The 144,179-nt window shown below is 38.5% G+C and overlaps 3 protein-coding genes and 1 non-coding gene across 8 annotated transcripts; 2 read left to right on the top strand and 2 right to left on the bottom strand.

Annotated features, from left to right (window-relative positions):
* Window positions 1-35,333: 35,333 nt before the first annotated feature.
* On the bottom strand, window positions 35,334-35,437 carry LOC126957797 (small nucleolar RNA U13). The gene has a single exon (XR_007726961.1). It is a non-coding gene; the product is annotated as a small nucleolar RNA U13 (small nucleolar RNA).
* Window positions 35,438-57,676: 22,239 nt separating this feature from the next.
* On the top strand, window positions 57,677-67,309 carry FAM170A (family with sequence similarity 170 member A). Of its 4 annotated transcripts, none has more exons than XM_050794423.1 (5): window positions 57,677-61,292; window positions 64,202-64,342; window positions 65,443-65,735; window positions 66,523-66,581; window positions 67,192-67,309. In XM_050794423.1, exons 1-5 carry the CDS (start codon window positions 61,223-61,225, stop codon window positions 67,214-67,216), a joined length of 588 nt encoding a protein of 195 aa, XP_050650380.1. In that variant the 5' UTR covers window positions 57,677-61,222; the 3' UTR covers window positions 67,217-67,309. The 4 variants fall into 4 exon arrangements, with proteins under 4 accessions (XP_050650380.1, XP_050650378.1, XP_050650377.1 ...); XM_050794421.1 differs by having other exon boundaries at window positions 57,680-61,292; window positions 65,443-66,232; window positions 66,526-66,581; XM_050794420.1 differs by having other exon boundaries at window positions 57,681-61,292; window positions 65,443-66,232.
* Window positions 67,310-67,380: 71 nt separating this feature from the next.
* Window positions 67,381-117,194, top strand: LOC126957049 (39S ribosomal protein L10, mitochondrial-like). 2 transcript variants are annotated; one of them, XM_050794419.1, is made up of 3 exons: window positions 67,381-67,544; window positions 71,044-71,048; window positions 114,955-117,194. In XM_050794419.1, the coding sequence occupies exons 1-3, from the start codon at window positions 67,463-67,465 to the stop codon at window positions 115,948-115,950; spliced, it is 1,083 nt and encodes a 360-aa protein (XP_050650376.1). In that variant the 5' UTR covers window positions 67,381-67,462; the 3' UTR covers window positions 115,951-117,194. The 2 variants fall into 2 exon arrangements, with proteins under 2 accessions (XP_050650376.1, XP_050650375.1); XM_050794418.1 differs by lacking the exons at window positions 67,381-67,544; window positions 71,044-71,048 and having other exon boundaries at window positions 114,898-117,194.
* LOC126957009 (tubulin alpha chain-like) lies at window positions 84,506-85,942 on the bottom strand. Its single transcript, XM_050794393.1, is given in 2 exon segments — window positions 84,506-84,999; window positions 85,897-85,942. Coding segments are annotated over 2 exon segments (540 nt in total).
* Window positions 117,195-144,179: the final 26,985 nt, after the last annotated feature.

The following is a 144,179-nucleotide window of genomic DNA, read 5'->3' as shown; positions in this document are numbered from 1 at the left end:
CCCTCCCCACATCCCCATGCTGAGTCCCCAAAGTCCATTATATTACTCTGTATGTCTTTGCTTCATCACAGCTTAGCTCCCACTTAGAAGTGAGAACATAAGGTATTTGATTTTCCATTCCTGAGTTACTTCACTTAGACTAATGGCCTCCAACTCCATCCAAGTTGCTGCAAAAGACATTAATTCATTCCTTTTCATGGCTGAATAGTATTCCATGGTGTTATATACCACATTTTCTTTATCCACACGTTGGCTGCTGGACACTTAAGTTGTTTTCATATCTTTGCAATTGCAAATTGTGCTGCTATAAACATGAGTGTGAATGTATCTTTTTATGTAATGACTTCTTTTCCTTTGGGTAGATACCCCCGGTAGTGGGATTGCTGGGTTGAATGGTAGATCTACTTTTAGTTCCAGAAAGGATTTTTTTTTTTTTTTTTTTTTTTTTTTTTTTTTTTTTTTTTTTTGAGACGGAGTCTCGCTTTGTCGCCCAGGCTGGAGTGCAGTGGCCGGATCTCAGCTCACTGCAAGCTCCGCCTCCCGGGTTTACGCCATTCTCCTGCCTCAGCCTCCCGAGTAGCTGGGACTACAGGCGCCTACCACCTCGCCCGGCTAGTTTTTTGTATTTTTAGTAGAGACGGGGTTTCACCATATTAGCCAGGATGGTCTCGATCTCCTGACCTCGTGATCCGCCCGTCTTGGCCTCCCAAAGTGCTGGGATTACAGGCTTGAGCCACCGCGCCCGGCGGATTTTTTTTTTTTTAATTAAGATTACCCATGACTACTAACTGAGTTATCTTACATACGGTATTAGACACAAGGTAATCAGCACATAATTTTCCTTCATGACCAAAATAATAGTGCCTTGCACAAAATATCCTTTGTGCCAAGGACTGTAACAGAGCCTAAGCTATATTTTAAGTGTACTTGTAAATGGCTTGAAATGAGAAGGGATAAATTAAGTTGGCTATAAAGGGGACATGAGTCTCAGCCACATTATGCTTACTCCTGTCCTTCTGCAGTCCCCATTTCAGACATGAATTCATTGAGGACATGTTGTACCCCTCTGAATTGTTCACAAGCTATTAAAGTATTTGCAGTGGTGAAAGGTAATATCAGACACTTCCCCTCCCTATGATTTTGGAGATGTTTTAAGATGTGCAGGGACTTACTGAATTGCTAATTAGTGTTGAACTCTTAAAAGGCTTGTGCTACAGAGGAATCATGACCCGGTGAGCAGTTTTATCTGCCTTTAGAAAGCATGATGATATTTTTCTTCACTAGGCTTTCATCTGAGTCAGAAATCATGCAACAATAATATTGTGATACTGAGACAAGGGCAGAAATAGTCCAGTAGGGAAGCAGGGGGAATCTGGAAAATTCTGCAAATCCAGGCAAGGGAGCGGGATCTGGAATCCAGAAGGCCAGGGAATCAGCAGCAGTGACTTTAACAAGTGATCATGAAATCTATGACCTCTAGATTTGGCACAGACTGCAAATGGGTTCTTGAAGGTTTTAGCTATTTAGAAGGACTTTGTGGACACAGAACCAGCAGCATCATTATCTAGGCACTAGTTATAAATGCAAGTTCCTTAGCCAAGATCAGAACTACTGAATTAGCAGTCTGTTTTATGTGTCCAGGTGATTCTGATGCTTGCCCACGTTTAGGAGATGCTAGTGTACATTCCTTCAGTGGATCCCAGCAAAAGGAATCTAGCCCTGGGATTTCCAGAACTCTTGGTGAGTGGTGAAGATTAGAGCTTGGTTTCTAAGCCCTAGGTAGTGAATGAGTGAATAGAAGGTTGAGTTTTGGTGGCTGAAGTTGGCCACAAATCCAACAACAAAATTTCTTTTTGTAAAAATCTGGGAGATATTTTTCCTCTTCAGTATGAAATATTCCTGAACCTAAGAAAGAAAGTACTGGCTTAAGAAGGAAAGGGGAAAGAGAGATTCTGGGAAACACCAAGACACAGACCTGACTAATGGTTATCAAGTTGACAATATGAAAAGGGAATTTATTCGATGAGAGTAAATACAATTTTGTATCAAAATGAAGCACATAAAATTAAATATGGATGGAAATTCAACAATCAAATTGTTGAATTTCAGTAGAGGTAGTTTCCATTAGTAGAAATCACATTTTTATCTCCATACCAGCTCATAGACAACATTAATGGTAGAAAAGAGTAATGGGATTTTTAGTCATTTACCCTTGAATCAGTTATATTACAGGTCCATGGCTGGGAATCTGATGGCACAAGGATTAAATATGAAACCCCTCTTGCATACCATTATACATGTAATGTTGTTCTTCACATTCAGGCTGATTCATTTGGTAATGTAAGGAATTCCAACTGGAGTATGGACTTTTACGAATGTTTTCCTTAATTGGTGAAACCAGCATTTATTAAGTGGCTGTGATGTGGGTAATGGGTAAGAATGTTCTCTCCCTTTCTCCAAGGAAAAATTCATGTGAACAATAGTAAGCTATTTGACTACAGGTTTATATAGGAATAAAAAGGATGCAAAAGTAAAGGCAAACAAACAAGAAAACCTGACCTCAAGACGAACTGTAAGCTTTTGAAAATGAGAGCTTTTTTTGTATGAAGGAGAAACCATATCTAAAACTAAAAATACCACTTTGTAGATGCTTTGCCTTTGGGATATGGGGCACTTAATTTTCTAAAATGACTTTTTTCCTTCTATGTATATTAAATGCTGGACTAATTATTCCTTCTGGAGCATCCTTTTAGGCTGAATTGATTCCCTATCATGACTGCTCTGAAATAGTGAACACACAAATTGCTTTTTAGAAGGCTGGATATAATATCAGACACGGACTAAGAAAGGATTCCTCAATTCTTCATATGTCCACTTTATGACTTATTCTTCTCATCATGTGCTTTAGAAATTAAACATAAATCAGATTTTCATGTCATTTTTATAAACAATAGTCTTTGAATCTTTTAAAATAAAATACATGCTTTCTGCTACTGGATGTCTAGAAAAAAAATGGAGTAATGTTTCTTCCTTGGAGCTCTAGTAAAGATTCTTTTATGTTAATGTTCTTTTTAACAAATGAAGCTTCAGGGTAAAAGTCCATTCAGCAACACCAATAGGAAATAAATGACAAGCAACAAACCGTAATTAGAAATGTAGTCAGAAAACAAGGCTAGATCTTAACTGAGATCTGCTTTTTAACCTTGTAGAACATAAACACACACATATATATTTACCATGTGTAGTTATATCTATATCTATCCATCCATATCCATATTCCTCTCTCTACATATATATATACACACACATACATATATAGTTATATATACATACACACACACACACGCATACATATATAGTTATCCAACTAGGTAAAGTTACCTTTACCTTTTCCCATAGCAGGCCAAAATATTTGCGCTTTACAGTATGGGATCAAAACCTTCATTATATTTAAGCAATGAGAATATAAAAGATTTAGACACTGGAAGGCAGGAAGTGGGATAAAAATTAAAATGAAGGGAAGAGGGTCTAATATTTCAACAATAAACCAAGTGTTTCTATATATTATATGATCCTCAAGGCAATGCTTTAGGGATAATATCTTCATTTTATAGATGAAGTATAGAGGGATCAAGAATATCCTCAAGATCATAGACTAAAAATGGGGATTTATTGAAGAAATCTGTAGCAAAGGCAAGTCTTTGGCATCGGGACAACAAAATCCAGGGAATGCCAGAGCACTAACGGGGTGAATAGTTGATAAAAATATTTCAGCGCTGACCTGTGCCTTTGGTCATGTATCGCTCTGATTTCTGACCCTCCAGACTCGCAGGGCTGATGAATACGATCTCAGGAGATTGCCTCCTCCTGATGTGCTGTGCTTCTCTAAGAGTTTTCACATAACAATCTTGTCTGGAGGAGTTGCTCAGCTGTGCTTCTATGGGGCCTGGGATTCTTCTCTGGACCTCATCAAATTCCCTCTATTTAAATTCATTGTTATCCAAATACAAAAGTGTGATAAAGGCATTTTCAGGCATACAAGTCCTCAGATGGTTTGCCATTGTGAACGTGTACATTGAAAACATTTGGGGAGGAAATATTCAAGTGAGAAGAAAAACACATTCAGCATATGGTGCAAGAGATCAAGAGGAAAGTAATAAAATAGCTTGGTGAAATGTATATGTCTTACAAAAGATATGGGAGGAAAAGAAAGAGAAAAAGTATATTTGTAACAATCCAGATTAAAATTCTAGGCAATAACAACATAATAAATGGTGGGCATTGGAAAACAAAAGGAGACGAGTACTTGTCTTGTGAAGGGAATGGTGTAGCTTTTGATAACTTTAATAAATTGGTAGGTTTAAATAATGTGTAAATGATGAATCTTAGGTTAAGTGCATTCACTATAAGAATAAAGGTAGGGCCAGGAGTGGTGGCTCATGCCTGTAATCCCAGCACTTTGGGAGGCCGAGGTGGGCGGATCGCCTGAGGTCAAGAGTTTGAGAACAGCCTGGCCAACGTGGCAAAACCCCATCTCTACTAAAAGTACAAAAATTAGCCGGCATGGTGGTGGGCACCTGTAATTCCAGCTACTCAGGAGGCTGAGGCCAGGAGAATTGCTTGAACCTGAGAGGCGGAGGTTGCAGTGAGCTGATATGGCACCACTGCACTCCAACCTGGGCAACAGTATGAGACTCCGGCTCAAAAAAAACAAAAAACTAAAGGTAGATGTTTAATTTTATGTCAGCAGAAAAAGCTTAATGCTTAAAAGACAGAAGGAAAAGAGAAATAAAGGAAGGTATGATAAAGAGTAACTGTTAGATTAGATGAAAGAAACATCATAATGTATAAATAATCAGAGTAAATGTAAATGGTTGAAGCCAACCATCTAAAAGACAATAGACTCAAATTTGATTAAAAAAACTCTGTCACTTAAAAAAATACAAAGTTTGAAAATAAAAGAATGGAAAAAGATGTACAATGAAAGAGAGTCACAATGTTCATATTTGACAAAACAAGAACTAAAGGCATAGGGGGTTGTTATATTCTGGCAAACCAACGATGAGAAAAGACGCTGTAATGACCACAAACATATACACTCAATAACATAGCTATAAAAGCAAAAATGGACAGAATTTCAGGCAGAAATAATGAATCAGGACTTGTAGCTGTAGATTTTAACACACCTCTCTGGCAACAGGTTCTTTGATTTCATTTCAGCTATTTGTGCTAATAAGGATACAAGATCAGTATACAGAAGTTAATTGTATCTATACAGTAGGAATGAGCAAACCAAAAATGAAATTAAGAAAACAATCATTACATATTATGTACGGATATCAAAATATATATGTCCTCAAAATACATCCCACTATTATATATCAGTTAAAAAATCAATAAAAATTCATTAAAAACCTGCCAACAAAAGAATAAAATACTTAGGAGTAAATTTAACCAAACAATTTCTAGCCTTGTACAGTGCAAACTAGTAAACATCATTCAAGTAAATTAAAGTGGACCTAAGTAAATGAAAAGACATTCTATGTTCATAGACTGAAAGATAATATTATTAAGACAGCAATATTTCTCAAACTGGTCTACAGATTCAATGCAACTCCTATCAAAATCTCAGCCACTGCTTTTGCAGAAATGGAGAACTGCTCCTTAAATTCATATGGAAATGCAAGAGAGCCAGAATAACCAAAACAAAAAAAGAATAAAGTTGTAGGACTCATGCTTCCTGATTTCACAATTTACTACAAAACTACAAAATTCAAAACTGTGTGGCACTAGCATAAGGATTATATATATAGATCAATGGAATAGAATTGAGAGTCTAGAAATAAACCCATACATCTATAACTGATTTTACATAAACAGTTTTTATTTTTAGGTTTTGTGGAAACCAGTTGATTTTTGGCAAGGGTACTAAGTACAATCAATGGGGAAAGAATATACTCTTTCACAGATGATGCTGGGACAACTGTTTATCCATGTGTGAAAGAATGAAGTTGCACCCCTACTTCACACCATACACAAAAATTAAAAACAAGATGGATTAAAGACCTAAATGTAAGAGCTGAAACTATAAATCACTTAAAAGAAAACATAGGTGCCGGGTGCGGTGGCTCACCCCTGTAATCCCAGCACTTCGGGAGGCCGAAGCAGGTGGATCATGAGGTCAGGAGATCGAGACCATCCTGGCTAACATGGTGAAACCCCGTCTCTACTAAAAATACAAAAAATTAGCCGGGCATGCTGGCACGTGTCTGTAGTCCAGCTACTTCGGAGGTGGAGAAGGAGAATCGCTTGAACCTGAGAGGCAGAGGTTGCAGTGAGCCGAGATCCCGGCACTGCACTCCAGATTTTGTCTCCAAAAAAAAAAAAGAAAAGAAAAAGAAAGAAAACATAGGCATAAATCATTATATCCTGGGATAAGGCAATGATTTTTTAGATATGATACCTAAAGCACAGGCAGCAAAATAAAAAAATAGATAAATTGAACTTCATAATATTTTTAAAATTTTAAAAATTGTGCTTCAAAAGAAACTATTAAAAAAATAAAAAAAACTGAGAAAATGGGAGAAAATATTTGCAAATCCCATATTTGATAGAAGTCTGGTGTTCAGAATATACGAATAACTCTTATAACTCAACAATAAAAACACAAATGGACACAAGTTGGAATAGACATTTCTCCAGAGAAGATATACAAATGCCAATAAGCATGTACAAAGCTGCTCAACATCCTTAGTTATTAGAGAAATGCAAATCAAAGTCATAATGAGATGCCACTTCATATCCACTAGAATGTGGAAAAATTGGAACCCTTATTCATTTTACTGGTGGAAATGTAAAATGATGCAGTCACTGTGGAAAAGATTGATAGTTAAAAAACATAGATTTACCATATGATTCAGCCATTTGACTCCTAGGTATATATTTAAGAGAATTAAGAACATATTTCCACGTAAAATCTTGAACATGCATGATCAAAGAATACTATTCATAATAGCCACAAAGGGGAAACAACCCAAATGTTCATTGACAATAAATAGGTAAACAAAATATGGTGTATCCATGCAATGAAATATTTCTTTCTTTCTTTTTTTTTTTTTTTTTGGCGTGTTGTTAATTATTTATTTAAAGGTGATCTTATATAATAGAAAAGGTATTATTTGTAGTCTCCTAGAGAATGTTACTATGCAAATGCTGGCCAAAAGGCAGACAAGTATGTCAACAATAATTACCAAATAAACAATATGTCTACAAATACTTTTTTTTTTTTTTTTTTTTTTTTGAGACGGAGTCTCGCTCTGTTGCCCAGGCTGGAGTTCAGTGGCCCGCTCTCAGCTCACTGCAAGCTCCGCCTCCCAGGTTCACGCCATTCTCCTGCCTCAGCCTCCCGAGTAGCTGGGACTACAGGCGCCCGCCACCTCGCCCGGCTAGTTTTTTGTATTTTTTAGTAGAGACAGGGTTTCACCGTGTTAGCCAGGATGGTCTCGATCTCCTGACCTCGTGATCTGCCCATCTCGGCCTCCCAAAGTGCTGGGATTACAGGCTTGAGCCATCGCGCCCGGCCTACAAACACTTTTAAACACTGACAATCAGCCAGATGATCTAGAACCTTAAGTAATTATGCAATTTGAAAGCTATGTTCAAAGAAAAATACAGAGTTTAAGAAAGTCTAGTTCATTATCAGAAATAACCTACTGAGGAGACAAGAGTAGTTTTAAACATTTCTGTTTCAGGTTTTGAGATAATCAATCATTAATATAGGGACTTCTCAGAGAGTTTTTGCTCCATGTGAGATTCCTATTTCTTTTTTCTTTTTTTTTCTTTTTTTAAAATTATACTTTAAGTTCTGGGGTACATGTGCACAACGTGCAGGTTTGTTACATATGTATACTTGTGCCATGTTGGTGTGCTGCACCCATCAACTCATCAGCACCCATCAACTCGTCATTTACATTAGGCATAACTCCCAATGCAATCCCTCCCCCCTCCCCCCTCCCCATAATAGGCCCCGGTGTGTGATATTCCCCTTCCCGAGTCCAAGTGATCTGCAATAAAAGATTTCATACCATAAAAAGGAAGAAGCACTGAAATAGCTACAATATGGATAAACCTTGAAAGCATTATGTGAGCAAAAGAAGCCAGACATAAAAGGCCACTTTTTGTATGACTCCATCTATGTGAACTATCCAGAAGAGGAAAATCCATAGAGCCAGAAAGTAGATTAGTGGTTGTCAGGGGCTGGTGGAAAGAAGGGAATGGGAATTGATGACCAATGCATATAGGATCTCTTTTTGGGGTGATGAAAATATTCTGGAATTGGACAGGGGTAATAGTTACACAATCTTGTGAATATACTAAAACCCACTGAATTGCACAGTTGAAATAGTGAGTTTTATGGTCTGTGAGGCTAGTTCTAAACATTTCACAATTACACGACTGATTTTCTAGAACAAATATAGAGAACTAATAAAACCGTAAATATTAATACATTAAAATGGTATTTCAATTTATTTAAACAAATTGAACCCCAGTGGGGTTCCCCTCCTTGTAACCCCAGCATCGGATTGTTCTACAGTAAGTTCTACCAAATATTCAAGGAACAGTTCATTTCTAACTCAGATATGCCAAAAAATGAAAGATAATAAAAACTACCTAGTTCATTTTAGGGATCTAGAGTAATAAATATGATTCTCAATGTGTGTGGGTGTGCCCCTCTGCCAAGATGTGTGGCTCCGTCAGCGCCAGCTGGACCTTGGAGCCTTCATGATGCTGATGCTCACTGTGCCCAGAGATGGGTCACAAGGTGCCAGGTCCTTTCCTTCTCCCCTGTCACTCGCCATTGCCCAGCAGATGAGAGCTCTATATGTTCAGAATTGGAGATTTAAGTTTCTGGGATAGCATCTATGTCATACATGTATCTGAGTGTGGTTGAGTGTGGTGGATGGGGACTGAATATCACACTGGAGCCTCCTGATTAGAAGAAACTGAGGCACATAGAAGAGGAGTGCACCTTTGCATGTGAGGCTGGGAGATGAAAAGAGACACATAGAGCCTGGTTATTTACCAAATGTCTGAGTTGGAAGTGACTGCAGAGATCACCATGTCGGTTTCTGGGCCACTGCAGGTGTCACTTCTCTCTGACCAGACTGAGTGAATGTCCTCTTCCCTGGGGTGAGGTCACAACTACTTGGGAGCTACTCCCTCCCAAGATAGCTGGGTCAGAAAGTCCTTCCTTGGACTGAGTAAATCTACTTCCCTGGGGGTGTTCCCTGAGAACATGAACAGATTGAGCTACTATGGGAAGGGGAACATCAACTGGTTGGGAAGAAATAAGGACTTCAGAATTTAAGGGCGTAGGTTACCCACCAAGTGCCAAGAAGGTGCTGGCTGCTACACAACAGGTACTTGAAACAGATGGAGGACAACCAAGACAGTAAGGGGTCTTGACTGGAGGGGTCAAAGGGCAGCTGGGCTAGCTTTTTTCAGATACAGCTGCTGTTGCTGGGTAGCACATGATATTAATGTGCTGGGGAAAAAATCCACACAAACCAGAGGCTTGTCTGTTATACTGATGTCATTTCTATATCAGCCCATGTATGGGAAGTCCTCCAAGACAGATTTAATCTAGGAATTAATTTATCCAAGAATATACATGCTCTCTGTGAAGAAAAGTTTAAAATATAAATAAAGGACATAGTAGATAATCTGAATAAATAGACATTTCATGCTCTTGGATAAGATGATTTATGCAATAAGGGTTATTCTTCTATAATCTTTAATTCAACCCCAATAAAAATTCCAGTTGGACTTTTTTTGATGATCTTGATGGCATTTATCATAAAAATTTTACAGAATAATGAAAGTAAAAAATTAGTAAACCAATCTTTTTTTCTATTGTGGTGAACACGAGATCTACCTTCTTATCAAAATTGTAAGTGTCCAGTAGAATATTGCTAGCCTAAGTACAATGTTGTACAGCAGATCTCTAGAGTTATTTCATAGTAAGCCAGTTTTGAAAAAAGAAGAGTAAATAGGGTAACTTTCCCTTGAACATATTAAGACAGACTACAAAGCAGCCATAGTACACAATAAAAAGTGTGACATTGGTGCAAGGACAGCCAAATAGATCACTGAAACTGAATAGAGAGCTCAACAATGAATTCATATGGATTGGAAATTTATATAATAGGAAGGTGGCACCAAAGTGAACAGGGAGAGGAAGGATTTTGTAGTAAATGTTAGTAGAAAAACGGGCCCATTAAATGGAGTAAAAAAGATTGATCTTATCGTAACACCACATTATAAAAGTAGATTCTAGACGAATTAAAGATCTAAATGTAAAACTTAAAACTGTACAGTTAATTAAAGAAAAATGTAGGATAATATCTTTGTGACTTTAAGATGGGGAAAGATTTAGTAAATAAAAATTCAAATGTAAAATCCGTAAGAAAGAAAAGTTGATTTTGATTATATCTGGGCAATGTTATTACAAAGATTAGAATGTCAATAGTCTGTAAGTAAAGTTTCTAATGCCAGCGAGGAACTAATACCTAGAACACACAGATAACTAAAATAACAAGAAAAAGGTACAAATCCTGGTGGAAAATGGCAAAGTATATGAAAAGAAAATTTACATATTGCATACAAAATTTCTACAAGAACATATGCAAATAAAAGAATGCTAGGGTTTGGTTTGTTTGACCCCTCTAAATCTCATGTTGAAATCTGTTATCCAGTGTTGGAAGTGGGGCCTAGTGGGAGGTGTCTGGGTTATGAGGGCAGATCCTTCATAAATAGATTAATGCCCTCCAGGGGGCAGGGTGAGTGAGTTCTTACTGTTCTCCTGAGAGCTGGTTGTTAAAAAGAGCATGGCATCTCTTCTTGTTTACCATGTGATTTCTGCATGCACCAGCTCTCCTTTTCCACCACTAGTGGGAGCAGCCTGAAGCCCTCACCAAAAGCAGAAGCTGGCACCATGCTTCGTGTGTAGCCTGCAGAACTGTGAGCCAAATAAACCTCTTTTTAAAAAATAAGTTATCCAGTCTCATGTATTCCTCTATAGCAACACAGACTAATACAAATAATATACATTGTTATCTTTAAAGAGGAAAGAATATGCTAGTGGGGCATAGATATTTAACAAATATGCATGTGAAAAAACAAAGGAAGTAATGAATAAATAAGAAAGGGGTTCTGTGTGAACCAAAGAACTGAGTCCTATTAACTGAGGAGTATAATTGCCTTACCCTTCTCCAATGGAGACACAAAAAGAAGAAAAGAGATGAAATTGTAGATGTCTCTTTTAAGCTTCAGGCCCACCCACCTCTTCCTAGTTTTATCTCTTTAGGCCATTTAAACATCTCCTTTTCGATAATTAGGTAACCCCAGAGGCTGTTCTTACGATTACCTAAATTAATGTATAAAAGACACCTGTCACTGAGTATATACTCAATACTGGCTTCCTCTTCCTCATTTTAATATTTTCTTTTTCATCTGCCTTTCATCTAATAGTTCTTTATTTGAAATCTTTCAAAACCCTTCACCACTGTGTTCATTCTCCTGTTTTTTATCCTTCTCTTTTGAAGTATGGTCACCTTAGTACCCTACTGAAGGTTTGTTTCTGGTGCATCCCTCTTCTGGAGATGGCACATCTGTGAATGCAGGCTGGGAAAACATGGGCAGTTTCAGCAGCCACATCACCACCCACCCAGCCTCCATCCCTACCCTTGAACTCTATCATGTAACTCATGCTGCTAAAGTCCTTTCTCTCCCATCCTCTCTTGGTGCGGTTGTTTCTTAGTCCTAAGTAAAAGATAGGATGTAGGTATCTGTTAGATTTTCATTAAATTTGACCTCAGATTTGCCCTCAGACTGTTCATTGTGTTATCAAAAAATTTCCTCCAGGTTTGTATCATTTCCAGATTTGATCAATATATCATGTAGATTTCTTGGGCAGAGCTAGGAAAAAATTGGCGAAAGTTACAGAAAAGCAGGTTTAGCCACAACATAAGGAAAGCCTTAATAATGAGAATGATTTTAGAATGGTCTTTAACAGGAACTAATTTTTACAAAGGTAGTCAATTCCTTGTCACCAGAAGTGCCCCTGATGTAGCTGCTGGATCAAGTCAGGCATTGGAGTCCAGTGGATCTTATCCCTCCCTCCCCTATATTGCTAGTTTTTAAAAAACTTCCCAGGACTTGCCCCTTAACCTCAGATATTTTTATTTCATTGATCTGGCATGGAACCAGACATCAGATTTCTTTTTTAAAGCTCCCAGGTGAATACAATATGGCTCCATAGATGAGAACATCTATTGTAAAAAAAACCATTGACGCCCAGGTTGGGAAAGTTGGGTCTGACAACCTGAAGTTTTTCCTTTTGCCTATGAGATTATGTATTTTAACTTCCTGTCTGGTACAAAGACAGGTGCTTAGTGCCTTTTTATGCTGAACTTTCCTCCCTGTATTTTCCCCTATGTCCACACCGGAGTTGTCTTTGTGAAAGGTGGTGTATGCTTTTACTTTGGGGTACTGAAATATTGTACTCCCTTTGAGATCAATGGCCTTAAAGTATTCTCTTACCCCCTCAAACTGGAAATCGCAGCACTTTCTTCAAAGGGACAATTTTCTGTAGAAGAAGCTATTTAAATTAGCAGCACAAGATTGAAGACAACACATTTAACTGTGAAAAGGCCATCCACAGTAGTCTTAAGTATAAGGTTTTATTTTATTTTATTTTATTTTATTTTTTGGTCCATATGTTGAACTGGTTTAGAAAACCCCAGATTCTTGTTAACTTTGACAATTGAAAAAGCCATTAAGGGATGATTACAAGAGCTTCTGTCTATAGGCGCTTGTTAATTATCTGCATCCTGCAGGGAAGAGAATGAGGTTGCGAGGAAAAGGGGAGCAAGAACAGAGAGAAATCAGCTGCAGAACTCCAGCCTGAAGTCCTCTCATCAGCGCTGGCTTCTTGTTTTTCTGAAGAGTGAACTTTTCATGAAATTTGAGTCCTCAGGTGCCTCTTTGTCCTTTCAGACTCACTATCTGCTCTTTCTGCCTTTTTAACTTCCCCGAGGGTAGATGGGCAGGCTGCTCTCCTGTGACACGGTGCCATTTTTTAGAGTTAATTCTTATGTCTTTTGCTTCCTTTCAGGAAAATGTTCAGTGCTTGACATTATAACAGGCTCCTTAAATACCTGTGAGAGGGTAAAGTTCACTAAAACAGAATCCGTTCCTTCTGGTTGAATAGCAATAATTCTTGATCCAGAATCTTAACCTTCCAACTATTAAAATGTTAAATGTAAACAGACTCTTATGTTGCCTTAAATAAATGCCTTCCTTAAAAAAACAAGAACAAAAACAACTCTTTCTCAAATTAATTTTCCCAGATAGTTTCATGGATTTCTCTCCTTAACCTGACAATTGGCCAAACAGTATTTACTCCTAAATACTGTTTCTAAATTCTTGTTTCAGCACAATGGGATGCATGAGGGTATATTTTTTAAGGCACAAAGAAAATTTATTTGCCTATGATCTCATTAATGGGTGTTTATTACCCCCCTGGAGCCACAGTTGCTGTGTCATCCCAAGGCTGGAATTCTGGATGAAGAGGAGGAGCCTTTTTGGGGTAGAACCTGAAGGATGGGGACAGGGCATTCATTTATTCATAAAATTATATGCTTTCCTTGGACACATAGAAAAAATCAAAAGTTCATGTTTATGCAGATAATTTTTAATTCATATGCTTTTTAGGGAACATAAAAAATGATGCGTATATAAAACAAAAGAAGTACCATGCCTCAACTGCATGCTTTCAGAATGTTGACTGATGTGTAGTGTCAAGCAGGCTTCTCGAGAAAAAAACCACAACGATGAACAGAATTGGTGAGGAATTTTAGTTTTGGCTTAGCTCTTCTTGACACCCAAAGATTTCACTTTAGAAGTCTGGCCCCCAAAAGGGCTAGGGCTAGGTAAGTGCTTACTGCTCTAGGAAGTTCTTCTAACTCTTCCGTGACCCTTTTGAGTCGTTTGCATGATTGTAGGAACCAGGCTTAAAGAATTTCCCAACCAAGAATCAGTGCTCTGTGGCCTGGTGGAGGTTGACAATGTTGACATGACCAGGTGTGACCACCTTCCTTGAATCTCCTGGAAGCCTTCCCTTAGTGTATGGTCCAGGCACCATTACTTAGCCTGGAGGAATGGAGACCATTGCAACTAGAAGGAATCTTGGTGTCTTGGCCAGTAAGAGGCTGTCACACCAGCACAGCCACCTGATTTTTGGGTCCTGGCACCTGAAAATTTTGGTTCAATTAAAAAATGACCAAACAAGAGCGTGCATCTAAACTAGCTCCTGTTGTATAGCTGGCTGCTGCCAGGATTCATGTTACAGATGGGATGGAAATGAGTTTTGTTAATTACATAATTTTGAACTATTTAATTCAGCTAAAATTATTCTAGACCCATTTGATGAATAGATTGTGAATATGAATAAGCTTTGGTATGCATTTGCCTTATATTTGAGTAAAATTCCATATTTATATGCCAATCATCGATCTTCTCTAATTATGATTATCATCAGTTCGAGCAGCCCTCCTACTTGTGTTTATATTTTCATATGACCTGCTACTTACAAAAATGTCAATGCCTCTGATCTAGACTGTGGTTGTCTAGGTCTTGCTTGTCCTCAGATACTTTTCTTGTTTTCTCCCTGCTGTGTTTTTTCACAAAGGGGCTGAGCCATGAAGGCTGTTGTTTATCAAATTCCTGTGTTAGCTGGCTTCTCACTTAGTGTAGCCAGAAGGAGGCACTGGTTAAAGATTGGAGGGAGGTTGGGATACAGCAGAGGGGAGAAGCCAGGGTATTTCTCTTTCTTCCTTTCTGCCTTGGGCTGATTCCCTGGCAGCAGGCATTAATCCCATGGCTCCAACTCCCATTGTACTGGCCCAGCATGAGTCAACCCTTCGTTGGATGATTGAATCTCCTGAACTCCAGCAATACCACCTTCCCTCTTTGTTCTCCAGCCTAGTGGTTGTATTGGCTTCCTTTTGTTGGTAATGTCTGAGTTACTGCATCATCCCATTTGGCTCTCAGCTTTTCTGTAACCTGTGTAACTCATTCAGTGCATTAAATTCCCTCTTATAAATACTTTTAGTGGTACATAATCCAACCTCCTCATTTTATAAAGAAAAAATATGAAGTCCAGAGTGATTAAAGTATGCCTCCTAAAACTATCTGGAAGTCAGATTTCCAGCATTTCAATCACTGGCAACACATTTAAACACCCAGGAGTAAGAAGACTGTCATGTCTTTAATGGGAGTAGCTATCAAAAATTCTTGCACTAATAATAATTCATCAACCTCTCTAAGCCGACCTTCATTCAGCCTGTTATTTCTGTTTTTGCAAGCAATTATTTAAGTTGCTGTCACAACTAAGTTCTCCTGGGAAACTGATGTTCATATTTGCCTTGTTGCAGCATTACTCCCATGCTATTACTCACTGAATAGAGCCTTCATAGCTTGGAATGATGGATGCATCTCCCCAGACACCTAATTTACCATTAACTAGAGACTCAGTGGAAAGAATCTGGGTCAATAATTTGTAGAAGCACAGAGAACTGAAACCCCAATACCTAGAACTAAACAAATTAGGGGTTTATTTTTTCTTGCACAACAGGAAGCCAGAGATGGGGGTTGCTGGCAGTAATTTCAGCTCAAGGATGGAAATCAGCTCTGGGCTGAGACCTTCATTGTGGTGGTAGCCTGGCCACGGAGGTGTGCTGCTTGGATCTTCCTTCGAGGAAGAATTTGTCATCTTGAGAGCCCCCAAATTCAGTGCCTTCAGAATCTGCCTCAGCTTTTGATCCAAGGTCACACTTTTTTTCAGGCAGTTCCCAAGCAATGACAGAGCATGCAGGGGACACTTGGGCATGGCCATGGCCATTTCTGCCCAATGCAGACCTCCTCTAATGGGCAGCCTTTGCTCTGGAGGTTCCTATTGGGCTTGCTGAAATTTTGTTAGATGTGCATCATAGTTCAAGTCTCCTCCTGCCTAATATTGCCTCCTTCCACTTTTCATAAATGTGTATGGCAGATGAACCAGACAGCAATAACTGAAGTGTATCCTGAGAATGACACTGTATGGCAGATGAACCTGGCAGCAATAACTTAAGCATACCCTGAGAATGACCATATGGTCTAAGAAGAATGCACGTTCAGAGTTGGGAGCTACAGAATCTGGGTGTGGCCAACCTAGAGATTCATTCCTTGTCTATGAGGGACATCTGAGCCTTCAGCCCATCCTGTGGAATGCAGGCCATAGAGGAGATCGAGGCCCATTGTTTTAGATTCAATGAAGATTTCCAAGCATGTATAAATTGCATGCTTTTAATAAGTGGTTGCAGTTCTCCTCTCCAGCCCATTGCCACTGGATCACCCTGTATATAAGTTCCCTCAACAAACCCTATGTTTTCTTCACTGGCTCTAGGTCTCTTCTTGGGCCTCTTAAACATGGTGCCATTTCTGCTGAATTCACAGGGGTCCAGCATGTCAAAGTGTCAAATCAGCATTGTAATCTAAAGACTTTTCTTGCCCAATCCTATTCCACATCCCTACTCCCACCTTGCTTTTTGCCTCTACCCTCACAATGAAGCTCTCCCAGTCTTACTTCTGACTTAGTGTTTGCTTCCTGGGGGTTCCCACTGGCAGTTCTTCTCTTGGCCCTTTCTTACTCATCTACTTGAGGTTGCAAATGGCTGTCCCACCTCTAGCATCTCAGCATTGTACCTATGTTTCCAGCAAAAAAAGTGGTACTATCAGCTAATTCTGCTCTTCTTGTAGGGATTCTTCCTGCTTTCATTTCTTAGGCCAGAGCTGTGTTGCCTAACTCCATCATCCACAAGTGGGACTGGAAAATATTTTTTGTTGGGTTGTTTTAGCTGAACATACTGTGGTCCCTATGACATGGAATTCTGTTACTAAGAGAGAAGAAAAGAATAAGTAGTCAGTGGGCAATTGACAGTCTCTGCCTGCTTTATTTTCATTTATGGAAAATCTTGAGTTTATGTGCTTGTTGATAATACAGACAGTAACCAGGTGTGAAGAGACAGCTGACTATCTGCCTTTTGTTATAATTTGGGGAGGGATTTCTGCCTCTGGAAAGGGGAAGAGAGAAAAAAAAAGATGAGGCATATCATTAAGCACATCCGTATGGTTGGAATCTCTAGTCTAAGTTAGTATTTGCATTTAACAGATAAGGAAACTATTATCAAATAACAGATAAGGGAGATTAAGCATTCTTTTACAAGTATACCTACAAAGTATACATTCTAAATGCTTGGGATTAATAGTAAACACAACAGTTAACAATTTCCAACCCAAGGGGCTTACGGCCTCACCCACAGAGGCAGGATTGAAATGAAACCAGGTGTCTTAAATGCCATTGCTATATTGTTGGGGTCAAAAGGACTGTAACTTTAAGGTTACTTGGAATTCAAATAAGGTAAACATTATGATTGAAAGACATTAATGTTTTGTCTGCTTTGGGAGGTATTGGGAGATTCTGAAACAATCTTTGTCTTAAGAATCTGGCCAACCTCTACATCAAATGACAGTTCAATAATACCTCCTGGTTACCTCCCTTTTCCCCAACCTTATCTTCTCTTCAACAATTCTTGGGTTTTTCTTTCTTTTTTTTTAAATTTTACTTTTAGTTCTGGGATACATGTTTAGAATGTGCAGGTTTGTTACATAGGTATACATGTGCCATGGTGGTTTGCTGCACCTATCAACCGTCATGTAGGTTTTAAGCCCTGCTTGCATTAGGTATTTGTCTTAATGCTCTCCCTCCCCTTCCCCGCCACCCCTCCGACAGGCCCTGGTGTGTGATGTTCCCCTCCCTGTGTCCATGTGTTCTCATTGTTCAACTCCCACTTATGAGTGAGAACATATGGTTTTTGGTTTTCTGTTCCTGTATTAGTTTTCAGCTAGAATGATGGCTTCTAGCTTCATCCATGTCCCTGCAAAGGACATGAACTCATTCTTTTTATGGCTGCATAATATTCCATGGTGTATAGGGTTTTTCTTTGCTGTGTGAATAGAAGAGAGTCAGAGAAGACAGAGTAAGTCCTCATCTCTCCTCCCAAATAATACTGGAATAGAAAATAATCCATTTGGATGAAAATAGGTAGGTAGCCAGTTGTTTAGAAGAATGCCTTAAATTGCCGTTGACAGGTTACTGGCATTGACAAGTTATTTTTGAACAAAATGCAAAAAAAAAAAAATAATAATAATGAGAACAGTTTTGAACAACCAGATTTAAATGTTCATAACAAAAAAGTTTTATCGTTCACATTCATTTTGGAAAAAGATGTATCTTTTCTTATGATGCTGCCATTAATTAAAACACTTTGGAATTCCTTCTGTCCTACTGATTTCAAAGTGGTTTATAAGACACATATGAAATTTGGTGCCTTTACTTTATAGGGAAACCACAGTTGATCAAAATACCATTTCTTGGAAAGATCGTTTACCTTATTTGCCAGATCTGGCTCTGAATGTCTTTGTCTATTTTCCAAATAAAATCAAACTATTAATGATGAAAATTTCTCACCACTTAGAAGATTGAAAAGTCTATGTCAGAAACTAAAGGTGATTTTTTTAAAAAGGTGTTCAAAATATTTTGAGTAATGTCAGGATTGTTAGAGTAAGGTCACAGATTGATCTTTTGGCATATATTGATCTGCTTATTCCATGAATAGTTGAAATACATATTCAGAAATCTTTCTTTATCCAAATCTAAGCAAATACTTTGGATATAAAATTTTTGAATAGTGGTAGCCTATATCTCATTATTTTAAATGGGGAAAATTATAAAGTATTTCTAGCTCACCCAAAACCACATAAACAGTGACTAAATCATTCTGTGTACATATAAAACACACCAACACTTTCTGGAACCAACCACAATTGCAAATATCTTTTAAAATGTTTCATACTTACAAAAAATCATAGATTTTGCAGATGAAAACAAATGTATGCCAAGCATATGTCTTTTACACTTTTATGTTCCATGTGCCTCATTATTCACCTCTTCTTATATATGGGTTTTTCCACATCTCTTAGACTTACCTGCTTTATTCAAAGACTTTTATACTTTTCTATTCTTTCAACAAACTTTTTCTTTTAGTGATGTAGGGGAGGTGACAGTGATAATGCACAAAACTTTTAATCAAAAAATGCGTAAGTCCCAAACCTGTCTGGAGAACAGTTGAGACTAAGGCTTTTCACTTTTCACTAAGGTTTTTTCGAGACACTAAAATGTTTTTTCTGGCATGCATATGCAGATTCATTGAAGTAATTTTTCACTTGGGTAGTAAATTTGGAGTGAACACTTTTTTAAGTTGTTACAGTAGATATTCCAATGGTAAGTGTTCAACAAATGAAGAAACCTGTATAAAGTGGCTGTCTTTCTTTGAAACTAATGAGTAAATATTCTTTTTTGGCATCTTGAAAGAATTACCTATAGTGATGTTTGCTACATGATCCATACAATCCTTTTTTTAAATTGCTATTTGTTTGTTTTTTGGCTAAGTATGCTCTTGTTGGATGAAGGAAAAATTTCCATGGAGCTCAGTTAAACTCCTAAAGCTGACTTGTGGAACTATCTTTAAGCTGGAGTAATTCATTAGCTAAGTGTTTCTCAGAATGGTATTTCCTGAAACAACATTCTGGGTATTAATAGGTGTAGCTAAGAAATGTTTCATTGTAAAATAAGTATGGAGACATATGTCCTTTCTCTGGAGAGTCACAACTTATGAGAACACATTAAAGAACATATAAACTTATGAGAAGTCTTGTAGATAAAATGAAAACTTGTTTATTAACTTTGGTCAATTTACATTTCCCATTTCTTAATGAAACACCTATTAATATCCTGCAAATGCCAGTTTGGGAGACATTCTATTAAACCAATTCTTTATTTCTGTCACAGATTGAAGAGATTGCTCTACAGTTTGAGGAAGTCAAGAAATATAATACAGTTAAACATTTTCATTTTCCAGCTCTTAAAAATATTCTGAGGAAGTTAATTCTAATGCTAGACATCAGAATTTGGCAAGGATGGAATAACAAAGAAGTTGGCAAAATGTAATGCTATAAATATTAAATGAGTTTTTTCAATATACAAGTGGAAAAAATAATTTTCCCTTCCATCCTTCTTAATTCTTGACTGGGACCCCTGTAACAAAAAGACAGATTAACCAGTGTTAAATCAAACTAAAATTTGGCCTTAGAAAGCCTCCATACTCTTATATGAGTTCTGCTGAAATTCTATCTTAGGAGAATGCTTCTGTAACAGCAGTTGAGTCTCAGCCAATCACAGCAGCCATACCTTAATTACTCAAAGGTGGCCAACTGTTCAAACTGTTTCAAATAAGGCAACCACCAAACTGTAACCAAAGCTGTTTTTGTACCTCACTCTTGTTTTAAGTATGTCACTTTTCTTTTTCTGTCCATAAATCTTATCACACCATGTTGCAGCCCGAGTCTCTTTGAATCTCTTCTGATTCTGAGGGCTACCCAATTTGCAAATCATTTTGTCTTTTTTCTTGCTCAATTAAACTCTGTTAAATTTAATTTGTTTAAAGCCCTTCTTTTAACGGATTTGATGTCAGAAGTGAGGATGTGAAGTAAAACACCAGTGACCCCTAGGAACACTAGGCAACCAGGCAAAATATCCATGAAGCCAGCTGTGTTCACTATTCTCTTGTTTGTAACTGGAGATCATGAGTGAATTTTCTTTTGAATTCTGAGCTCCACTAATTTGTGCTTTGAGCTCTCTGAATTTATTTGAACAATATTTAGCCTGGACCGGGTGCAGGATTGACTTAAATTAAATCTTTAACAAGATTGGATTCAGTGAGAAGCCTAAGAGTTTGGGTAGATACCTTTTGGATAATGAGTTTATCTCAATCCAAGGAGTGTAAGACTCTGCCTTCTGGGACCGCGGCTAATTTTTTCTATAAAACTTATGGGCCCAGAATGTGTGCATTTTCAGAAAAATGAGTTAATTTTACAAGAGACAACTTAGAATTATGATGACACCAGTAACATTTCAAGTTGGATAAAATCGTTTATTGTGAGGCATATTAGAAAGAAGATCAAAAACCCACAGAAAACAATGGGATGCAGAAGCATCTAAGAGGCTAAACAAATCAAAAATAGCTTCCTTCAAAGATTCTTTGCAAAAGCAAATGAAAAGCTTAAGCAACAGCCTAAGGACATGATAAAAGAGGACTGTTGTCTTACTGAACTAACTTTAACTGTTCCTTCCCATTTTCCATCTCTACCTCAATACTCTGAATCCGCTAACCTTTTTGCTACATTATCCTTTCATCCTGAAGGTGATGAAAAAAGAGGAGTTAGTAAAACCTTCTGATCAGCCAGATTTTCCTGCTGTAACCATTTTTACTTCATGGTCTAAAACTCATCTTAGAGACATTGTAAAGGACTTCCCTAACCCAAGGGAAAAATCTTCAATCATTTACTGAAGAATTTAGAATCCTCACAGGAGTCTATAATCCATGACTCCCTTACCTTTACTAATATATTCATGTAATATTGATGTTTGGTGAAGCTTAAAAATGAATGGCAGGAGTGGGATGAGACAAATCTGAGAAGTGTATTAGACTTCTCCAAAACTTCCTCACAAGAAAGGACAAAAGGAGCTAGAAACATTGTTGAAAACCATTTATATTTAATTCCTAAGATTTTCCCACCAAAGGTTGATTGGTTCATCATACAGTCTTGCAGACAAAAAAAGGATGAATCATTTTTTGATTACAGAACTTACTTAGAAATACTGTTTGTAAAATATTCTGGACTCAAAATACAGCAAGAAGTATTTCCTGCAGGGACTGAAATGATATTAACTCCTCTATTTATAAATGGACTTCATCCTGAATGTACCTGTTTAATTAAGAAACAAACCTGGATGGAGAGTTACAGATATGAACTGGTAGCTTCACCTGAACATTTTGAGAGGACTCTGGAGCAAAAAAAAAATATCCAAAATGCTAACAGTTATGACTCTTCAATTACAACAGTTACAGGGGCTGAGGCTAAAGGGACCTTCTCATTTTTATTTTAAATCACAACCAAGAGGTCCTAGAACAAGAAATTCTTTATCCTGAGATGTTTGCCTTCATTGCAAACAACAAGGACATGTGAAAAGAGATTTCTTCATTTTATATCAGTCTACAGTAAGCCTCCTTTCTTTAGTCTAGATCGTTTTACCCCTAGATGAGCCCAAGAGATTTTAACATTAATGATGATAATCAACATTTATTAGGCTCCAAGGATTCTCTGTTAAATTGCCCCTGACATAATACGCTTACATAAACATGGAGAAACAAGTTAAAATAAATAAGGAATCTTGTATATCCTGGTGGATACTATAGCCACCTTATGTACCATAAACTCCACTTTATTAAGCCATCAGATCCCTTGAAGCAAAAAAGTCATTTCTGTGGTGGGGGTTTCAAATCAAATTCATGAGATTTTCATATATAAACTCATTCAACCTACTTTGGGGGCCATTTTCAGAAAATTATACCTTTTCACCATATGATACTACTCCAATAAACTTGCTAGGGTGAGATTCACTTTCATAACTAAAAGAGCATATATGATTGTACTCAGAGGGATACCTAGTTTCCAGACTTTCCTGAACCAGGAGAGTTAAGCTCTTTACAGGCAGAAATTGATAAGATTGAAACTCAGGTCTGTTACGTACCTAACCTTTCTAAAACACCTGAATGTCATGGGCCCCTTCCTCAACTGATACAGGATGGATTAAAAGTATAGAACCTATACAAATTCAAGCAGATCATTCTAAACCTTTGCCTACATTATTGTAATAACCACTAAAACTTGAAGCAATGCAGGGGCCCTCACCAACTGTAAAAGATTTACTTTTAAAAAGGCATAATTCTGTGTACCAGTTCTTGTAATGCTCCAATTCTACCAGTTAAAAAGCCAAATGAGGCCAGGTGCAGTGGCTTACACCTGTAATCCCAGCACTCTGGGAGGCTGAGGCGGGTGGATCACCTGAGGTCAGGAGTTCAAGACCAGCCTGGCCATAGTGAAACCCCATCTCTACTAAAAATACAAAAAAAACTAGCCAGGTGTGGTGGTGTGCGCCTGTAATCCCAGTTACTCAGGAGGCTGAGGCAGGAGAATTGCTTGAACCTGGGAGGTGGAGGTTGCAGTGGGCCAAGATTGTGCCATTGCACTCCAGCCTGGGCAACATGAGTGAAACTCTGTCAAAAAAAAAAAAAAGCCAAATGAATGAGGCTGAAGATTTGTTCAAGATTTATGGTTAATTAATACAATTGTAATACCAAGGTTTCCTGTAATTGCAAATTCCAATACTTTATTGCTTAATGTTCCTGCTTATTTGAAGCAGTTCACTGTAGTAGACCTCTACTCAGGAAGAGTGATGTCACAAAAGTAATGGAGTAGAAGCATTCTGGCACCACTCTTCCCATCAAAGAACTAAATATCCAGCATCCAGATTATCACCAGCAATATCCCAGAACTCAACTCTGAGGCTGAGATGATCCCCAGGGCCACAAAGAAGTGCAAAACTCCGAGCAGAGAGTAAGAGAAAGTGACGTCTGTATCCATGACGTCCCTCTCCCAATCTGCCAGGGATTACACATGGAAAATTCTTCTCAGACTTACGGTTTCTACTCTGGAAAAATGAGATTGAGGCAGACAGCCAGCTTCCCCACCATCTTGGGTACCCTTACAAGAAAACTGTTCCTGCCTCAACCCACAGGAAGCATTGCAAGTACCTATAGGTAGAAAAATCCCAAAGAGCAGCTAGAGACAAAGTAGGGAGGTGAGTCTAGCAATCTCAGCCTGTGAATTCTGCTCTTTATCTCAGCCAAAGGAGATTTCAACTCAGAGTAACTGTTCTGCAGCACCATGCTGTAGGAGGCACACTCCATAGGTCTCATGGGCACAAACCTCCAGTCAACCTTCTTACGTAGAACAGGTGTATCACATTTGGGATCCCCTTATCATATGGGACAGGCAGTGCTCTGAACGTTTGGGAGAGCTGAGGCAAACATAGGCTTAAGGTGCCATGTAGTCCCATAAAGGAAGCAGTGGTCTAGGATTAAGGAGACTCAATAAGAAACTGCAAAGAACCTCTAAGTAAACATACTCTAGTAAACATTCCCTAAGTAAACATACCCTCTAAGAGAGAAACAAACTGTACAGTGAAAACTGGAAAAAATAACTAATCCTGCAATGTGCCGCTATAGCTATATGTCCACAAGAAACAACAGCAAACAGGGAGGGAACAATGACCTCCCAAACAGACAAAGCAAGGAGCCAGTGACTGTTCCTAATGAGATGGTGATGTGTGAGCTATCAGATCAATAATTCAAAATAGCAATTCTAAGGGAACTCAGGGAACTTCAAGAAAACACAGAAAAGCAATTCAGAAATTTATCAAAGAAATTTAAGAAAGCGATCAAAATAGTAATAAAAAATCAAACAGAAATCCTGGAACCAAGAAATACATTTGTTGAACTGCAAAATACATTAGAGATTCTCAAAAACAGAACGAATCAAGCAGAATGAAGAATCAGTAACCTCAAAGACAGGCTATTTGAAAATACACAGAGGAGAAAAAACAAAAATAATGAAAAGTAATTAAGAATACCTACAAGATATAGAGAATAACCTCAAACAAAACAAAACAAAAACCAATCTAAGAGTCATTGGAATTCAATACAGTTGTGAAAAAGGAAGAAATAGAAAGCTTATTCAAAAAAATAATAATAGAAACCTTTTAAGGCCTAGCGGAACATATAAATATTCAGGTACAGGAATGTCAGAGACCTCTGCTCAGCCTTCCTTAGCACTTCAATCCATAAATAGTCAATACGTGTTTGCTTTTACTTACAAAAACCAGCAGTACATCTGGACTGTAGTGTCACAAGGGTTTACTGAGGGCCCTTTGTATTTTTCCCCAGTATTGCATCAGGACTTAATAACCCTACAGTTTCTTCAAAATTCTGCTGTTACAGAATTAGTATATAGATGATCTGTTCTTAGGCTCTCCCATTAAGAGTGCTATAAAATGGACTAAATTTACCTTTTACAGCAACTCACACATAAGGGTCACAAGGATTCGATGAAAAAAACTTCAGTTTTCAAAAGAGCAAGTCCATTATGACTTGACTGCTAAAGGGATTTCCCTCTTGCCTGAAGGAATAAAACTATTCAAAGTTTTCCTCAGCGTGTAACCAGAAGACAATTAAGAAGTTTTCTTGGCCTTGCAGGATATTGCCAATTCTGAGTCTTGCATTTTTTCTGAATGGCCTCACCATTGTAAGAGCTCACTAGAAACACAGTACCAGAGCCTTTACCTTGGGAAGACAGTCATGAGCAGGCTTTTAACCAAATGAATTTTGCCTTACAACAGCCTCCAGCTTTGGAACTTCCAAATCACACTAAACCTTTTACCTTGTTTGTCCATGAATGTAACCATCAGGCATTAGGAGTTCTTATCCAAGAACACAGAGGAAAACATAGGCCCATTGCATATTATAGCCCTCAGTTAGACCTAGTAGTGAAGGTACATGCTAATTGTTTAAAAGCATTGGCAGCCAAGTTGACAGAAGCTTCATCTGAGCTGATTTTAGGGAATAACTTAATTTGCAACTCCCACATACTGTGGGAAGTCCTTTACATGCTAACCAAACGCAGTATTTTTCAGAAAGTAGACCACCATCTTGTTAAATTAATCTCCTTCTAATCTCCATTTAAAATTCTGCAACATACTTAACTCTGCTATTCTATTACTCCTGTCTGATGATGGTGAAGACTATAATTTTGTAGCATAGTATCAGAAATAGTTGTCTCTTGTGTTGATTTATGAGATACACCATTGGATAATCCTGAGTATTTGTTGATGAGCCCTGTGCCAAGAATTCAGAAGGAAAATATTGGGCAGGGTATGCCATTGCCACCCAAAATAAGTTGAGAGAGAAGGGAGCTCTTCCTCAATTTAAGTCAGCTCAGGCCATGGAGCTTTTTGCTGTCACCTGAGCTTGTCATATAGCTTAGGGCAAGTCAGTAAATATTTATGCAGATAGCTGATATACCTTTGGCACAGCACATAATTTTGGTATGTTATGGAAACACCAAAGTTTTCTCATTTCTAGTGGGACCTCCATCAAAAATAGACTCCACGTGGATGAACTCCTTTCTACTATCCTGTTACCATCACAGATTGTCATTATTAAGGTTGATGCTCATGCATATAAAACTGAACCTGAACATAAAGAGAATTCTCTAGTAGGTTTTTATGCTCAATCGTTTAGTGCTGGAACAGTTAGGATATGCTTTCTGAATCAATCTCCTAAGATCAATCCAAGTCAACTTCCTTATGATGACCTATTTAGAAAACAGTATAATGCACTTGATTTGGAAAAACAAAAGTGATATCTAAAAGGACACAAATTCATTGTTTAAAAAGGATACAAATTCATTGTTAAGCATGGACTCACAGAGGGCCCAGATGGCCACCTGGTCCTTCCAGAGTCTTTGAAGCTTCCGTTGTTAAAAGCTATGCACTCCACAACTCATCATGGAACAGACAAAATGATCCAAGTTATGGAAAAATATTGTTGGGGTTACTGTGCTAACATTTCTAAAATGGTTCATAACTGCTATTTTGGTTTGTCAAACTCATAATTCTGGGAAAACAATCAAAACTTCAGATAGCATATTTCTACCATAAGATGGGCCATTTGAATATTTAAAGATACATTTTATTCAGTTGCCACTCTCAGTGGGGTACTAGTATGTTCTTGTAATAGTCTGTGTGTTTCCTGGTTGGTAGAGGCTTTCCTGTGTAGGAAAGCTGGTGCTGTAACAGTAGCTAAGAAATTATTGGAAAATGTTTCCTTAAGGGGCATTCCTAGAGAAATCTCTAGCAATAGGGGAACTCATTTTACTGGGCAATTTATAAAGCAATTAAAGAATGTATTGTGAACACAATGGCATTATCATTGTTTCTATCATCCTCAGTCTTCTGGAAAGGTTGAAAGAACAAATGGCATATTAGAACTGAAATTGTCAATGCTAACTGAGTCAACTGTGTTGTCTTGGCCTAAGACACTGCTATTGGCTTTAATGGCAATCAGATCCACTCTGACTAGAAATCGTAAGTTGAGCCCTTAGGAAATAGTCACTGGAAAACCTATATCCCTAATAATAAAAGCTCACACATTCCTTGCTCTCTTAAACTCTGATATGATTAAATGCTCCAAGGCTTTAAGGATTATGCCAAAGTGTATTTTCACTGGGTAAAAAAAAACTTTACATGACCCACCATCTGAGGACAATCAAATACTTCGTGGTCTAGAACATGGAGATTGGGTGTTTTGGAAATAAGATCAGAGTAAGACTGCCCCTGACCCCTGTTGGAAGGGACCATATCAAGTTTTTCTCACCACCCACACTGTAATGAAGGCCTTGAATCCTAGGTCCACATGTTACAATTCAAAAGAGCCCTTTCAGATTCTTGGAGCAGTACTCCTGTTGGAGACTTTAAGGTAAAGCTGACCATGGAAATTTCTCCCTAGAAGTAGATGGCATCTTCAATGTTAACAGCTTTCTCAAGTTCACAGATCAAGACTTCTGTACCATCATGAAAATGTTATGTTTTTGTCTTTTTCCCTCATTTTCTGCTGTCCCAGTGCTTTTTTTTTTCCTACAGGAAAATTCATGAGGCCCTAATCAGTGGATGGCTTTATCTCAAGCTTATGTTCTAGCATAAAACTAGAGCAATTGTTGGGTTTGTGGGATAATGCCAAAAAATCAGGAAACAGTCCCGCTGATGCCAATGCCTCTCTGCATTCTCAATGACAATCACTGTGAGATGCCAAAAGAAGACTGGAAAGCTATCTTTGGTGTTCTAAATATCACTGCTACTTGCTTTCCAGTACTTACTAGAAACAACATTCTATCTTTTATAGTTGATAACCTAATCATTACCAAATATAGAAAACCTATCCAAGTAATGTCTGCAAAATGTATTTTGTGCTACCTGGCATCACACACTCAAGACCTGGGTATTATCCATGTGGGTACAAGTGCTCACAGAAGGCCACTAGATTAAATCCAGTAGGTCTCCCTGCCCCATCCCCGTTTTTTTTTTTTTTTTTTTTAAACTAAATGTGGTTATACATCTTTACAACATTTTAAGAAAGGGCCACAAAAAAGTAAATTTTCCACTGGACTTTGTTCAGGAGATAGGCAGAACAAGGGTGAAAAATTAACCCTTGCTCAAATACAACTAGATGGCCCTCTTTTCCAACCCCTTAAGGACTATATTTGGTCTGCACAGAATTTTGTTCTATCTCCTTCCTGGTTTGGATCTTGCTATTTGGTCTGGCTCACTCCTGCCTTTTAAGTAGCTTCCCCTGAGAGTTCCTGTAATAGCTCCTATGATCAGAAACCAAAGCAGTCAAAAACTGAAATTAGCACGACTCTTGAAATAGATGAAAGATAAATTAGGTTCCATTGAAGACAGATTCCATCGTGGTTCCTGGGGACTCACTCTTGGTGGTAGTGGGGTACTAGTTGTATGGAATTTAAAGCTATTTCATAAATTGAGAGAAATCTTGAAGTTTATAGCCAGTCAGACCTCCCACGGTTTGAGATGGGTAGGAGCCACTCTCTGAAAGGTAAATGATAACATATGTGTTCAACAAAAACACATCATGCAGCTTTATATTTCCTTTTAGCTCAACTTGGGGCCTTATGTTTGGTTTTGAACAAAACTGAATGTTGGACCTATCTTCCTCTGATTTTATTACTACAGAAGCCTTAATTAAAAATATGGTAGATACTATTCTTTCCTTATCCACTGCCACCAAATTAAGGAAATCTTTAAAGAGAAAGGAACATAAAATGTGTTTATGGGAACAACTAACAGTTGGTTTTGCAGATATCCTAAATGGTGGATAGCAAGCTTGGGTTTTCCAAAGTTTTCTTATCTTTATATTTCTCCTGGTAGGTCTCCAGGTTATTATAACTTGTGTGACCAGTATAACAACAAAAATGGATACCTCTTTAAATCAGAACATTTTACAGTGAATGATGGTCCTTAATTACCATGACACCCTGAGCAAAGACTATGACCAATTAGACTCAAATATTGTTGAACTGCCTGTATTGCTGAACTTTGACTTGTTTGATTTGACTTGGTTCATTTCATAAGAAATCTTGTTAAGAAGTACACTTTGGTTTTTTGATATTAAACTCTTGATAGTATTTTAATAGTCCCCCTGGTAACACTGTATCCTCTCAAGTCTTAAATGTTTTGTATTTAGCCATTGAGCATTGAATGATCTTATGATTTTACTTTGACTAGATCAGCAAGAACATAAAGAATTATTCAACTGGTATGACGCTGTGACATGTGAATTCCATACTGAGACCAAAGAAGATGTGTGAATTTCATACCGAGACCAAATAAGTTATTTATGATGGTGACAGAGAGTGGCAACAATGCCCAAAGTTTTGGTTGATATCTCAAAGTTGAGAGGCTGACCAAAAGGAGGGAAATTGTTAAATCAAACCAAAGTCTGCCTTGAGAAAGCCTCCATATTTGCATATTTGAGTTCTTATGTATGAATCACAACCTAACCTAGCACATATACAAACTGAAAACCTCACTTAGGAGAATGTGTCTGTAATAGAGGCTGACTTTCAGCTAATCACAGCAGTCATACTTCAACCACTCACAGTCAGTCAATGATTTAAACGGTGTTCAAATAAGGCAAACACCAAGCTGTAACCAATCCAGCTGTTTCTGAACCTCACTTCTGTTTTCAGGATGTCACTTTCCTTTTTCTCTTCATAAATCTTATCCCACCATGTGGCAGCCCTGCTGCCGCCTGATTCACAAGTCATTTTTGTATTTTTTCTTGCTCACTTAAACTCTGTTAAATTTAATTTGTCTAAAGTTTTTCTTTTAACCCCAAGAGAAAAACAAACAGAGATTTACTAACATGTATATTTCATATATATCTGAGAGAAAACTCAGGGAAAGACTAACTCTCAAAGAGGTAGCTTAGAATGGTGGCTTATGTGGTGTCTTCAACAAAGAACAAAACATATTTAGAGAACTGGCAACATAAAGCGGAAGGACCATGAGTCTCTAGGGGCAGAAAATTGTGAGATGGCAAATCTGTGGGAAACTTATGGTAGATAGAGGCTAGTCCGTAATTTTTTGTTTGTTTGTTTTGTTTTTGAGTTGGAGTTTTGCTCTTGTTGCCCAGGCTAGAGTGCAGTGGTGCGATATTGGCTCACTGCAACCTCCACCTCTCGGGTTCAAGCGATTCTCCTGCCTTAGCCTCCAGAGTAGCTGAGATTACAGGCACCCGCCACCACGACGGACTAATTTTGTATTTTTAATAGAGATGGAGTTTCTCCATGTTGGTCAGGCTAGTCTCGAACATCCTCCCACTTTGGCCTCCCAAAGTGCTGGGATTACAGACGTGAGCCACCATGACTGGCCCCTCATCAGTAAATTTTTTAATGTGGATTCCTTTGGTGCCATCTCCAGGCTGATAAGGATCATCTCTGGTGATCAAACTTTGTTATTCCTGGTAGAAATGGGGAGGAAGGGACACTTGTTTACTTAATGCCCTGCTTTCAGGCAATTAGGAAGAGGGCAGATATTTTGTTTTCGTATCTGCTTCTTCTCAATTGCTCTCCACTCAAAATAATTCTTACATCAAAGTAGTGTATTTTGGGGAGGCAGACTCTGTTGTCATTTACCAAGTTAGGCACAGATCATTTTTGGAAAAGGCCAAGAAGTATATGTTCTGAATTCTAATAAAAATGGAAGAAAATACAATTATTAAAAATCACCTAGAATGTATTTCACATTTTTAATACTTTCTCAGGGATATTATAAAAATGCAGTTGTTCCATTTTTGAAAAATAATATTTGTTGCTATTGCTAAAAGGGAGCGATATTGGCAGTAATAATATCAGTGTTATTTTTCATGAAATGTGAGTACTCTCAGACTAGTTATTAGCAAAGTCAAGCTGATATTCCAGGAACAGATGAAGTAGATACTTCTGGAAATTCAGACTAAAGATAGCTGGAGGAGTTCGTCTTCTGCCTTTCTGGAATACCCAGTCCTCTAGCCCTACCATACTGCCCTCCCTAACTGTGTGGCTTGCAATATTGCTCAAAGCTTAACTTTTATTACAGATACCTCCTCCTCCATGATGCCTTTTCTGATCTTCGCCAGCTGGCTGTTACTTCTCTGTCTCTAGATTCATAGCACTAGAGAGTTATCTATTTGTCTTATGGCATTTACATTCTGCCTTGGTTATGGTATTTGTGTTCTTGTCAAGACTCCCTCTTGCGACCTACATCCCACCCTGAAATCCTTATTTGTCCTGTTGTACTTAGCCGACATGCAGTTGGCATCTAATATTTGTGGTATTGAATTGAATAGGGGGAAAAACCCCAAACCCAATTGGTTTCTTTAAATACTCTCACATAGAGGACAATTTGTAAAAACAAAATGGGCATCCGAAGACAGTCCCCTGAGTGTTTTGTGTTGTGCTGGTGTTAGCATTAATGGGCTCTCCAGGACGCCACTTTATACCCAAGGAAGAATTTAAAGTATGTTATTTCATCACTGCGTTTTTACGAGGCAATGCTAATTTAACTAGCAAAATACTTTGCACTATTTTGATTGCATGAACTGCTTTTTTAGTGTGTTATTTTGGGGTGTGTAAATTTTTGGCAACTGGATTAAACAAACAAAAACGAAGAACGCGATGAAATAGTACGCGATGAAATAAGACCACTTATAAGGCTCATTACCTTTTGACTTTGAGCAACTATCTAATTACCTTAAGTTCAAAGCTAATTATGGAATTCCATGTAATAATGCTTTACATTTGTCTACTGTTCAGAGGTTTACAAAGTGCATTCATCTGCAGAATTCGTTAAACCAATCAACTAGTCAATTAGCAAATGAATCCTTTGACCGAAATTCCTTTAAAACCATTACTAACAAACATGACAAGCTTGATTTGGGGATTCCTAAAATAAATAAGGGAAAGGTCTTGTTCTCCAAAGTCTTTCAGTTGAGTGAGGGGAGACAGAAATATAAACAAGTAAGTGGGCTAAAATGTTGTGATTGACATCTGTACACACCACAGTGGGGTCACAAGGCAGGCAGTAGGGGCTGTTCTTACTAGAAATGTCTAGAGTGAAGTCCTATTCGATTCTTACTAGTGTTACTGTTGTCCGCAGTTGGCAGTTGAGGGATCCAACTCAGAGAAGTAAAGCATTTTTTTCTGAGGTGACCCTACTCTTAAGATTGCTAAAGTGAATTGTCCCACCCTGGAGCATTTCTTGTCTACTCACTCAGTTGCTAGGATATAAATCCTCATGTTCTAGCTGATATGAGAAAGAGAAGAAGGTAATACCAGTGAGCCTGAAATGGGGTATTATGTTTATTCAGAAAGAGCCTGGTTCCCAGAGTAACAAGAAAACAACTTGATTGAAAATGTTACTCATCCAGAAAAGAAGAGAGAAAGGCAGACCCAAAGGCAGGGTTTTGAGCTGGAAACAGTGGCTTTGCTAAGATTTACAGGCCTGTGGGATTTCACAGTTGCATAAAGTATTAAGGAAAGTTATTTGAAAATATTCAAATTACTTTGACATCATTTCCCCCTAGGTAATATGGAAACTCATATTTTGGAGATTGGGCTTCTATTAACACGAACTTTTGAAAGGAATGGGGTTTATAAGCATGACCCACTTCTCCTGCTATCACCACCCCCAGACTCCAATTTAATTTTGTTTTTATTCTGCCCACTAAAAGCCATTCGTTTTTTCATGGGAAAGATGCTTCTTTTTAGTCATACGTTTACTGTGTGCTGCCACATTTCACTAGGTCGGTGGCATATTGATTTGCAAAATGCCTTAAGAAGACATCCATGTGCATCTAGGATAACAATGGCAAAAGCAACTTAGTATTGGTACGTATTTTCTTTGTTCTCCAAAAGAACGCCTAGTATTGGGTGTTAGAATGCAGCATTGCTCAACGATGTGTAATATGAACTAAAATTGCCCAGCAACTGTGATGGGAGGGGATTGGTCTTTATTTTTTTTTTCCTTCTGAATTTCATGTAATTACATGAGAATTGTGAGCTGGAGTGCTAAATTTTATAAATTACTAAATTTTAATACCAACAGTTAGGGAAGCAGGTATCTTAACTCACCTGAAAACAAGTTTCTATTTCTCCAATGGACTAAGCAGCTCCTTAGTTTTCATAACCCCTTATAGGTTAAAAAGCTTTCAGATGATCTCCTCTGACTCTCAAGAACTCCTAGGGGAAGCATAGGAGATATTATCTGCAAAAAAATGTGTTTACACTCATGAAGAAACTGAAGCCCAGGCTAAGGCTCTAGATAACAATAAGAATTAGATTTTTTGTTATCCTTTGAACGAGTGCTGCTTAATTCTCCATATTATATTGCTTCTTTATAGAGAAATGCTCTCATGGTCATAGATGGTCCCTAACCCTGACCTACTCTTTTTCAAACACATGTGATTAGTTTCAAGGGAACCTGAATGAGAAAATGGATAATTCAGTACCAGCCCATCGTGCTTACAAGTAACAGAAATCATGTACCCCAGTGGTACAAGAGTTTGAATTACTTTAATATATAAAGAACAGCACCTAATTAAATTCTAAGCATCAAAAATCATATTTCTTTGACAGGGAACACCTGCATCAGAAGAGTTCCTTTGTATGAGCACAGCTCAGTAGGCATCCTCATTATAACGCTGTATGCAGTTTAAATTGTAGGAAAAGGAAAGGAAGTGCTATTACTAATATAAGCTCATTTTCTCAGGCTGCATGAACTTGGAGTTTTAAAAGGGGTCATATAAATGGCAATAACCCATATTTTTTGGCTTTTGATCCTTCTGGCTATTATAAACCTCCATGTCCTTTCTACCCACCCTGACTGGAGTCCCCAGGGGTGGTCTGTCTGTGCTGGCTAGTTCTATCAACCACCTGTGAATTTCTGATGTTATTTCCCCCCTGCCCTGCTTCTGCCCTCATGTTGATAGGCTGGCTGCCTTCGGAGGGGTGATAGCCTTTGCTCTCAGTCAGTAGCCTCTCCTGGTACCATTTTTGCCTATGCCTCTGATTTCTTTCTTGGAGTTCTTGATGTAAGCTGGGTGGAAGTGGGATAATGCCTTCTTCTCCCTTTGGGGATACACGAGGATCTCAAAGCAAGGTTTTTAGCACATATATATTTTTATTTTTAGATGTACAGCCTTCTCTCTTTTTGGTACTGAGATCTGAGGCCATGAAGGCAGGTATGGTACGGACAAAGCTGGAAAAAAGCTTAAATGCTGTATTAAGACCATCACCTCATCCTCTGTTTGGCTCCTGATGAAAACAGATTTTAGCCTTACTCATTCCATTAGTTAGCCAGAGCGGCGCAGAATCTCAGCACTAAATAGAACCTAGACTCAAACTTGGGCAACCAAAAATGTCATTTTTTTGTGCTCAACCCAGGGCTGACTTTTCCCCCTTCTCTTTTCTGTTCTCTTTCTTGTATTCTTGACTTCTGATTCTTTGATTAATTGAATTTCTTTTATCCTTGGTTCACGAAGTGAAAGCTGCTTTGAAAGCCAAAACTCCTTAGGTCAGATCCATCTCACTGACAGAAGGGAAGGAATGAAGGAAAACCCCCTGAAGCAGTTATCTATTTCCAATTAGAAGAGGGACATTCTACTTCCTTCTAGTGGTGAGTGACATCAAATCAGCTAAAAAAGGATCTCATTACCTACGGATAAGAAATAAGAACTCTGAAACTCAATGATGTTGTACATATACAACAAAACAAATCTAAACTTGGATTAAAAAGCAGTGTTTAAAATTAACCCAGGGAGGCAGAGCTTGCTGAATTTGCATTTGTGGGTGGCAAGTATCTAGAAGCCCTGTTCTTGTTTTACTGTCTGGAGAGAGGTGAATGTCCCCTTTCTGAATTGGAAATCCTAAGAAAATTGCTGAGGAGCCACCCTCTCCCTTTATATTCCGAGCATCTCTTCAAACTACCTCAAGCTCACGAAAATTGCAGAGGATCAGATGCCATCTGACAGTTTGCAAATTATTTGTTGGAAGGTGTTTCTCAACCAAATAATACTTTTATTTTTATTTTTGTTTTGTTTTCAGGTCAGACAGGTAATGTGCCAATGTCGTAACAAGGTTCAAGGGTGGCACATCTCCCACACGTGCTTGAACACCCAGTCATCATGCTCATGAGCTACAAAAGGATCACTCAACCAAGTAACACTTTTAGAAGGCAGAATAATGCAGTAATCTGGGTGCAGGAGACCTGGAATTTCTCTTTTTTATTGACTATGCCACCATCCTTTCAGCGTTAATTCCCTCTACCTCCCTTGGTCTTTTCTTTTGTAAACAGGCTTCATCTACATGATCCCTCGTTCTCTAAAATGCACAGTCTACAATTGTGGAATAGGCCTTCCTACCCAGTGAGTTTCTTCAGACCCCAGTGGAAAGTTTCTAGTTGTGATGGGAGATGTTTTCTCTTACATTTATAGAGCACCTCCTAGGTATCAGGTATTGTGCAAGGCACACTTTACATGTGTCACTTAGTAGTGATGGCGATGATGATGATGATGACAAAAACATTGCCCAGATTCTGTGCTAGACACTGTTCTAATCAGTTTACATATATTCACTTGTCTAAATCCTCATCACAAACTCTATGGAGTTGGCACTATTATGATCTTCATTTTGCAAATGAAGAAATAAACAGATAAACAAAAGGGAGCCCAAGGTCCTAGAACTGTCCTCAATATTCACAAACAACAGAACAGTTGTCCTGTGTTTATAGATGAGGAAGTTGGGGTTCTAACTAACTGTAGAAAACTGCCTGTGGTCACAGAGCAAGTAAGTAGCACACCTGGAAATCAAACTCACATCAAAATCATTTCAGATCCCAACCTCTTTCCACTTTGCTGCTTTGTCTTCCCAGAGGCATTTTTGCTTTGTTTTAAACCACACAGCATGGCACTTTTAATGAAATAAAAGTTTGCCAAATGAAAAGCAGATTAATGAGATATTTGGGATGTTTTGCAGTAAATAAATCTCTTTCAGAATTCTCATCTTCTCCCACTCAAACTGCTAAAGTCATAACAGTAACAATTACCTCAGCCTAGTTAAGGCAGTGTGGGAGTGAACCTCTTAATTTTATTGCTCAGGGTAGACACTGGAGACCAACAACATTTTCCTTTAGCTTGCTGAGGCACAGGTCAGAAATGGGATATATCAAATGTTGGCTTTCCCCATCAACCACTTCTTGTTCCTCCTGCTTTAGCCATGTCTTGGAACACCATTAATTTAGGAGAGAAGTTGAGCTTAAAATTGGCTCAACATTAAAAATATAATAAATGTCAATGCCAACCTGTTTGTCAAATAGATTGAACCTAGAGCATCACTTCAACACGACTGCCTGGGACTTGAGGAGGGCAATTTTCTTTTCTTTTATAAAGTTGATCTTAGATAATCCCTGAAAATCTTCAAACATCCCCTGTGAAAATGAGAGACCAGAACAGAAATGTGATTATTTCTAGATGATATACAACTGAACTTGAAGCCAGATGCTCACATTTATATTCAAGAAGAATGTGGGTGTCTACTTATGCTAGGTGTCGGGAATATGAGGGATATAAAGAAAAGCAAGTCTCAGTTCCTTCTCTATGAGAGAGTAATCTATTTAAGGGACATGAGATGTAAGCTGTAATAATCTGTGCTGTGAGGGAAGCATGCCATTTACTGCCTATTTACAAGTATTATGTCAAGCACTTTATACAGGAACATGGCAAGGTAAAGGGTATTATCCCCATTTCCAGGGAGGAGGGAAACTGAGGCTCAGAATGCGTTGTCCTGGGCTGATGGCTTGTTTATTAGTGCAGCTGAAATTCAAACCCAGGTGGTTCTAATGCCAGACTTGTGCTCTTTCTCCTACATTTTACTATTAACCAAACAGAATCATTTGGCAATTAATGGTTTAACTTATTAGGCATGCCTTCACGGGAGTTAAAGGTTTATGTAGATAGCTCACCAAGTTGCATGACATTTTGAGACAATTATTTTTGACCTGAGGTGATCTGGAAGAATCTTGAGCGAATCAAATCATATAGAAATCAAAGCAAATATGTAATAAACATTTAACAAATATTAGGTATTATTATTGTTGTCAATGTTGCATTAAGATTAAGCTGGCATAAAACATTAGAATCTGTTCAGTGCATGGAGCAATTACATTAAACACAAGGGTATACTCTATCACCTACCCAACAGTAGGGTAAAGAAATAACCATGAAACCAGGTGGTAAGAGTTTCTACAGCACTGATTGCAAATATTTATCTCTGTGGCCCCAGTAATTTTGAGAGCTGTACATAGTGGGTCCTCAATAAATGTTGAATAAATGAATGTTTTATTTGGCTGATTTTTAAAAGATTTTTCTACTTATGAAAAATAAAAGGAAAGTACACAACAAAACCTTTCACCCATTTCTTGTGCTTTTATGTTTCTGGGGTAAGGCTTATGGATGGTCTTCAGGTGGGGGATAGAAGAGGCCTAGTTATCATTTGGCTAGATTACTTGGGAATAAATAATGGTTTTGAATTTTGACTTGGCTACTTCAAAATACCTGGATCAGATCAGCAAGAGTTAATGTTGTGATGTGGATACCAAAGAACTAGTGTTAGATGAAGTATTTATGATGGAGAAAGTAAGAACACAACTCTATTTTGTTTTGGTCAGGGCTTAGTTGGAATATTGTATACAGTTGTGGGAAATGTGCATTAAGACAAATATAAAGCAACTAGGACACATTTAGGGGAAACTTGGATGGCAACAGGGAAATAAACTCTGAATGTTTGGAGGATGGGACTGTGCAGCTTATGAAAAGACTGAAAGGGCTGAGATAATAGTCTTGAGATATTAGCAGGGCTGTCTAATGGAAGCGGAATGTAGACTTGTTCTCTGTGGCCCCAAAGGAAGCAACTAGAAACAACAGACTCTGGGAAGTAGATTTGGCCTTACAAGGAAGAGTTTTCTATTATACTTGCCCAGAGATATAGTTTTCTTTAGAAAGTGGAGAATTACCGCCCCTGAACGTGTGTGAATATTTTCCAGGTAACTACTTGGTGGAGCCATTGTAGAGGAAATTCAGGGGTAGCATGGGGAACGGATTTCACAAACATCAGAGTCCTTCCCAGTCCTGAGCATCTCAGCAACTGCTGGATTATCTTTCCAGGCTTTGCCTCCACCTCAAGGAGGTGGGACTGGTCACCAGAGTTGGGATATACTTTTGGGGGTGGAATGATGGATGGCAGGAGATGGAAAGAATCCACAGTGACAGAGCAGTTGCTTCGTCCATTCTAATTCTGGTCTGCCATTTTTTTATTTTGACTTTTCTATACACTGCACACACCTGCTTTAGACTGTGGGAACTAGGAGGCCCAGAGACTACAACAATGTAATTTGTGATCTTCAAGTTAGAACTTCAATATCTCATGCAATTGGGTTCTTAGAAATGTTATTTGACAATCATGTTATCAGCTATTAAATATTGTCAGGCTCCAATGGTATGACAGTCTAACTTGACTACTCTAATTTTAGGTTTATAAAACTTGTGGCTGCTTCCTTTCTCTGGAGGAAGACAGAACTTGAGTTGTTTCCAAAATTGCAATGAGATAGAAATTTTGGGACACCTGAAAGACAGAGAACCAATAAAAAGATTCCACACATCCAAATAGTCTTAAAAATTACCCACATGGTAGATGCACGGCTCCCAGCTCTGTGTCAGGTTGGAATCTTCAACCGTTCAGATGCTCTTAAGCCTCTCTGACCCCTTTCTACCCACTAAAGAACTGAACGTGAATGACAGAAGGTTTTTGCTTATAGGTTACAGCTAAACTCCTTTGGTGACAAACAGCAAGTATTCCAGCAAAAGGAGTAGGAGGTTGACCACTTTATTGTTTTTCTCGGGGCAGATATTGTGAGCTCATGCAGCATGTAATCTTCAGTGACCTCAGTTGTTACATCTAGGAACAAGTTTCTCTCTAACCCTTTATAGAAGTATAAAGAGCAGGAAGGCATGATTTATAGACCAAGAGGCATTGTAAGCATGGGAGCTGCTAGCTATTCATAGTCCCCCTCTCATTGTGGATACGCTGCCCATCTCTTGGAAGGGACACTGAAACCTTGGCCAGAGCCTGTTAATCCCACTTACTTTCATGGATTGATGTCAAGGGTATCAGGTCCATAGAGATTTCAAAATTCTACAAAACGGGTTCAGTGGAAGATGTTGCTCAGTTCAGAGTAATCCTTTTGGACCAGGAGTTTTCCTAGGCACTAGCAATCATCTGAGCTCACTTTGTAAGGATTGCTTCTCTTGCTTCTCATTTATATACTGCAACAAAGTGTCTGATGGTAAGGTTTCTTTCACAATTGTGGGTTTTATCTAAATCTCTGGGCTCTTCTATAATTAAATTTTGATTGCTGTGTAGTTATTTGAACTTCTGTGAATCTCTGTTCTACTCAGCAGTAATAAGGTCTGTTAACATTATTAATTTGGCTATGGGTGTATATATATATATATATATAGTGTTTTTTATGTTCTTAATACATTGTTTCATACAGGCACACCATCTCAGGAAGATCTAGTCTGTTGCAAATTTATGCAGAAGTTGAATATTTTTGTTGTTTTCTCACCACCACCCTCATCTACCTGCTAACCAGATACTATTCCTTCTCTTTGCTGTGTCCATATCTTTTATTCCTTTAAGAGATGACTTAATTCCTGACTTGTTTTCCTCTAATCATTGCTAAAACATTGGTTGATAATGCTTTAAATTAAGGTATCACTTCTCACAAAAGTACTTATATTTTAATAAGAAACTTTGAAAGTTAAATATTCAAAGTGCTGACTCTCCATGGTTAAATTTTAGGCAGTGGAAAAAATAGTTTTTGGTAAAGATAAAGGGAGTTGGGTTTATTACACAAGACAAGCAGCATTCTCACTTTGCTTCAGATACGTGGGTATGGTGACAGGCCTGACAAATCCCTCCTTTTACAGATAAATGCAGAGATTGCACTTCTGGGCTTGTGTGAAGAAAAGTAAGAGAGAAACCGGTTGGGACATTGTTTGGGCTAGGGAGAAACAAGATCCAGTACTTTGGCAATTTTTTAGGCTTTTGTTTTTATTTTGAGGGGCAGGTGGCGGGGTAGGGGAGCTTAAACCAAGTTCAAGGAGTTGTGGAGAATCCAGAGATGAGAAATTATAGCCTCTACTTTCCAAGGATTTATATCCTGTGTCATGAGGAAATCAGGTATGTTCATTAATAGACCGACCTGAAGGCAGGATATGAAAAGGGCTATCATAGAAGAACAACTAACATGCTATAGAAATGTGTAGTCCAGGCTGGGCGCGGTGGCTCACACCTGTAATCACAGAACTTTGGGAGGCTAAGGCGGGCCTGAGGTCAGGAGTTCAGGACCAACCTGGCCAACATGGTGAAACTTTGTCTCTACTAAAAATACAAAAATTAGCTGGGTGTGGTGGCTGGTGCCTGTAATCCCAGCTACTCGGGAGGCTGAGGCAGGAGAATTGCTTGAACCTGGGAGGTGGGAGTTGCAGTGAGCTGAGATTGTGCCACTGTACTCTAGTCTGGGTGACAGAGGAAGACTCCGTCTCAAAACAAAACAAAACAAAACAAAAACAAACAAAAAACCCCAGAAATGTGTAGTCCATTCCCAATGGGATATCTGAAAAGGCTTCTTATAGAAAGTGGAACTTTAAAACAAATTGTACTTTGAACATTTGTTCTATTGAAAGAAATAACTTGAACAAGGACCTGCACTCTATTTCAAGAGGGAAACTTGGCTTACTTGAATAGAAGCTAAAGGGGAGTGTTGTGCTGTAGGCTAGAAAATTCCATAAGGATTCCACCCCTGCAGGGCTTTGAATGTTTGGTTGGGTATTTTAGACTTAATTCTCCTCATATTAGGAAGGCATTTAAGATTTGAGCAGGAGAGTAATATTCTTTAAAAAAGTGTCTCCAGCCAGGGTGGATTAAAGGGATGGAATGATATACTCATTTGTCCACCATTTGGGGAAGGTTGGAAGACCACCTCTAATTCATAAGATGTGCATGGATCTATAGAAGCAAAATAAGCAGCATATCTTAATGCATAATCTTTATCCCATATATGTGCTCTTTTCTCATCTTGGAGCAAATATTTGGCAGCCAAGTCTTTAAAGTAATAAGAGCAAAAGATATTTGGAATAATTCTTTCAGAACCATTTGTTATTTTGCACAGACCTGTGAGCAAATAGGATCGAGCCAAGGCATTTACTATATTGTGTGGTTCTGCAGAGGCTGCCATGCTATTATATATACTTTTATCTCGGGTAAAACTCTGTGGCTGCTGCTACCACAATTACTCAAATACCTGAAGTGTCAAAAAATAATAATAATAATAATTGAAATAGCAAAGTCAGAGTCAAGAGTTTTTCCATTGTTTCTTGAAGTCTTAGAAAGATTGTTTCCTTTGTATTCCCTATATTCAGAATATAAAAGAGTCTCAGAAATCCAATCTTTACTAGGTTAAACGTTTCAAAAGGGAGTAAAATTATTTTGCAGTTGCTTTTCAGTTTAAGGCATGTGCTTTAGGAACTTCCAAACCTTCCTCTTGAAGCTATTTATGAATAAGAAAAACAAAACAAAAAACTAAGTAAATACCATTTAATCCCAGCTACATTGTCCTCATGTAAACATCCTAATGCAGCATGATGGAAAAAGTTCCAAATTGTGACCTCTGAGATCTGAGTTCCAGCCCTAGTTTTGTGAAAATATAGCTTGATGGGTTTGTCGAGTTTTGTATTTAATGATAAGGAATCAGGATTTTTTATACAGTCTCTGTGCTATTCAGTAGTACTGTCCACAAGCATTAAAAAAAAAAAAAAAAATAGAGACAGGGTCTTGCTCTGTTGCCCAGGTTTCTGTACAGTGGTGCAATCATAGCTTAGCTCACTGCAGCCTTGAACTCTGGGGTTCAACTGATTTTCCTGCTGCCTTTCAACTAAAGGATTCAACAGGTGTGCACCACCACATCTGGCTAATTTTTTATTTTATTTTTTGTAGAGACAGGGTCTTGCTGATCTTGAACTCCTGGTTTCAAGTGACTTCCCACCTCTGCCTCCAAAGTGCTGGGATTCTAGTCATGAGCTTCTGTGCCTGTTCACAAGTATTTTTGACTCAGGACTCTAGAATATGGGGTGGCCCATGATAAGATTGTATTTCCTGGTCAACGATTTTGAGTGAAAGTGATCTGTGTGACTTCTAGGTCAGAACATTTAATGCCCAAGTGACACTTCCCAGAATTCTCTTTCCTTCTGTAATACCTGAAAATTTTCCAGAAAGTGGTGGTTTTATAAGCCTGGGTGCAAGAATGAGGACAATGAGGAGCAAACTCCCAGCTGACCCACAGAGAGTATGCACTAGGATCAGGAAACCTTGGTTGTTTTAAGCCACTGAGATTTTTGTGGGTTATTTGTTAACAATAGAATAAGCAAGCTTATTCTTGATTGACATAGTCTCTAAAGAGTGTAATAGTGATGAATGAGGGAAAGTTTCATACTTACAAAAGGTCTTCTTTTTTCTTAAATTAAAAATTTACAGAGCTTTCTATAGATAGATGTTTAAACTGCTTTTAGGGGAAGCAAGTTTCCTATCACTGGCAATAGTGAAATGTGGACTGGGCAACCTCTTGATGGAGGTTGCTATAGAAATTGAAGAATAAAAGGTGGTTAGAGAATTTCAAAGTTCATTCTAGTTTAAAGGTATTCAGATTTGCAATTCCTAAGGGTAACTCTTGCACCTTACATTTTTGCAGCAGGTATGGTTTATAAAGTGCTTTCTCCAGTGTCAACTTATTTGCTGTCCTGTGAATAACAAGAAATTTAATCTACTGTGCCTTCCATGGAGACTTGCACAGGCATTAAGAAAAATGTATTTTGTAGGAGAAGCAAGATAATTACTAACCTGAATCCCACAGCGACCAACCTCGATCTTTAAAAATTTTTTTTTTAATTTTTGTAGGTATATAGTAGGTGTGTATATTTATGGAGTATATAGGTGTATATATTTAATATATTTTATATATTAAAACCTGAGATGTTTTGATACAGGCATACAACGTGGAATAATCACATCATGGAAAATGAAATATCCATCCCCTCAAGCATTATCCCTGTGTTACAAACAATCCAATTACACTCTGTTAGTTATTTTAAAATGTGCAAATAAATTATTATTGACTATAGTCAACCTGTTGTGCTATCAAGTACTAGGTCTTATTCGTTCTTCCTAGCAATTTTTTTTTTTTGTACACATTAACTATCTCCACCTCCCCCTCAACCCCCCACAACCCCTCCCAGCCACTGGTAATTATCCTCCTACTCTCTCTTTCTGTGAGTTCAATTGTTTTGATTTTAAGATCCCCCAAATAAGTGAGAATATGTGATATTTGTCTTTCCCTGCCTGGCTTATTTCAATTAGCATAATTACCTCTAGTTCCATCATGTTGTTGCAAATAACAGGATCATTCTTTTTTAATGGCCAAATAGTACTCCATTGTGTATATGTGCCACATTTTCTTTATCTATTCATCTGTTGATGGACACTTAGGTTGCCTCCAAATTATGGCTATTGTGAGCAGTGCTGCAACAAACATGGGAGTGCAGATATCTCTTCGATGTACTGATTTCCTTTCTTTTGGGTATATACGCAGTAGTGGGATTGCTGGATCATGTGGTAGCTTTATTTTTAGTTTTTTGAGGAACAGCCAAACTGTTCTCTATAGTGGTTGTACTAATTTACCTTCCTACCAACAGTGTACAAAGGTCCCCTTTGCTTTACATCCTCACTAGCATTTGTTATTGTCCATCTTTCAGATTTAAGCCATTATAACTAGGGAGAGATAATATCTCATTATAGTTTTGATTTGTATTTCTCTGATGATCAATGATGTGATGTTGACCACCTTTTCCTATGCCTGTTCGTCATTTGTATGTTTTCTTTTCATAAATGTCTATTCAAATATTTGGCCCGTTGTAAAATCAGATTATTAGATTTTTTACCCATAGAGTTTTTCAGTTCCCTATATATTCTGGTTATTAATCCCTTGTCAGATCGGTAGTTTGCAAATATTTTCCCACATTCTGTGGGTTGCCTCTTTACTTTGTTGATTGTCTCCTTTGCTGTACAGAAGCTTTTTAACTTGATGTAATCCCATTTGTCCATTTTTGCTTTGATTGACTGTGCTTGCCTCAAGAAATTTTTGTCCAGACTAATGGCCTCAAGAGTTTCCCCTATCTTTTCTTCTAGTAGTTTTATAGTTTGAGGTCTTAAATTTAAGCCTTAAATCAATTTTGATTTGATTTTTGTATATGGTGAGAGACAGGAGTCTAGTTTCATTCTTCTGAATTTGGATATCCAGTTTCTCCAGCACTACTTACTGAGGGATCATCTTTTCCCCAGTGTAAGCTCTTAGCACTGTTGTCAAAAATGAGCTCACTGTGGTTGTGTGGATTTGTTTCTGGGTTCTTTATTCTGTTTCATTGGTCAATGTGCCTGTTTTTATGTTAGTACCATGCTGTTTTGGTTACTGAATCTCCATAGTATAATTTGAAATCAGGTTATGTGATTCCTCTAGTTTTGTTCTTTTTGCTCAGGAAAGCTTTGGCTATTCTGTGTCTTTTGTGGTTCCATATAAATTTTAGGATTGTTTTTTCTATTTCTTTGAAGAATGTCATTAGTAGAATAGCACTGAATCAATAGACTGCTCTGTGTAGTATTGACATTTTAATAATACTGATTTTACAATCCATTAGCATGGAATACCTTTCCATTTTTTTGTATCCTCTTCAAATTCTTTTTTTTTTAAATTTTTTAAATTTTTATTTTTTAAATTATACTTTAAGTTCTAGGGTACACGTGCACAACGTGAAGGTTTGTTACATATGTATACATGTGCCATGTTGGTGTGCTCCACCCATTAACTCGTCATTTACATTAGGTGTATCCCCTAATGCTATCCCTCCCCCTCCCCCCCAACCACACTACAGGCCCCCGTGTGATGTTCCCCTTCCTGTGTCCAAGTGATCTCATTGTTCAATTCCCACCTGTGAGTGAGAACATGTGGTGTTTGGTTTTCTGTTCTTGTGATAGTGTGCTGAGAATGATGGTTTCCAGCTTCATCCATGTCCCTACAAAGGACATGAACTCATCCTTTTTTATGGCTGCATAGTATTCTGTGGTGTATATGTGCCACATTTTCTTAATCCAGTCTATCATTGATGGACATTTGGGTTGGTTCCAAGTCTTTGCTATTGCGAATAGTGCTGCAGTAAACATACGTGTGCATGTGTCTTTATAGCAGCATGATTTATAATCCTTTGGGTATATACCCAGTCATGGGATGGCTGGGTCAAATGGTATTTCTAGTTCTAGATCCTTGAGGAATCACCACACTGTCTTCCACAATGGTTGAACTAGTTTACAGTCCCACCAACAGTGTAAAAGTGTTCCTATTTCTCCACATCCTCTCCAGCACCTGTTGTTTCCTGACTTTTTAATGAACGCCATTCTAACTGGTGTGAGATGGTATCTCATTGTGGTTTTGATTTGCATTTCTCTGATGGCGAGTTATGATGAGCATTTTTTCATGTGTCTGTTGGCTGCATAAATGTCTGCTTTTGAGAAATGTCTGTCTGTTCATATCCTTTGCCCACTTTTTGATGGGGTTGTTTTTTCCTTGTAAATTTGTTCTAGTTCTTTGTAGGTTCTGGATATTAGCCCTTTGTCAGATGAGTAGATTGCAAAATTTTTCTCCCATTCTGTAGGTTGCCTGTTCACTCTGATGGTAGTTTCTTTTGCTGTGCAGAAACTCTTTAGTTTAATTAGATCCCATTTGTCAATTTTGACTTTCGTTGCCATTGCTTTTGGTGTTTTAGACATGAAGTCCTTGCCCATGCTTATGTCCTGAATGGTATTGCCTAGGTTTTCTTCTAGGGTTTTTATGGTTTTAGGTCTAACATTTAAGTCTCTAATCCATCTTGAATTAATTTTTGTATAAGGTGTAAGGGAGGGATCCAATTTCAGTTTTCTATATATGGCTAGCTAGTTTTCCCAGCACCATTTATTAAATAGGAAATCCTTTCCCCATTTCTTGTTTTTGTCAGGTTTGTCAAAGATCAGATGGCTGTAGATGTGTGGCATTATATCTGAGGGCTCTGTTCTGTTCCATTGGTTTATATCTCTGTTTTGGTACCAGTACCATGCTATTTTGGTTACTGTAGCCTTGTAGTATAGTTTGAAGTCAGGTAGCATGATGCCTCCAGTTTTGTTCTTTTGGCTTAGGATTGTCTTGGCAATGCAGGCTCCTTTTTGGTTCCATATGAACTTTAAAGTAGTTTTTTCCAATTCTGTGAAGAAAGTCATTGGTAGCTTGATGGGGATGGCATTGAATCTATAAATTACCTTGGGTAGTATGGCCATTTTTGCAATATTGATTCTTCCTATCCATGAGAATGGAATGTTCTTCCATTTGTTTGTGTCCTCTTTTATTTCATTGAGCAGTGGTTTGTAGTTCTCCTTTGAAGAGGTCCTTCACATTCCTTGTAAGTTGGATTCCTAGTTATTTTATTCTCTTTGAAGCAATTGTGAATGGGAGTTCACTCATGATTTGGCTCTCTGTTTGTCTGTTATTGGTATATAAGAATGCTTGTGATTTTTGCACATTGATTTTGTATCCTGAGACTTCGCTGAAGTTGCTTATCAGCTTAAGGAGATTTTGGACTGAGACGATGGGGTTTTCTAAATATACAATCATGTTACCTACAAATAGGGACAATTTGACTTCCTCTTTTCCTAATTGAATACCCTTTATTTCTTTCTCTTGCCTGATTGCCCTGGCCAGAACTCCTAACACTATGTTGAATAGGAGTGATGAGAGAGGGCATCACTGTCTTGTGCCAGTTTTCAAAGGGAATGCTTCCAGTTTTTGCCCATTCAGTATGGTATTGGCTGTGGGTTTGTCATTAATAGCTCTTATTATTTTGAGATACGTTCCATCAATACTGAATTTATTGAGAGTTATTAGCATGAACAGCCGTTGAATTTTGTCAGAGGCCTTTTTTGCATCTATTGAGATAATCATGTGGTTTTTGTCTTTGGTTCTGTTTATATGCTGGATTACGTTTGTTGATTTGTGTATGTTGAACCAGTCTTGCATCCCAGGGATGAAGCCCACTTGATCATGGTGGATAAGCTTTTTGATGTGCTGCTGGATTCGGTTTGCCAGTATTGTATTGAGGATTTTGCAGGATATTATCCAGGAGAACTTCCCCAACCTACCAAGGCAGGCCAACATTCAAATTCAGGAAATAGAGAGAATGCCACAAAGATACTCCTTGAGAAGAGCAACTCTAAGACACATAATTGTCAGATTCACCAAAGTTGAAATGAAGGAAAAAATGAGGACATTCATCAGGGATATTGGTTAAATTTCTCTTTTTCTGTTGTGTCCCTGCCAAGCTTTGGTATCAGGATGATTTTGGCCTCATAAAATGAGTTAGGGAGGATTCCCTCTTTTTCTATTGATTGGAATAGTTTCAGAAGGAATGGTACCAGCTCCTTCTTGTACCTCTAGTAGAATTCGACTGTGAATCCGTCTGGTCCTGGACATTTTTTGGTTGGTAGACTATTAATTATTGCCTGAATTTCAGAGCCTGCTATTGGTCTATTCAGGGATTCAACTTCTTCCTAGTTTAGTCTTGGGAGAGTGTAAGTGTCCAGGAACTTATCCATTTCTTCTAGGTTTTCTAGTTTATTTGCATAGAGGTGTTTATAGTATTCTCTGATGGTAGTTTGTATTTCTGTGGGATCGGTGGTGATATCCCCTTTATCATTTTTATTGCATCTATTTGATTCTTCTCTCTTTTCTTCTTTATTAGTCTTGCTAGTGGTCTATCAATTTTGTTGATCTTTTCAAAAAACCAGCTCCTAGAATCACTGATTTTTTGAAGGGTTTTTTGTGTCTCTATCTCCTTCAGTTCTGCTCTGATCTTAGTTATTTCTTGCCTTCTACTAGCTTTTGAATGTGCTTGCTCTTGCTTCTCTAGTTCTTTTAATTGTAATGTTAGGGTGTCAATTTTAGATCTTTCCTGCTTTCTCTTGTGGGCGTTTAGTGCTATAAATTTCCCTCTATACATTGCTTTAAATGTGTCCCAGAGATTCTGGTATGTTGTATCTTTGTTCTCATTGGTTTCAAAGAACATCTTGATTTCTGCCTTCATGTCATTATGTACCCAGTAGCCATTCAGGAACAGGTTGTTCAGTTTCCATGTAGTTGAGCAGTTTTGAGTAAATTTCTTAATCCTGAGTTCTAGTTTGATTGCACTGTGATCTGAGAGACAGTTTGTTATAATTTCTGTTCTTTTACATTTGCTGAGGAGTGCTTTACTTCCAACTATGTGGTCAATTTTAGAATAAGTGTGATGTAGTGCTGAGAAGAATGTATATTCTGTTGATTTGGGGTGGAGATTTTTGTAGATATCTATTAGGTCTGCTTGGTGCAGAGCTGAGTTCAATTCCTGGATATCCTTGTTAACTTTCTGTCTCGTTGATCTGTCTAATGTTAACAGTGGAGGGTTAAAGTCTTATATTATTATTGTGTGGGAGTCTAAGTCTCTTTGCAAGTCTCTGAGGACTTGCTTTATGAATCTGGGTGCTCCTGTATTGGGTGCATATATATTTAGGATAGTTAACTCTTCTTGTTGAATTGATCCCTTTACCATTATGTAATGGCCTTCTTTGTCTCTTTTGATCTTTGTCGGTTTAAAGTCTGTTTTATCAGAGACTAGGATTGCAACCCCTGCCTTTTTTGTCTTCCATTTGCTTGGTAGATCTTCCTCCATCCCTTTATTTTGAGCCTATGTGTGTCTCTGCATGTGAGATGGGTCTCCTGAATACAGCACACTGATGGGTCTTGACTCTTTACCCAATTTGCCAGTCTGTGTCTTTTAATTAGAGCATTTAGCCTATTTACATTTAAGGTTAATATTGTTTTGTGTGAATTTTATCCTGTCATTATGATGTTAGCTGGTTATTTTGCTTGTTATTTGATGCAGTTTCTTCCTAGTATCAATGGTCTTTACATTTTGGCATATTTTTTCAATGACTGGTACTAGTTGTTCCTTTCCATGTTTAGTGCTTCCTTCAGGAGCTCTCGTAGAGCAGGCCTGGTAGTGACAAAATCTCTAAGCATTTGCTTGTCTGTAAAGGATTTTATTTCTCCTTCATTTATGAAACTTAGTTTGGCTGGATATGAGATTCTGGGTTGAGAATTCTTTTCTTTAAGAATGTTGAATATTGGTCCTCACTCTTTTCTGGCTTGGAGAGTTTCTGCTGAGAGATCCGCTGTTAGTCTGATGGGCTTCCCTTTGTGGGTAACCCGACCTTTCTCTCAGGCTGCCCTTAACATTTTTTCCTTTATTTCAACTTTGGTGAATCTGACAATTATGTGTCTTGGAGTTGCTCTTCTCGAGGAGTCTTTGTGGCATTCTCTGTATTTCCTGAATTTGAATGTTGGCCTGCCTTGGTAGGTTGGGAAGTTCTCCTGGATAATATCCTGCAGAGTGTTTTCCAACTTGCTTCCATTCTCCCCGTCGCTTTCAGGTACACCAATTAGACATAGATTTGGTCTTTTCACATAGTCCCATATTTCTTGGAGGCTTTGTTCGTTTCTTTTTACTCTTTTTTTCTCTAAACTTCTCTTCTCACTTCATTTCATTCATTTGATCTTCAATCACTGATACCCTTTCTTCCAGTTAATCAAATCAGTTACTGAAGCTTGTGCGTTTGTCACGTAGTTCTCATGTCATAGTTTTGAACTCTATCAGGCCATTTAAGGACTTCTCTACATTGGTTATTCTAGTTAGCCATTCGTCTAATCTTTTTTCAAGGTTTTTAGCTTCTTTGCGATGGGTTTGAACTTCCTTCTTTAGCTCGGAGAAGTTTGATCATCTGAAGCCTTCTTCTCTCAACTCGTCAAAGTCATTCTCCATACAGCTTTGTTCCCTTGCTGGCGAGGAGCTGTGTTCCTTTGGAGGGGGGAGAGGCACTCTGATTTTTAGAATTTTTAGCTTTTCTGCTCTGTTTTTTCCCCATCTTTGTGGTTTTATCTACCTTTGGTCTTTGATGATGGTGACTTACAGATGGAGTTTTGGTGTCGATGTCCTTTCTGTTTGTTAGTTTTCCTTCTAAAAGTCAGGACGCTCAGCTGCAGGTCTGTTGGAGTTTGCTGGAGGTCCACTCCAGACCCTGTTTGCCTGGGTTTCAGCAGTGAAGCCTGTAGAAGAGTGAATATTGCTGAACAGCAAATGTTGCTGCTGATCATTCCTTTGGAAGCTTCATCTTAGATGGGCACCCGGTTGTGTGAGGTTTCAGTCTGCCCCTACTGGGGGGTGCCTTCCAGTTAGGCTACTCGGGGGTCAGGGACCCACTTGAGGAGGCAGTCTGTCCATTCTCAGATCTCAAACTCCATGCTGGGAGAACCACTACTCTCTTCAAAGCTGTCAGACAGGGATATTTAAATCTGCAGAAGTTTCTGCTGCCTTTTGTTTGGCTATGCCCTGCCCCCAGAGGTGGAGTTTACAGAGGCAGGCAGGCCTCCTTGAGCTGCAGTGGGCTCCACCCAGTTTGAGCTTCCCAGCCACTTTGTTTACCTACTCAAGCCTCAGCAATGGTGGGTGCCCCTCCCCAAGCCTCACTGCTGCCTTGCAGTTTGATCTCAGACTGCTGTGCTAGCAATGAGGGAGGCCCTGTGTGCGTGGGACCCTCTGAACCAGGTGCAGGATATAATCTCCTGGTGTGCTGTTTGCTAAGACCCTTGGAAAAGCGCAGTATTAAGATTGGAGTGACCCAATTTTCCAGGTGCTGTGTGTCACGGTTTCCCTTGGCTAGGAAAGGGAATTCCCTTACCCCTTTCGCCCCCTGGGTGAGGCCATGCCTTGCTGTGCTTTGGCTCTCACTCGGTGGGCTGCACCCACTGTCCTGCACCCACTGTCTGACATGCCCCAGTGAGATGAACCCAGTACCTCAGTTGGAAATGCAGAAATCACCCATCTTGTGTGTTGCTCATGCTGGGAGCTATAGCCTGGAGCTGTACCTATTGGGCCATCTTGGAACTGATACCCCTCTCCAAATTCTTTAATCCATGTTTTATAGTTTTCATTATAGAGATATTTCACTTCTTTGGTTAATTCCTAGGTATTTAATTTCATTTGTGGTTGTTGTAAATGAGATTACTTAATTTTTTTTTTCAGATTGTTCACTATTGGTATATAGAAATGCTGCTGAGTTTTGTATGTTGAGTTTGTATCCTGCAACTTTACTGAATTTGTTTATCAGTTGTAATAGTTTTTTGGTAGAGTTTTTAGGTTTCTTCCGAATATAAGAGCATATCCTCTGCAAATAAGGATAATTTGACTTCTTCCTCTCTGATTTGGATGCCCATTATTTTTTCTCTTGTCTCATTGCTCTAGCTAGTACTTCTTGTACTATGTTGAACCACAGTGTTGAAAGTGGGCATCCTTATATTCCAAATCTTAGAGGAAAGGCTTTCAGTTTTTCCCCATTCAGTATGATATGAGCAGTGGGTCTATTGCATATGGCTTTTATTATGTTGAGGTATGTTCCTTCTATACCTAGTTTTTCTAGGGTTTTTTTTCATGAAGGGATGTTGAAATTTATCAAATGCTTTTCTAATGTCAATTAAAATGATCATATGGTTTTTGTCCTTCATTCTGTTGATATGATGTATCGCATTGATTTATTTGCATATGTTGAACCATGCTTGCATCCCTGGGATAAATCCCACTTGGTCATGATGAATGATCTTTTTAACACATTATCGAATTTGGTTTGCTAGTATTTTGTTGAGGATTTTTGCATCAATATTCATCAGAGATATTGGCCTGCAGTTTTCTTTTTTAATGTGTCTTTGTCAGGTTTTGGTACCGGGGTAATACTGGCCTCATAGAATGAGTTTGAAAGTAGTCCCTTCTCTATTTTTTGGAATAGCTCGAGTAGGATTGGTATTAGTTTTTCTTTAAATGTTTGGTAGAATTCAGCAGTGAAGTCATTGAGTCCTGGCCTTTTCTTTACTGGGAGACATTTTATTATGGTTTCATCTTGTTTCTTGTTATTGGTCTGTTCAGGCTTTGGACTTCTTCATGGTTCAATCTTATAGGTTGTATGTATCTAGGGATTTGTCTATTTCTTCTAGGTTTTTCAGTTTATTGGCATATAGTTGTTCATACTAGCCACTGATGATCATCTGACTTTCTGTGGTATAAATAGTAATGTCTCCTTTTTCATCTCTGATTTATTTGGATCTTTTCTCTTATTTTCTTAGTCTGGCTAAAGGTTTGTCAATTTTGTTTAACGTTTCAAAAATCCAACTTTTTGTTTCATTGATATTTTGTATTGTCTTCTTTCAATTTCACTTAGTTCTGCTCTGATTTTTATTATTTATTTGATTAATTTTGCATTTGGTGTGCTCTTGCTTTTCTAGTTCTTTAAGGTGCATTGTTAGTTTGTTTGAAGTTTTTCTTCCTTTTTGATGTTGTAGGTACTTGTAGGTATAACATTTGCTCTCAGAGCTGCTTTTGCTGTGCCTCATAGGTTTTGGTATGTTGTGTTTCCATTATCATTTGCTTCAAAAATTTTTTCAATTTCCTTCTTAATTTCTTCATTGACCCACTGGTCATTCAGGAGCATATGTTTAATTTCCATGTATTTGTATAGCTTCCAAAATTCCTCTTGTTATTGATTTCTAGTTTTATTTCATTGTGATAAGAGAAGATGCTTGACATGATTTCATCTTTTTGAATGTTTTTAGACATGCTTGGTGACTTAACATATGATCTGTCCTTGGGAATAACCCATATTCTGAGGAAAAAAATTTGTATTCTGTAGCTACTGGATGAAATGTTCTGTAAATATCTATTAGGTCAATTTGGTCTATAGTGCAGACTAAGTGTGATGTTTCTTTGTTTATTCATCTGCAAGATCTTTCCAATGCTGAATGTGGTGTGTCAAAGTCGTCAGCTATTATTACATTGATGTCTGTCTCTCTCTTCAGCTCTAATAATATTTCCTTTATCTATCTATGTGCTCCAGTGTTGGGTGCATATATAAGATTGTTATATCCTCTTGCTGGATTGACCCTTTTATTATCATATAGTGGTCTTCTTTGTCTCCTTGTATAGTTTTTGTCTTAAAATCTATTTTGTCTGATATAAGTATAGGTACTCCTGCTCCTTTTCAGTTTCTATTGGCATGGATTATCTTTTTTCCTCCCCTTTCTTTTATTTCTATGTGTGTCTTCATAGGTGAACTGTATTTCCTGTATGCAACAGATCACTAGGTCCTGTTTTTTTTTAAATCCATGCAGCCATTTCATGTCTTTTGATATAATAATTTAGTCCATTTATATTCGTTGTTAATATTGATAAGTAAGGACTTACTCCTACCATTTTCTTATTTGTTTTCTGGTCTTCTCTCCCTTCTTTCTTCTCTTTCTGTTTTCCTTTTAGTGAAGGTACTTTTCTTTGGTGATATGATTTAGTTTCTTGCTTTTCATTTTTTCTGTATTCATTATATGTTTTTTGGTTTGAGGTTACCATGTGGCTTGCAAATAGTATCTTATAACCCATTATTTTAAGTTGATAACAACTGTTTGCATAAACAAGCAAGCCAAAGGAAAGCTAATAAAGATGTTATGCCTTAATTTTGTCTCCTGATTTTTAACTTTTTGTTATTTCTATTTGTATGTTATTGTACTATCTATGTCTTGAAAAGTCATTGTAGTAATTATGTTTGATTGGTCCATCATTCAGTCTTTCTACTTAAGATGGTTTATACACTGCAGCTACAGGTTTTTAATATTCTGTGTACTTACTATTACCAGTGAGTTTTTTTTTGTTTGTTTTTGTTTTTTTTTTTTTACCTTCAGATGATTTGTTATTGCTCATTAGCATCCTTTCTTTCTGACTGAAGCACTCCCTTTAGCATTTCTTGTAGGATAGGTGTGGTGTTGATTAAATCCCTCAGTTTTTGTTTGTCTGAAAAAGTCTTTGTTTTTCCTTCATGTTTGAAGGATATTTTCATGGATATATTACTTCTAGGGTAAACTTTTTTCCTTCAGCACTTTAAATATGTCATGCCACTCTCTCCTGGTTTGTAAGGTTTCCACTGAAAAGTCTGGTGCCAGATGTATTGGAGCTCCATTGTATGTTATTTGTGTGTTGTTTTTTTTTTTCTCTTGCTGCTTTTAGGATCCTCTTTTAATTCTTGACCTTTGGGAGTTTGACGACAAAATGCCTTGAGGTTGTGTTCTTTGGGTTAAATCTGCTTGGTGTTCTATAACATTCTTATACTTGGATATTGATATCTTTCTCTAGGTTTGGAAAGCTTTCTGTTATTATTAATTTGAATAAACTTTTTGCTCCTATCTCATTCTCCACCTCCTCTTTAAAGCCAACAACTCTTAGTTTTGCCCTTTTGAGACTATTTTCTAGATCCTGTAGATGTGCTTCATTGTTTTTTTTTTAAATCTTTTTTTCTTTTGTCTCCTCTGACTGTATATTTTCAAACAGCCTGTCTTTAAGCTCAATGAATTCTTTCTTCTTCTTGATCAGTTCTTCTATTAAAAGACTCTGGTGTATTCTTCAATATGTCAGTTGTGTTTTTCTGGTCCTCAATTTCTGCTTAATTTTTAAAAATTATTTCAATCTCTTTGTTAAATTTGACATATAGAACTCTGAGTTCCTTCTGTGCGTTATCTTGAATTTATTTGAATTTCCTCAAAACAGCTACTTTGAATTCCTTTTCTGAAAGATTTCATATTTCTATTTCTCCAGGATTGATTCGTAGTGCCTTATTTCATTCATTTGATGAGGTCATGTTTTCTTGGATGGTCTTGATACTGGTGGATGTTTGTCTGTGTGGGCATTGAAGAGATAGGTATTTACTGTTGTCTTCTCAGTCAGGACTTAGCACTTGTCCTTGAGAATACTTTTTTTGAAAGGACTTGGGTATTGTGATCTAAGCTGTATCTGCTTCAGGGTGCACCCCAAGCCCAGTAACGCTGTGGTCCTTGCAGACTCCTAGAGGTACCACCTTGATGGTCTTGGACAAGGTCTGGAAAAATTCTCTGTATTACCAGGCAGAGACTTTTGTTCTCTTCCCTTACTTTCTCCCAAACAAACACAGTCTCTCTGTTCTGAGCCACCCGGAGCTGGGGATGGAGTGATGCAAACTCCCATGAGGCCACCACCACTATGATTGTACTGGGTCAGACCTGAAGGCAGCACAGCACCAGGTCTCACTGAAAGCCTACTATAACCACTCCCTGGTTACCACTTATGTTCACTTCAGGCCCTGTGACTCTACTGTCAGCAGGTGGTAAAGCCAGAGAGGCTTGTGTCCTTCCCTTCAGAGTGGTGAGTTCCCTGAGGCCCTAGGCATTTTTAGAGGTGCCATCCAGAAGTCAGGGACTAGAGTCAAAAACCTTAGAAGTTTACCTGGTGTCCTATTGTACTGCAGCTGAGTTGGCACTCAAACCAGAAGATGCAGTCTTTCCCACTCTTCCCTCCCCTTTCCAAAGGAAGAGGAGCCACACCCCATGGTGTGAGTGGCAGTGGGATGCTCTTTTATAGCCACATTCTCTTTTCTCTCACTCTCACCCCCTCCTTCACCACTGGCAACCATTAATTGATTTTTCATTTTTATACTTTCCTTATTCCAGGAACGTTTTATAAGTGGAATTACACAGTATATAACATTTTGGCATTGACTTTTTTTTTCCCCTCTCTGCGTAATTCTCTGAAGATTCATCCAAGTGTGATCATTTTATTGCTAAGTAGTATTCAAAGTAAGAAAGTACCACAGTTTGTTTAATAACTTACCTATTGAAGGATATCTGAGTTGTTTCTTGTTTTTGGCTATTATGAATGAGCTGTTATGTAGGTTTTTGTATGTAGGTTTTTCATTTCTTTGGGATAAATGCCCAATAATATAATTGCGGGGTAATAAGGTAGTTATATGTTTCAGCTGCCATACTTTTGGCTATAACATTTTATATTTCTAGCAGCAGTGTATGAATGATTCAACATCCTCATCAATATTTGATGTTGTCACTATTTTTTATTGTAATCATTCTGATAGGTGTGTAGTGATACACTGTGGTTTTACTTTGCATTTTCCTAATGGCTAATGATATTGAATATCATTTCATGTGCTTAGGCTTCCGAGTAGCTAGGACCAGAGCCATATGCTACCACCCCCAGCTAATTTTTAAAAATTTCTTTTTGTAGAGATGGGTTCTTGCTATGTTGTGCAGGTTGGTCTGGAACTCCTGGGCTCAAGGGATTCTCTCACCTCCACCTCTCAAAGTTCTGGAATTACAGGCATGAGCCACTGTGCTTGGCCAGTGATATTGTTTTAATTTTGGTGTTCTTGTGTCTGTTGCTAATATATAGAAATACAATTGATGTAATTTTATCTTCTGCCCTGTAACTTTGCTGAATTCATTTATAGAAATTTTCTCTTTCTTTTTTCCTTTTCTTCCTTCTTTACCTTTTTTCCTCCTCTTCCTCCTCCTCCTGCTTTTTCTTCTCCTCCTCTTCTTTCTGTAGATTTTCTGAGATTTTCTACACAATCATGTCACCTGGAAATAGGAAATTTTATTTCTTTCGTTCTCACTTGTGTGACTTTTGTTTCCCTTTTGTGCCCTTTGCACTGGCTTGAACATCTAGTTGTATGATAAGAGCATTATTATTAAGAACATTGAGAGTAGATGGCTTTGCCATGTTCCTGATCTAACACCCAGTTTTACCATCAATGTTAGCTGTAGGCTTTATGTAGATTCTCTCTACTGCATTGTGAAAGTTCCTCTCTATTCCTACTTTTATAAGAACAACTTTTTTAAAAAAAAACATATGGGGTCTTTCTATGTTGTCAGGATGGCCTCAAACTCCTGGGCTCAAGTAACCTTCTCACCTCAGCCTCCCCAGTAGCTGGGACTATAGGAGCACCACACCAACCCAACTAGAATGAATATTTTTAAATGCTTTAAAAATTTTCTCATCAGTTGATTTTCTTTTCTTCAGCCTATGTGATTTTTCTTTTTTAGCCTATAAATAGAGTGGATTATACCGATTGAATTTTGAATGTTGAATCAGTCTTGCATCCTTGAATAGACCCCACTTGGTCATGGTGTGTAATTCTTTATACATATTGCTGAATTCTGTTTTCTAATATTTTGTTAATAATTTTTGCATCTATATTTATTAGGAATATTGGTATGTAGTTTTCTTTTTTGTACTATCTTTGTCTGATTTGGTATCAGGGTTTTACTAACTTCATAAAATGAATTGAGAAATAATCTCTCTTCCTCTTTTCCTGGAAGAGATTGTGTAGAATTAATGTTAATTCTTCTTTAAACATTTGACAGAATTGCCCAGTGAAACTATGTAGTCATGGAGATTTCTTTTTTGGGAGTTTAACAATTACAAATTCAATTTCCTTTATAGTTATAGGGCATGCAATGTACTTATTTAATATTGGGTGAGTTTTAGCAGTTTGTGTTTTTTGAGAAATTTGTCCATTTCATCTAAGTTGTCAAATTCATGTCCATAGCATTGTTTGTGGGGTTCCCTTGCTATTTTTTCGACGTCTGCAGGGTCTGTAATTATATCTTCTGCTTCATTCTCAATATTCTCAATTTTCTAGGAGTGGCAGGCTCCCTGGTTTGTTCTTAATATGTGTATATTTTTAGTTACACAAGTTATATGTTGGTACATTTTTGTTATAGAATTCTAACCATCCAGAGTATGAAATATAAGGAGTAGAGCTCTCTTTCATTATCTTCTGCACCTGTTCCTCTCATCCTCCTTCTTGACTCAGAGGTAAGGAAAGTGAACAGTTTGGGGTGTGTCTTCCGGGACTGTGACTCCTACCCCTAAGTAATATTTGGTCACCTGGTGGACATTTTTTCTCTGACTCTTCAAGGATCAGAAGGAGCTTTGATGATGAAACTGGCAGTGGGGAAAGTCAAGGAGGAAAAGAGGAAAGCCAGAGGGGGAGGTCAGAGGGAGCAACAAACAGCCATCTTTCTCTGCTATAAGAGGAGGCTCCTTCTATCTAGTGTCCCCACATGTTCCCCACATGAAGGCTATGACTTCAGGGGCAGATGTAGAATCGGCTTGTTTGGTGGTGTACCAGATGAAGGAAAATATCTGATCTTTCAGCAAATTCTGTTGTCTCTTCCTTCAAAATACATCCAGAAGATGACCATTATCCATTATTTTCACAACTAACTTTGTGATCCAAACCAGTCTCATCTCTCTCCTGGATCATTGCAAAAGGCCCACTGTTCTCTCTGATTCTGCCTTTGCCTTCTAAAAGTCTATTCTCAACACAGTTACCAGAGTGATCTTTTCAAATGTAATTTCTCATGCAAAACTCTCCAAGCTTCCCATGTCACTGAATCTAAAACTAATCAATTAGCTAGACCTAACTACCTGTTTACAAGGCAATGCAGCTAATAGGGGAACATCTTAGATAACATCACAAGGACACAATCAACCATTTCCAAACTGTGGAAAATTCTGGAAGATAAATTAGTTTTTTCCAACAGGTAAATGCCTTTAAAAAGGAGGGGGAACTGTTGTAGATTAAAAGATGTGATGTTGACCAATCGCAATGTGTGGACTTTGTTTGGATCTTGATCTCAACAACACAGTTATACAAAGATATTTTAGCATATTTGGAGGAAATTGAGTATGGCTTGGTTATTAAATTATATAAAATAATTATGGTTAAATTCATTTGGTGAGATAATGATATTTCTGTTATCCTTTTTAAAAGTTCATATCTTTGGAGGTACATACTGCTGCCTTCAAGGAGAAATGACATAATGTCTGGAATTTGCTTTAAAATACAGCAAATCCCCCACTCCTCTATCTCAAATACCTAAATAAAAAGAAATGAACAAAAGATTAAAAGTGTGTGTATGCAGTGGATGGAACAAGAATGGCAGAATACTGATAACTGTTGAAACTGGATTATGTGTACATGAAGCTGCATTCCTATTACACAATTCTCTCTACTTTAGTCTGAAAATTTTTACCACACAAAAAATGCTCCTTGGCCCCTCTTTTTTAGGGATTCTTTAAGAAACCGGAGATTTAATCTCATCAGCAATTTTTCACAAGGCTACATTTGCCCTATCTTCATTCTCCCTCTGCCTGGGGACAGTCTGCAGTGCCCTTTCAAATTTGGGCCTACCTTGGTCCTCTGGGTATTTCTACTGCTTTTTTAATGCAGTGACTTCTGGGAATCCCCCTCATGCTTGTCAACTAATAGTCCCACTGGATTGGGGTCACTGCCCCAAATGAGGTATCTCTAATTTTAGATTGGAATCAGGAAAATCCAGATGAGTTGCCACTTATAACTGGTATACATTTCAGCCTATGAGCAGAGATGTGCAGGAGATAGTATGCAATTTTCTTATATAACTCCATTTAATTTGTAATTTAAGCCTTGGTTCTGTTGATGTCCTGTTTGGATTTCCACCTCTCCCTATTTGGAAATCATACAGGGCTGAGGTTTTGAGGGTGGGGTGAGAGCATAGTCTCTGGTTATTGGAGCATACAGCTGAAGTTTAGATGCCCATCAGCTCAGTTGCCAGGGCATCTTTAGGTGGTGTGGCTCCTATGCCATGTGTGAGATAGGTTGCCATGATTCTGCTTGTATGCATAATACAGCCAGCCCTTCTTGAAGTTTTTGCCGCCTGTACCTCTTCAGCCACATTTCAGAGGGCTCCTCTCCTCCATAGTTTGAAGATCTCTCTCTCTCTCCCTGACCTAATCAGTACCTCTGAACACTGTAGTAGAGTAAGAAGGGGGCGTGCCTAATTAAAAAAATCCTGCTTCCATTATGTTTCTGCTAACTTTCCTCTTTCCTATGGAGTTTCAGATTTTAGAAATAAAAGTCAGGTAGGGTGTGGTGGGTGTGGTGGCTCATGCCTGTAATCCTAGCACTTTGGGAGCTTGAGGCTAGGAGTTCAAGACCAACCTGGGCAACATACTGAGACCCTGTTTCTAAAAAAAAAAAAAAAAAAAAAAAAATTAGCGAGGTGTGGTGGTTCATGCCTGGTGCCAGTTGTTCCAGCTACTTGGGAGGCTGAAGTGTGAGGATCACTTGAGCCCAGGGGCTGAAGTGACCTATGATCACACCACTGCACTCCAGCCTGGGTGACAGAGGGAGACCCTGTCTCTCACAAAACAAAACAAAATAAAAACAACAACAGCAGCAACAAATAAAAAACAAAGAAAGAAAAGTCAAGATGATTAACATGCTACTGCTGCTTTCAGCCCTGCCATACCCTTCCTCTGAGCAATGAACACAAAGCCTGCTACCTGCTTGAGTCCAGAAGGGAAAGGGTGAAAAAAAAGGAGAAAAGAAAAAAATGAAACAGAAACATGTTAACATCTCAAAATATTCTGCCACATTTGAAATACGGGAGAGTTGAATTCATTAGAGGACTTCTACTGGAAAAAAGGAATTGTTCTTGAAAAGGAGGCCTCTGCTGTTGCACAGACTGTGTTGGACCTAGGTCCGCAGAACGCTGTGATGTCATCATTGAGGTCAGAGAATCTGCTGTGGGCCTGGTGACCTTTGAACCTTAACAGCCCTGCAATGTAGTGAGCACTGGGCAGTGCTGCTGGTTCACTAAGCCGTCTTGAGTTCTTCAGCTATTTAGGAGATTCAACTACGTTTATTCATACTGAATCTTTTTAATGAATTTCCTGAGAGCCAAGAAGGGCCAATCTACAGAAAAAAGCGGGAGGTGGACCTTAAGCATCTTCTAGAAACTCTTCTAGCTGATACCATGAAACGACGACAAAAGAGGAAACATTTGGAAAATGAAGAGTCCCAGGAAACCTCTGAGAAGGGAGGAGGTATGTGCTGGGCAAACTCTCTGGGTCACAAGCGTCACTGGCCAGCCTGAGCCTTTTTCTTTAATTTTATTTTTGAAACGGAGCCTCGCTCTGTCGCCCAGGCTGGAGTGCAGTGGTGCGATCTCGGCTCACTGCAAGCTCCGCCTCCCGGGTTCACGCCATTCTCCTGCCTCAGCCTCCCGAGTAGCTGCTACTACAGGCGCCCGCCACCTCGCCCGGCTAATTTTTTGTATTTTTAGTAGAGATGGGGTTTCACCGTGTTAGCCAGGATGGTCTCGATCTCCTGATCTCCTGATCCGCCTGCCTCGACCTCCTTTTCTTTTTCTTTTTCTTTTGAAATGGAGTCTTGCTCTGTCGCCCAGGCTGGAGTGCAGTGGCGTGATTTCGGTTCACTGCAAGCTCCACCTCCTGGGTTCTTGCCATTCTCCTGCCTCAGCCTCCCGAGTAGCTGGGGCTACAGGCGCTCACCACAATGCCCAGCTAATTTTTTTTTTTTTTTAATTTTTTTATTTTTAGTAGAGATGGGGTTTCATCGTGGTAGCCAGGATGGTTTCGATCTCCTGACCTCGTGATCCACCCGCCTCGGCCTCCCAAAGTGCTGGGATTAAAGGCGTGAGTCACCGCACCCGGCCAGCCTGAGCCTTCTTTAGGGAGGAGGAACTGAGGAGAATGTACTACCTATGCGGTAGTGAGGGGGAGACCTGGCTGGTGGCTGATGCCGGCACATCCATCTTGAGGGTACCCGGATGTGAGATGGACAGGAAGTCCAGATGCCACTGGCGCACGATACAGAAAGCCAGCCCTGCTGGGCTGAGAACTTTTGTTCTGGGGCTGCTGGTACCTGGAACTATGTCAGTCTCCAGGCAGGTCGGGGACCCACTTACAGAGACCCAGTGATGCAGCCTGAGTCTCGTCTTTCTCTCATTCTCTTTATTTGCTCTTTCCCTGGGGTGACTGAGGTGGAAGGTGTGAAGGGTGCTGGTAGAAATCTATGAGTTGCACTGCCCCTTTTAGCAGAAACGAAAGAGTAGCCCAATGAATTAAAGGCCTTGTTGAAAAATATCTTGAGAAGCGAAATGCTTGTTAGAAAGTAGATTAAACACTTGTTTGGGGATGGCATCATACTGAAACCACGGAGGTTTGATTTTTCAGCAGGAAGAATTAACCAATTAATCCAACAGAATTTGTGAATCCACAGTGTGGGACATCCCAGAGGAAATGACACCAGGGTAAGGGTCTTCGATTGCTGTCAGTTTACTTCCCAGGCTGCATGATAATGGCAGGTATTAAATGTAAAGAAGCCGCTTATCCTGAAAGGGGGATGGTCACATGCAGGAGACAGGGCAGAAAGGAGCCTGCCCCAGAGATGGCCCTCGAGGCTTCTGCCCCAGTTAGAGCTCAGCAGCGCCTATGAGGCCCAAGGTCATAAAGACCTGTAGGTTGAGCCCTGGGAATGGAGGCATGAAGAATAGGCATGGAGAGCAGGGGGCTGGGACAGGAAGGGGAAGGCAATGGTTTTCCTCTCCTTCATCTACCCTTACATTTCAGAATTTGTCTGTCTCTGTGTGTGTGTGTGTGCGCGCACGTGTGTGTTGGGAGGGGGAGGACTGGAGATAATGGGAGCACAGTGGTGGGTTCTGCAGGGTGGGCTTTCTGTCACCATGCCTCGGCCTGGGCAACACTCAATACACATAACAGTGTGTACTGAATTTTTGTTAAGGGTATTCCAGGAGACAGTCACTCATATGCCCATATGTACTCTGATACAGAAAAAGAGTCACACACCTCCACACACAGTACATACAGTTAGATACACATACCGTTCCTCTATTACATACTCACACAACCCATGTGTGTGACAGTCTTTTCTTCCTACAGAGATTTCACGTATGTGTGTGGGGGGTGTGTGTGTGTCTCCTCAACTCTCACACAAACACAGCTACCTTAAACTATCTCTAAATACCTCTTTAAGAGCCAGTCACACATCATACATGCCATATCTGTAACACATTGTGTAGCAGAGCCAGGCCTGCTTTGCATAGACCACGATGAAACAAAGATTCACCACCATCCCCTTATTAGGGTTGCCAGATAAAATACAGGATGTCCAGTTAAACTTGAATGTCAGATAAACCACCAATGATTTTTTAGTATGAGTGTGTCCCAAATATGGTATGGAACATACTGACACTAAAGATAAGTATGACAAATATTGCATGGGACATACTGACAGTAAAAAATTATTTGTAATTTATCTAAAATTCAAATTTAATTTGGCATCAGCTGTATTTTTGCTAGATCTGGTGACCCTTATATATTCATAATGAGCTAACCTATGATATACTTATATTTCTGCTTAGTGTCTGTCTTCCTTGTCTAGAATGGAAAGTGCACTTAGAAGAAGGACTGTTTTGTTCAGTATTCCTAGAGCCTGGAAGAGTGGACTGGTGTCTGATCATGGTAGCTGTTCATGAAATATTGCCAGATGAATGAATTAATGTACATTATAAATACAAGCCACACCATATAATCAGGAAAAGTTACATATTGCATAATTCCAGGGTTGTAAACACAAACTATGCACACAAACTCCATAGACACAGACACATGTTTCTATAATATACCCACACAAACCTACACATATCAAAGGCTATCTGATATGTATCACTCTTACACTTCAGACCTATTCATAGTCACCACACAGGCCTACGTTCCTAACGATACACTATCAAAATACCTGTTGACTGTAATTAAATATTGGAGTATCCACCAGAAGGCTGTCTCACAAACCAAGTGTGTTCACCACACCTGACATATGTCAGCCACTCAGTAAATATTTGTTGGATGGGTAAATGATGCACAAACATTCGCCATCCACCATATCTCTGTGCCCTTCATACCTTTCTCAGGAATGTCAAAGTCCCAAGAGGATGCCCTGCAGCCTGGATCCACTAGAGTGGCCAAAGGCTGGAGCCAAGGGGTGGGAGAAGTTACTTCTACCTCCGAATACTTCTCCTGTGTTTCTTCTTCACGCAAGCTCATCCACGGTGGTAAGGGTGCAGGGCTCCTTGGGCATGTGGCTTCTTGGCTGTGGGGTTCATTGGGCATGAAAATCTTTGAGTGTGGGGCTGTTTGGGACTGGGACTGTTTGGGTACAGGGCTCTTTGAGCATGAGATTTTTTGGTTGCAGTGCTGCTTGAGTGTAAGGCTCTTTGGGAGTGGGACATTTTGGGTTTGGGGCTCCTTCGGTGTGACACTCTTTGGGTGTGGGGCTCCTTGGATGTGAGATTCTCTGGGTGTGAGGTTCCTTGAGCACGACACTCTGGATACAGGGCACTGTGGGTATGAGACTCTTTGGGTGCTGGGCTCCTTAGGTCTGGGACATTTTGGGTGCAGGGCTCCTTGGGTAGGGGACAGGAGGCCCATAGATCCAAGGATGAGGCTAAGAGGAAACCCAGGGCAGTTGGATATGATCAGAGCTCTGCAGAGGTGTCTGGGCAAGATACAGAGCTGTTAGAGGAGTATGGATATGAGCTCAGTGTAGGAGAGCATGAGCCCTGGTGTGCAGTCAGGCAGTCAGGGTGCAGAGGCCAGAAAAGTCTGCTCTTGGGGTGTAGGGCCACAGGACCAGATTAAGCACCTTCAGCAGAACTACTTGGGCTCTGACTTTGCCTTCAAGAGAAAAACAGAGTTCCTCAGCCCAGGCCTCCAGCACTGCAGCAAGACTCTAGCTCAGGCCTACACACCTCACACATACAACCACACGCTCCACAGGTACACTCTTTGCACACATCCCAGACAAATGCGTGACCTGCAGTGCCATTCTCCCACACTACCTCCCACATTCCACAAATAACACATCAGTGATGGCACCAACTCACATCCTCATAGCACACACATGCTGCCGACATTCCACATAAGCTGCAGTCCTCACCACCATACTCCACACCCCTGTATACAGACATCCCAGCAACATCCCTACACACAAATGACACTAGAATCACTATCCCACAATATGAACAACAAACACCAAGCTCACCACACAGCTGCATCACACCACAGTCTCCTGCACCACACATATTCAGCGTATGTTCCCCCAGTTCCTGGCATGGCCCATGCATCTGCTCATGTTTCTAATTTCCTTTTCCAGGAATCCAGAGACTACATCGAGACAGCCCCCAGCCTCAGTCACCTCTGGCCCAGGTTCAGGAACGAGGAGAGACTCCTCCCTGCTCACAACATGTCTCCTTGTCATCCCATTCGTCCTATAAGACTTGTGTGTCCTCTCTGTGTGTAAACAAAGAGGAAAGGGGCATGAAAATATACTACATGCAGGTACAAATGAAAAAAGGTGTGGCTGTCTCCTGGGAGACAGAGGAAACTTCGGAGTCCTTAGAAAAGCAGCCAAGGATGGAAGAAGTGACCCTTCCTGAGGTTGTGAGGGTAGGTACTCCCCCCTCTGATGTGTCCACCAGAAACCTCCTGTCTGACAGTGAGCCCGGCGGGGAGGAGAAAGAGCATGAGGAAAGGACAGAATCAGACAGCCTGCCAGGCTCACCCACTGTTGAGGAGACACCCAGGGCCAAGACTCCTGATTGGCTGGTGACCATGGAGAACGGCTTCAGGTGCATGGCCTGCTGCCGGGTTTTTGCCACCGTGGAAATCCTCCAGGAGCATGTGCAATATGGGATCAGAGAGGGCTTCAGCTGCCACGTCTTTCATCTCACCATGGCTCAGCTGACAGGCAACATGGAATCAGGGAGCACCCAAGACGAGCAGGAGGAGGAAAATGGAAATGAGGAGGAGGAGGAAGAGAAACCAGCAGCAAAGAAGGAGGAGGAGGGGCAGCCCACAGGGGAAGACCTTGGCCTGAGGAGATCCTGGAGCCAATGTCCAGGCTGTGTGTTTCATTCTCCAAAGGACCTTCCAAAGGACAGGAAGTGAGCAAGGGCTGGGTCGTGGGACCGTTGAGGGAGCAATGGCTTCCCTGAGCCAGTACTCTCTCCCCAGTTCAGGCTCCCTCTGTAAGGGAGATTTGGGGGCTTTATTGGCTCAGGGAACAATGGAAGGGGACATAACTGGGATCCCTGCTTCTTGCCTAGGCATCTAATAAAGTCTTGATTGTAAGTCAGGACTTGTCTTGACCTTTCCAGCTCCTGCAGGAAATTCTGAGAATTTCTAAGGTTGCATTAACTAAGAAGTGTCTTTCTTTGGTTTTATTTTCACACAGCAGCTGAGACTTATGGGCCAGAAGATACTGGAAGATGGTGTGGCCTTCTCTTGCAAGAGGTAAGGAGTGAGATTTGCAGTTTTCTGAGGCTGTGTCATGAGGGCCCAGAGGAATCCAAGGGAAGGAGCTGCAGGGATGCACTGGGTCACCTGGCGGCTCTGCAGCTGCATCAACTTGTGGTGCACCTGGTGCTTCTGGGGGAATTGTCCTCCATTTGCTTAGACGATAAGGTGAAGAGCATTGACTGGGAACTTTCTCAATGTCTCCATGATTGTCCTCAATTCTAAGAGGAAGTACTGCAGCTCTTCAAGGCAGAGAAAACTCAGTTTAACCTCAAGGGCCAGGATTGGCCTGAAAGGACAGGCTGCCAGCAAGATCAGAGGTGTGGAGTCTGAGAGCCTTTGGCCTGAGCTGGGACTCACCTCAGCCCATGAATATAGCCCTTGAGGAAAAGGGGAATTTGGAGAGGTAACATCATCCTCATGAGATACCAAGAGACCTGGAAATGTTTCAGAACCTTCATTTTGCTGCATTTGATCTGGAAACGAACTCACTGTGGGGGTGCATGACTCTGAGCTTTAAAACAAAGGTGAAGGGTAACTGACTAGTGATGCTTATATTGTTTCTTGCCTCTTCCTGTTCTGCCTCAATTGTTTTCTTCACTTTCAGGGAGAAGAAAGAGCCATGGAGATAGTAGCAGACAGACTGCCCAAGGTATGAAGGAGATGAGGGACCAGCACTCAGTCTAACATGTAAACATCATATGTAATAAAGGTTATGTTTCAAACCTTCCCTGGATATATTATTTAATTAACAAATTAATCTAACTATTCATCATTTTCTTTTTTTTTTTTTTCTTTTTCTTTTTCTTCTTCTTCTTCTTTTTTTTTTTTTTTGAGATGGAGTTTCACTTTTGTTGCCCAGGCTGGAGTGCAATGGCATGATCTCGGCTCACTGCAACCTCTGCCTCCTGAGTTCAAGTGATTCTCCTGCCTCAGCCTCCCAAGTAGCTGGGATTACAGGCACGTGCCAACACACACAGCTAATTTTGTATTTTTTTTAGTAGAGACGAAGTTTCACCATGTTGGTCAGGCTCGTCTTGAACTCCTGGGCTCAAGCGATCCACCCGCCTGGGCCTCCCAAAGTGCTGGGATTGCAGGCGTGAGCCACGGCGCCCAGCCCTATTCATTATTTTCATCTATCTATCTAGTGGTTTGTGAACGAAGTTTTACACCAGCACTAAAGATATCTACCAGCCTTTTCCAGAGGCAGCAATACCCAAACTCCTGGGATTGATTAGGCTTCTGTGTGACAGTTTTTTCAAGGCTGGATGCCACATTTCACATGAGACCATGACAAACTCCACTACACACCTATGTTTCCATCATCCTGCTTTATTAAGCTTAGCACTTTTCTACATTTACTTCAGATGGCTTTGAAGTAAAAATGATTACAAATACAGCCGTAGTCCCCTGTTCCATTGCCTTTCATATGGATTTGGAGTATTTTTTAATACTTCTGTGCGTGTTTTATACTATTATATAAATATATAAAATGTTTTGAATATCTTGAAAGTTTCACATACCATTGTACTTCGTTATTACTTTGCAACTTGTTTTTATTAAAAAGCAGGTTTTTAAGATTATCCATTGTCATACACATATCTGTAGTTAACTAATTTTTACTACTGTATTATAGTTCATTCTATCAATATGCCAACTTTTAATTTATTTTCTTTTTGATGAAATTTTAGTTGCATCCAAATTTCCTCTATTACCATAGAGTGTGAGTCTCTTTCTAGGATGTATACCCAGACATCCATTGCTGTGCTGAATTATATAGATATTTCAGTTTAGTAGTAATTGTCATTGTGTATTTCTTCCTTTGTTCAAGTACTTTCTTTCTTTCTTTGTTCTTCAATAATGATTAATGCTCTTGTCCACAAATGTTATATACAATTTTTATTCGATGCGGTCCAAGGTATCTTTTCTTTTCAGTCTCCTTAGATGGCATATTTTTTCTATTATAGTTTAGAATTGGTTATTACTGATGCATATTTTAAATTTTCATTTCACATCTAGCCACCTTTTTGAAATTGTTTAGGTGTATTTCTGTATAGTATTCCGTATTTTTCTATATTCAATCATATTAAATACAAATAAAAAGAATTAGTTTTTTCCTTTTTATTTCTAGACAGCACTTTTATTTTTCTTCTGTTACTGAACAGGCTAGGACCTCTGATATAATATAAAAGAATAGTGACCATAAAAATAACCTAATTTTTTTAAAAAGGTGAGAATGATTGTTGAATTTTATGTGGGTTTGATGCATCTATTCAGATGATTTCGTTCCTTTAGTTGTTAATTTTGTGTAATGCATCATAGGGTTTTGGATGAGGAACGATCCTGGCCTCTCTGAAATAAACCTCATTTTACCATTATTGTTTGATTTTACTGAACTGTTGAATTCACTTTGCTATTAAGAAATTTAGGATTTATATGACAAAAATAAAATCAGAGTATAATTTTTTTTCTTACATTATCCTTGTCCATTTAAAAAAAAAAAAACAAAATTAGCTATCTCCTATGCCATGATTTTTTTCCTCTTATCCCTGAAAGAGCTTCTGTGGAATGGGGGTTCACTTAATCCTTTTTTTTAAAATTTAATTTTAAGTTCCAGGATACATGTGCAGGATGTGCAGATTTGTTACATAGGTAAACGTGTGCCATGGTGGTTTGCTGCACCTATCAACCTATCACCTAGGTATGAAGCCCTGCATGCATTATCCTAGTTCAACTGATTAGTGTTGCCAGAGATTTGTTATTTTAATAACTGAAAATGAAATCTTTTAGTAGTGTTGATATTTTGTATTATTTTCTTTTTTAGATTTTCTAATCATGTCTTTGTTATTTCTTTCCTTCTTTTATAGGTTTACTCAATGTTTTCTTTTTCCAGCATCTATTGAACAATTAACTTACTGATTTTTAATCATTCTTCTTTTTAAATAAATGCATATGAAGCTATGCAAATTTTCTGAAATACCATTTTAGTAGTATTCTGCAAGTTTGGTGTTATACTTTCATTGTTGTTTATTTCTAAATGTTTTATAATTTCTATTCTGATATTGTCTTTAATCTGTGAATCACATAGGAATACATCTTAAAGTTGCTAAAGTTTTATTGTAACATGGTACATAATCGATTTAAAAAGTGTTTCATATGTACTTGAAAATAATGTGTATTCTCTATTGGATTCAAGTTCATATGCATATCTGTTAATCAATCTCCTTTATTTTATTCAAATATTTTTTATCCTTTCTATTTTCAAGTCCGATCTTCCAGTTTCTGGTATAGCCTGAAATATTTTACAATGATTGTGAACTTGTCAATTTCTCCTTATATTTGTACAGAGTTAGCTCATATATTTTGAAACTATATTACAAGTCGCGTGAAAATTAATGTTTTGTACTTTTTTTGGTGGATTTTCTTATTGTCAAATATTTCCTCGCACTTTTTCTCTATTAATTCCTTTCTTGCTTTAAATTCCATTTAGTCTGCTTTAATATGCTTTTTGTCTAAGAACTGTTTTGCTGTATTTACAATATTCAATCTGCTTTTTAGTAAGTGAGTTTATTTCAAAGACTGAGAGGTTCGGAATGATTTCTACCTCTTCATCTGTGTTTTTCATTTACCATCTTTGGTAGATCATGTTCTAATATCACTCTTTGCTTCCTGCTAGCTGAACTCTGATTTTGTTCAGGTTTTGAGCTTTACTGGGCACAGCCCCAGGAGATGAATCTTGATTTATTGAAGCTGGTCATATTGGTTCATTCCACTTTTCTAGTGATTGATTTTTACCAAATAAGTAGTAAGGGGAAGTTTGCTGGGGACCATTTGGCAGAGGTTTTCCTCTTTGATAAAAAGGGAGTGACTCACGGTGAAAAACCCTGACCCCTTCCTTCTTGTCTTTGAAGGTAGATGTTGGAAGGTGTAATGCCTACAGGTATGACAACTGTCTTTCAAACATGAGGGGATAGCCAAAAGAATTACAGCAAGTCCTACTCAGGGACCTGTATTCATCGAGTCAGCTACCTCTCAAATGTGAACTTTATGAAACAGTGATGTCATGATTGTTGAAGATGCTTTTAGTTGGGCACACCATACTGATGTGCCATCTGGGACTGTCGCACTGCGGTATGCCCATAAAATCTGTATTTGTTTTCCTCCTGAGCATTTACATAAAGCATGTTTCCTATTCTCTTTTACAGTTAGGTGGGGCCATGCGGCAGAACTTTCTGATAGAATATGGTAGAAGAGATAAATGCCACACTTCCAGGCATGTCCCCTGCTACCCAAATCTTCCACATAATCTTCCAAGTCTTCTCTCTTCTCCTTTTTGCTGGAGTACAAGGAGCATTTCGGTTTCTGAAAGGTGGAGAGTTCACAGGGAGGATCTAATATAGTTCTTGCTTCTTCTGCAGGCATAAAATGCTTAATGGAATGGGTTCCAAACCAGCTGCAGGCAGAGTTCTCTAAGTTTCTCCAAGTGTCTGTGATTGGGAGTGGTGGCTGGAGTGCAGGTCAAGTGCAGGCTGGCTAGTCTGTAGATACTGATTGTCTTCCTGGACATATAGTCTTTAAAGTAGTTTTTCTTGTCCCTGGCCATGCTAACCTTTCTCCCTCAACACTTTTCTCCCTTTCTCTGACCTTCCAGTACAGGGAAATCTTTCTATAATTGAGGTGAGATTTATTGTTTGTTCACAGGAGTCTTTACTGTTCTCCTGTGGTTTCTGCTTTTGACATTCCATAGCCAATAATTTTCCTTTTTTTCTCCTTTGTTTCTGCTGGGTCTTTATCTTCCTAACGCAATGAACTTGAAGTGCTTAGCTGACTGAATGGGGAAAAATCCAGCAGCAAAGAGAAGTGATAAAAAACTTTTCAGTTAATTTTTCAAAGTATCATCCAGCTATATATTTTTAAATTTTAGGAGCAATATGGAAATATTATCATCATAAAATACAAATGATATTAAAGTAATCAATGTATAAAAATAAAATTAAAGTCCCCTTCAAATTATCCCTACTGTCCTCCCAAGCCTACTTCTTTTTGCAGAGATTTTGATTATTAGTTGTTTGGTTTCAAGATCTTAGGTCCATGTATTTACATATATAGCCGTTTTATATGATATATGTAGCTTTACAAAGAGTTTTGATTCATAGATTCTATCATACTATGTGTCATCTAAATCAACATTTTTGTTGAAGATCTTTTAATGCCTTTAATGTAGACATTTAACATGAAATCTTTAATATAGACTCATCACATTTTTAAAGCAAGTGTAATTTATTTACTTCCAGTGACAAATCATAATATAATTAACTATCCTGTCATTGATGGACGTTTTGAGAAAGGTGTTCCTTTCTCCTGCAGTTGGCTCTTGACTTTGTTAACCAGATTGCATTTCTCCTAAGTATTCAATGGTTATCACTACTGTGTAACAAAATACTTTAAATGGTCTGCAGTTTCCCTATGGATTAGTAAAATTTTAAACTCTGCACTTCAATTCTCTCTCAGTATCTGGAATTTTGTTAGCTATTTCTTCACTTAAGGTTGAGTAATTACATAATTTATATAATTACCTTCTCCCTCCAAGGTAATAATTTTGACTGTGTCTTGTGAATTACTGGAAACTGCTAGTCTTGCAGTCAGGACATTGGGCCCTTGATCAAGGAACTTAACTTCTCTGGCCTTGGCTTTGTGTGTTATCAAAAGGTTTGGGCTAGCTTACATTTAGAATGCTGTGTGTCTTTGAATCCCCCTCGCTTAATTGTCTGCTATTTGAGAAAAGAGTGTTTTCTCATAAAGCCTGAGCATCATAATAGTTAACATTTATTGTTGTTTTTAACCTTGAATTGGGCAGAATTTAAACATACATAGTTTTTTAGTTATATGTTATGTTACATATATTTTTAGCTCTGAATACTTTATATAGCCCTTGGTACTATTTTAAATAGCATTGTATTTTCCCTTACATTTTCTGATTTGCTATTTCTATTGTAGAGGGACTTGATTGGTTTTTAAATTTTTGATCTTGTAACCCTCTGCCTTGGTGAACTATATTATTATTAGTTTTTACTATTTTACCTGTGGATTATTTTGGATTTCCTAGATGAATGATGATATCAAATGTAAATAATGTATTCCATGAAGAACTTTAGTTCATTATAATGCATCTTATATACTTTTAAAACTCATAATAACTGTTTTTCATAAATTTTATGACTGCCCCCCTGCACAGAGGTAACTAATATCAAAGATCTGCATATATCCAGTCCATGTTTTAATTATTTTCTTGCATGTATATATCCATAGCAATATTTATAATTCATGTGAATATTTATTTACATGATTGTTATAACATTATAAAATGTATTTTGTTTCAATCAACATGTTTTCAAGATTTATCCGGTTCCATCATATGGATCAAGATCCATTTAACAATTTGATACTATTCCATCAAATGCATGTAAACTAATTTATTTTCCATTCAAATATTACTGAACAATTGAATTGTTTCCATTACTTCTCTGGAACAAACAGGATTTAATAGAACATTGTGTAGACTTCTCCTGAGACTCAGAAAGCATCAGGCTGTTTGAAGGATTGCTGCTTGCCTTTAGCCCCCTTCCACAGGCCTCCTCCAGTAAGACACTTGAAGCGTGGACAACATTTGTCAGGAATTTGAAGCACAGATGAAAGGAAAATTCTCTCACATTGGGAGATCTAAGCCACTGCCCAGAAGGTAACAGGTTAATTTTAGGCATCCTGTTGCACTCTAGGGAGAATCTGTGCTGGCCTGCACCTCTGTCCTTCTGCCTCTCCTCAAAACAAATGTGAGAAAAGGAGAATCCAAATACCATGAGCAGACAAAGGGAGTGATCTTGGGGGCTGAAGCTGTTACTGAGATCTCTGAATGGAGTATGAGGGCACTGTGCAACCAGATGGCCCGGCCCTGCCTACTGAGAACTTCTTTCCAAGGAATGCTAGTGATTAAGGTGGTGCCTGACACATGCAGCTGACATGGCCCACATTGTCACAGAAATCTGCTGCTTTATGAGTATCTCTTCTTGTTCATACACTCTTGTTTCCCATTATTTGGTCACTGCCTTTTGTACTTCACTAATGTGAATCATGATAGCTAGAGGACCGGGCACATGAATGACCCTTCTTACTAGGCAGCATTAGTCCATAGCTTGACGGTGAGGGAGGAGGTCAAACTAAACTCAAGAAGGAAAGATGGTGTTGAAGAGATGATCTCAGAGCTGAGTATATTTTCTCAAAAGCTGATGAATGATCGATAGCTCCTGGGCTGCAAGTGTTTCCTGGAGACCTCCTGGCCATGGGGCTGGGTTCACTCAGTGAAGGAACCAGGTACCCCCTTTATTTCATTCCTTGCTCCTGCTTGTCCTTCTGCCAGCTTCTCTGCTTTTGATACACACTCTGCAAGACTGAATTTCTCCTGAAACCACTTTCTACTTGTTATTCTAGTCTTATGAGCATTTATTGTCCCTTTCCAGTCTTCCCCTAAAATGCCACTGCAGGGAATTTATAATTTGATGATCATACTTCTTACCATATTCTCAGCAATTTCTGATAAATTTTATCTACTTTATGCCATAGTATTTGCACATCAAGAATACTTATACCAACTCTGCAGCTGTAGGTTAACCCATGAGGAATCTTGTCTTTTTCTCTCTTTTGACAAACCCTTTCCATCTTTCAAGGTCCTTTGCTTGACTGTCTCCTACCCTGACTCTTTTTTTTTTTAAAGTTTATTTTTTGCTATTTCAGTAAACTTTCAATCTCCTTCTCTAATTTCCTCACAAGCATGTAGAATTTATTTCTTGCAAATTAAAGGATGTTTGGTTGTTGAAAAGGGATAACCTCTCGGGTGTTCTTGCAAGTATGGAAGCTTCCCTGTCTGGCAATCCTTTGAAGCAGGCCCCATGGAGACTTGCAGTTGAGTTCCAAACCTTCTAAGAACAAAACTCACACCAAGAATATGTCTCAGCAAATTAGAGTCCCTGGACGACTTCCTAAGCTCAGCTTTGAATTTACATCCAATTAAGATAATTTAGGTAAAAATCATGGGGCTATATGTGTCCTGAAATCCGCTTAAATAGAATAAGAACAACAAAAATATCCCAAAATTGGAAGAAAATTGCACTTAAAATAAAATTAGGGAATAGTCCCATTTCACAAATTATGAAGAATATCTGCTATACATGATAAAGTTTCCCTATTTTTAATCTGGCCAAGGAGTGTGTGTGTGTGTGTGTGTGTGTGTGTGTGTGGTTGTGGTTGTGGTACAGTGAGGGTGGAGGTGAAGCTGAAAGGGCCCTTTGATCTCTAGTTACTTATCCAGATAGGTACAGGGGAGATCCCCATTGCCTACAAGGCTACATCAGACCTAAAGATTCCTGCTGTTCCCAGTAGGCTTTTTGGAGCAAGATGGAATGCAGAGGCCTGGGGTTCCCTTCCTGTCTCTTAGTTAACATGCCACTCTGGGATTTCCCGGCCTTATCATGGTGCTGCCAAGAATCTGATCTGAGTACCCTGCTGCTCTGGGTCCCCAGATCCTTCTCTTCTCATTCCTGGGGAATATTTGTACAAGTCTCTTGGCCATGCCCTTCCTCTCCGAGGCATTCTACTTATTCTTCAAAACTGTAAAGCTTCCTATTTTTCAACAGTTGTTTTGATGGCTCATTAAACCTAGGGCTAAAATCACTGTCAATAGGTAAACTAGTTTATCCTTTTTTAGAGGTCATGGGAGTTTGTCTTCAAACCTCTCTAATAAGGAGGGACATATAATAATAAAATTAGCTAGATATTACTGAGAACTGATCATGAACCAAGCGCTCTTCTAAGCATTTGTTTGACTCATGCAATCAGTCTGAAGAATGACTCTAGGAGGCAGATGCTATTTTCTCTTAGGATGAGCACCTTAGTGGTTTAAGGAAATGTGGGCACAACTCCTGGAACCATCTGAGAACTTTGTTCTTTTTCTGCAGCCTTGAATTCATCTGAGACCAGACCACACTAGTCTGAAGCATATGAAAGGGTGGATGAAGAATTTGTTCACGCCTGAAGTTACCGTACACTGTAGTCACATCAGCTACTAAGAAAAAATTCTAAGATCAGTGAAGTGCACCTGGTCCAGATAAGGCACATGATTTCAGACAGAAATTATGTGCAGAAAACCTCTGGCCTGGGGGAGTTCTGAGTTTGTTCTGTTTCTTCCCATGAAGTTTAGGTTCAGGGGATCCCCCTTCATACCATTATCACCCCTATAGGTGTTGGAGCCATCCACAACTCAGGGCTCATAAGTGTCCTGACATAGTGGATGCAGAATAAGTTGGATGGGACACCCCTGAGTGTCATTCTTGCTGGGGAGTCACGGGTGAAGTGCTGGCTGCTGGAGATGCATGCTTGCGTGGGGGCAAGCAGAGTGTCTCAGGATGCTGCTCTGCACTCATTTGTGTGTCCTTTTCTGCCCGGCTCCCTTGTTCAGCCACCTCTGACCTTCCTCCTCCATCCTCAGCCCAGGGAGTCCCTATCTTCACAAGAGTAGGATATTTGCCTCATCTTCCCTTATCATATCCTTTCTCCAAAATGTTGTCATTGTGAGTTTTTCCCATATCCTAGACTCCTTTCTCGCCATTCATTTTTGTTCTGTCATCTCTTTCCTGCAGCCTGCTAACTCAATGGGGTGTTTCTTTCTATCCAAAGATGAAAGAAATATCAGCCATTAAAAACAAACAACAACAACAAAAACAACGAAAAACCAAAAAACAAATAAACAAAAAACACAGACATACCAGGAAAATTTCAAAACATTTATCCTGTCACATTTTAAAAAATCACACAACCAATATATAGAAAGTCTCAGTGTAAAAACTCAAATGATTTAAAAATTGATTGAAGCTTAATTTTTTTCCATACTCCTTCCCCAATTTATTTTAGTCCTCTATGTTAACCTCATTAACCATTTACTATGCTAACTTTCAGACATTTTCCTATGCATACATATAATTTTCTTTCTTCACATAGAGTGTGAACTAGGTCACCTCCAAAATGCTGTGATTCTGTGATTTACTCTCTCTCACTGAGCCATCCACTGATAAAATAGTCCTTTTCATGAAGAAGTAATTCCAATAGCTAACAGTTAATATCTGCCAAGTGCTTGCTGTGTGTCAGGCACTCTTCTAGCTACTTTATATATACTGTATATATTATATATACTTTATATTTGATAATATTACATATTATCACATGTAATTTTCACAACATCCTTATAAAATAGGTATAATTATTGACCCCATGTAACAGATAAGTGCAGATAAGTACAGACAATACACAGAGGTCAAGTGACTCCTCCAAGACGTAAGAGCAAGTCAAAATCCATGACTTTAATTATTTTGCTCTATTGCCGCCATCTGGGAGATGATGGTTTTGCCACAAAAACTGTTAAAAATCATGTTAGATTTTTACATCTCTTAAGACAATCATGGTACTGTTATATGGAAGAGGTTAACTAAACTGACCCTTTATTTTATAAAACTCCATGTAGCTGGATGAAGGAAAACAGCTACAGATTCAGGGTTCCCACTACCCCCCTCCCCTTTTTATAGAAAATAGCTTCTTGTATGCAGTTCATATAATGTCAAGTCTAGGATGTAGTCCAAACACACAGGGAAAAATGGAGATACATAGAAAAGTACTTAAAGTTGGCAAGTACTAGGAGTATAGTATTATCGGGGCCCAGGTGGAAATGCACGGAAAAAGCTTGCCTGGTTCCATTTCAGGCCTTTGGATATGCTCCACCAACTGCCATGGTCCCTGGGTCAGCTACTTGGCCCATTTGTTGATACAGTAGTATCCACAATTTGATAGAATCATAAGGACACCTTAAATTTAGTTAGCAGTTCTACATTCTTGATGCAATAATAGTTTCAGGGTGTGGGAGGACATCAAACTGTGGAAATATCACTGCAGAGATTTGCTTATTAAGTTAGTTTTCTTCCGTCTTCCTGGTACTTTTTGTTTTTTTTTGCTAAACACCAGGGGTTTTGCCTTCATTTTTCAGATACATGTTTTTCCTTTGTCTAATGAACTTTTGAATACTTTTCGATAAGATATTAAGGTTGGAAAAAATAACCATGTCTTTCAAATAAGAAAGATAGTGATAATGATAAGTATATAAAGCCCTAAAACTGAAGATATTCATTATAGTCTGTTAACTGGAATGAAAAGCTCATGCTTACTAATTCAGAGTCTATAAATAAAAGCCAAGGATTATTTGGGGCATCTTTGGGGTCCTTATTCCTGATCCTGGTGAGCGTCCACCATTTCCAATGAGTAGGGTTGACACATAAAATACAGGCTGCTTAGTTAAATTTGAGTGCCAGAAAAATAATGAGTCCATTTTTAGTCTAAGTATGCCTAAGTATTATGTAGGATATACTTATATTAAAATAATTATCTGTTGCTTACCTGAAATTCAAATTTAACTGGGTGTCATATAAATCTGGCAGCCTACTGATGGACCACAGTAGAGGCAGCTAAGGGAAGGTACAAATAGTCACAAGTTGCTTGAGTTCTGGCAACAATGTGAAATCTTGGCTGCAAGTACTTCCTTGGGCTTCCCTGAGTTAAGGTGACCTTCCTGACCTTCCTCTTAAGAGCTTTCTAGTAAGTCTGGAAGCCCGTATCTAAGGGGGAGCCCCAAAGTGACTCTCACCCTCATGACTTTGTTTCCAGTTCAAAATGGAATCTTCCTAAATATAGCTGCATGTGGCCAAGAAAAGATGATGAGGTTTGTGAAACAGGGATGAACACAGCTTTGACACCTATGTGGTTTTTCCGTCTTAGGAGATTTAATGGGATTGATATGAAAGATTCTAGGTCCCTAGATAGACAGAAAAAGTCCTATTATACATCTAGATGCACGATCAGGCTCTAGTGGGTCAAAGCACACAGACGGATGCAAGCTTAGATGTTTGTAGGGACAAGGTACAGACCTGAGTTTCAAGATGGGAACAGGTACAGACCTGAGTTTCAAGATCACCTTTTATGGCCTATGGAAACAACAATGAACTACACAGTTTCCAGAAGGGAAATCACAGAGGAGATCTTGGCTTCATCACATGTAGACTCTTATATTTTGTTCTGTCTAGATGGTGTTTCAAAGACGGAGTTTGTTTACAACTTTGGAGGTCCAGGAAATTCTCTGATATACTCTTTGGATTCTCACTTTCTGAGAAAAAGCAGGGCTGAGGCTATAGAAAAGACATGAATTGTCTGGGCTGACAATGGCACTGCCCAGACCCTGAAAATGTTATGCTGCTCCTGGTACAATGCAAAGGGATTTTCATCTGTTTTGTTCCCTTTCATGGAACAAATATCTGATATTTATGTAACATTGGTATTACAGGAGCCAAGGACAGCAAATTATTAGGGATAATTTGGACCATAGTAGAGGCAGCTAAGGGAAGGTACAAACTGGTTTTTGAATAGTCACAAGTTGCTTGAGGAGTTCTGGGCACAATGTGAATAGGGATGTGTGGAATGGGAAGAATGTTGCTGGAAATTCACAAATGGCGCACGAAGATGGATGGTACTGGGCTGTGATTTGGGTTGCAGGTTAGGGAGTGAGGAATAGCATTAGGGATTGGCCAGCTTGTCATTCATTCATCTGTTCCTAGGTATTTATTGAGTTACTGTCATGTGTTAGGTAGTATTCTGGGTTTTGAGATACAACAGTGAAGAAAACGAATTATCAGGCTTTAAGGAGCTTATAGTTCAGTCAGAGAGTCTGATAAATAAATAGGCAATGACGATGTAGGAGATAGAAGAGGTAAGTGCAAACTGTGGAGGCAAACAGGAGCATCAGCTAATTAAGTCTAGTTGTTGGGGTAGGGAATGGGGGACCCAGGAAAGACTCTCAGCAGAAGTGACATTGGAGTTCTGCAGGGTGACTAAGAATTTTCCAGGACTTTCCCAGGCAAAGATGGAGAAACGGAAAAGTTTTGGGCAGAAGGAAAGTCTGTACAGAATCTCTAAGATGAAGAGAATGTGCACTTTCTTCAGTATGGTTGGGCATAAAATTCAAGGGAGAGAGTGACTGGGAAGGGAGACAGAGCTCTGTTGACTGTGTTAACAAGTTTGGACTTGTTCTATGGGCTAATAAGCAGAAAAGTGACTTCATCAGATGTGTTTTAGAGAAGTCACTAAGGTACCTGGGTATGGAGTGGATTTAACTGAGCATCAGCCAACATGGAGTAAGCTCAAATTCTTCTGTGTGTGGACCAGTGTCCCATACGGGACTAGGTAGGTCACTGGGGCTAAGGTGGAGGGTAGGGGACAGTGAGTTTCGTTTTTTTGTTTTTCTGTTTCTTACATGAGGCTGCACCACCACATTGATTCCACTAAGAGTAACATGCTCAGTAAATTTCCTAATTCTGCAAGGCAGATCTTTCTTTGCATTATTCTAAATTACCTTAGGATCCAAAAGGGCGATCACTATAAAAAAAGGATCTGGTGGCTGGGCGCAGTGGCTCATGCCTGTAATCCCAGCATTTTGGGAGACCGAAGCAGGTGGATCAGGAGGTCAGGAGTTCAAGACCAGCCTGGCCAACATGGTGAAACCCTGTCTCTACTAAAAATACAAAAATTAGCCAGGTGTGGTGGCAGGCACCTGTAATTCCAGCTACTTGGGAGGCTGAGGCAGGAGAATCGCTTGAACCTGGGAGGCAGAGGTTGCAGTGAGCTGAGAGTGCAGTGCAGTGAGCACTCCAGCCTGGGTGACAGAGTGAGACTCCGTCTCAAAAAAAAAAAAAGGAAAAAGAAAAAGGGTCTTGTACATGTAGTAGCCTGTTGGGGTGATCAGGTCCCAACACCAGGTCGTGGGGGTGACGAAGTCTGGCGGAGTCAAAGGAATGAGCAAAGAGAGTTTGAGAGAGAAAGTGGGTCCAGGCAGCCAACGCGAGTATGAAGGCTGTGAAGGCCCCGAGCTCTGGAAGCCCAGACTATTTATTGGTGATCAAACAAAGAAACAGGTGGTGAGAATGTGGTGGTCAAAAGGGCAAGCGCATGATCTACAGCTGTGATGGTTTAGCATTTCTTTTGAAGCACATGGAACATATTCTGCTACTGGAGATAATGGGGAGCATGTTCTTCTAGTTTAAGTTAGAAACAAGGAACCAGCAAGTCTGGACTCATTCCAGGGACCACGAGGGGTTTTATGCCCTGAGCCCTGGGCATTATGTCAGACATGCAAGACCTGCCTCAACTTTTTTCCCAACACTCAGCTTTTTCCCAACAGTAGCCAAGTGAAAATAACAACTGATGGAAAAAAATGAAATTTAAGGAATTCTGGGGCAGGGACCTAGAAGTTGTAGCAGTAAGGGCCAAGACACTTGCAGAATTTCTAGCTTTATGACTCCTGGTCCTCTTTACCTTCTTTCTATCCCCACATGCTTGTGAGGATGAAAGGGTAATGACCTTTGATCATATTCCTTTTTATGGGCCCTTCCTACACATTCAGTAGCTTCTTTCTTTGTCATGAGAAAAAGATTTAATTAATGATCGTGATGATAAAATGAGTTGCACCGGCTGAGGCAATGTATGCCACATGTTGTAAGCAGTGGCAAATGTGGAGTAGTTGTAAATTTCTTCAAAAAAATTTCTCTAGTCCAAATCTGCACCAGCTCAACATGCAGTGCTGCTCCCCTAGAACAGAGCAGGACAGGCCTCGTGGGCTCACCTCAAAGGAGGCAATGGAGTTTTGATTGGACCTCGCCACAGGTAACCAGTTTTTGCTTCAGAAGAAGTTATCAAAAAGCCAGAAAGCATCTCTCCTCTTCAAACTAGTTGCTGAATACATCACTTATTTAACACCCTCTCTTCTCCTCCAAAGGCTGTGTGTGTGTGTGTGTGAGAGATCCAGATCTAGTCAAACATTTCAGAAGTAATGTTAAAATAAGAAATGAATTCTCTATATGAATGAATTTCAATACATTTTCGTGTATAGACTGGTCTAAGTCTCTTGGCTTTCTAAAATATTTACCTTGTTTTTATTTAAAGAGAAGACTTAGGCCTACCTCGGGGGAGGGAGTCACTCCTGGAAGACTCTTTAGCTTCACTTTTGAGGAAGGTTAAATATTCCTGTGGAATGAATTCCAGGATGTGAAGGAAGCCTCCAGTCACATTGATAAAAGATCTTCAGTTCTGTCAAGCACAGACTTAGGAAAGGTTTCCTTTTCTCCATATGTGTGCGTGTGTGTGTGTGTACGTGTGTATGTGCACACACACCTATGCATGCACACCTATGTCTACATTTAGATTAACGCTGAATTGTGTTTCACAACCAAGGTGCAAGAAGGAAGACTAATCACGGCAGACACCCCCACTGCCTCCCTGCCACCCTGCGTGGTTTGAAAGTAACAAAATTCCCTTAAAGGTAATGTGCTACTTATCTTCCTGTCAGTCATCCAGTACCATTTATAAATTCTAGAGGGTTAGTGTTAGTAAAACCCTCTTGCTTTCTATTCCTGAGCATGTTTCATCATTATACATTCTGATCTTGGAAATGTAATCTTTAACAAGGTACCAATGTCTGTGAAATGTCACTCCAACAAAGGATATCAGTATTCTCCATGGCTTTTGTTGTATTAGGATTTGACCTTCATTGCTAATTGTTGGTCTGTCTTCCTCACTTACAGCTTATTTAAATGTACATTTCTTCTATCTGTTACCACTTCAAAGCTTTTGTCTAGAAATTAGACTGGTAAAATAGCATAGAAGGGTTTTCCCCTATGATATCCTTTTCCTTTGATACAAGTAATTGAAAATTGGGTATGATAGCATAAGAGGACTTAAAGTTTGAAAGTTTTAAGAAAGATTTGGAAATCAGGAGTAAGAGAGAACAAATGCACATGAGTATAAAATATTATTTTGCCCAAAATGCTACTTAAAATGGATTTGAATTTAGGTTTATTATAGAAGATGGTTACACATTAGGTCTTTGAGGTTCTAACATCCAGATATTCTTTAAAAATCTATTTTAAAGTTCTAACTGGAGATTTAGAATAAAATTGCCAGAATGTGAAGAGGTAAAAGAAAAGTCAGATTGGAAGGATGCTACAAAAAATAAACTTCCCCATCAATGACTAGGCAGTGTGAATGGAAGTCAGATGGGAAAGGAAACAGATGTAGAGATGGTCTTGTAATTAATGGAGCTTGCAGCTCTTTAAAAATGTTAAACTTGGCTGGGTGTGGTGGCTCACGCCTGTAATCCCAACACTTTGGGAGGCTGACGTGGGCAGATCACTTGAGGTTGGGAGTTCAAGACCAGCCTGGCCAACATGGTGAAACCCCATCTCTACTAACAATACAATAAAAATTAGCTGGGTGCAGTGGCACAAGCCTGTTATCCCAGCTACTTGGGAGGCTGAGGCAGGAGAATCACTTGAACTCGGGAGGTGGAGGTTGTAGTGAGCTGAGATCACACCAGTGCACTCCAGCCTGGGTGACAGAGTGAGACTCTATCTCAAAAAAAAAAAAAAAAGAAGAAAAAGAAACAGAGAAAGAAAAGTGCTAACTTGAAAGAGGCAGGTACAGAGCATGAAATGAGAGCTTCTCATAAAAGGTTTTATGAGAAATTTGGCCCATTTGGCAGGGCCACCAGGTGGGAAATTTCTTCATTTTTGGTACACAGGCTGTCGTTTCAAAGATATGAAGACACAGGTCTTTCTCTGAAGGTTGTGGATGGTCATATTCTTTAGATACAATTTCTAGAGCTTAGTGTATACTCATTCTAAGGAAAAGATTTCTCTCAATCTAAGGACCTAAGAAAGCAATGGGAGGCAGAAAGAGAACTTACTCTGGTTTGTTACTTCAGGAAATTTCTTAATCCCTCTAACCCTAACTTCCCCATCTGTAAATTGGTGATGATCATAATAGGGTTGCTGTGAACTTTAAATGAGATCATGGATATTGGTTGCTCAAAGAAATACCTGGCACATAGGAGCTGCGTAATAAATGGTAACCAGCAATTATTATTAAAATCATAGAGAGTAATTCATCTTAGGCTTTTGTCAAAAGAGACTTACTATCTTTGCTCAATTGCTTAGACGACTTGTGAACCCCTCTGAATTTGCACTTGGCATTTGTCTTCTATTGGCAACGCTTTCAGTGCCCCTCCAGTATCTCTTAGATCTTACCTCTTTGGTGCACTCTGGCAGACTTCCACCTGGCACATGGTATCTGCCATCTTCCGGCCCAAGAGCTTCCATAAGCTATTGATGCCTGCTCTGTCTGTGTAGACAGCAGGGAGGAAGGGATGGGAGCTAAGAACTCTCCAGGAACAGCTCTTAACCAGGGACTGATGGGAGGAGTACACAAATGCCCTAGCTCCCTTCTCCTTCAAGTGGAATTTTCTGATTCCCAGAGTTTCTCTGTGGATTAACTCCAGTTGCCTATAATATTACCCAGTTAATAACAGACCCTTTAATGCTTTTTTTTCTCTTCTCTTTCTCACCATCTTACTCCCGTGTTGGATGTCCCCTACCCCATTTCTCACATTTAACTACTTGAACTAAGATGTTTATTACTGAGTTTGAGTCTGGGAGAAACCATATGAAGACATTTTCTTGAGGAAACAAAGTTGTCAAGTTGCTTTCTATTCATCTATTAATATCTATTAAATAATCTTTTAATAGATTGTTTTTTGTTTTTCTGTTTCTTATATGAGGCTAGACCATGCATTGATTTCACTAAGAGTAACATGCTTAGTGAGGTTTTTTTTTTGACAGTTAAAATGGAATTATTACTTTTATTGATAATTTAGGGGCATAATGGACATTTTCACAGAACAAAAATGAGACAGTCCCAAGACAATGGAGTATAAAAGTATAGCATACAGGTTAATATTCTTCACCCTCATCCTCTCCCTCAGCACTATCTGTTCCAACCTTCTCATAATCCTTTTCAAGGGCAGCCATGTCCTCACGGGCTTCAGAAAACTCTTCTTCCTCCATCCCCTCACCCACGTACCAGTGAACAAAGGCATGCTTTGCATACATCAGGTCAAACTTGTGGTCCAGGTGAGCCTAGGCCTCAGCGACAACTGTGGTGTTGTTCAACATGCACACAACTTTCTGTACTTTGGCTAGGTCCCCACTAGGCACCACAGTGGGAGGCTGGTAGTTAATACCAACCCTGAAGCCAGTGGGGCAAAATTCCACAAACTGGATAGTACACTTGGTCTTGATGGTGGCAATGGCAGCAATGACGTCTTTGGGAACCATGTCACCATAGTACAACAGACAGCAAGCCATGTATTTACCATGGCAAGGGTCACATTTCATCAGCTGAATGGTTGGCTCAAAGCAAGCACTGGTGATCTTGCTAAAGTTATCTTTATGGTTAACTTACATTTCCCTATACACATTACTTACTTACAGTATTTTTAAAATAATTATACAGTGTAAAAGTGGTATAAAAAGCATAATGACTCTATTAATTTTATAATTAAATGCGTTCACTTTAAGCATGTAAGAGTAGGGATATGGTTTGGCTCTGTGTCCCCACCCAGATCTCATCTCAAAATTATAATCCTCACATGTCAAGGGAGAGATCTGGTGGGAAGTGATGGGATCCTAGGGATAGTTTCCCCCATGCTGTCCTATGATAGTGAGTTCTCATGAGATCTGATGGTTTTAAAAGTGGCCATTTCCCCTGCTCCTTCTGTGTCCTGCCACCGTGAGAAGATGTGCCTTGCTTCCCCTTTCCCCCACCAAGATGGTGTAAGTTTCCTGAGGCCTCCCCAGCCACATGGAACTGTGAGTCAATTAAACCTCCTTCCTTTATAAATTACCAGTCTTGGGCAGTTCTTTACAGCAGTGTGAAAACGGACTAACACAGTAGGTATCACTTATGTGAAATGCTAAGGGGTAAATAATCTAAGATAAACAGTTCCAATGTCATTTAATTCCAATGTCATGTACAGTCATGGAATGTTGCTGAATTCAATTGTCTGCAAACAGTAGTGATTGGTGACATAGGAATACTAGATTAAATTGATAGCTATTAACCAAGTTGAGAAGAATGGATATGAGAGGGCAATTGGCTGTCAGTTCATATTCTTTTACTACTTTATTATTTAAAAGGCAAGTAAAAAGTGCAACTCTCTACCTTTCTCACTTTGTTCTCTTATTTGAGGAATAAAAGGAGTGAAAATGGAAGCAACGTATAAGTTCTTTCTTAGTAAAAAGCAGATTATCTTCTCAATACAACTTTAATTAGAAGGCTATACCTGCATAACTTAATAGGAGTAGCTTGATTTTGAATTTGGAGCCCATCTCTAGAAAGCAAATGAATAGAGACCAATAGGAAGGGACTGAAGGGGACAGGAAGGTTAAGGGCTCACCTGGAAACCATATCTAATCACAGCTTAATATCTTACAACTGCTTCTTTATCATAAATATAAAAGCAAGGTCAGAAGCACCCCACACTTATAGTAAATGTTGATAACATTTTATCATCATGACACCTATTTTTCATTCTTTCTGAGGTAGGCAAAGTCCAAATTTCATGTCTTCCCAGGTTTACTTTTCTAGTTTCATGCATTGACTGCACATTTGATTTTGGGGAACTGTTCCCTCTGTGTGTCAGGTTGGCAAGAGGTAAGAAGTCTCTCACTAGTGATGCCTACTCATAGGATGGTTCTGCCTTCCACATACACCTGGGACCATACATTCAGTGTTTTGTGTTTGCCTATCAGGATGGTTTGCAAATGATATCAGTGGTTGTATCTTCAAAATAGCAGTTGTCAAACTCTTATTTTCCCAGCAATTGAATAATTTTTTCAGATATAATATTCTGTAGAATTCCAAAACATAATTATATATGAAAACACTGATTCAACAGACAGGTAGCTGAAAATGGTAACAGCCTGCGGTATACTCTCACTGCACTCATTATTTATCCAGAAACATGACAGAGACGGTAAGACATTTTCATTTCAAAATTTAATCACCAACAATATCTAACTGCTGCTTGTATTTCTCATAAACATCAAAGTCAGACAGGTAAGTACTAAAATTTATAATTCAACAAAATGAAGACATGACCTGCTAGAAATTAAATTCTTATTGGAAAATCGACTATTACATGATAAGACTATGTTCCAAGCAGATTAGTCTGAATCTTACCTGGCGTAAATGTGGGAGGGTCATGTTATTGCATGACTGGGTTACTGATATGGGAAAAATGAGTTATATAAATCTTATAGAAGATACAGTTTACTGTGATAAGCTCAAAGGATGTGCACTTAGCAAATTATACCAAGAGATATCAGGCTGAGGGATATTCAAGGATCATGGATTCTCTATTCTCCTTGGTTCTCCCTATACAAAATTCTATCTGGTTGCAAGAAACCCAGATTAAGTCCTCTTCTAACCCTTTATAATTCAAATTTGTCACCCTGAAACTCCAGGATGATTTCATAACATGATTGCAAAATCCCATTAACCAACCCTGTAGTAACTTAGTCGCAGTGTTTTTTTTTTTCACTTCACCACTAGCATCCTCTTGCTACACTGCCACAGATTATGTAATAATGACCAGGTGTTGTGCATGCTCACTATGGGCTGGCTTAGCAGATAGGCCTCAATAAAGCCATCCACATATGGGGGGACTTGCTTATACATCTGAAGAATGAGAGTAAATCAGGCAATGACTTTAAAAAAGAAAAAGACCAGGGCTAATATATATTTTCACTAAGAAATACTTAACAGATGGTCATTTATACACACAGATTTTTATAGAAGCTTTTTTTTTTTTTTTTTTTTTTTTTTTTGAGATGGATTTTCATCCTGTCATCCAGGCTAGAGTACAGTGGCATGATCTAGGCTCACTACTACCTCTGCCTCTTGGGTTCAAGCGATTCTTGTGTACCAGCCTCCTGAGTAGCTGGGACTACAGGTGCCCGCTACCATGCCTGGCTAATTTTTGTATTTTTAGTAGAGACGGGGTTTCACCATGTTGGTCAGGCAGGTCTTGAACTCCTGAGCTCAAGCAATCTGCCCTCTTCAGCCTCCCAAAGTGTTGGAATTACAGGCGTGAGCCACCATGCCTGGCCTATAGAAGCTTTATACTGAGATTTGCACACAAGAATGGTTTAATAAGGCAATACCTTGAAAGGATGTTCACCAAAATGTGTTAAAATCATGTCTATAATACATGTGAGTTAGTAATTTCTAGTATACTCCCAAAGTGTTAAAATATATTAAAATAAAAAATTTGGGTGAAATTATTTGTACGCAACATGCTCAACTATGCAGAATTTTAGAGCTTCTAGAAACAGCTTGAAAATAAATCCTAAACTGAGGTCTCTGACTTTGGGGGGCTGTTTGCAAATTGAATTTGGATTATTGCCATTTTACAAATGAAGAAAGAAAAAACAAACCTCTCCCTCTAAAAAAAAAAAAAAAAAAAAAAAAGGTCAAAGGAATTTCATTTGACCCAGTCATGATTACTCAGGAACTCAGTGGCAGAAATGAGAAGTGGAGCTGAGGTCTTCTGTGCTGAAGTCTAGGAATCGAATGAACTAAACTTCCAGTAAGTAGAGCCTAGCACTGAAGTTACAGATTAGAGCTGAATTATTGTAATTTGGTGTAAAACAAAATTCATTTCACTGAATTGGGAACAATTAATTGTTTAAAAATAATACTAAGATATAATTTCCTGTTACTTTGACTTTGTTCCTAATCCATGTCTGATGGCTTGGGAATGATAAATAATTGAAATGTAAAGCTATGTGTAGAAATAATCATTAGGCTTTGAAGACAGAACCAGTACTGGTAGAAATTGTAAGCCACTGTATTTGGCTATAAAATCATCCATAATAATCTTCTTAATAGATTTTGAGCCATCAGATAGATTATAAAGGGTTTGTAAAAAACCAAGTGTCATTTGCATTTCCTGAAGAAATGCTAAATGCTAAAGCACATTCCCAGTAGATGATCATTTTACATGACCATCATTTAAAGAAATCCTTTTCCTCAAAGTAAAATTTAGAACAATCTAGTCTAGACTGAAGGTTTGGGTGGTTATTTGCATCTAATCTCATTCTCATGGAAAATTCTGAGCCACCCCCTCTCCCTATCATGGGGATTTAAGGGGTGGCTCAGGCAAGGTGCTCACGTTGGAAATGCATGACAAGGTTTCAGTAGTGGAGGAAGGCATGGGGTGAGTATTCATTAAAGCCATTTAGTTTGCTCACTCAAAAGATAAGTTGAAAGGATGGAAAAGGATCTAGAAATGGAAGACAAAGTCAATAGTAGAATTGAGACAATGTGAAAACAGGTGGACATGGAGCATAAAAGGGTCTCTTACCTTTATTGATTTTCCAGCATGTGATTTTATTAGTTTTGGAAGGTACGTGTAAACATATGTTTATATACATGCAATCATTCTTTTCCTTTTACTGAAGATCCTTGATATCACTGATTAGGGTCAGTGATAGTGGATATAAATCAACAAAGGAACAGATCTCATAAACCAGTTCAATTAAAGAACATTAGTAACTAATAATCACATGAGAAGATAGGGCAGGTTTAGGCCATTGCATACAAACAGAGGTTACATTTTTAAAAATGTTAAGTTCCAGAATACATGTGCAGGATATGCAGGCTTGTTACATAAGTAAATGTGTGCCATGGTGGTTTGCTGCACCTGTTAACCCATCACCTAGGTATTAAGCCCTGCATGCATTAGCTATTTATCCTGATGCTCTCCCTTCCCCCACCCTCCCAACAGGCCTCAGTGTGTGTTGTTCCCATCCCTGTGTCCATGTATTCTCGCTGTTCAGCTCCCACTTATAAGTGTGAACATGTGGTGTTTGGTTTTCTGTACCTGTGTTAGTTTGCTGAGGATAATGGCTTCCAGCTCCATCCATGCCCCTGCAAAGGACATGATCTTGTTCCTTTTTATGGCTGCATAGTATTCTATGGTATATATGTACCACATTTTCCTTATCCAGCCTATCATTGATGGGCATTTGGGCTGTTTCCATGTCTTTGCTATTGTGAATAGTGCTGCAATGAACACAGGCATGCATGTATCTTTCTAATAGAACAATTTATTTTCCAAAGGAAACATTTTATATGAAAAATATACTATCCCTATAATATGTATTTGTACCCAGTGGGATAATTCTGGGAGTAAGACAGTGTAATGCAGTTTGTTGGGTTGTTGCAAGGCTTCTAATGTTCTGCTCCCAAACATGACTTTCTTTCTTCATTCTTTTTGACAGGAATACTTACAAACTTGGCAGAGTAGAAACAATGACAGAATATATATTCTTAGTAGATAAACAGGTTATTAAAGTGCCTTTTGATGGGACAGGGCCAAAAAGTATCATGAATAACCAAGTGTTCATTTTATTCCAAGGAGGGTGTTTGGTAAATGACTCTGATTTGGGGCCAGGAGTTAACAACCTGAGCTAGTGGCAAAGGAGACTTGCTGTGTCACTTTGGAAAGCATGTGTTGACGAACATTGTTGCTCTTTCTGATGGCAGTCTTTCTCATCATTTGCCACAGCTGAGAAGGCAGGCATCTCCCACAAAGTGGTTTAGATGACAGATGCTTCTTGCATGGACACTCTGAGTTAACTACTTTTCTAGAGATTCCTTTCCAGCTCAAGCTGGGATTACAGAAACCATTCAGCAAATGAACATTGACTGGACCAGCTGCTCCATATATAACATATTGAGGCTTTTCAACTTGTTTGAAGCCTGGTACAATTTATCTGCACAGGTGCTGCAGGTGGAAAGCTATTAAATTTTCATTTATGTTGGCATTTCACAGGCATTCAAGCTTTCCAGAGCTGGAGCAGGCTGCCATCTTAAATGATTGGATTTATAGGAAGTTCAAATCTTGCGGAGAGAAAAGGGAACATGTAGGCATTGACCTTGTTGGCTCATAATGTCTCCTTGGTTTCTGAACTTATTCAGTGTTTTGTCCTCCCTTCCTCCCAGATGTTGTTGTGCCAGATTCATTAACTGACTAACCCTACTTTTCATTTTAATGACGAACATTTCTTTTTTTTTTTTTTTTTTTTTTTTGAGACGGAGTCTCGCTCTGTAGCCCAGGCTGGAGTGCAGTGGCCGGATCTCAGCTCACTGCAAGCTCCGCCTAATGACAAACATTTCTAATGTCCAAATAATAAACTCTGGTCTCAATAGTGACTGCTGACTTTAATCACTGGTTATCTGCTAGTCAGCTCTAGCTTAGTCTTAAAGACTTGCCTGAAGTTATCATTCTGTAATGCTATATGAAAAAAAACTGATTAAAAATGGTACAAAAGACTAGATTAACATATGAATGGATTATTATTTTCACCTAAACACAGATGAAAGAGACACAAATACGATAAATACATCCTATTCTGGAGCAGGGCATGTCTGCTATATGTATATATACACACACACACTATATATATTATATATAGTGTGTATATATACTGTGTATATATATTATATATAGTGTATATATACACACTATACATATAGTGGCTCACGCCATTCTCCTGCCTCAGCCTCTCAGAGTAGCTGGGACTACAGGTGCCCACCACCACCCCCGGCTAATTTTTTGTGTTTTTAGTAGAGACAGGTTTCACCGTGTTAGCCAGGATGGTCTTGATCTCCAGACCTTGTGATCCGCCCGCCCCGGCCTCCCAAAGTGCTGGGATTACAATATAATATATATAGTGTGTATATATATTGTATTATATATATATAGTGTATTATATATATAGTGTGTATATATATTTTATTTTATTTTTGAGACAGGATCTTGCTCTGTTTTCCAAGCTTGGAGTCCAGTTGTGTAATCACAGCTCCCTGCAACCTTGAACTCCTGACCTCAAGTAATCTTCCGACCCTGGCCTCCCAAACTGCTGAGATTACAGGCATGACACACCATCCTAGCCTCAGATATATATTTTCTTCCTTTCCATGGGTTATCTTCTCACTCTACTGATAGTGTCCTTGGTATATAAAAGTTTTAGATTTTGACGTAATTCAATTTTTGTATTTCCCTTTGCTGCCTTTTCAGTCTTTATTATTTCTTTAATGTTGACTCTCTTCATAGTATTTTTATCATGATGGAAAAATTTTGGTTACTTTGCTGTTTTCTTAAGCTTTATGTTACAGACCTTTAATTAACCTCGCTAATTAACCTCGCTGCCTGAGATGCTTTTCATTCCTGTAGATTTTGACGTCCAGCCTGAATTGTAGCTCCTTATGGAGTGCCAGCAAGCAGGCAATAGGGCCAAGGGACCTTACACGCCAAGTTGACTTCTATTTATGTTCTCTTCAAAATTGGAGTTCTACTCTAAACAGTAACACTTTATTTGGTTGGCTTGGTAGCCTCAGAATTCCACCATCTTTTTAATCTATTTATTCAACATTCACTGGTGCTTATAATTTCAATTTGTGCAGTTTGTTTAATCCCTATTTGTGTCATCTGAAAAATTAATGAGTACATCTGATACCCTCATCTAGGTCAGGTTTGGTTTTTTTTTGAATATTTTATTATTTAAACTTTTTCCACATCTTTCTCCCCTACTTAATGATTTCTTACCACGTTGTTTCATAATAACATTTTCAAATCTGTAATTTGAACTAACTCTTAGATAACTTCTGAATTAGACAAAATTATTCTTTTTTTCTCACTTATAACCCTTTCTGGCACATTTTGTATACAGAATTATGTGTTAACTAAAATTATACCCTTAGTAACCTAAAACTTTAGTGGAACCCTAAAAAGCAAGAAATCCTGAATAATAGTGGGCATTTACCGGTAAGAACAATTCACAGTTTTAGAAACATATTTCCTCATATTACAACAATTCTTAATTGGAAATGACCCAGATATTAAATGAGCATTAAAAGTAACTTTAGGATTTTAATTTACACAAAAAGTTTACCTAAGACATTTATCCCATTCACTGTACTTATTACTTTTAACAAAGGAGACATGAGACATCAACTAACGTATGTAAAACAAGCATTGGTTTGGTCTGGAAAGGCGGGACCACCAAGGTGAGGAGTCTTGGGGGCTTTCAGATCACAGGTTGGAGACAAATTGTTGCATTCTTTTGAGTTTCCAATTAGCCTTTCCAAAGGAAGCAATCAGATATGAATTCATCTCAGTGAGACTGAATAGAATGGGAGGCAGACTTGCCCTAAGCAGCTCCTAGCTTGAATTAACACTGACATTTTAAAATATTTAGCAAAGACAAACATAAAATTCAGACAAAATGTATGCTGACAATTCTGAAGGCATTTCTATTTTTATTCCACCAATAATTTTAAGGATAGCTTGTTTAGTAAAATTGAACTTTAAATCACATGAACTTGAAAATTGCTAACACTTATTTACTTAATTTATAAGCGGTCTTTTACTTACAAGCCAATTTGGTAGACACAACATATAACAATAAGTGTGCATACAAATAAACACATCTAGACATGTATACACACATAAACAAAGATCCCACAGCTTGAAACCTTAGCCATGAGATAGCAATACAAGCTTGCTGGTTTTACTTTGCCCCAATAGATAATCCAAGGAAGGCTGTGAACCAAAATTTTGGGTAAAGCAGTCTCCATGGCCGTTTGATTTTTTGTTTGTTTGTTTGTTTTTTGAGACGGAAGTCTCGCTTTGTTGCCCAGGCTGGAGTGCAGTGGCGTGATCTCGACTCACTACAAGTTCCGCCTCCCGGGTTCACGCCATTCTCCTGCCTCAGCCTCTCAGAGTAGCTGGGACTACAGGTGCCCGCCACCACCCCCGGCTAATTTTTTTGTATTTTTAGTAGAGACGGGGTTTCACCGTGTTAGCCAGGATGGTCTCGATCTCCTGACCTCGTGATCCGCCCGCCTCGGCCTCCCAAAGTGCTGGGATTACAAGCGTGAGCCACTCCGCCTGGCTGGCCATTTGATTTTTAAAGGCTAAACCTCCCCAGACTACAGGAGCACTGGGGTCAAACAGTACAAAAGGAGAGCATCACACATAAACCAGGCTCCCTACTTACAACAGGAACACAAAAGCCTGGATACATGCAATGCCATCCCACTTTCCCATTAGACAGTAAACTTCAGATTTTAAACAAATTTGGGACCAAGCAGCATTGCAACTGTGAGAGAAAATTCTAAGGAGGGTTTAATACTAGGCCTCAGAACCTCTGCCAAGAGCCTCTTCTTTTGAGTGTGAGGTCCACAGAACCCACGGAGCATCCTCCTGTGGGGTCCAGTCTTAGAGTTCCAGATGTCTCTGACCTTAGGTGGTCGCCACCTGCAGGTTTCCCCTCCAAAGCATACTATGAGGTTTATAAGAATAGGAAACAGCCGCTGTAAGACTCTCCAGGCTGGCTTGCCAAAATATGTTAAGGGTGTCCAGGTTCTTGGCATCTTGAACAAAGAATTGGACAAAACGCACAAATAAAACGCAAGGAAGGAAGGAAGGGATTTATTGAAAATGAAAGTACACTTCACAGTGTGGGAGCAGGCCCGAGCATAGGGGCTCTAAGGGCAGGTTTTTTTTTTTTTTAAATATATATTTTTTAAAGCAGCTAAACCCCTTTTTCAAACAGAAGCTTAAGCGAAAACTCAGTGCAGCTGATAAGAGCAGCAGCTGCTGTGTTTGGGGCAAGGGATAAAGAAGTTCAGGCTCCTGCTTTCCTTCCTCCAATTCCTAAAGCTTTTCTTCTGAACTTGGATAGAGGCTTTACTCAGAAGAGAAAGACCTGCTAATCAGGTAGGAAATGGAACACAGTCATTCACTCCTTCTTCCCCAGCCCTACTTACATCAAAGCAATTCTGCTTTCATATGTTAAACATATTTAGAAGTCCATGTAACATTCAACTTAAACAACAGGGTTCTCTGTGTGAAATAGCTGTTCAAAGACCTCCAATCTAGTTCACAGGGCAAAACCTCAACCCATATAGAGCTGAGGACTTGTAACCATGATACAGCTCTATGACACCCCAATGTGGATACTAACCCAGGTGAGTAGCTCACATAGGGAAGATTAAAACCCAGAGCGGGGTCACCTGGCAAAGAGACCAGTTACTGAGACACACAACTCTTAGTTTTGATTCTAGAAATTGTAAACTGGAAGGAACTCAGAGATCACCTAGCCCAGCAACTGCAAATGATGTGTTGGTGTGTATAACATTTTAAAAATCCGTCACCAGCATTGCCTCACCTGGGAAGCGCAAGGGGGAAGGGAGTCCCTTTTCCCAGCCAGGGGAACTGAGACACACAACACCTGGAAAATCGGGTAACTCCCAACCCAATACTGCGCTTTAGGAAACAGGCACACCAGGAGATCATATCCCACACCTGGCCGGGAGGGTCCCACACCCACGGAGCCTCCCTCATTGCTAGCACAGCAGTCTGTGATCTACCGGCAAGGCAGCAGCGAGGCTGGGGGAGGGGCGCCCGCCATTGCTGAGGCTTAAGTAGGTAAACAAAGCTGCTGGGAAGCTCGAACTGGGTGGAGCTCACAGCAGCTCAAGGAAACCTGCCTGTCTCCGTAGACTCCACCTCTGGGGACAGGGCACAGTAAACTAAGACACACAGACACCTCTGCACAGACGCAAACGACTCTGTCTGACAGCTTTGAAGAGAGCAGTGGATCTCCCAACACGGAGGTTGAGATCTGAGAAGGGACAGACTCCCTGCTCAAGTGGGTCCCTGTCCCCTGAGTAGCCTAACTGGGAGACATCCCCCACTAGGGGCAGTCTGACACCCCACACCTCACAGGGAGGAGTACACCCCTGAGAGGAAGCTTCCAAAGCAAGAATCAGACAGGTACACTCGCTGTTCAGAAATATTCTATCTTCTGCAGCCTCTGCTGCTGATACCCAGGCAAACAGGGTCTGGAGTGGACCTCAAGCAATCTCCAACAGACCTACAGCTGAGGGTCCTGACTGTTAGAAGGAAAACTATCAAACAGGAAGGACACCTACACCAAAACCCCATCAGTACATCACCATCATCAAAGACCAGAGGCAGATAAAACCACAAAGATGGGGAAAAAGCAGGGCAGAAAAGCTGGAAATTCCAAAAATAAGAGCGCATCTCCCCCGGCAAAGGAGCGCAGCTCATCGCCAGCAACGGATCAAAGCTGGACGGAGAATGACTTTGACGAGATGAGAGAAGAAGGCTTCAGTCCATCAAATTTCTCAGAGCTAAAGGAGGAATTACGTACCCAGCGCAAAGAAACTAAAAATCTTGAAAAAAAAGTGGAAGAATTGATGGCTAGAGTAATTAATGCAGAGAAGGTCCTAAACGAAATGAAAGAGATGAAAACCATGACACGAGAAATACGTGACAAATGCACAAGCTTCAGTAACCGACTCGATCAACTGGAAGAAAGAGTATCTGCGATTGAGGATCAAATGAATGAAATGAAGCGAGAAGAGAAACCAAAAGAAAAAAGAAGAAAAAGAAATGAACAAAGCCTGCAAGAAGTATGGGATTATGTAAAAAGACCAAATCTACGTCTGATTGGGGTGCCTGAAAGTGAGGGGGAAAATGGAACCAAGTTGGAAAACACTCTTCAGGATATCATCCAGGAGAACTTCCCCAACCTAGTAGGGCAGGCCAACATTCAAATCCAGGAAATACAGAGAACGCCACAAAGATACTCCTCGAGAAGAGCAACTCCAAGACACATAATTGCCAGATTCACCAAAGTTGAAATGAAGGAAAAAATCTTAAGGGCAGCCAGAGAGAAAGGTCGGGTTACCCACAAAGGGAAGCCCATCAGACTAACAGCAGATCTCTCAGCAGAAACTCTACAAGCCAGAAGAGAGTGGGGGCCAATATTCAACATTCTTAAAGAAAAGAATTTTAAACCCAGAATTTCATATCCAGCCAAACTAAGTTTCATAAGTGAAGAGAAATAAAATCCTTTACAGATAAGCAAATGCTTAGAGATTTTGTCACCACTAGGCCTGCCTTACAAGAGACCCTGAAGGAAGCACTAAACATGGAAAGGAACAACCGGTACCAGCCATTGCAAAAACATGCCAAAATGTAAAGACCATTGAGGCTAGGAAGAAACTGCATCAACTAATGAGCAAAATAACCAGTTAATATCATAATGGCAGGATCAAGTTCACACATAACAATCTTAACCTTAAATGTAAATGGACTAAATGCTCCAATTAAAAGACACAGACTGGCAAACTGGATAAAGAGTCAAGACCCATCAGTCTGCTGTATTCAGGAGACCCATCTCACACGCAGAGACATACATAGGCTCAAAATAAAGGGATGGAGGAAGATTTACCAAGCAAATGGAGAACAAAAAAAAGCAGGGGTTGCAATACTAGTCTCTGATAAAACAGACTTTAAACCATCAAAGATCAAAAGAGACAAAGAAGGCCATTACATAATGGTAAAGGGATCAATTCAACAGGAAGAGCTAACTCTCCTAAATATATATGCACCCAATACAGGAGCACCCAGATTCATAAAGCAAGTCCTTAGAGACTTACAAAGAGACTTAGACGCCCATACAATAATAATGGGAGACTTCAACACTCCACTGTCAACATTAGACAGATCAACGAGACAGAAAGTTAACAAGGATATCCAGGAATTGAACTCATCTCTGCAGCAAGCAGACCTAATAGACATCTATAGAACTCTCCACCCCAAATCAACAGAATATACATTCTTCTCAGCACCACATCATACTTACTCCAAAATTGACCACGTAATTGGAAGTAAAGCACTCCTCAGCAAATGTACAAGAACAGAAATTATAACAAACTGTCTCTCAGACCACAGTGCAATCAAACTAGAACTCAGGACTAAGAAACTCACTCAAAACCGCTCAACTACATGGAAACTGAACAACCTGCTCCTGAATGACTACTGGGTACATAACGAAATGAAGGCAGAAATAAAGATGTTCTTTGAAACCAATGAGAACAAAGATACAACATACCAGAATCTCTGGGACACATTTAAAGCAGTGTGTAGAGGGAAATTTATAGCACTAAATGCCCACAAGAGAAAGCAGGAAAGATCTAAAATTGACACTCTAACATCGCAATTAAAAGAACTAGAGAAGCAAGAGCAAACACATTCGAAAGCTAGCAGAAGGCAAGAAATAACTAAGATCAGAGCAGAACTGAAGGAGATAGAGACACAAAAAACCCTCCAAAAAATCAATGAATCCAGGAGTTGGTTTTTTTGAAAAGATCAACAAAATTGATAGACCACTAGCCAGACTAATAAAGAAGAAAAGAGAGAAGAATCAAATCGACGCAATTAAAAATGATAAAGGGGATATCACCACTGACCCCACAGAAATACAAACTACCATCAGAGAATACTATAAACACCTCTACGCAAATAAACTGGAAAATCTAGAAGAAATGGATAATTTCCTGGACACTTACACTCTTCCAAGACTAAACCAGGAAGAAGTTGAATCCCTGAATAGACCAATAGCAGGCTCTGAAATTGAGGCAACAATTAATAGCCTACCAACCAAAAAAAGTCCAGGACCAGATGGATTCACAGCTGAATTCTACCAGAGGTACAAGGAGGAGTTGGTACCATTCCTTCTGAAACTATTCCAATCAATAGAAAAAGAGGGAATCCTCCCTAACTCATTTTATGAGGCCAATATCATCCTGATACCAAAGCCTGGCAAGGACACAACAAAAAAAGAGAATTTTAGACCAATATCTCTGATGAACATCGATGCAAAAATCCTCAATAAAATACTGGCAAACCGGATTCAGCAACACATCAAAAAGCTTATCCACCATGATCAAGTGGGCTTCATCCCTGGGATGCAAGGCTGGTTCAACATTCGCAAATCAATAAACATAATCCAGTATATAAACAGAACCAAAGACAAGAACCACATGATTATCTCAATAGATGCAGAAAAGGCTTTTGACAAAATTCAACAGCCCTTCATGCTAAAAACGCTCAATAAATTCGGTATTGATGGAACGTACCTCAAAATAATAAGAGCTATTTATGACAAACCCACAGCCAATATCATACTGAATGGGCAAAAACTGGAAAAATTCCCTTTGAAAACTGGCACAAGACAGGGATGCCCTCTCTCACCACTCCTATTCAACATAGTGTTGGAAGTTCTGGCTAGGGCAATCAGGCAAGAAAAAGAAATCAAGGGTATTCAGTTAGGAAAAGAAGAAGTCAAATTGTCCCTGTTTGCAGATGACATGATTGTATATTTAGAAAACCCCATTGTCTCAGCCCAAAATCTCCTTAAGCTGATAAGCAACTTCAGCAAAGTCTCAGGATACAAAATTAATGTGCAAAAATCACAAGCATTCTTATACACCAGTAACAGACAAACAGAGAGAGCCAAATCAGGAATGAACTTCCATTCACAATTGCTTCAAGAGAATCAAATACCTAGGAATCCAACTTACAAGGGATGTAAAGGACCTCTTCAAGGAGAACTACAAACCACTGCTCAGTGAAATCAAAGAGGACACAAACAAATGGAAGAACATACCATGCTCATGGATAGGAAGAATCAATATCGTGAAAATGGCCATACTGCCCAAGGTAATTTATAGATTCAATGCCATCCCCATCAAGCTACCAATGAGTTTCTTCACAGAATTGGAAAAAACTGCTTTAAAGTTCATATGGAACCAAAAAAGAGCCCGCATCTCCAAGACAATCCTAAGTCAAAAGAACAAAGCTGGAGGCATCACGCTACCTGACTTCAAACTATACTACAAGGCTACAGTAACCAAAACAGCATGGTACTGGTACCAAAACAGAGATATAGACCAATGGAACAGAACAGAGTCCTCAGAAATAATACCACACATGTACAGCCATTTGATCTTTGACAAACCTGAGAGAAACAAGAAATGGGGAAAGGATTCCCTATTTAATAAATGGTGCTGGGAAAATTGGCTAGCCATAAGTAGAAAGCTGAAACTGGATCCTTTCCTTACTCCTTATACGAAAATTAATTCAAGATGGATTAGAGACTTAAATGTTAGACCTAATACCATAAAAATCCTAGAGGAAAACCTAGGTAGTACCATTCAGGACATAGGCATGGGCAAAGATTTCATGTCTAAAACACCAAAAGCAACGGCAGCAAAAGCCAAAATTGACAAATGGGATCTCATTAAACTAAAGAGCTTCTGCACAGCAAAAGACACTACCATCAGAGTGAACAGGCAACCTACAGAATGGGAGAAAATTTTTGCAATCTACTCATCTGACAAAGGGCTAATATCCAGAACCTACAAAGAACTCAAACAAATTTACAAGAAAAAAACAAACAACCCCATCAAAAAGTGGGCAAAGGACATGAACAGACATTTCTCAAAAGAAGACATTCATACAGCCAACAGACACATGAAAAAATGCTCATCATCACTGGCCATCAGAGAAATGCAAATCAAAACCACAATGAGATACCATCTCACACCAGTTAGAATGGCAATCATTAAAAAGTCAGGAAACAACAGGTGCTGGAGAGGATGTGGAGAAATAGGAACACTTTTACACTGTTGGTGGGATTGTAAGCTAGTTCAACCATTATGGAAAACAGTATGGCGATTCCTCAAGGATCTAGAACTAGATGTAACATATGACCCAGCCATCCCATTACTGGGTATATACCCAAAGGATTATAAATTATGCTGCTATAAAGACACATGCACACGTATGTTTATTGCAGCACTATTCACAATAGCAAAGACTTGGAATCAACCCAAATGTCCATCAGTGACAGATTGGATTAAGAAAATGTGGCACATATACACCATGGAATACTATGCAGCCATAAAAAAGGATGAGTTTGAGTCCTTTGTAGGGACTTGGATGCAGCTGGAATCCATCATTCTTAGCAAACTATCACAAGAACAGAAAACCAAACACCGCATGTTCTCACTCATAGGTGGGAACTGAACAATGAGATCACTCGGACTCAGGAAGGGGAACATCACACACCGGGGGCCTATCATGGGGAGGGGGGAGGGGGGAGGGGGGAGGGATTGCATTGGGAGTTATACCTGATGTAAATGACGAGTTGATGGGTGCAGCACAGCAACATGGCACAAGTATACATATGTAACAAAACTGCACGTTATGCACATGTACCCTACAACTTAAAGTATAATAATAATAAATAAATTAAAAAAAAAAAAAAAAAAAAAAAATCCGTCACCAGCAATTAAAAAAATAAGAAATGAGACATAGGGCTTTTTGGAACTTACAAACAGGGTTGGTCCAGTGAGAGGGGGCTGGACAGAACTGCCACAGCTTTCAGAAAGCATGCAGGTTATATAGCATTTTCACTTATCACCCTTCCCTCAACTACCTCCACCTGACAATCTTCATTTAATCCAAACAAAGGGCCTTGATCACCTGTACAGCCTGTGTTTCATGGGATGGGCAAGGGCCTCAGATGTTTCTTACAGATAAGGAATTAATCTCCAGGTTGGTCATGCTCAAAAGTCTGAATTCACAGTGCCCATGTATACATCTGTCATATGTGGGCATTCTCAGGGTATGCTTAAGTTATCACTGTCAGGTTCATCTATCATCTGCCATAAACTTTGTGCTTAACATAATACCCTTGAGATTCATCCATGTTGTAGCGTGTGATCAGATTTCTGTCTTTTTAAAAATGATGTAATATTTGCAATATAAACATCATAAAAGTATATAGTCACTAGCCTATCCAAGGTCAATGCTAAAGAAAAAATCTTAAAAGCAGCTAGAGAAAAAAGTCAGATCATGTACAATGGGAAGCCCATCAGGCCAACAGCAGATTTCTCAGCAGAAATATTACAAGCCAGGGGAGATTAGAGGCCTACTTTCAACATTATTAAAGAAAAGAAGTTTCAAGCAATAATTTTATGTCTTGCCAAACTAAGCTTCATCAGTGAAGGAGAAATAAAATCTTTTCCAGGCAAGCAAATGTTAAGGGAATTTGTTACCACTGCACCAGCATTATGAGAGATCTTTAAGGGAGTTCCAAACATGGAATCAAAAGTATAATACCTGCTACCACAAAGTTGCACTTAAGTAAATAGACCATAGATCCTATAAATCAACCACCTAACAACTTTGCAATAGGATCAAACCTTAATATCAACATAAACCTTGAATGTAAATGGTCTAAATGTTCTACTTAAAAGGCTCAAAGTGACAATTTGGATTAAAAACCAGGACCCATCTGTCTGCTGTCTTTAAAAGACCTATCTCACTGACAACATTCATAGACTCAAAGTAAAGTTGGAGAAAGATCTATCGCTGAAACCAAAAACAAAAAAAAGAGATGAGGTTGCTATTCTTGTATCAGATAGAACATACTTTAACAACAGTAAAAAAGACAAAGAAGGAGATTACATAATGATGCAGGGTTCAATTCAACAAGAAGACAACTATCTTACATATATACACAACCAACATTGGAGCATCCAGATTAATAAAACAAGTACTTCTAGATCTACAAAAGACTTACACTGCCACTCAATAGGAGACTTCAACACCTCACTGACAGTATTGGACAGATAATCAAGGCAGAAAACTAGCAAGTAAATTCTAGACTTAAATTTGACATTTGACCAATTGAACCTAAAAGATCTAATAGAATATTCCGCTCATCAACCACAGAGTATACATTCTTTTTATCTGTATGTGGTACATATTCCAAGATTAGAACACTTTTTGCTGGCCAAAAGCAAGTCTCAATAAATTTAAAAAAAAAAAAGAAAAAGAAATCATTCCAACCATACTCTCCAATCACAATGGAATAAAAATAGAAATAAATACCAAGAAGATCCCTCAAAACCACACTATTGCATGGAAATTAAACAACTTGCTCCTGAGTTAATTTTGGGTAAGCAATGAAATTAAGGCAGAAATTTAAAAAATTCTTTGAAATAAATGAAAATAAAGACCCAACATACCAAAATCTCTGGGATGCTGTGAAGGAAGTGTTAAAAGTTTACTGCACCAAATGCCTACCTCAAAAACTTACAAAGATCTCAAATTAAGAATCTAACATCACACCTAATAGAAATAGAAAAAAGGACAAACCACAAAGCTAGCAGAAGAAAAACAACTAAAATCAGAGAACTGAATGAAATTGAGACCCAAAAATCTACACACAGAATCAATAAACCAAAAGTTGGTTTTTGAGAGGATAAACAAGGTTGATATACTGCTAGATATGTTAACAAAGAAAAAAAGAGAGAAGATCCAAATAGGCATAATCAGAAATGTCAAAGGTAGTATTACAACTGATCCCACAGAAATAGAAAATTCCTAGAAACATACAACTTCCTAAGACTAAACCAGGAAGAAACAAGAATCCTGAACATGTCAATAATGAGTAATGAAATTAAATCAGTAATAAAAATTATACCAACCAAATAAAGCCCTGGACAAGATGGATTCACAGCCCAATTCTACCAAACATACAAAGAGGAGATGATATGAATCCTACTTACTATTCCCAAAAATCAAGGAAGAAGGACTCCTCCCTAACTCATTCTATAAACCAGTATCATTCTGATATCAAAATCTGGCAAACACACAACAAAAAAAGAAAATTTCAAGCCAACATTCCTGATGAACGTATGATATGGTTTAGATCTGTGTCCCCACCAAATCTCATGTTGAATTATAGGCTCCAATATTGGAAGTGGGGTCTGGTGGGAGGTGGTTGGATCATGGGGGTGGATTTCACAGAATAGTTTAGCACCATCCCCTTGATGCTGTTCTCATGATACTGAGTTCTCATGAGATCTGGTTCTATAAAACTATGCAGCAACTCCCTCCTCACTCTCTCTTCCTTCTGCTCCAGCCATGTGAAATGTGAAATGTCTGCTCCATTTTCCCTTCCACCATGATTGTAAGTTTCCTGAGGCCTCCCTAGAAGGCAAGCAAATGCCAGCATCATGCTTCCTGTACAGGCTGCATAATTGGGAGCCAATTAAACCTATTTTCTTTATAAATTACCCAATCTCAGGAAGCAATGTGAACACAGACTAATACAGAAAAATTTTATAGGAATTTTTATAGCAACCTGAGGTCAGACTAATACAGAAAATTGGTACTCAGAAGTGGGGCATTGCTATAGATATACCTGAAAATGTGAAAGTGACTTTGGAACTGGGTAACGGGCAGAGGTTGGAAGAATTTGGGGACTCAGAAGAAGATAGATGAGGGAAAGTTTGAAACTTTCTAGGGACTAGCTGAATGTTCATAACCAAAATGCTGATAATCAAATGTACGATGAAGTCCAGGCTGATGAAGTCTCAGATGGAAATGAGGAACTTGTTGGGAACTAGAATAAGATTACTTTTGTTATGCTTAGCAAAAACTTGGCTGCATTTTGCCTCTGTCCTAGGGATCTGTGGAACTTTGAACTTAATAGTGATGATTTAGGTTATCTGGTGGAAGGAATTTCTAAGCAACAAAGCATTCCAGAAATAGCCTGGCTGCTTCCAAAAGCCTGTTCTTATATGTGTTAGCAAATAAATGACCTGAAGTTGGAACTGATACTTAAAAGGGACACAGAATGTAAAAGTGTAAAAAATTTGCAGCCTGGCCCTGTGGTAGAAAAACCCATTTTCATGGGAGGCATTCAAGCAAAAATTTGCATGAGTAAAAAGGAGTCAAGTAGTTAAGACAATGGGGGAAAGGCCTCAAAGGCATTTCAGATAATATATAAAGAACTTAAGCAATTGAGCAAGCAAAAAACCAAATAACCCCATTAAAAAAATGGAAAAAAGACATGAATGGACACTTCTCAAAAGAAGATGTACATGTGGCCAACAAACATGTAAAATGCTCAACATCACTAATCATCAGAGAAATGTACATCAAAGCCACAATGAGATACTATCTCACACCAGTCAGTATGGCTATTATTAAAAAGTCATAAAATAACAGATGCTGATGAGGTTGTGGAGAAAAGGGAATGCTTATATACTGTTGGTGGGAAGGTAAATTAGTTCAACCACTGTGGAAAGCAGTTTGGAGATTTTTCAAAGCACTTAAAACAGAACAACCATTGAACACAGAAAACCCATTACTGGGTATATACCAAAGGAATATAAATTATTCTACCAAAAAGACACATGCACTTGTATGTTCCTGAAGCACAATTTGTAGTAGCAAAGACAAAAAATTAGCCCAGATGTGCATCAGTGGTGGACTGGATAAAGAAAAATTGGCACAAATACACCATTGAACACTACGAAGCCACTAAAAAGAATGAAATCATGTCTTTGCATCAATATGGATGCAGCTGGAGGCCATTATCCTAAGTGAATTAACTCAGGAACAGAAAAACAAATACTACATTTGGTTTTCTCACTTATAAGTGGAGCAAAACATTGGGTACTCATGGACATAAAGATGGCCACAATAGACACTGGGAACTATTAGAGGAGAGAGGGGGAAAGAGTCAAAAAACAATTTTGTACTATGCTCACTACCTAAGTGATGGAATTATTCATACCTCAAATCTCAGCATCACACAATATACTCATGTAACAAACCTGCACATACACACCCTGAACCTAAAGGTTGAAATTATTAAAAATGGCATAATAGTTCATTTTATGTGTATATATACCACATTATCTTGATCCAGTCATCTTTTAATGGACATTTGGATTGCTTCTACCTCTTAGCTATTGTAAATAATGCTGCTATGAACATAAGTGTGCAGAGATCTCTTTGAGATCCTGCATTGATTTCTTTTGGATATATACCCAAACGTGGGATTGCTGTATTATAAATTATTTTTAATTTTTTGAGGAACCTTCATACTTCTTGCCACAGTGGCTGCATTGTTTTACAATCCTACTCAAATTGCAAAGGTGTTCCATTTCTCCACATCCTCACAAACCCTTTTTTTTTTTTCATTCTTTTGATAATACCCATCCTAATCGCGGGTGAGCGTATTTCACTGTGGTTTTAATGTGCATTTCTCTTGCGATTATTGATCTTTTCATATTCTAGTTGGCCATTTGGAGAATTGTCTATTCAAGTTATTTACCAATTTTTAAATCAGGTTATTTGGTTTTTTGGTTGTTGAGTTGTAGAAGTTGTTTATATATTCTGGTTATTAACCCCTTTTCAGAAATACAATCTGTGAATATTTTCTCCTATTCCATATCTTTCCTTTTCTATCTGTTGATTATTGTTTTGATGAGAAGTTGTTTTAAATTGTGACATAGTCCTGTTTGTCTATTTTGCTTTTTTGTCTGTGCTTTGCTGTCATATCTAAGAAATCGTTGCCAAATTCAATATCCTGTAGCATTTACCCTATGTTATCTTTTGGGAGTTTTACAGTGTTAGGTCTTATGTTTAGGTCTTTAATTCATTTTGAGTTAATTTTTATATATGCTGTAAGGTAAGGGTCCAACTTCATTCATTTGCATGTCACTATCCTATTGTTTCAATACCATTTGTTGCAGAGATTATCCTTTTTCCATTGTATATTCTAGGCACCCTTGTCAAAGACCACTGGATCATTTACATGTGGGTTTATTCTGGACTCTGTTCTGTTTCATTGGTTTATATGCCTTTCTTATGGCCATAACATACTGTTTTGATTACTGTTGCTTTGTAATAATTTTGAAATCAGGAAGTGTGATGCCTCCAATCTTCTTTCCTTTCTTAGGATTGTTTTGGCTATTTGGGTTCCCTTGAGATTCCACATGAATTTCAGAATTTTTTGTCTGTAATACGTCTGTAAAATATGCCATGGCAATTTTGATAGGAATTGCATTAAATTCGTAGATCACTTTGGGTAATATGGACATTTTAACAATATTAAGTCTTCCAATCTATGAGCATGAGGTATCTTTCTATTTGTGTGTATTTTCTTTAAGCAATATTTTGTAGTTTTTGGTGTCTGTTTTAAACCTCCTTGGTTAAACTTATTCTTATGTATTTTATCCTTTTGGGTGCTATAGTAAATGGGATTTTCTTAATTTTATTTTCAATGTATTCATTATTAATACATAGAAATGCAAGTGATTTTTATAAGTTGATTTTGTATGCTACAAATTTGCTGAAAGCATTTGTTAGTTTTAACTTTTTTTGTTTGTGGAATCTTTATAGAGTTTTCTCCATAAAAGATCATCAGTGAACAGAGAAAATTTTACTTCTTTCTTTCCAATTTGTATGCATTTTATTTTATTTCTTTTTTATTTTATATTTTTTCCCAATTGCTCTGGCTGGGACTTTTAGTACTATGTTGAACAGCAGTAATAAGAATGGACATTCTTGCTTTCTTCCTGATCTTAGAGGAAAAGTTTCAGTCTTTCACCACTGACTATGACCTTAGCTGTGGGCTTTTCAAAATTTATTTTTATTATGTTAAGGTAGTTTCCTTTTATCCCTACTTTGTTGAGTGTTTTTGTCATGAAAGATTGTTGAACTTTGTCAAATGCTTTTAAAACAATTTTAATTTTATTTTAAATTGACATAAAGTTGTATGTATTTATTATGTACAACATGGTGTTCTGAGATGTATACATTGTGGAATTGCTAAATCTAGCTAATTAACATATGAATTACCTCACAAAGTTACCATTTTTTGTGGTAACAGCACTTATAATCTAGTATCAGAATTTTTCAAGAATACAATACATTGTTATTAACTAGTCACCATGTGTTACAATAGAGCTCTTAAAATTATTCATCATAGCTAACTGAAATTTTGTATCTTTTGACCAACACTTCCCATACACCACACCTCCACCATTGCAACAGCATCTAGTAACCACCAATCTACCCTCTACTTTATTAGATCAACTCGTTTAGATTCCACGTATAAGTGAGATCATGCAGTATTTCTTTTCTGTGCCTGGCTTATTTCACTTAACATAATGTCCTCTAGGCTCATTCATGTTGCTGCAAATGACAAGATTTCCTTTTTTTTTTTAATCACTGACTAGTGTATGTATATACTATATTTTCTTTATTCATTTATCTGTTGATGGACACTTAGATGGATTTCATATCTTAGCTGTCAGGTTGGTGCAAAAATAATTGTGTTTTTTGCCACTGAAAGTAATATTTTGGATAATGCTGTAATAAACATGAGAGTGCAGCTATCCCTTTGACAAACTGACTTCCTCTTTTTGGATATATATCCAGTAGTTGAATTGCTTGATCATATGGTGATTCTATTTTTGTTTTTTTAAGGAAACTCCATACTGTTTTCTATAATGGCTACACAAATTTACATTCCTACCAATAGTTTGCAAGGGTTCCCTTTATCCACATGTTCATCAGCACTTGTTATCTTTTGTCTGTTAATAGCCATTCTAACAGGTGTAAGGTAATATCTCATTGTAGTTTTCATTTGCATTTTCTTGATGATAAGTGTTGAGGATTTTTTAATATATCTGTCAGCCATTTGTATATCTTCTTTTGATAATTGTCTATTCTGTTTCTTTGTTCATTTTGTATTTTTAAGACAGGGTTTCAGTATTTTTTGTTTGTTTGTTTTTGTTTTTGTTTTTGTTTTGCTGTGGCTGAGGTGCAGTGGTGCAAGCACGGCTCACTGATGCCTTGCTCTGAGCTGAAGTGATCCTCCCACCTTAGCCTCCTGAGTAGCTGGGACTACAGGCACACACCACCACACCTGGCTAATTTTTTAATTTTGTAGAGATAAGATCTTACTCTTTTGCCCTGACTAGTCTTGAAAATCTAGACTCAAGTGATCCTCCCTCCTTGGCCCAAAAAGCTGGAATTATAGACTTGAGTCACTCTACACAGCCTCTTTGCCCATTTTTAATTCAGATTATTTGTTCTCTTCGTATTAAGTTTTTATGTTTCTTATACATTTTTAATATCAATCCTTTATTAGATGTGTACTTTGTGAATATTTTCTCCCTTTCCATAGGTTGTTTCTATATTCTGTTGATTGTTTCCTTTGCTGAGTAAAAGCCTTTTAGGTTAATATAGTCTCATTTTTCTCTTTTTTGTTTTCGTTTGCTGTGCTTTTGAGGTCTTAGCCAAAAGATCTTTGCCTATATTAATGTCCTGGAGTGTTTCTCATATGTTTTCTTCTAGAATTTTTACCATTTTAGATCTTATGTTTAAGTCTTTAATCCATTTTGAGTTGGTTTTTGTATATGCTGAGAGATAGGGATCTAGTTTCATTCTTCTGTATAGGGATCTTCACTTTTCCAGCACCATCTATTAAAGAGGATATTCTTTTCACAGTATATGTTCTTGGAGTCTTTGATGAAAATCAGTTGGCTGTAAATCTATATTTATGTTTTGGTTCTCTATTCTCTTCCATTGGTCTATGTGGTTGTTTTTATAGCAGTACTGTGCTGTTTCGGTTAGTATAGCCTTGTAATTCAGTTAGTTGATACTCCCAGCTTTGTTCTTTTGCTCACAATAACTTTGACTATTCAGATTCTTTTTTGGTTCCATATAAATTTTAGAATTGTTTTTTCAATTACTATGAAAAATGTCATTGGTGAGCCTGGCGTGGTGGCTCACACCTGTAATCCCAGCACTTTGGGAAGCTGAGGTGGGTGAATCACCTGAGGTCAGAAGTTCAAAACCAGCCTGACTAAATGGTGAAACCCCATCTCTACTAAAAATACAAAAATTAGCCAGGTGTGGTGGCATGTGCCTGTAATCCCAGCTATTTGGGAGGCTGATACAAGAGAATCACTTGAATCCAGGAGGTGGAGGTTGCAGTGAGCTGAGATTGTGCTACTGCACTCCAGCCTGGGTGACAGAAAGAGACTCCAAATCAAAAAAAAAAAAAAAAAAAAAAAAAAAAGATAAGAAGAAGAAAAATGTCATTGGTATTTTTGATAGGAATTGCATCGAATCTGTAAATTGCTTTAGGTAGTATGGCTATTTTAACAATATTAATTCTGCCTGTTTATTAGCAGTGATATCTTTCAATTTGTTAGCATCCCTTTCAATACCTCTTATCAACATTTGTAATTTTCCTTGTAGAGACCATTTATGTCCTTTGTTAAATCCATTCTTAGGTGTTTTTTTTTTTTTTTTTTGTAAATGTTATAAATGTGATGTTTTCCTTATTTTTTTCAGATAGTTTGCTGTTATGGTTTTAAAATGCTGCTGATTTTTGTATGTTGCTTTTGTATCCTGCAAGTTGTTTATTAGTTCTCACAGTTTTTGGTGGCATCTCTGGGGTTTTCTACATATTAGATCATATCATCTGCCCATAGGGACAATTTAACCACTTTTTTCCAAATTGTAGGCCTTTTCTTAATTTCTCTTACCTAACACTTCCGGTCAGGACTTCTGGTATGTTGAATAGAAGAGGCAAGAATTAGCATCCTTCTCTTTTCTAGATATTAGAAAAAGTTTCAACTTTTTCTCATGAAGTGCTATATAAATTGGATGTTTGTCATGTATAGTGTCCATTTGGTTGAGGTATACCCCTTCTATACTTATTTTTTTGGGAATTTTCATTATAAAAATGTTGAATTATGTCAAATCCTTTTCTGCAGCTATTGAAATAATCATATGGCTTTTGTCCTTTATTCTGTTAATGGCATATATCATATTTATAGATTTGTTTATGATGAACTATACTTGAAACCCTGGGATGAACCACATTTTATCAGGGTAAATGTTCTTTTCATTGTGCTGTTGGATTTGGTTTGAGTGTTTTTTTGAGGATTTTTGCATCTATGTTCATCAAAGATATAGTCCTATAATTTTGTTTCCTTATAGCGTCCTTGTCCGGCCTTGGTATCAGGGTAAAAGTGACATTTTAAAATGAGTTTGAAAGAATTCTCTTCCTTCCAATTTTTTGGAATAATTTGAGAATTAGCATTAGTTCTTTAAAAAATATATGGTAGAATTCAGCAGCAGAGAAGCCATCCAGTCGTGGTCTTTGTTGGAAGACTTCATTACTGCTTTAACCTCATTACTTGTTATTGATCTGTTCAGGAGTCTCGTTCTTTCTTATTTAATTTTGATGTATTGCATGTGTCCAGGAATTTATTAATTTTCTCTAGATTTTCCAATTTTTGATGTATAGTTGTTCATAATAGTCTCTAAAAATCCTTTGTATTATTGTGTCATCAGTTGTAATGTCTTTTTTGTTTCTGATTTTATTTATTTGGTTCTTGTCTTGTTTTTTAGTCTAGAGAATGATTTGTCAATATTGCTTAATTTTTCAAAAAATTAACTTTACTCTGGTAAAAATCAATTTTGAAATGTCCATGTAATGTAGTACCATGCAGGTATTCAGGATAATTAGGTATATATTTTTGTGATGCTATGTTGCAACGTTCATTGAGTGAAGAAAGGAAGTTATAGAATAACATATTCAGTATAATATCATTTGTTTACAAAAAATGAAGACAAGAAAGGAAATATTGCTTATGTATGCTTGTATATGTATTCTTTATGGAGGGATACAAAATAAATTGTTAATAATGATTTTAAAAACAAAACTGACTTTACATTTCCTATTTAGTATTTTTTAGTCTCTATTTTAATTTTGCTTATCTTTTCAAAAAACTAATTTTAATTTTGTTGATCTTTTGTATTATATATTTAACTTCAATTTTATTTATTTCTCCTCTTATCTTTATTATTTTTATCCTTCTAGTAGTTTTGGATTTGTTTTGTTCTTGCTTTTCTAATTCCTTGAGATACATTATTAAGATGTTTTAAAAAAGTTTTCTACTTTTTTGATACAGAAATTTAGTATTATAAACTTCCCTCTTATCTGCGTTTCCTATATCCCATAGGAATGTTGTATTTATATTTTTATTTGTTTCAAAAAGTTTAAATGGCACATTGGCTATACAGGAGCATGTTGTTTAATTTCCATGTATTTGTGGTTTCTAAAGGTCTTCTTGTTATTGATTTTTAGTTTTATTCCCTTGAGGCCAGAAAAACTGCTTAACATGATTTAATTTTTGTAAACTTGTTGAGACTTTTGGCCTTACATATAGTCTATCCTGGAGAATGTTTTATGTGCTGATGAGAGGAGTGTGAATTCTGCCCGAAGTGAATGAAATGTTCTATAAATGTCTGTTAGGTCCATTTGTTCTATAGAGGAGTTCAAATCTAGGGTTTCTTTGTTGATTTTCTGTCCAGATGGCCTTTCGAATAATGAGAGTGCAATGTTGAAGTCCCTTTCTATTATTATATTAAGGCCTATCTCCCCCTTTAGATCTATCAATATTTGCTTCATGTGTCTGGGTGCTTCATCGTTGGGGGCATATATATTTATAATTGTTATAGTGTCTTGATGAATTCATCCTTTTATCATTATATAATGATCTTTGTCTCTTTTCTACAGTTTCTGACTTAGACTCTATTTTATCTCATATAAATATAGCTACTTCTCTTTGATTTTGGTATACATTTGCATAGAATATCTTTTCCCATCCCTTTAAGTCTGTGTGTGACATTCCAGGTGTATGTTTTCTGCAGGCAGTGTTTCTTTAGTTGTTTTTTTTTTTTTTCTGGTTGTTTTGAATATTATTTGTTACTTTATTCTTCTTTTTGTTGTTTATTTTTGTGGTTTGGTGTGTTTCTGTATTGATAAAGTTTGATTCTTTTCTTTTTCTCATTTGTGTATCTACTATAGCAGTGAGTTTTATACCTTCAGTTGTTTTCCTTATGGTAATTATCATCCTTTTTTCCCTAGATACAAGATTTCTTCTAGCTAGCTCAAAGGCCTTTTGAAACAAAAGACCAGAGATTCTCTCACACAAGAGTAAGAAAGTGGAGTTTATTTTAAGACTATGTATTATAAGAACTAGAAATATATTTGAGTTCTGAAGCATCTTTAAAGTCCAGTTAGTCTTTTATAGCCAAGTTGGCAGGGCTAATTTTTTCACTAAGATAAAAGGGAGAGGTATTGTGGATAAGCTGTAGAATGCTTCAAGATTTATCCAGTACAGATTTATATGGAAGCTAGCCAGGTGTCTTTAGCACTTTTACAAAATTGTGTCAAACAGTTTCTTATTTATTTTAGGGTAGCTTAAAACTTGTTTCAGCTTCTATTTTTTGCATTATTGAAACATTCTATCATCAGTGCACTTCACAACAGACTCTCTTTTACAGTCCCTTAATATGTTTTGTAACTAAATGAAATATAGAATTAACTGGACATGAGGGAGATAGTTTATGATTAAGAAGAAGTGCCATTACCAAAATTTGTAATTTTATTTAGTGTAATTATTTATAGAAAATGGACTATTATCTTGGGATTTGGTGTTAACTATTCAAATTATGATATGCACAGAGACTTAAAATTATTGTAAATACAACAAGTTATCTAATTTAGTAGAGTTAATCAGCTATTGCACAAAGTCCTTAGTCATTTTTGTAAAAATCATAGCTGAGTATAATAATCAAAGATAGAAATTATTTTCATGGTATCCATCCACATTCATTCTGTAACGATGCTGTGGGTTGTAAAAATCCTGACAAAAGGGCTGTGTACTTTCAAGTGACTTTTTGTGGCAAAGTGTTTACTTGTATAATTTAAAAGCAAGTTCAGGTTTAAAAACAAGTACATTTGGATATGTATATGTGAAAATCAATTTTTCACCTTAGGATTTTAGAACTAGGTTCAATGACTATGTATTCTTTCAATGCTCAATGGCTTCTATTTTGTATATATATTTACCTTTACATGCCTGCCTAACAAATCTTAAAAATCAAGGCTATTACAGTGTGTTAGGTTTTAATATTCTGTATAGTCATATGAATTGCTTTCAACTAGTTTTAGCAACAAAAATAGCATTTTACGTTTTCATTCGGTGCCTTCACATCCTCCCAATAATACACTTTTTTTCCTTCTCTACCTCTTCTGAAATGGGTCTACTTTTTGCCAACTAAACAATAAAGAACATGTTTTAAGTATTGTTTTCCTTCACCTCAACTTTGGCCCAGACTGTTTTCTCAACTCTGATTATTATTCATGAATTTGTTCATGGGTTTGTTCTTACTTTTGAATTTTCCTCAGCTTTCTTTTGCTATTCTCTTTAATATGTGCCATTAACACATATATGTAAATACTTAAATTCTTCAGAAAAAATAAAATTGTGTTTTCTGCCTACTTTGTTAACAGTCTCTTAATATTCCCTGCCAGACACTGTGGCCATGGTAGGTTTTTAAAAACCTGTGGGAATGAATGACACCTGGTAAGCAGGTGTTCTCTGAGCTGATTTTCCACTGTGCCCATTGTTGATACCCTTGCTTTATGACCTGGTTTCTGACCTCAGATATTGGCTACTTTCTAAGACTCTGCTTAACTTTGGTGCCAGTGTGTCCCTTGATCTGACTTTCTTCTTAAATTTTTGCTATCTTGAACGGGGTTTTGTGGATAACCCCTTTCTTGTTTTTGAACTCTAATAAATTAAACTCCCCATAGCTAAATGATGACATATCCCTAACCTGGAGCTTTTACCAAGCAGCAGTTCTTTTTGGATCTCTCCTATTGAGGACTCTCTTTTTTCCCCAGGGCAGTCATTATGATTAATTCACAGGATCACAGGAGAGGACCTTTTAAGTCCATTTAGGTACATTCTGGAATGTAAGACTATACTGTGGAATAGTGGGATAAAATGTGTAAAATGCTCTCACAGGCATGCTTTATCTGTGAGGACCTGAGAGCAGAAAAGCTTTGGTAATTAATTTGATAGGTTCTGGGATGGGTATTGGACTTTGGTGGTGATAAGTGAAGAGATTGTTATTTGAATGTGAAGAGAGCTGTATGTACTTTTCCATCTCTGAGCAGAGAGTGTAAAATCTATTTAGAGATGTAGCCATCAGCCAAAAGTGAGAAGTCTCTTAAAACAAGCAAAAAAGGCACTGCTAATAATTTTGATTCCTGCACCAAGTGCTCTATAAAAGTCGTGCTAAAAATGCCACTCTTAGCAAATTGTATTTCACTATAATTTAGAGCATGTTACAACTTCTTCAAGTGATAAAGCTAGAGAACAAAGTGTTTGAGAATGTTTAATATGGGGATTTACATTTGAGTTAACTAAGCTAAAAAAAAATCCCCATAGAATTGAAATTATTGATAACTTATGTGATTACCATGGAGGCTTATTGGGATTCAGCATGAGAATACTACTTCCTAAGATGCAAAGAAATGTACATTATTGACATTAGATAAATCCATATAGAAGATATGTGGATCCTACTGGCCCTTAAATATTTACTTTTTAAAAAGTTACTGTTCTGTCCATTCTTGAGGTGGAGATGGCTGCGGCTATGGTGGTGATGCTGCGAGGGGGTCTCCTGCCCCAGGCGGGCCAGCTGCCTGCCCTCCAGACTGTCTGCTATGGCTCCAAGGCTGTTACCTGTCACCATCGTGTGATGCATTTTCGGCAACAGAAGCTGATTGCTGTGACTGAATATATCCCCCAGACACCAGCCGTCAACCCAACATGTCTGCCATCTCCTCCCGGCCCCCAACAGGAGGCATCACTGGTAGCCCTAGAACTTACCACAGAGGGAGAAAGGTTGCCAGGAGAAGTGACAGCTGATGTACCCTTGGTTATTGCTTTCCAATTTCAGGAGACGGGCCTCATCAGGCTTCTCCACCGGGAGGTAGCAGCAGTTTCCCAGGACAACCAAATGATAACTGTTTGCCAGAAGGTGGCTCCGAGCGCAGAGGACAAGCTTCTTATGCGACACCAGCTGCGGAAACGCAAGATCCTGATGAAGGTCTTCCCCAACCAGGTACCGAAGCCCTTCCTGGAGGATTCCAAGTGCCAAAATCTGCTGCCCCTTTCTGTGGGGCACAACGTGCTGCTGGTCAGTGAAGAACCCAGGGTCAAGGAGATGGTCTGGATCTTAAGGACTGTGTCATTCCTGCCGCTGCTAGGTCGCTGCATCAGTGACACCATCCTCAGCAGGCAGGGCGTTATCAACTACTCCAATCTCCCCAGCCTGCCCCTGGCACGGGGGGAGCTTGTAGTAGGCCTCATCCGCCTCACCGCCCAGACCCACTCCCTGCTCCAGCACCAGCCCCTGCAGCTGACCACCCTGTTGAACCAGTACATCAGACAGCAACGCGAGAAGGATTCTGTTTTGTCAGTCAATGGGAAGCCAGATCATCCTGACCCTGTTCCGGACTCTTACCCAGCCTGTTTAGCCAGCCCTGCCCATAAATACACTGTCCGATTGGCTGTGCTGTCCACCATGGGAGATGTGGAAGAACTTGGGGTGGGGGAGTGCGTTTGTCACTGGGCTTTACTAACACTGGACAATATCACTCCCACACTGGGGGAGTCATATTATCAGGTATAGGGTCACTTGGAGATGCAGAGGATTCCATTTCAAATGGAGGCTGTCAGTCACTGGTTTTGTCCTTAGTTTTCCTAACTCGGGACCCAATAGGAGCAAAGGTCCAAGGCAGAGAGGCTGAAAAGATAAAGGCTATTACCCCCTGCCTCCTTGGTCACTGCCCCTTGCTGCAAGGGCTTCTGAGCCCACTCCCTTGGGGCACAAACTGCCACTGCCACAGTAGCTCAACCAAGCAGTCGTGCTGAGGATAGTACCTGGTGAGAGCCTGCTGTGTGCCAGGCTTTGTGCTGAGCACTGTACCTGCGTTAGTTCCTTTATTCCTGACCAGGTTGTACCCATTTCACAGAGAAGAAGCAGAGAAGTAGCTTGCACAAGGTCATGCAGTTAGTAAGTGGCAGAACAGAGACTTAAACGAGGCCCTCTCTGCTCTGAAGACCGCATCCTGAATGTCTACACTAGAGCTTCCTCATCAGGTTACCCAGAAGTGGGTCCCATCCACCATCCAGGTGTGCCCAGATGTTAGTTCTCCACCCTCGGGGTGTGCCATGCTATGGAAAGTTTGGGAGCACTGCTTTATGATAAAACAAAATGCATTCTACTTTCTCTATTTTGTGGTTTACATGGTTGTCCTTCCTGTATATTTATTCTCAGGGACTTCTCTGTCTTCTGACTTTCCTCACTCTCACTTCCCATCCTAGGAAAATCCTCTTCCCCTGTACCTGTTCCCACAAATGGCATCCCTCGCATGCTTGCCCTGTGAAAGGCAGCTGACAGCTGTGCCCACTAGCTAACATTTCTCTGGTGGTTCTGAACCAAAGGGCTGGGGGGAAACTAGGATTCTCAGTTAATGGGGGATTCTGAGGGCTTTAGAGTAGGAGGCCTCATGCAAGTCTCCTGAACCAGAAATTCCTAACAAAGGAGATTGGATGCTTAACTCAGAAAACAAACAAACAAACAAACAAAAAACCAAACAACAACAACAACAACAAAGTTACTTGTTTGACACTTGAAACAAGTTATGTCTAAAAGAGCAAATAAGGTATAAACTCTTAATTGGGGGTTATATTTCAGTGTAAGATGTGTATATTAAAGTTTCTTGTTGTGTAGACTAACTTTTTATTAATTGACCACTGTCCACAAATCATAGCAAACAGCTGCTTGCCACAGAAATGGAACTACTGCAAATTCTGGAAATGTCGCCACCTTGAGAAGATTGTTCATTGGAGGATATTAAATTGCAGGTTTACTTACAACACCTGGGAATATTTCATCATTAGAAAATACCTAACTTAAAGTAAATTAAATTAATTCATACTCTGTTTAGTTCCAAAGAGTGTAAAGTCAGCATTGATGTAACTTTTCTGTAACTTCAAGGTTGCCTAAGGAGACAAGTGCATCCATCGTGGAGCCATCTCTGTGCCATCTGCTGACGTTTACGAGTAATCACCAGAATCATTCACATTTCTGTAAGCAATATTCTTCTACACTGGGAAAGAAGTCCAGGCTGCACTTAGCCAACTTCTTGGCAGTTGTGAAAAACGTAGTAATCAGAGTAGTTGTCAGGCACCTTGATTGAACGTCTCCTTGTGACTATTTTGCATACGCACATTATGCTCAGTGATTATCATTTGGGAGGAAAGGTTAAGGCGAATAAGTTAGCATTTAGACTATTGATTAAAAAGAAAGAGAAGATTATTGCGGGAAGTCAGGGACCCCGAATGGAGGGACTGGCTGAAGCCATGGCAGAAGAACATAAATTGTGAAGATTTCATGGCTTCTGTCAGGGTGGATTTCCCTGATAGAAGATCTTGCCAATGAGTCAAAGAAAGAGTTTATCTAATTAACTTGCTGTTTTGCCCTGTACCTCAGACTGTAGTCAGCACACACACTGCCACAAAGACAGAACAGCATGGAGGAGGTCTTTTTTTTGGTCCCTTTTGATCACTGAAGAGCCTCTGTTTACATATTGAGAGATCTGATAAACTCTGATTTGTATGTGCAGGTAGGTTGAGGTGTTTTGTCATAAATACCACAAAAACATTTATTCTAGTGAGATTCTGAAGGGAATATCATGAAAATAAACTATGTCTGCTGTTTCTCATGCTGATCTGTCAATGGTCTTGAAATTGAGAAAAATGAGATTTGAAAGGAAGCAATGGGAGAAGTTGGAGAAGGCAATTGGGGATGAGGGACAAGGAAAAAACAATATATCAACAAGTCAGAGTGATGGAAGGGCCCTAACAAAAATTTAATGGAAGAGAGTCCAAGAAAACGAGAAATTAGAGAAACAAAGATAAATGGACAGAAAAGAAATATTTGGTGCCATTAAAAAAATCAGGATTCAAACTTTGTTTTTTCTTTTGTTGATTATTGTGAGCATTTTCTGTGCACCAGACACTGTACTAAATGCTTGGTCTTTAATTTATTATTATATTTTCTTGTTACAACCATATGAGGAAGCAGTGAAGCTAATAGTGTTTGTTTATGTTTTGTATTATTTGTTTAGAGACAGGGTCTTGCTTTGTTGCCCAAGCTGGAATGCAGTGGTGTGTTTATAGCTCTTTGAAGCCTCGACCTCCTGGGCTCAAGTGATCCTCCCACCTAAGCCTCCTGAGTAGTTGGATCTACTAGTGTGTGCCACCATGCCTGGCTGACTTTTAAACTTATTTATCTTTGTATGTTGCCTCGGCTGGTTTGGAACTCCTGAGTTCAAGCAATCTTCCTACCTCAGCCTCCCAAAGTGCTGAGATTACAGGCATGAGTCACTATGTCTGACGACTAATAATGTTAAATATGTGAACCCTAGAGCTTGAATATCTGGGTTGGAATCCCTGAGGTGCCACTTACTGGCTTTGTGATCTTGGGCGTAGTAAACTTTCCGTATCCCAGTTTCTTCATCTGTAAAATGGTGATAATAATAATAATGGCATATACTTAATAAGGATATGGTGAGGATTAATAGGCTGATGAGGATTAATTGGGTTAATAGGTGCGTGAGGATTAATATACAGAGCATTTAGAGCAGAGCCTACACACGGAAGTACTCAATGAAAGTTGACCACTGTTATTATTTTATTTTTGTTAGTATTCCAGTTTAATAGTTGATGCTTATAAAAGTCAAGACACATTCTCAGGGGTCTTAATAAGTGTCAAATCCAGGTGAATTTGTCTTAAAGATCCATGCTTTTAATTCATATTTTCCGTATTAGTCTGTTCTCATGCTACTATGAAGAAATACCCGAGACTTGGTAATTTATAAAGAAAAGAGTTTTAATTGACTCACAGTTCTGCATCGCTGGGGAGACCTCAGGAAACTTACAATCATAGTGGAAGGCAGCTTTTCACAGGACGGCAGGAGAGAGAATGAGAGCTAGCAGGGGAAATGCCAGATTCTTATACAACCATCATATCTTGTGAGAACTCACTCACTATTATGAGAACAGCAGGAGACTGCCCCATGATTCAATTACCTTTCACTGAGTCCTTCCCATGACACATGGGGATTATGGAAACTATAATTCAAGATGAGATTTGGGTGAGGACCCAGTCAAACCATAGCATTCTGCCCCAGCCCATCCCAAATCTCATGTGCTCACATTTCAAAGCACAATTATACCTTTCCCAACAGTTCCCCAAAGTCTTAACTCATTCTGGCATTAACTCAAAAGTTCAAGTCCAAAGTCTCATCTGAGACAAACAAGTTCCTTCCACCCATGTGCTGGTAAAATCAAACACAGGTTAGTTCCTTCCAAGAGACAATGAGGGTACAGGCACTGGGTAAATACACCTGTTCCAAGTGGGAGAAATTGGCCAAAACAAGAGTTACAAGCCCCAAGCAAGTCTAAAATCCAACAGGGCAGTAATTTAACCTTAAAGTCCCAAAATGATCTTTGACTCCATGTCTCACATTCAGGGCACACTGATGCAAGAGGTGGGCTTCCATGGCCTTAGGCAGCTCTGTCCCTGTGGTTTTGCAGGGTACATCCCCCCTCCCTGCTTTCATAGCTGGCATTGAGTGTCTGTGGCTTTTCCAGGTGCATAGTGCAAGCTGTTGGTGGATCTACCATTCTGGGGTCTGGAGGACAGTGGCTTTCTTTTCAAAGCTCCACTAGGCAGTGCCCCACTGAGGACTCTGTGTGGGGGCCATGACCCCACATTTCCCTTCTGCACTGCCCTAGCAGAAGTTCTCCATGAGGGCTTTGCCCCTGCAGCAGACTGCTGACTAGATATCTAGGCATTTCCATCATCCTCTGAATCTAGGTGGAGGTCCCCAAACCTCAGTTCTTGTCTACTGTGCACCTTCAGGACCAACACAATGTGGAAACTGCCAAGGCTCTGGGCTGGCATCTTCTGAAGCAATGCCATGAGCTATATCTTGGCCCCTTTTAGCCATGGCTGTAGCAGCTAGGATTCAGGGCACCAAGTCCAGAGGCTGCACACAGCAGGGAGACCCTGGACCCTGGGCCTGGCCCAGGAAACCATTTTTCCCTCGTAGGCCTCTGGGTCTGTGATGGGAGGGGCTGCTGCCAAGTTCTCTGAGATGCCCTGGAGACATTTCTCCATTATCTTGGTGATTAGCATTTAATTCCTCTTTACTTAAGCAAATTTCTGCAGCCAACTTCAATTTTTCCCCCAGAAAATGGGTTTTTCTTTTCTTCTGTATTGTCAGGCTGCAAATTTTCCGAACTTCTATGCTGTCTTCACTTGAATGCTTTGCTTAGAAATTTCTTCTGCCAGGTACCGTAAATCATCTCTCTCAAGTTCAAAGTTCCACAGAACTTTAGGGCAGGGGAAAAAAGCCATCAGTCTCTTTGCGGAAGCATAGCAAGAATGACCTTTACTCCAGCTCCCAACACATTTCCCACCTCCTTCTGAGGCCACTTCAGCCTAGACTTCATTGTCCGTATTACTATGAGCATTTTGGTCAAGGCCATTCCACAAGTCTCTAGGAAGTTCCAAACATCCCCACATCTTTCTTTATTCTTCTGAGCCCTCCAAACTGTTCCAGTCTCTGCTTGTTACCCAATTGCAAGGTCACTTTCACATTTTCAGATATCTTTACAGAATTACCCTATTCTGTGTGTACCAATTTACTATATTAGTCCATTATCATGCTGCTATGAAGAATTACCGAAGACTGCATGTTTTACAAAGAAAATAGATTTAATTGACTCACAGTTCCGCATGGCTGGGGAGGCTTCAGAAAACTTACAATCATGGTGGAAGTTCTTCCACCTTCTTCACTGGGTGGCATGAGAGAGAATGACACAGCAGGGGAAATGCCAGATGCTTATAAAACTATCAGAACTTGTGAGAACTCATTCAGCATCGGGGAAACCGCCCCCATGATTCAATTACCTCCCACTGACATGTGGGGATTATGGGAACTATAAGATGAGATTTGGAGGGTTGGGGGCACAGCTAAAACATATCATACTCTAAGGAGATGGAAGACCTGGTTTGTAATTCTAATGCTAATATTAGCAGTCTCTTTTGTAAGTTACTTAAATTTTCTGATTTGGCTTGAATTCCTTCATAAAGCAGATCCTATGTCAAGGGCTTGAGAAATAGTTCCCATGTATATAGTGTATATATACATATGTATATTATCAACTATTGTAACCCAATCCAATAAAGCAGAATAAGCATGATGAATTGGGAAGAGTGAAATGGGAAGGAAGGCAGCCCATCTAAGGATGCATTTTTAAGAAGATGTCTTGGGGGGAGATGGAGGTCAAAGCTGCTCTATACAATGTGCTTCACAATCATCCATCCACGGGGATGTGTGCACCTCTCATGGGGAAGATGGAAATATTTATCTACCAGTTACTATCCTCTGTTGATCGAAGGTTGTTCCAGGGTTGTTAATGCTCTCACACTTCCAGGTTTGCTCATGACTCAGCATAGACCAAACCTCATTGGACAGAGAAGCCTGGGGCAGAAAACAAATGAGAGGCAGTTCAGCTTGAGGGTCATTTTATCAAGCTGTATCTGAGGCACCACCGATTGCCACATAAATGGCTTGAGTAAAGTGACAGGCCAAGGGGATGTAAGATGAGTTATAAAATGTATTTGGCACACTCCTTTACATTAGCATACACATAGTTGGATTATGTAAGTTATTTGCTCTACATGTGTTGATATACATTTTCTGTTATTAGAACTATGTCAATGAGGAGATTAAATGAGATGTGTGTGAGAGCGCCCTGAAATATAAATCATGTAGAGTATAGTACTGTTCATTTTATATTAAGATCTCCAAAATTGAAGGTTAAACAGTGGTTGAACTTTTTTTGTAAACTTACCAGTTTATAGTTACTTGTGAAATCAGTGCCTCCTCTTACTTTACTATATAACTGTATGTGGATTTCAGCACAAGAAAATTGCCTTGAAGACCCAACAAGACATATATGACTAAATTCCAAATTGACATTGATGTGATCGTTGAATTGTAAAAGTCCAAATAATTAATCTGTCTAATGCCTACTCATTTGGCTACTTACTTTCTTGGATGCTCTACCCCTAATATTCCGAGGTAAAAATTAAGTAGAACAGAATAAAAGTTTATCCTAACTAGGTTAAAATGAGAGGCAGTGTGGCACTTCCTGTTCTTTAGTGGAAATCAATCTGTGTTTTCAGAACTAAAATACAACTTTGAAATGTTTAATCTAATGCGTTGTCTTCCTGCTTTATGCTTAAATTCTCACTTCTTCACTTAGCCACTAGGGGATGTTGGTCATATTGTTGAACCTTTCTGGGCTTCAAGTTCCTCACTGCAAAATTGGAATATTAATATTTAATCCAATGAATTGTTATGAGGATAACTATAATGTCTTTGGAAGAGTTCTTGGAACTTAAAGACACTCAGTAAGGGTTAACTGCTATTATTACAATTATTATCATCATTTGTTTGACAAAGATCTGCAGCTTTATTTTCTGAGGGTTTAAATGTAATGGTTATTTCTATTAACTCAATTTAATAATGAGCTTCTCTAATCTAACATTTTATATAAAACAAAAAGACTCTGAGAGTTGTCTTAATGTCCTGACTGAGAGATATTAAGTATAAAATCTTTTGACCCTTTGATGATCCTTCTGACATCAGGAAAGTACTTAGTCTTTCTAAAGTTGATTTTCTAACAGAAAAGTGATCTCCCTGCCTGTATTTGTTTCAGCACTGTTATAAAGAACTACCTGAGACTGGCTAATTTAAAAAGAAAAGAGGTTTGAGTCACAGTTCCACATGGCTGGACAGGCCTCAGGAAACTTTCAATCATGGTGAAAGGCAAAGGGAAAGCAAGGCATGTCATCTTACATGGCGGCAGGAGAAAGGGAAAGAGAGAGAGAGTGAAGAGGAAAGCGCCACACTTTAAAATTATCAGAGCTTGTGAGAACTCGCTCACTATCATGAGAACAGTATAGGGGAAATCCACCTCTGTGATCCAATCATCTCCCACCCGGTCTCTCCCCTGACACGTGGGGATTACAGTTCTACATGAGATTTGGGTGGGGACGCACAGCCAAACCATATCGCTGCCCATAACTGATTTAGAAAAGACTTAAAAAGTCAAGTACCTTGAAGAGGAGTAATGATTTTGATGATAATGCTGTGTATTTATAAAAGTAGTTTTCCCCTCAAATAGTTTGATGTGCCCTTATTTTTCTTCCATTTGAGTCACATGTTCTCTGTGAAGGAGATTAGGGCACACATAGCATCTATGTAACAGATCTCTGTCTCATAGCCTTATATAAAGGACTGTAAGTGCAGCCCAACGTAATGAAGAGTTTGATTTATTTTTTTGATGATTGACTGCTGATATCTTAAGCCTCACCCCTGCCTCTTTCCCTTCTGTCCCAGTTTTGTGCACACTGATAAGAAAGACTGGATACTTCCTCCTTTGGCCCCTGTGGGAAGTTCAAATCACATAAGCCCCTGCCTGGGCACAGGAACCCTCACGCCAGCCTCAGCCCCTAACCACCATAAAAACCTCATGTCAGTCTCCTTTCCCTGTTCTTGCAAGCCATTTTCAGTTCAGCTTGGGAAGCCAGCCCTGCTTCCCAGAAAGCCTCAGGTAATTAAGAAAGCTTCTCATAGCCTGATGGTATGTGTCATCAATCTTGGCATTCCAACTAAATATATTCTTCCACTCAACAGACTGTCTCTTTACTCTGTTGATTATTTTCTTTGCTATGCAGAAACTTTCAAATTTGTAGTCCCATTTCCCTGTTTTTGTTTTTGTTGCCTGTGCTTTTAAGTCTTAGTCATACATTCTTTGCCTAGACCAAAGTTCAAGAGAGCATTCTCTAGGGTTTTCTCCAGCATATTTATATTTTTGGGTCTTATGTTTAAGTCTTTAATGCACCCTGAGTTGATTTTTGTATATATTGAAAGATAGGGGTAGAGTTCAATTCTTCTGCACGTGGTTATATATTTTCCCAGTACCATTTATTGAAAAGGGTGTCCCTTTACAAGGGGTGTTCCCAATATAAATTTTTATCAGCTCTTTCAAAGATCAGTTGGCTGTAAATATGTGGCTTTATTTATAAGTTCTGTATTCTGTTCCATTGGTCTATGTATCCGTTTTTATAGCAGTACTATGCTGTTTTGGTTTCTGTAGCCTTATTATATATTTTGAAGTCAGGTAATTTGATGTTTCCAGCTTTGTTCCTTTTGCTTAGAATTGCTTTGGCTATTTGCCCAGTTGGTTATTTTCCCATTTTTTTTTTCTATTTCCTTTAAGAATGATGTTGGTGTTTTGATAGCAATTGCATTGAATCTGTAGGTTGTTTTGGGGAATATGGTCAATTTAATGATATTAATTCTTATGATCCATGAGCATGAGAATTTTTCCATTTGTTTGTGTCATCTTCAATTTCTTTCACCAGTGTTTTATTATTTTCCTTGTAGAGATCTTTCATCTATTTAGTTACATTTATTCCTAGGTATTTTACTTTTTTTGGTAGCTATTATAAATCGGATTGCTTTCTTGATTTCTTTCTTGACTGGATCATTATTGGTGGTATAAATGCTACTGATTTTTGTATGTTGAATTTGTATCTTTCAACTTCACTGAATTCATTTATCAAATTTAAGAGGTTTTTTGGTGGAGTCTTTAGGTTTTTCTAGATGTAAAATCATATTATCAGCAAAGAGGGACAATTTGAATTCCTCTTTTCCAATTTGGATGTCTTTCGTTTCTTGCTCTTACCTGATTGCTTTGGCTAGAGTTTTAGTAATATGTTGAATTAGGAGTGGTGAAAATGTGCATCCTTGTCTTGTTTCGGTTCTTAAAAAAAAAAAGTTGAAAGCCTTACAAAAAGGCTTTCAACTTTTCCCCATTCAGTATGATGCTAAATGTGGGCTTGTTGTATATGGTCTTTATTACCTTGAGGTATGTTCCTTCTATGCCTAGTTTGTTGAGAGTTTTTATTTTGAAGGGACGCCAAATTTTATCCAATTCTTTATTTCCGTCTATTGAGATGATCATATGGTTTTTGTCTTTTCTTGTGTTGATGTAATGCACCACATTTTTAAATTTGCAAATGTTAAACTATCCTTGCATCTCTGGAAAGAATCCAAATTGATTGTGAGGTGTTATATTTTTGATATGCTGTTGGATTTAGTTTCCTAATATTTTGTTAAGCACTTTTGATTCTATATTCATCAGGGATATTGGCCTGTGGTTTTCTTTTTTTGTTGTGTCCTTGCCTGGTTTGGCAATAAGGTAGATGTTGGCCTCACAGAAAAAGTTAGGGAAAATTTCCTAATCTTCAGTTTTTTGGAAAAGTTTTAGGGAGACTGGAATTAGTTCTTTGTACTTTTGGTAGAATTGGCTGTGGATCCATTTGGTCCTGGGCTTTTCTTTGTTGGGAGACTTTGTAGTAGCTATTCAATCTCACATCTCATTATTGATCTGTTCAGGTTTCCTATTTCTTCCTGATTCGATTTTGGTAGGTTGTGTGTTTTCAGGAATTTATCCATCTCATCTAGGTTTTCCAGTTTGTCAATGTACAGTTGTTCATAGTAGTCTCTGATGATCTTTCGTATTCCTGTATCAGTTGTAATGTCTCTTTTTTCATTTCCGATTTTGTTTATTTGGGTCTTTCTTGAATAGTCTAGCTAGTGGTTTATACATTTTGTTTATCTTTTAAAGGATGAACTTTTAATTACTTTCTGCTCTGATCTTTATTATTTATTTCTGCTAATTTTGGCTTGAGTTGTTCTTGTTTCTCCAGTTTCTTTAGGTGCTTTGTTAGATTATTAATTTGTACTCTACTTTTTTTTGATGTAGGTATTCATTGTTATAAACTTCCCTCTTAGCAAGGCTTTTGTTATCCCACAGGTTTTGGTATGTTGTTTCAATTTTCATTTGTTTCATGAAATGTTTTAATTTTCTTCTTAATTTTTTTTGTTTACCCAATGGTCACTTTAGGGAATGTTGTTTAATTTCTGCATATTTGTAGTTTTCAAGGCATTGATTTCTAATTGTATTCCCTTGTGGCCTCAGAAGATACTGAATATAATTAAAATTTTAAAAATTCATTGAGACTTGTTTTGTGGCCTACCATATGATCTATCTGGAGAATGTTCCATGTGCTGATGAAAAGAATGTTATTTTGAAGTTATTGGATAGAATGTTCTGCAAATGTCTGTTAAGTCCATTTCATATATTATGTAGTTTAATTCCAATACTTCTTTGTGGCCGGGCGCGGTGGCTCAAGCCTGTAATCCCAGCACTTTGGGAGGCCGAGGCGGGTGGATCACGAGGTCAGGAGATCGAGACTATCCTGGCTAACATGGTGAAACCCCGTCTCTACTAAAAATACAAAAAACTAGCCGGGCGTGGTGGCGGGCGCCTGTAGTCTCAGCTACTTGGGAGGCTGAGGCGGGAGAATGGCGTGAACCCGGGAGGCGGAGCTTGCAGTGAGCCGAGATCACGCCACTGCACTCCAGCCTGGGAGACACAGCGAGACTCTGTCTCAAAAAAAAAAAAAAAAAACCAATACTTCTTTGTTTATTTTCTGTCTAGATAATTGGTCTAATGTTGAGAGTGTGGTGTTGAAGTCCTGCTATTATTGTATTGCTGACTATCTCTCTATTTAGATCTAGTAATATGTGCTTTATGAATCTGGGTGCTCCAGTGTTGGTGGCATATGTATTTAGAATTGTTATATCACCTCGCTGTATTGATCCCTTTATTGTTATATATATGTGATATATATATGTGATATATATGTGATATATATGTGAGATATATATGTGAGAGATATATATTATCTATCTATCTATCTATCTATCACAGTTTCTTTATCCACTGATTGATGGGCATTTGGGTTGGTTCCACGATTTTGCAATTGTGAATTGTGCTGCTATAAACATGTGTGTGTATATGTCTTTTTCATATAATAACTTCTTTTTCCCTAGGTAGATACCCAGTAGTACGATTGTTGGATCCAATGGTAGTTCCACTTTTTGTTCTTTAAGGAATCTCCACACTGTTTTCTATAGTGGTCGTACTAGTTTACATTCCCACAAGCAGTGTAGAAGTATTTCCTGATCACTGCATCCATGCCACATCTCCTGTTTTTTGATTTTTTTGATTGTGGTCATTCTTGCAGGAGTAAGGTGTTATTGCATTGTGGTTTTGATTTGCTTTTCCCTGGTCATTAGTGATGTTGAGCATTTTTTTGTATGTTTGTTGGCCATTTGCATATCTTCTTTTGACAATTGTTTATTCATATCCTTAGCCCACTTTTTGATGGGATTATTTGTCTTTTTCTTACTCATTTGTTTGAGTTTGTTGTGGATTCTGGATATTAGTCGTTTGTCAGATGTATAGACTGTGAAGACTTTCTCCCACTCTGTGGGTTGTCTGTTTACTCTGCTGACTGTTCCTTTTGCCATGCAAAAGCTCTTTAGTTTAATTAGTTCCAGCAGTTTATCTTTGTTTTTATTGCATTTGCTTTGGGATTCTTGGTCATAAAATCCTTGCCTAAGCTAATATCTAGAAGTGTTTTTCCAATGTTATCTTCTAGAATTTTTGTAATTTCAGGTCTTAGGTTTAAGTCCTTAATCCATCTTAATTTTTGCATAAAGTGAGAGATGAGGATCCAGTTTCATTCTCCTGCATGTGGCTAGCCAATTACCCCAGCACCATTTGTTGAATAGGGTGTCCTTTCCCCACTTCATGTTTTTGCTTGCTTTGTTGAAGATCAGTTGGCTGCAAGTATTTGGGTTTATTTCTGGGTTCTCCATTCTATTCCACTGATCTATGAACCTATTTTTACACCAGTACCATGCTGTTTTGGTGACCATGGCCTTATAGTATAGTTTGAAATCAGGTAGTGTGATGTGTCTAGATTTATTCTTTTTGCTTAGTCTTGCTTTGGTTATGCAGGCTCTTTTTTGTTTCCATATGAATTTTAGAATATTTTTTCTAATTCTGTGAAGAATGATGGTGGTATTTTGATGGAGATTGCATTGAATTTGTAGATTGCTTTTGGCAGTGTGGTCATTTTCACAATATTGATTCTACCCATCCATGAGCATGGGATGTGTTTCCACTTGTTCGTGTCATCTATTATTTCTTTGAGCAGTGTTTTTTAGTTTTTCTTGCAGAGGTTATTTGCCTCCTTGGTTAGGTGTATTCCTAAGTATTTTAATTTTTTGCAGCTATTGTAAAAGGGGTTGAGTTTTTGATTTGATTCTCTACTCAGTCAGTGTTGGTGTATAGAAGAGCTACTGACTTGTGTACATTAATCTTGTATCCAGAAACTTTGCTGAATTGTTTAATCAGTTGTAGGAGCTTTCTGGAGAAGTCTTTAGGGTTTTCAAGGTAAACAATCATATCGTCAGCAAACAGTGATGGTCTGACTTCCTCTTTATGGATTTGGATGCCCCTTATTTCTTTCTCTTGTCTGATTGCTTTGGCTAGGACTTCTAGTGCTATGTTGAACAGGAGTGATGAGAGTGGGCATTCTTGTCTTCTTCCAGTTCTCAGAGGGAATGCTTTCACCTTTTCCCCATTCAGTATTATGTTGGCTGTGGGTTTGTCATAGATGGCTTTTATTACATTAAGGTATGCCCCTTGTATGCTGATTTTGCTGAGAGTTTTAATCATAAAGCAATGCTGGATTTTGTTGAATGCTTTTTCTGCATCTATTGAGATGATCATGTTATTTTTGATTTTAATTCTGTCTATGTGGTATATCACATTTATTGACTTGTGTATGTTAAACCACCCCTGTATCCCTGGTATGAAACCCACTTGATCATTGTGGATTATCTTTTTGATATGTTGTTGGATTCAGTTAGCTAGTATTTTCTTAAGGATTTTAGCATCTATGTTCATTAGGGATATCAATCTGTAGTTTTCTTTTTTTGTTATGTCCTTTCTGGCTTTGGTATTAGACTGATGCTGGCTTCATAACATGAATTAAGGAGGGTCTCTTCTTTCTGTATCTTGTGGAATAGTGTCAAAAGAATTGGTACCAATTCTTCTTTGAATGTCTGGTAGAATTCTGCTGTGAATCCTTCTGTCCTGGATGTATTTTTGTTGGTAATTTTTAAATTACCATTTCAATTTCACTAGTTGTTATTGGTCTGTTCAGGGCATCTAAGGCATCTAATTCTTCCTGATTTAAGCTAGGAGAGTTGTATTTTTCCAGGAATTTATGCATGTCTTCTAGGTTTTCTAGTTTATATGTGTAAAGATGTTCATAATAGGCTTGAATAATCTTTTGTATTTCAGTGATGTCAGTTGTAATATCTCATGTTTTGTTTCTTAGTGAGGTTATTTGGATTTCTTCTCTTCTTTTCTTGGTTAGTCTTGCTAACAGTCTGTCAATTTATTTATTTTTTAAATAATAAAGATTTTTGTTTCATTTATCTTTCTTTTTTTGTTAGTTTCAATTTCATTTAGTTCTGCTCTAAACTTGGTTGTTTTTTCTTTTGCTGAGTTTGGATTTAGCTTGTTCTTATTTCTCTAGTTCCTCGAGCTGTGACCTTAGAATGTCAGTTTGTGCTCTTTTAGTCTTTTTAATGTAGGCGTTTAGGGCTATGAACTTTCCTCTTAGCACTACGTTTGCTGTATCCCAGAGGTTTTGGAAGGATGTGTCATTATTGTCATTCAGTTTGAAGAATTTTTAAATTTCCATCTTGATTTCATTTTTGACCCAATGGTCATTCAGGAGGAGGTTATTTAATTTCCATGTATTTTCATGGTTTTGAAAATTTCTTTTAGGTTTGATTTCCAGTTTTATTCCACTGTGGTCTGAGAGAGTGCTTGATATAATTTCACTTTTCTTGAATTTATTGAGGCTTATTTTATGGTCTATCATATGGTCTATCTCAGAGAAAGTTCCATGCACTGTTGAATAGAATATATATTCCGCAGTTGTTGGATAAAATGTTCTTTATATATCTGTTAAGTCCATTTGCTCCAGGGTATAGTTTAAATTCATTGTTTCTTTGTTGACTTTCTGTCTTGATGACCTGTTTAGTGCTGTCAGTGGAGTATTGAAGTCCCCCACTATTGTTTTGTTGCTGTCTAACTCATTTCTTAGGTCTCTTGTAATTGCTTTATAAATTTGGGAGCTCCACTGTTAGGGGCATATATGTTTAGGATTGTGATATTTTCCTGTTGGATAAAGCTTTTTATAATTATGTAATGTCCCTCTTTGTCTCTTTTGTCTGATATAAGAATAGCTACCCCTGCTTGCTTTTGGTGTCCTTTTGCATGAAATGCCTTTTTCTACTCCTTTACTTTAATTTATGTGAGTTCTTATGTGTTGGGTGAGTCTCCTAAAGACAGCAATACTCTTTTTGTGATGAATTTCCCAAGTATTCTTTGTGCTGCTTGTATTTGGATGTCTAGGTCACTAGCAAGGCCGGGGAAGTTTTCCTCGATTATCCCCCCAAGCCACTAACCTCCTGAATTCTTTTTCAGGTAAATCAGGGATTTCTTCTTGGTTTGGATCCATTGCTGGTGAACTAGTGTATTATTCTGGCAGTGTTGAAGAACCTGGTTTTGTCATATTACCAGGGTTGGTTTCCTGGTTCTTTCTCATTTGGGTAGGCTCTGTCAGAGGGAAGGTTTAGGGCTGAAGGCTATTGTTCAGATTCTTTTGTTCCATGGGGTGTTCTCTTGATGTAGTACTCTCTACTCTTTCCTATGGATGTGGCTTCCTGTGAGCTGAACAGCAGTGACTGTTGTCTCTCTTTTGGGTCTAGCCACCCAGTGTGTCTACCCAGCTTCAGACTGGTACTGGAGGTTGTCTGCATAGAGTCCTGTGATGTGAGCCATCTATGGGTTTCTCAGCTGTGGATACCTGCACCTGTTCTGGTGGAGGTGGTGTGGGGGGTGCAATGGACTCTGTGAGGGTTCTTAGCATTAGTGATTTAAAGCTCTACTTTTGTGCTGGTTATCCTCCTTACAGGAGGTGGCATTTTCCAGAAAGCATCAGCTGTAGTAGTATGGAGAGGCAATGGAAGTGGGCAGAGCCCTAGAACCCCCAAGATTATATACTCTTTTTCTTCTGCTACCAGGATGGGTAGGTAAGGACCATCAGGTGGGGGCAGGGTTATGCATGTCTGAGCTCAGATTTTCCTTGGGCAGGTCCTGCTGTGGCTGCTGTGTGGAATTGGGGTGAGATTCCCAGGTCACTGGAGTTGTGTACCTAGGAGGATTATGGCTGCCTCTGCTGAGTCATGCAAACTTTCAGGGAAGTGGGAGAAAGCCAGCAGTCTCAGGCCTCACCCAGCTCCCATAAAAACTGAAAGGCCACCGTCCCCTGGCCAGTAACCCTGAGTCTATTTCCAGGTGGAGGGTGAGATGGGCTTGAAAACTTGCCCCAGGCTAACCTCCTCCCAGCTGCAGAAAAAAAAGGACTTGGTTCTTTCCCCACCTGTGCAGTGTGCACATGGGATTTGTGCCCTCCCCTGAGTTCTGTCCAGGTAACTTCTCACCCTGCTCAAATTGTTACAAAGTTCAGCTAGAGATTTCCTTCACCCTGTGGAGTTTTATCCCCTGCTCCTCTGGCCACCCACCTGATAGATCCCTGTGGTGCTAAGCAGAAATGGCCGGTTAGGGAACCCAGTGAGCTCCTAGGGCCTTTCTGCTGCTTCCTCTACCCCTGTATTTCACTCGACTCTCTAAATTGACTCAGCTCCAGGTAAAGTTGGAACCTTCTCCCATAAACAGAGCTTGAGCTTCTCCAGTGGGGGTGTGTGTTTGGGAGAGGAGGCTCTCCGTTTCCCACTTCCACAGTTGGGGTACTCACAGTATTTGGGGTGTCTTTTGGATCCTGCAGGAGCAGTCTGCTTCCTTCAGAGGGTCTGTGGGTCCTCTTAGAATTGCTGGTTTGTTCTTGCAGTCGATCTGGAGCTAAAATTCACAATGTGAGCCTCCACGTGCTGTTCTGTCCGGAGCTGCAGTCTAGTCCTGCCTCCCATCTGCCATGATGACCTGCTATTCTCTATTTGGTTCTTTTTTCAAATATCTTTCTTTTTGGTAAATTTCTCATTTATATTCTGAATTGTTTTTCTTATTTCTTTGTATTGGTTTTCAGAATTCTCTTTTATCTATGTTTCTTTAAAATCAATATTTTGAATTCTTTATCTGGATTTCAAAAATTTCTTTTTGATTAAATCTATTGGCCAGGCTTGATGGCTCACACCTGTAATCCCAGCACTTTGGGAGGCCAAGAGGGGTGGATCACAAGGTCAGGAGATCAAGACCATCCTGGCTAACACAGTGAAACCTGGTCTCTACTAAAACTACAAAAAATTAGCCGGGCATGGTGGCACACACCTGTAGTCCCAGCTACTCAGGAGGCTGAGGCAGGAGAATTGCCTGGGAGGCGGAGGTTGCAGTGAGCTGAGATCGTGCCACTGCACTCCAGCCTGGGTGACAGAGTAATACTCCATCTCAAAAAAAAAAAAAAAATCTATTGCTGGAAAATCTTTGTGTTACTTTGGAGGTTTCATATTTCCTTGCTTTTTCATGTTCCTTGTGTCCTTACATTGATCTTACATTGATATCTGTGTATCTGGTGTAACAGTCACTTCTTCCTATTTTTGAGTTTACTTAGAAAGAGGAGGACTTTTTCCTGAAGTTGTAGCTACGGTGTGGTTGGGTAGGGTATTTTAGCTTTTATTCGGGTTGCATACAGTAGTGCAGTCACCGTATGATTTCTTTGTCTATAAATAGCATTAGTGGCATCTGTGATTTCCTCACTGGGTGAGAGTGCAGTTATTAGTGGAGGCTGTGGTGAAGTTGTGCTGGGGATCGGGATGCCCAGTGAGGCAGGGATCGGGGTGCCCAGTGAGGCACTCTTTGGGTCCCAGCAGTTGCAGTAGTGGGGTGAGTGTGCCTATCATTTTGCCCAGGGAAGTGTATTCTGGAACTCATGTTGGTGGTTACTGGCAGGCTGAGTTTTGGGTCTCATGGTGGCTTGCTTGGATGCTGGTAGTGGCAGTGGTGGACCAGGGGGGTGGATGGGTTCTTAGGCTCCTGGGAAGCTGGCATAGCATTGGTGGTGGCAGTAGTGGCGGAGGGACAATTTCACGCTGTGATGAGCTGGGCAGGCCAGTGTCTAGGCCTTTTAGTTGTTTCCTGCAGGTAGGTGCCATCTGAAGTGGTAGTGACTATGTGTTTAGGCCCAACCTCAGGTGCTCGGGAGGAGTGCTCAGGTTCCCAAAGTGCTGGATTGGGTTGGGCAGTCCCCAGCATTCCCGGCTATATGCTCTGTCTTGGAGGGGGTAGTGAAACTAGGCTGGGTGGGTTTGTGCTCAGGTCCGCAATGGTGAAAGCATGCATCAGCTGTTGTGGGTGGAGATGGGGCAATTCCCAGGCAGGCAGAGTGTTCAGGTGAGGGGTGGTAGCAGCTGTGCTAAGACTCTGCCACTGGAAGGGATGAAGTCATCCTCAGTGGACACAGCCTAGTCTGTTGGGTGGGAAACACACGTTTCTCTAATGCCACGGTCCCAGCAGGGCTCACCCACCGGCCCTTGCAGTGGTAGACTGTGTCTAGCTTGGGTTCCCACTCTGGCTGCAGGAACCTTGACTTAGGTGGTGACCATGTTCCAGTGGCAACTTACACCCCACTCATGTCCCAGTCTCCATCCTGGCTCTGCTCACTTCTCAGCACCAGCAGCTGCAGTGCATGCCTCATCTGCTTCTTCTCCTTGGCTGCAGCAGCATTCCCAGCTCCCTCCTCAGTTCCAGCAGTGACAGCCCAAGTTTCCTTAATGCTTCAGATCTGGCACTACTGGGTCCTAGGACAGCATGCAGTCTGCCAAAGGCTAGGTTTGAAAATGGCTCCTTGCTATAAGCCACTTAGATCTCAGAAAGGGTGTGAGGACCCAGTGTGAGCTCCCTCCCTGGAGTAGTTCCATCCCATGTTCTCCTGGCAGCTCCATATGTTAATTTCAGGAGTTGGGAGGGTTGAGAGTTCTCTCATGGCTAGGTTTGCACAATTCTACAGTGAGGATGTGGGCCACTGGAGCTCTGTCACCTACGCTTTCCCAGCTCCCAGCCAATCCTGGCCAGGCAGGCTGCCTCTCTCCCTTTTAATTCCCTGTTTTTGGTGCTTTCTGTTACTTCTCTGTTGAATTCCAGTGTTTCCCCTTGGATAATGTATTCAAAGTGTGACTGTCTATACATTATTTTGGTTCTTCTAAGTGCAGGGGGTGGACATAAAGTACTTCTAGTCAGCCATCTTGAACTACCCTCCTCATTGAGAGGTGTTTATTGTTCTGTCTTTAAACCTTTTTTTTTTTAATAGATTAAAAAAATAAAAAATTATGGTTAAAAGCCTAAGATAAGCAGCAACAGAAACAATGACAAATGAACTACAGAGGAGTGCTGATAGCACCAAAATTTCTATGTTACTTTCTCTGAAAGTTTAATAGATGTCAACAGAATGCAATGCTTGTGTTTGTATCTGGCAATTATTCTTAATGTATAAAATAAGGAGCAATTATTATTATGTCAAAAGAGCTACTGCATAACAACCTGTGTTCATTAGTCAATGTTATATTCTTCTACCACTGACATCTATCTGAATTACTGTGCCCAGAAAACATAGTAAATATATGCTCTCTGCCTACAAGGATAAATAGACAACTGACTTGGAAATCAAAAGATTTATGGTTGCTGCAAACTCTTTATTGTGATATCTCATTAATATCAGATTTGATTTGAGAGCATCATGCTTGAACTGCAAGCAAACCCTGACTTTTATGATTGGAGAGACATATGCGAGACTCACCTGTGATTAACATCTCTGCTCAAATAAGAGCAACTGCTTGAGGATGACATTTCTGAGTTGTTCAGCTTGTCGTTATTTCATCTGAAAACAGCAGTAATTCTTTGTCCTGCTCCCATGCCCCAAGAAAATAATTGGTGTGCTCATTATCTTTTAAGAGCCTGAAGGAATTTATCTTATTAAGACTATGGGAAAATGAATAGTTATCCAGCTCTGTTTGACTTTGTAAAGCCTTTTCGCAAGTTGTTATACTGCCCTGTGCCAAATCTTTTTCCGTTTCTGTAGTATCTTTTTTTTTTTAAAGATGACAAGTTATTGTTCTTTTCCTTTGCTGGAAGACTCCCTGTATGAAGAGGGATTGCCACCGAGTGTAGTATTATAAATTTAGGGTAAAACATTTGTAAGAGAATGCTCCAGCATTACGTATTCCATCCTTGGCCCATGTGAGATGAAGCTATTACCATGATGTTATGTGTTTGTTGACATTTATTACATAGCATTTTTGTGTAATTTCTTGTTTGCTTGCAAAAATGCTTCTTGAATTTCAGTCTTTATTTTACAACAAATCATTTTTCTATGGTAGAGAACATAGCTTGCTCTACATAAAAATGAAAACCCACAAGACATTTTAATGTACACCATGAATTTAAGCAATATGAGTTTTGGGATATTTATCTCTGAAAACTAGAAAAATTCTCTTGAATACATACTTTAAAAATGAAATCGAACGGTTATCTCAATATTATTTGAGAATTTCCAGATGCTTACAATAGAGAAGCCTAAAATTCAGATTCAGAGGACATTGGTTTTTATCCTGACTTTGCCACCAGACATGTGCAGCCTTTGCACAGACTTCCGGGCTTCTCTAAATTACAGGTGTGTGAAATAGGTAATTTCCACCATGTAGGGGTCTTGTAAGGGCAAAATTATAATGATATCTATCAATGAGTCTGGAAGTATTAAGCATCTAATATATGCTGGTTGAATTTGAATCTAATATATGCTATTTGAATTTGATTATTATGAACTCCTTAAAACAGATAAGGAAGCTGAGGCTCAGAGTCATTAAGTAGATCATTCAGGGTCACCATGTGGTAACTGGCAAAGCTGATCAAAGTCATCTAAAGTCCATGCTCTGATACTGCCTCCCTACTTCCTCAAACAACTCCCAAGAGAATTACTAACACCCAGATAATTAGTATGGAAAGAGAATTCACACCTTGCCAAATTGTAGCTAAGCAAGTAGTTTTACCTTTATCTAACAGGGTGCTTAGAAGTAGGTAGTGCTCTTCTTGGTTCGTGGAATCAACAATTTTAGGGTTGGGAAGCATCTCTGTAGATGGTCTTTCCTATTCTGCATAATCACAAGGTAGGGGCTACATCTACCATTGTTGAATCTGTGATTTTGGGAGGAAGAGAAGGGCAAGAGCAGTAAGTCATGTTGGTCCTTTTGACCAGGAAAAGAGAAGAGAGGATTTTCCAGAAGTTCCAATGGACTTCTGCTTGTACATCTCTGGCAGAACTGTGTCGGATGACTTACTTTCACTGCCATGGAAGTTGGAAAGGGAATGTTTAGCTTTCCCAGCCTCTTCCATGGAGTAGGGCAAGGGAAGGAAGGGTTAGGATTGAGATTGAGGTTAACTAAAAATGATACCTACCACAGGGGGTTGTTTGAAGAAATAGGGAGGCAATATCAGAGCACGGACTTCAAATGACCTTGATCAGCTTTGCCAGTTACCACTTGGTGACCTTGAATGATCTACTTAATGACTCTGAGTCTCAGCTTCCTCATCTGTCTTAAGGGGTTCATAATAATAATTTTCAGGGTTGCTGTAAAGACTAGAATATATATTATAGACATACTATATAAAATGTTACATATATACATATGAATATATATCTCCAGTATCTGGTACATTGCAACTAGGCAATAAATTGTAATTAGAGGAAAAATACTTTCCAAAAATTACATTTCTATTGTGATGATCACTTAGAGTGGATATAATTTATAATGAGTTAACCTTCTATTGATATTTAAATGTATAAAATTAAACAACATTAATTGGGAGGTATAGAGAAAAACTTTCTAAATGAGATAGGAAATCCCAAGGCCCAAGGAAAAGATAGACATGATTGTAAACTGTTCTGAGGTGATACTGGAACTTTCTAGTTTGACTTATGTGCTCTAGATAGGAATCTTTGTGATGGTTCCTTCAAGAGGTGATATTGAATCTTCATTAGCAGGTTTGATAATTGTAAATAAATTATTTAAAAGTGATTACTGGAATCATGTATTAGTGGGGTCAGCTTAAGTTTAGTGAATTTAGGAGAATGCCTCTTCAGAACATTCTACTGGGCTGAATTTTCTGTTTGAAGAATTAAATAATTGAAGCATTCCAATTATATTGGCTGTAAAAGACATTTGAAATAAAAGTATTAATTCTTTTACATCTTTTGAGACAACGTCTATCAATCTTTTGGAATAACATTTATCAATAGGAGATAAGGTATAGATTTGACCCCTTTTGAAATAGGTATAGGGTAACACTAAAAATTTTCTGTGAATGAGGCCACTTGACTCTTAGTAAATGAGCAGTCTCTACAAGCTAGGAGTGCCAGATAAAATATAGAATCTCAGTCAAATCTGAATTTCAGATAACAATGGATGCTTTTTTACTATAAGAATGCCTGCGATATTGCATGGGGCTTGCTTATACTAAAATAGTGTTCATTGTTTATCTGAATTTGAAATTTAACTGGGAAGCCTGTATATATATTTCCTTCATTTAGCAATTTTACCTCAAGCAGATTCTAAAAGCTGCTTAAGTCAGCTGCAGGAACGTAAGTGTGTCCTCCAGAGTCCAAAGAGGAAACAAGCCTGTAATGATGCCTCATCATACCATTTTACTTTCCCTGCTTTTCTCCAGTAACAAATTGGTCTTCCTTTATGCATCCAAGGGTGACAAAACCAAAACTCTGTGTGAACTGGTGACCTTGTTTGCTGATGAACAGTTCTTTGTTATAATCAATTTGATTTTTTATGAACTTGCTAGATGAGAAAACAACAGGATGAGATGGGTAGGGGGATACACAACATTTCTGCTCCAGATTTTAACTGCAGTTTACTCAAAACAATCATATTAAAAAGAAATGTGTAGCAAAAGACATGATGAATCAAGTCAAAAAGCAAACAGTAAACTGGAAAAGTACTTGCAACACGTATGAGAAAAGGAAACTATCTTTCAGATGTGAGATCTATCTTTGATGACTGTCAGGGAAGTGTAGAATAAACAATATGATGCCATGTTTTTGCTCACCTAATAGGGAAAAAATATATAATGATGGTATCCAATGGTGATGAAGATATGGGAAAATGAACACTCACATAAAATCGCTAGTGACAATTCAAATTGCTAAAATATTTTCAGAAAGAAGTATGGAATTCTATATTAAACTATAAAATATATAAACAATTAACCTCAAATATCATCTTCTGATAGCTATCTAATAGGTAATATGGAAGTAAAATAGTATAAAAGTAAAAGCACTAGAAAATAAAGATTTATGTTCTACTAGTTTTATTGTTTCATGTGATAGTGGCAAAAAACTCCCAATTAAGGGTCAAAACAAACCTTTTCTGTAAATGAACAGATAGTATATATTTTAAGCTTTGCAAGTCATGCAGCCTCAGTGGCAACTTACCTCTACTATTGCAGTGTGAAATCATGTAAATGAATGAGTATGATTGTGTTTCAATAAAACTTCATTTACAAAAACAGGAGGCAGACCACATATGGCCCATGGGCCATAATTTACTGACCCTTTCTTTAAGTTATAATTTAAATTTATCGGTAGAAATAGAAAAACTAGCTGCATACAACATAATCTAATTTTTGTTACAACAAATAGCAACAGCAACAACAATAAAACCTCTGTGTGTGTGTGTGTGTGTGTGTGTGTGTGTGTGTGTGTGTGTTGTTTGAATGTGCTGGGAAAATGTGTGAAAACACATACCAACATGTTAACATGTATTATCTTGGAGATGGGTAGGGATAAAGAAAGACTGTTAATTTTTAAAAATAAAGCTTTTTATGGTTTTGCTACATGTTGTTAAAGAAACAACACATAAAATCTGCACAAAACAACTGGTTTTTATAATCATCAGGAAAAGATGCTACAATCACCTTCAATTCAAATATTATATTGTCAAGTAAAATGTTTAAGATTTTGATTTAACTAGGAGAATCCCCACCAAATTGAGTTATTTATGCTAAAGAGTTTCATCCCACTCATCCAGTATAATTCTCTTTCTGATATTTGCTTACGTGGCTCCAAACCAGTAAGAATATTGAGTGAACAAAAAAATTAAAATGGAAGTTCAAAAAATAGCAGAAAAACAGCAGGATTTAATGATACCAGAACTTCAACTCCCAGGCAAGTGATGTTCTCTTCTGAACGTTTCCTGCCTCTGAAGTAAAAAGTATAACATAGGAAAAATTGCATCAATTTCAAGACACAGGAGCTGTGTTTCTGACAAGGCCCCACTCCAGCTAGTGTTGTGACTTGGCACGGTGCTTTCACCGGTGCTTTATATATTTATTTTCTTCAATTTAGAATTGGTGTAACACTTACCTCATAGGGTTTCAGTTGATATCTAATGAGGTAATTCATGTGAAAGCACACTATAAATACAAATTTTTATTAAGAATCAGAAGTTGAAACTAGGATTGAACTCCAAAGAAGTATTTGTGAAATTAGTGTTAATTTTGGAATTTGATAATTTTTTAAAGGAATTTGTCCACTTTATCCAACTTTTCAAACTTACTAGTGTAGAGCATATAATTGTTTATTAATTGCCGATATTATGGTTTTCTACCTAAAAGAACTAGTAAAATCCAGAGACAAACTATCAGAACCAATATGAGTTTAAGAAAGTTGTTGCATACAAGAGTAACCTACCAAAATCAGTAACATTTCTCTACACCAACAAAAACCAATAGAAAACTCCAGAAAAGTAATATCTCATTTATAATTGCAATGAAATTATACAGTACTCAGGACTTAAAGTAACCTAGAATTTCTAAGAGCTTTATAAAAAAACTTGCTAAATTGTCATTTTCAAACAGGTAAAATAATCTGTTATGTAAATGTAAATTGAACATATGTTGATAGTTTAAAACTCATTAATTAATGAGAGAATCAGTAAGATGTCATGATCAGTTTGAAGAGCAATTTAAGAAGGCAGGGATTTATAGGCAATTAAACAGAGAGTGATTAAGATGAGATTGCTATTAGCTATAAACTAATGTCCAACAAGTCATAAATCTAGTTATCTTTCCATCAGACACATAGCTATTTGCATCCAGTGGACAAAATTTTAAAAGTTAGCAGATAATTTCAGTAAGTTTGGGACCATTTGTTAATAGTAAACAATGAGATGAACTAAGTATATCCCACAGTAAACCTTGTGTACCCTTTGTCCCCATGTAATATTTAAAGGATGTGCCACCCATCTTTTTGCATCATTTTTGGGTTTTAAATAATTTTCCTGACTTACTTTGCAATTTTAGTAAAAAACTTTAAGAGATGATCTAAATCAAAAGAGTGACATTCCATGCTTTTTAATGATTTGACTTTATATTATAAAGATATACATTTTCTTCAATTCAGTATATAAATGCAATAAAATCTTGATCAAAATTTGTCATTTTTGAGAAATTCATTAAACTTGCAGTAAAATTTGTAGAGAAAAATAAAATTCCATGCTATCTATTACTCAAGAGAAGTCATAAAGAGGGAGAGCTTGCTGTGTCAAATATTAAACATACTACAAGACCAAAGTAACAAAAACAATGCACTATTGGTGCAAGATCAGGTAAGCAGATAAAAGTGGAAGAAAATAATGCACTCAGAGATTCATTTATATGATGAAATGTAATAAACTTTAAAAAATTACCACAAATAATTGGAAATTTAGTTGATGTATTTTTTTGAAAATTAGTTCATTGTATGGAGAGAAATGGATTGGGTTTTTATGTAGTTGCACACAAACGGTGGATTCCAGACAGGTTAAAGATATAAGTAGGAAAAGAAAAATTATACAGCTAATAGAAGAGAATGTATGAGATAATCTTTATGCTATAGAAATAGAGAAACACTTCAAAATTTTTCAAAAAAAAACCCCCACAAAGCAAAAGATGGAGAAATATTATTATATGAAAATTTAGCCTTTCCATTCAATGAAGACACCATTGACCAAATTAATAGACAACTGAATGGGAGAAGGTATTGGCAATATCTAAAAGTGGCAAGGAATTAATAATTACTAAGAACCTTCTCTAAATCAATGTCAGTCACTGTGGCAAGAAAATAGGTAAAGAATATGAACAAGAAATTTACAGAAAAACTCTCATAACCAATAGGTACTTATAGGCATGCTGAAGATAATAATCAAAGAAATGCAGGTTAAATTAAAAATATTAAGTTGGCAAAGACTAGAAAGCTGGATAATGCTGAGTGTTGTCAGGGAAGATGCCATGCAGGAAGTTTCATGTGGGGGTAGGCTGGTGTAGCCATTCTGAACAGTCTGGCATGATGCAGGCAAATTAAACAGACATATATGCTATGACCCAGCGATACCTCTCCTGAATATTTACCCCAAAGACATTTTCAGACATGTTTATAGCATGAAATACATAAAGATATTTCTTGCAGTGTTGTTTATAGTTGGTGGCAGTTTGGGTGGAGAAGATAGGCAAGACTTGGATGATACATACCATGGGGCATTATGCAGCTATTAGGAACACATGTGATATATACATAGAAATAAGATTGGATCTTAAAAAGATAGTGCCTAGTCCAAAAAAGTAAGAAACTGAACGAGATCTTTAAGGACTTTCGAACTTTAAATAAATGCCAACAAAATCACGAATCACATTTGTATGTACTTTATGGTGTTTACAAGGAATAAACACAACAGAAAGGTTACTTTGGAAACAAGAATAAAATGGAATGAATAAGGATTAAAACTAGAGAGCCTCATATGGATCGATAATGATAAATTGCCTCCAACTGAGAAATATTACTATTATAATTTATCCTTGTGTAACTGATGAACAAATAAAATAAAATAAAATAAAATAATAAAACAAAACCTAAGCATGCTGGAAGAACCTAAGTGTTCATGGCTATCGAAGAGGTGTGCCTTGCTTAATCCTTGCCTCTGTTTAAATTTACCACTATGATTGCCATCTGGAGTATGGCTGATCTGGGAGGCTACTGTGGGCCGATTCAGTGTTTTCATATGCTTGAAGTCAGAGATCAGCAAGAGAAATTCCAAGAAAGAAGGAACACAAGCACAATCAAAACAGTTCTGGTCTCTGCTTTTGTGCATGTTGTTATGCTACACAAATTTTAGAAATTGTCTTTGTTTTCAAGCACCCTGATTTTTTGCATTTCTCCCCTATTTATTTAGTAGACCATCTTCATGTTTACTAACAACTCGTGCTTCTATCGTTTTCTGGTTTGCAAATCACTTTGATGAAACATCCTCTTATTTCATCTTCACAACTCAATTGGAGGCCCTATCATGCTTCTTTTGTAATTAAGGAAACAAGGGCCCAGAGAGACTAAACAACTTTCAAAATGTCATATCTGGGGAGTGACTGAAGTAGAACTTAAAATTGGGTATTCTGGCTCCAAACTTTACTCTTAAAATCCAATGCTTCAGGCTGCTTTAACAAAAAGAAACCTTCAGTCGTAATTGAATTTCAAGGAAAAAAATTAATGAAATTCTCATAGAGCTTTCTGTTGCTATTTATGCAGAAACTAACTAAGAATTAATTAGTAAAGAGTCAGTAGATATGACAACCAGAGAAAGACAATTTTCTAGTGGAAGTCTGAAAAGCAGTGATAAATCATATAATTCCCTGGTTATCCACTACTGTTTAGAAACTATGATACATTTTTATAATAAATTTTGAATTTTGAGGAGAGCTTCAACTTGTCTAAATACATTAGGCTATGAGTTGCGAATACTCTGCAGTGCCATTTTAGATGCAGTATCCCCAAAAGAAACATTCATGGGATTAAACTTCTCAAAATCAGAAAGTTTTTAGACATGTATGTAGCTTAATTTTGCAAAATAACAGATATGAGAAAATCGATTAAAATAGAACTCATGTGCTGAAGAAAGCAACAAGAATCTACTGCAAAGTGGTCTGTGAGCTTTCTTCACTGTCACCTCTCACCTGAACCACACAGTGTCCACTGTGTCCCAGTGCTCATTTGGTACACAACAGAGTGATCTCATAAAAAATCAAACAAGATTAATCAGAGTTATCCTCCACACCCCACATTTGCTGTCAGAATAAAGACATGGATAGTATCTGATCTAGCTCCATACACTTTTTGAACCTTATTCTACTAACTCCTCGCACCTCCCAGCTCCCTCACCTTCATCTAGAGCAGATAAACCTAGGTCCTTCTACCTCCGCAAACTTGCTATGTACTCTCTCACCAGAGGCCTTGTGCTTATGTGTTTCTGCTGACTGGAAAGTTCTTCAGTCCTTTTCACCAAAGTAACTCTTATTTTTTCCGTGGATCTCAGGACTGACATCTTTGACTCAAGTTTTCTGGGTCCCCAGTTTATGTCACTTCCCATTGATGTAGGCTCTCAGAGAACAGGATCTCTCTCCTTTGGATTACACATGCAGTTCGTAATTACAGATTTATTGATACGATTATTTGCTTAACTTCTGTCCTGTTCTTCCTAGCAAATTTCATAAGAATGTGTTCCTTAGCATGGCATTTTAATCTTTTCTTACCATTACCTTGCATTGTACCTAGTGCCTCGTTGCTTGTTGTGGGAATTAGTCACTTATTTGGAGTCTTCAGCAAAAAAAAAAAGTATACCTTTGTACACTTCTCTTATGTATGGGGAATTCATTTTATGAGCCCACCTG

Source organism: Macaca thibetana, chromosome 6, assembly GCF_024542745.1.
Source record: "Macaca thibetana thibetana isolate TM-01 chromosome 6, ASM2454274v1, whole genome shotgun sequence".
NCBI classification, from domain to species: domain Eukaryota; kingdom Metazoa; phylum Chordata; class Mammalia; order Primates; family Cercopithecidae; genus Macaca; species Macaca thibetana.
Note: the sequence above shows the minus strand (reverse complement) of the source record. Positions and strands in the feature narration are given on the sequence as shown.

What these genes read in the sequence shown, in the direction of transcription:
- LOC126957049 (XM_050794419.1), top strand. Translation starts at nt 67,463, where the DNA reads ATGATCTCGGCTCACTGCAACCTCTGCCTCCTGAGTTCAAGTGATTCT.
- FAM170A (XM_050794420.1), top strand. Translation starts at nt 61,223, where the DNA reads ATGAAACGACGACAAAAGAGGAAACATTTGGAAAATGAAGAGTCCCAG. An exon ending in AACCTCTGAGAAGGGAGGAG is followed by an intron (nt 61,293 to 64,201) that starts GTATGTGCTGGG and finishes TACCTTTCTCAG; the next exon opens with GAATGTCAAAGTCCCAAGAG. An exon ending in ACGCAAGCTCATCCACGGTG is followed by an intron (nt 64,343 to 65,442) that starts GTAAGGGTGCAG and finishes TTCCTTTTCCAG; the next exon opens with GAATCCAGAGACTACATCGA.